A 102,147-nucleotide genomic window follows, 5' to 3' on the forward strand; every position below is an offset into this window, starting at 1 on the left:
AATCCCAAGCTGGTGTTCAGAAATAGTTACAACACAGAGGAATTTGTACATAAACTCGACAATATTCTTGTATTTAGTAGCGTAATAGCTCCATAAATAGCCTATTCCAAATATTTCACATATAGCCTATCAACCTGTATAAGGAATGTCTTCTATCAGAGCTCTCCAGTAAGAAAAATACACAAATCCATTTTATCAAGCCAAAAGCACTGATAACAATTCGGAGAAAATACTATTGTGTCTCTCAGATTACTCAAAAAAACGAATGCCAATGCAGGGAGAGACAAAGGTACTGCACAGTAGCTTTAAGTCTTGGTGTAGAACGTTAACTTTATGGCACAAATACATTTTGCAAGAAATGACACTATTCATGGTATGGGCTAAATTACTGAAGGCCAGACAAATTTATTTCCCTGACAGGATCCAATTGAACAGAACTTTTCTGGTAGTTGGTGGTACTGTTGAACCTTGGCTGGTTTCCCTAGGCCGTACGCTAAAATACAGTAAAGTACAGTAAATGTTCTTCAAAACCTGAAACACTAAAATACTTGATATCATCCTCTTTGGAGCAGTGCCTACTGATGATGGTGAATCCGACCACAAGGAAATTTGATATTTCAATCATGCATTCAACAAATATTAGTAGGTAGAGCAAATTATCCACAATCCAGAGAGTTACCGGTTTGTTCCCTGGAACATGCCACAAGCTGTGTCTGTACCTGTAAAGCGCTTTGAATACCAATAGGTAGAAAAGCGCGATATAAATACAGGACAATTTACATTCTGTGATAACATTATTGTGAGCACTCTTGTTTCATATGGCATTACTGGTTTTGCAATTTTATTAACTAATGAAGTGCACACAAGTTTACAGAAAGCCTAGCAAGTAGAAACGTGCTTTTATAGATATATTTATAAGATCACATTGTAAGACATACAATAATACTGTACTGTAAATACTAACACTAGTTGGTTCTAAACTTTACAGTTGCATAGAGAGAGTAACAAGTTGTTAGAAAGGGTGACAGAGACACTGTCCAGAGTACATTTCAGTATTTCAGAGGAGGAGGAGACATTCTCTTTTACTGAGGAATTGGCCATACTGCAGTTGCTACATAAAACTCTGGAAGACACATTAAAATCAGCTTGAGTAATTGACTCCATTCCTGTTAGTTTTTAAAGTGGGGCCCAGGAAATTTGTGACATTTTTAGGATATTAAAAAGTGACCAAAACATGAAACTTGAGGTTAATTCTGTGTAGCTTTTCCTCTGTGAAGCTGTTCCAGGAAACTGCCCCTTTCTTCCATAACTGTTTACTTTGTGAGAACTAAGATCCAAAAACTTTTTGTACAACCTCTCATTCTTGACACTTCAATCCCACGAGCTTATGTAACACAGCAGCAACATCCGCACTCAAGTGTATTTTTAGATTTTAAGAGTTAAAAAAATATATACAGAGACTGGAGCAAAGGAAAGCATAGTCCTTGTAGAATGCAAGCTGTCAAACTCCCAAGGGACACCATGTGTCTGACTCTATACTGGGAGCAAGATGTAGGGGTCAAAGCTCAGTTCTCACAGGAAACAGAAGGAAGTGACTATAACTCAGCTTTTCTAACAACAATGGCTAAAACTCTCTGTACACCAGTCAAATTGTATTTTGACTAATAAGGATTATATGGGTCAATTTTGACACAATTTAGATTTTTGAGTAACAGCAATCAACTGACAATCTATGTGTCCTTTAACAAGAAAAGATAAGATGACATGAGACGAGATAAGATAATTGAATAAACAAGATCCACTTGGTGTACTGGTCTTTAATGAGAGACCATAACAACAATGATTTTGACTCAGTAGACTCTTTAAACAGAGCAGTCAAAAGATAAAGCAAAACTGAATGGAAATATAATGGTCCCCACACAATACCCCTAATCTCCTGGGTGGAAATGCTATGAGTTATGCTTCAGTATCCTTCTTAATACTGTCTTACTGGAATCAACTGCAAACCTGGTCTGTTTCAGCACAAAAGACCATGGTGCTTGTCTGATGAAGCAACAGCTTTCACAAAAGTGGCGTATTTAACAGCCCGAGGATAAGAATGTGTTGTGCTGATAGCACTTAGAGTTAGTAGTTAAGAGCTGCACAGAGTTCTGTTCTGAGACTGATGCTATTGAAATTCTGTATACTTCTAGGCAATGTGATCATGAAACATTAGATATATTTCCATTGTTTGGCAAGTATTTAAAAGCCCAGATACATCAGAACCTAACTATATTCTTACTCAGCATGGCATTGCTGTAGTGTGTGAGGAAGCTAGATCTACTCAATGTTCTTAAAAATAATGAATATTCTTAGAGTGAAACTAATTTCCAAAAGTTGAAAGCAAAGCAGGAGTTTTAGCTAACAGACTGGAGTAGGCTTACAATAGTCTTTTCTGATCAAGCTTATAGTTTGGGCTGGCTCCGATGATCCTGAACCATTTTTTTAATGTGGCTGCAGGCCTAGTAGCTGGGAGATTTTCTATGATGCACTAAGCACCTTTGCTTTCCTGGCTTTCCTCAAGAGTGAATTCTGGCACCACAGAAACATCCCTAGTGTTGTCTTGGACTGCCTATGTTGAACACTGTGAATGTCTCTTTATTCAAAACTATTGGTTGTTTCTCTCGGTTGGTTTTGATGACAAAATGGCCTAATGTTTAACCACAGATTCTGGTCTCCAATTCCCATGTCCTTAAACAGTCTAGAGGTTGATGTTGCCACAAATCTTCTACAGCCCCACACAACTGGGCCGACTCCAGTGATCTATCTACAACGTTGTGCTTCAGTAGCTAACTCTGCATAGTGGAGATGTTTTCTCTCATGAGCCTTGACCACTGAGTCATCCCAGGATACAATAGGCTCTGTGAGAAGACTTTTCTGAGAGCATGGGACCAGACCACCATATTAGAATCCAGGCCGGCTGGGGCCTTTCTGTGTGGAGTTTGCATGTTCTCCCTGTGTCTGCGTGGATTTTGCGTGGTGGGTACTCCGGCTTCCTCCCAGACATGCTCATTAAGGTCATTGGTGATTCTAAGTTGGCCGTAGGTGTGCACGTGAGTGTGAATGGTTGTCTGTCTCTCTGTGTTAGGCCTGCAATAGGCTGGAGACCTGTCCTAACATTCATTTCATTTATGTGATCAGTTTCTATCACCCTATGCATTGTGTCCAGTCAGTTTAATATGATTTCACTTTGAGGTTTGAAGTTTGCACAACCTTCTGATGAATAGACAGTCTTCTGCTTGCTGGACAGAAGATCTCAGTCACAGATGTAGAGGGGGATGCGGCAGATGCGTACTAGTAGTCTATAATAGAAGACCAGATGTCACATTGGACATTGGATGGATGACTAATAAAGATTTCAAGCAGTTAGTCATTCTTGAAGATTGTGTGGAGTCTTGGTTAGAACTTAATTTGGATTTTGCAGGAAGGAAGTAGTTCCATTGAGGGATGTTAAATTAAGCGTAAGGAAGACGTGAGGATTCGAAATAATGTGTTGAAACTAGTCAAAAGAACTCATGATTTTCAACATTTGATTCAGCATAAGGGAGTCCTGGCTCTACTGCTGAGGACAGTATGACAAGCAAAAAGGACACTGGAGAAAGAACTGCAACCCAACTGAATGGTTCTGTTGACTATGTTTACAAGAAGAGTTCACTAATTGTGACTGGTGGTAAACTAGTGAACTGAACTATATAATCTAATGAACAATGTCTGAGGAAATAGGACATAGAGGATATTCCTAGTGGACTTGTATTTCCATTATGCCTTTGCATTTCCTACATTAAATTACCTGTTTGTTAGGCAGCTAAAGTATTAGCCTCACTGGCTCTTAGACTCCCAAAGTTGTGTAGCAGCATTGTTCACAACTTACAGCTGTTGGCACTGGAATGCCAGACATTTGGCGGAAGCATGCAGTGGTAGCTCTCCTTCTCATCAATGAATCCATCAGGAGTTTGCTTTATGGTCCCAGCTGATAATGTGTCCTCCACCGTCCACTCCTATCTGTTATCATGCCCACCACCTTCAATTGTCCTGCTGCATTGCACCTGTTTCCTCTCTGATGAATTCAGCCTGGCATTTCTGTCTGTGTCTGCATGCAGTCACGCAACTCAAAAGAACATCAACCTTGAGCAGGAGCTGGGTAAGGTTAGATCCAGTGGTTTAAGCAACATAAAAAATGCAACTCTAAAAGTACAATGCAAATCAGACTATTCAGAGTATTCATTTAGAGAAATATATTAAAGGTGCACAAATTGATTGTTTTCAGGGCCTTTTAGTTCTAGGAAGAAAACATTGTTGTATGTGTTGTTTGGTTTAATTGTGAAATGTTTTGAATGAAACTTCACCAACAGGATGATTACGTTAATTATATAATATTTTTCTTCTGTTTTGCTGTCCTTTGTAATGCCAGATATTAAAAGTTGTCACAATGCCAGAACCAGCTGTAGATGGGTTTCTAGAAGTTCAAGGCAATAAGAGTAGTCCACATCAATATTTTCATTGAATTTAGCTGGATAATGACTTACTGGTTAGTAGGTAAATGAAATTTCTCTCGCTTGGTCAACAGATCTTTATAGACTGACTAAATGAGGTCTTACAACGCTGTAAAAGTAAGTTACTACATAAGGAATAGTGGAAGGGTACTTACTCAACTTTTGGGTGTGTGGAGAGCTATGTCCTCATCCAACTGTTATTGTGAGTTACCACTTGGCATTACACTTTCGCTAGCAGTATATTTTAAGAAGAGCCGGACTAGAAAAATAAATGGACAGGATTGCAATAAGACATCTAAATAGATGGTGTGAAGGAGGCCAAATAAAGGGCTAAATGGCTAGAAAAATGTATTTCGGACCTAATATATTCCTGTTGTGGCTACAGCGTATGATTGACATGTGACAAACTAAGCTTTAGTTGTGCAGCAGTAAGTCTATTGGGGGACTTCCCATGATGCAATGAACACCTGTCCTCTAATACATTCACTCGTTATCCATGCATGTGTTTCTGAACTGTGGAGCTGCATACTACTCATCTGTGGTCCTGGTCTCATCAGCCTGTCCAGTGTTCATGGCTTACACTTATCCACTCCTTCTTCAACGCATAATTCTCCAAACTGTCTATGAACCCACCTACCTCTTACATTCATACATACCATCCAACTCGCCTCTAATAGAACTAAAATTGTCAATAACAGTTTTATGTCCCTGTGCTCTTGTTTATTCTAGACGAACTGGGGCAGTAGTATTCCTAAACCCACTAAGCATTCTCTACAATTATCCTGATTCCTGATTCTCTGACCTTTCTAACTAATCTGCAATAACATGGGTGCAATAACATTGTGTAGCTGGTATTTTTCTTCTTAACCGTGTGCAATCACAATATTTATGCAATAACCACGTGTACAGTCACAATATTTATGACTATTCTTATTCTTTTCTAGTGTCTATCTATCTCCTCCTGCTGCTCTCTTCTCCTCTCTTCCCTCGCTGCTGGCCTCAAGAAGATGGGTCTCAACGGGGGGGCATTGACTGTAAAGATGAGCAAGAGAAAACAGAGCCAACCAACCTCTTAAAGTACAGCTTTAAGGCGCCCTCTGTTGGTGTTTGTTGCAGACTTGGGAGCAGATGAAACCTCCATGTTTCTGTCCTCTTGCTCATGGTTTCTGCTTTAAGTTTGGGAGCTTCTCCTTCCATGGCAAATACAAGCTTTACCCCCATTCGGATTGTGCCCAATGGCTGGGTGCGAGGCGAAGGTACTGTACGGACCACGCATCATAAAATATTTAATGCATCGACAACATGAATACATATTGTGACATCAGTGCAGGCAGTTGGAATATCTTTGACATATTAATCCCTACATGGAATACCTCTGTTTTGCAGGTATTCTCCAAAGAGTAAAGGTAATGGAGGTGAGTCAATCTATGCATCAACTTTTAAAGGTACAGATATGCACATTCCCTGGACATGTACAGTGATACAATGAAAACATACAAAGGTGCATATAACTAAGAGTGTGTAACAGTAGGGATGTAGTTGGGGATGTTACAGAAGGTCCTTCTTCTCACAACCTAGACCAAAGGGAGGTCAAGAGGAAAGGACCACATGTACCATCTGAATCCTAGGGGCATTGTAAAGTATTACCAATGGTACCTTAGGAGCATAAATTAATTGAAAACAAAGAATACCATCCTGGACAACAAGGATGAGAGCATGTGAGCAGCTAAATCCACTAGGTTATACAGCTGACGATCATATAGAACTAAGGCTAAAATTAGGATCAGTCTAACTTTAGTCTTCTGGAGAAACTTAATTCTGGACTTTTGCGATGAACTCCCAGAAACATAATTTGCTGTTCATGTTGGAGTTCCTTACCGTCCTCTCTCGCGTGTCTCTGCTGACAGCGTGCGGCCACACATTGCTGTTACAGGGCGAGCGCGTCATAAGCATGGCGACGTCACTTCCGCTTTCAGGTTGACATCAAAACAACAGCGTCAGGAGCGCTAAAAATATACACGGAGCAATATTAGTCAAAAAGCCAAACAGCCATTGTATCAAAATGAAGGTAAGACGGAGGCATTTCAGTTTCTTATGACAAGGTTGCTGTGCTTTTGACACAATTTGTATTGGTATTGGAGCTATATTAAATTGAACAGAATTTAATAGATTATTTACAAACGGTACATTCTGTCAAAAAACTATTAATGTCAAGTCACAAGAAGATTTTTGTGTGTGTGTGTGTGGTTATGGAAGCATCATTGTGTGTGTAGCGTTATGGAAAGAAAATGCTTAGCAGACTCCTCCCTTTTATTTCTGTGTTTACGTATGTCTAAAAATGTAATGATAAAAGCTGTTATACTTGCATATGTAAATCAACTTATTTTATAATGAAACACGGACCTGCTATATAATAACAACATGACACGAACTGGAGCAGGAGTATTTACAGTAGCTGCAGCTACTTAGTGTTAAAGTCATGACTTTAACACTATCTTGACAGGTATTCTGAGAAGATGGCGTTTCTGAGGATTGCATCTCGTTTTATGTCCCGCTACATTTCAGTAGGGAAATATACGATATTTACACCACATAGGCTTTACTGTTTGGACTGCATAACATATCACATTTGGTACACACGTAGATAACAGAGTCCAGTTCATTTTCAGTCCATTCATTCTTCCAGTAAGCTACTTTAGAACTTTGCTATGGTTACTCTTCCTCGGATCCATATCTGAATATTCAGTATGGTCAGCAAGTGTATTTACACGTGCACTCTCCAAGCACTTTATTAGCAACTTTGTACCATACGAGCAATAATATAAGATGGTACATTATAAGACAATCCCATGGCAGTAGTGCAGTGCATAAATAACTGAGCGCAGTGACTGTGGCATGACTCTTGCTTAAAGACAGGGTGGTTTGAATATTTCTCACTCTGCAGTCAGAGATGGTAACGTTAAAACCTGGCATCAACAGCATGAATTCATTAATCCAACATCTTTTTTTTTTTTTTTTTTGGTCAACAGTCTGGGTTGGTGTTGGTAATAGTGTGGGTAATGTTTAGTATTTGTATGAATCTTACTTAGATTACAAAACGTACAAAAACACTGAAGAATATGTGGTCACTGTTGTAATCATCCCTTGTTTTTGATAATATTAAAACTGTGGCATCAACAGCAAATAGTCTAATTTAGGCTTTAAGAAGTTGCATAGCATTTATACAAATAGAGAAAATCATTAATCAGGAATATCTCATCAACAAGGAACACCATTCAGAATCTATAAATGGTGCATTTCTACTCTACTCTTCCGTCTGCTCTCTGTGTTGCTGAGAATGTGGCTGAAATCCTCACACAAAAAGTGGATAAAGCGTGGAAGAGGACAGTGTGTTTTATCTCTGCAAATACACCAGTAAGTCGATGCTGCCTTTCAGGTGATGACTTCACAGCAGGAGGTGGAGAGCATCTCATCTCCTGTTGAGTCCAATAACCATCCCACCTCTGAGGATATAGAAGTTACCCACAACCTCCACTCACATGGTGAGGAACAACACCCATGCACTAATTCTCATCAACTTTTATTGTTATCTTATTTATTTAGCCTTTATTTAGCTAGGATTGTTCCATTGAGATCAAACATCTCTTTTACAAGGTAGACCTGGCCAAGAGTGACAGCAACACAGTTTCAGCAAGAAACATAAAATCAGTTGCGTAACATAGAAACGCTCAGGTAAAACATTTGCACACAAACAGAACTCAACAGATTTCACCATCTTTTTAAACTCATTCAGGGATACTACATTTTGAAGTTTGAGATTAGACTGTAGGTTGTGCCATGCAGCAGGAGCAGAAAACCTAAAAGCTGTCTTTCCAAATTCAGTACATACCCACAAATTGCAGTATGTCCTTAGAATGGAGATTGCATTTTACACATTTCAAGCTTAAAAAAGAAGATCAATGCATAGTATTCAAGCAAAAAATGGATTTGTAAATAAAAACAAGGCGGCATGTAGTCAGAGTAGGTCAGTTCACATTTACACTGTACTGTCCCTTTCATATCTTCCAATAAAATCTAAACTGGGCAATCTGAATGCAAGTGACCAGCTTTAAGTACCTGTGGTCACAACTGGCATTTAAACATATCTCCACATGTGTCCCCAGCCAACACTTGTGAGATCCGATGTCAGTTTTGTGCTCGGTATGCAAGTAAGCACAGATATCATTTGGGGCGCTATAGAATATGGGCACCTCCTCTAATGAATCACTATTGCTATGTCAAGACATAGGACAGGACAATAGATCACAACAATAGCACACACAAGACAGTACATTACTAAGAAGATAAAAGTCAATGGTTATAAGACTCGTTTGCTTTCAGCCACTGCTTGAAGTAAGTTTTGAAGATTTGTAATGTGGGATACTCCCTTAAGGAGAGTGGAAGACTGTTCCATATCTTACTGGCCTTTACAGAAAGAGCATTTTGTCCAAAGGCTGTTTTTTTTCCCCTCTAGAGGAGGCCCTGGTCCTGAGACCGCTGTGAGCCCTTTTTTTTAAGAAACCTTCTTGCGGTGAGGCATCAGTGCTAACCACCACGCCACTGTGCTGCCCCTACTTGAAATATATTAATTGGAATTTTGAAGTGACACTACTCTTACTTGAGTACAGTTTTAGACTACTCTACCCATCTCTGGTTATACCACATCTGTCTTGGAATTTGGCCTTCATTTTGATCTCAACTATACACCTGAAAGTTTCATGACTGTATCTCCCAATATCAGACTGCTGAATGGTATTACAGTAGAACAGTTGTGTTGAAGTCAAATACAGATGTTTGTCTTTCTGTTTTCCTCTTTCCCAGATACGGATAAGGACCATCCCAGACCAGAGGGAGGAGTTATGTGGAGAATGGGCGGCGGTCTTTTCAGCATGACACAAAGTGTTGTTGGTGCAACCCTAGGGGGTGTTACATGGGTAGGAACTAAAAGCTATGAGCTCACCAAGACAGCTGTGATCAGCGTTCCGACAGCAAGTGCAGGACTGGTCAAAGGAAGTATCTCTATGGTTACGGAAGGTGTCGGAGCAGTAGGATCTGTGGTGGCAAGTAAAGTTACACCAAGGAAAAAGGACAAAGCTGACTGAATGACTGTCTGAGCAGTGGACTCTCGTTTTGTGAGTATGTATAATGCAAACAAGAGCAAAATACCTCAGCAACTTAGAATGGATGCCAGTTAATTCTTCAGACAGGGTCAGTTTATTCACTCTGGCAGCTACACATACACCAAAGCAGCTAGGTGCTGGCAAGTGTCAGTGCAATTCTGCTACGCATGGATGGAACACATCAGCTTAAGTGAAAGGCTGCAGACATCCTATCTGACTGTCTGAACAGATGTTAAGAGTTTCCCTGGACTTAACAGGATTCAACTGACTGACTTCAAAAGAAACATTTTTTTAAGAAGATATCTATTAATACAGATTATCACTAACAAATTTTGCATTCTGTGTTTGTGTAAACATATGATTTATTGTTTAGTTTTGGGTAGAAACATACTATGGAATCTAAATCCTGTTCAGTTTGTATTCATTTGTTTTCTTTCTGTTACATGGTCAGTGTCATAAGCTGTAGTTTAGAGTATGTTTACTGTGTACAGTCAAGTCATTTCTACAACAGAGTTCAAATAAATCATGGCCCATGTGTCCATTCAAACTAAGAAAAGGCATCCTCCATTGGGAAATGACATTTTGAATGACTCAGGTAGTTAGCAAGTTAAGCAAGTGTACAGGGAACAGCAGTTTATAATGAAAATGTTTCAATGAATACAGTTTTATGTAGAGATGCTGTAAGAAATTAGATTTGATGAGGTTCTCCAGAGAGGAGAGGGAAACATGAGTAAATGCGTTCAGTTTTTTGTGTCATGACTTCAGAGGGCTTGATTGTTGTTATAACATGGAAACAGACGACAGAGAACTTAAGGAACTGCACTGGTGTTGCTATAGGGTCAGGTAAAAAAGAAGACTTGAGTCATTTTAATGTGATACTTCCAGGCTACAGCATTCAACCTGGTGGGAATTCAGCATGAAACTTGTAGCAACAGAGTAATGTAATGAGCTCAACTGTCTTTTTAGAGCCCCTTAACAAAGTATGAAGACCCCTTCACTTTTTGCACGTGTTGTGGATTTTCTTTGCACTGGTGAAATCTGCATTTTTCACATTTTCTCAAGTCAACAACCTATAATAAAAAAGTTCGTCTTTTAAAAAAAAATGCAAATCTGAAGTTTTTTCATTCACTGTTCAAGAGGGACATTTGAAAGTAAAGAGCAAAATTTACTCAAGTAACAAGAGCATGGACGGTATTTTGGCGGCTAGACTCAATGAGAAGTAACATCACAGAGTGGGATCCCAGATAAATACAGCTGATAGGGACAGAATGCCTCATGCCACATGACCCAGATCACGTGGTTTAATAACAAGGTTTCTCTCTTGCTTTCACTAAGTAAAATCAATTACATGACTTGGAGGCCAATGAACGCTACCACCATAAGACTCGGGGTGTAAATCTGTCACCACTAATAACTTGACAGGTACAAACGCTTTGGAGCTCTTGAAAATAAAAAATCACTTAGTCACTGTTGTAGAACTCATTTAGCTCATTGTTTACTGGAACAGAAACACGTAAACACATCTCTGCTCGATTGTTGAGGGTTTATGCAGTCATTCCAATCAGTAGTAGACTTGTATGATATACAAGTGTTTATGTTCAAAAATTCAGTGTTTTGCTTTGAAAATGTTTATGATTGAATCAAACAAAAACAGAATGCTCCTATATCCCATGTCCTGCTTTAGTAACTACTGGACCTGAACCTGCCAGTCACACACTGATCTCACTGAGGGAAAGTACTCAAAGTTGTTTTTGCTTGTGAACTATTTCTTAGTGACCGTTGTGGTGTCACTGGAGAGTCCAGGATACTGGATGTACAAAAGGCTAACAAAGCTAAGAGGGATGTGTTAATGTGACATGCAGAGGGGTTGTACGCCCAGAGATGCTGTTCTGGACAGACTCTCTGTTCAGCCTATCGCTTCACCTCAACCACCAGCCCTTCACAAAAGAAAGAAACTGTTCACGAGGATAGAGGATCAGCCCTCTGCTCGATGGAGAACACATAGACAAGGACAAAGACACTGACCCTGGTGTGTAGATACACTTATTCATCACAGAATCGCTTGCTTGTAACTTTAGACTTTGAACGATCAAAGACGTGTTTACAACATTTACTACATAGACATCAGCTACATTAACATTGCACTTAAGTAAACGTACATAAAAAGTACACAAAAGTGATGAACTATTTCAAAACCAACAGACAAAAATGAGGACCTCCCCATCACCTATAAGTCTGTCTGTGGCAGAAGACTTCTGGGTACAAGTCTTTCTTGGCAGTCAGATGGCTGCCCTTGCTTGCAGGAAGGCTCTATTTCAAAGATGTCTAAAATCATTTTATCTGTTATTATGACGTATTGAGTAGAATGATTAAGATATGCCACTGCTATATATCTGAAATTATACTAAAACCACAATAAAGTGCCAAAAAAGTCAAGTGACTGTAGTTCCTTATGGTGTGGTATAGCCAGATGTGTGTGTATCCTGTAGATTTGGGCCATTTTAATAGCCTGTCAAAACACGAGTCTGGTAAAACTCAATTTGGATTTTATTATGATGTGTTTTTCAACCAACAGAGAGATAAACATGCCTCTGCACACAATTTGATATGATTCATTCATTCATCCATTTTCCGTAACCTGTGTTCCCCAGGGAATTTTGTGGGGAGTACTACGGGAGAACGGGGTACAGGGGCTGCATCCGGTCGCTGTGTAACCAAAGTGAGAGCTGTGTCCCTATCCTTGGCACAAAGTAAAGCATGTTTCCAGTGGGTGTTGGACTCTGCCAGGGCTGTCCCTTGTCCCAAAATATCCTCACAATGTTAAACACAAACCTACATTTATGGTTACAGAACCCAGGTTTCCTCACATAAACATTTGCTTCCCTCAAACAGCTGGGTCACATGCATGCAGCAGTGAACTAATAACTTCTTAAAGGTGCTTTTTCATTCTCTTTATCCAGCCGTGTTAAATCTTAAGGTCCTTTTACCATTAAAGTGTTGCACACATTACTATCATGCAAAGTAAGTATTTTTGTGTATTATTTATTCATTCATTCATCTTCTGTAACTGCTTGTTCCTGTTAAGGGTCACGGGGTCTGCTGGAGCCTATCCCAGCTGTCATCGGGCAAGAGGCAGGGTACACCCTGGACAGGTCGCCAGTCTATCACAGGGCTAACACAGAGAGACAGACAACCATTCACACTCACACCTGTGGCCAATTTAGATTTATTAACCTGATGGGCATGTCTTTGGACAGTGGGAGGAAGCTGGAGTACCTGGAGAGAACCCACGCAGACACAGGGAGAACATGCAAACTCCACACAGAAAGGCCCAGTCGGCCCATGGATTCGAACCCAGGACCTTCTCGTTGTGAGGCATCAGTGCTAACCACCTCGCCACTGTGTATTATTTAATTATTTTTAAAAAAACTTTTTCTGTCAAGTCAGTTTTATTATGTCATCCCAATGTAACAGATCTGGGTCTTACATGTTTGCAGTTGTACTAAATTATCTGTGTGCATAAAATAACGGCTCATGATGACAATATGTACACTGAGATAGAATGTGCTTGTGTATGGACTAACCGTGTATGAAAAAAATTCTATTAAGTAAACTCTACTTGTACTCTGTGATGTGCATTTGAATCCTCTTCTGTTGGTCTTTACAGTACAAAGTAGGCATCATGGACTCAGCCGACCCAACGTGTCGCCATTTAAGGAAGGAGACTAAACCACTATGAAGAGGAGCTTTGTCCCATCCATTACTGTGTTTAGGAACTCACAATTCACCAAGATAGCTTCCAGGCTTCCATAAGCTTCATGATGGAACAAATGCAACAGCGGTTTTCCTCTGGTGAGACTATGGCCACAGCAGGAAGCCATAGAATCTCACATCTGCTCTTCAGTTGACCGTTTTTCAAGAGCCCTGCAAAAGGTTTTGACTGCTCTTCACCTGGCCAAGAGGCAGTTAGGGCTCTATGGGAACTCAACTGTGTAACTCTGCTTGGATAAAGATGCAGGCAGACCATGGCCAGACCCCAACTCCAAAAGAGTGTGTCAAAACTTCTGGCTGTCCATTGGAATTCAGTTCTGTCTTATTCATATAATAATAATCCAGAGTGTCTCAAGATGCTTTACAGAACATAGAACTTCCAGAGCAAACACTAAGGCAATGTTGGCAAGGAAAAACTCTCTTTTAATCTTGAGCAAGGTTTATGTCATCTACAATAGGGGACCCATCTCTATGAGGCCGGCAAGGTAGAGACAAAAAAAAAAAAAAGAGGAGAGGAGGAGAAAAGATCAGCAGGAGAAACAAGATGAACTTCTACATACATCCCAACGAAGCAAACATGCATCATATAGCATGATACAAATATGAGAACAAGATATAGCTGAGGCATGTTACAAGAGATTGATAATGAATGAAAAGGAATGGATAGACACAGATAAACAAGAGCATGGGGGATGACACTGTCAGTGACAGTGATAGTAGTGCTATTACAGGTGAGTTAGCTGCTATAATGCATGAATAGAAAACGTATCATGAGCAGGTTAGAGAATTATGCGTTCAGAATGGAAGGGATAACGATAAGCAATGAATATTAGGCAGGTTGATGGAGCTAGCAGCACGCACGAGAAGCATGACCTAGAAACTTGCAGCTACAGATGGAGTCCTGCAACCTGGCACCCTGTTTGTAAGACAAGACTGAAACTTTTGAGCAGCGTGAAGACGTCCAGCCTACATTACACATTTTTTATTGTTTCTCTCAAGTCCCTCCTTCGGATTACCCCGCCAAAGTACTGTCAAATCTATGTAATTACCAACAGCCTTTTTAAAAACACACCCTAATGCTGAGTTGCATGGGACAAATATTTTGGAGAAATATGGCAATTAACATTTTATTGATTAACATCAAACAAACTGACAAAAAAATACTAGTTACTAGAGGTACCCAAGTAATGCTGGCACAGCGTGTATAAGTAAACAAAGAGTCAAGTTAGAAAAACTTTGCCATTATAGATTTGTAATGAATGACTATGGTGTATAGTAAAAGAAATAAAAAAGCTTAATACAAACATTGTACCATAAAGTACCAGTGCCATTTTGTGGGTGATATGTTAACATCTAAAGAGGGCGTCAAGGTGTTTTGGGTGGTTTTGGTTAGTACTTGGTTAGCACTTGATCCTTCTTGAAACTGTGTCTGCAGATAAAACTGACATATTCAAACATGACCTCAAAGAAAACGGCTTTTTATTTATCATTTATTCAACAAAAAAATTCAATGAATATAATGTTTTTTTATGGAAAGAGTAAACACATCCTAGCATCCTTAGCAGATATAACTTTCTGTATAGATTTTGTGTATTTGTCTGCCAGTGTGTAATACTGGCTAGCTGAAAGGTTTAAGGACTTTGTCCTTCTCCCTCTCTTCAGCCCTATTACACTGCTAGACTCAAGCAGGTAGTTGAAGAAAAAAACTACGAAAGCCTCCCATCTTGTCGTTCTTTTTCATAACAGCACATAGCGGGTGAGTCCTCCCCCTCGGAGCTCCCGCAGGCGCTGGCAATGTCGCAGCATGTTCAAGATGCCCTGAAATCTTTTGTCCACCTTCATCTGGGTAAAATCACGTATGTCATCCTCCACAACAAAGTACTGACCTGTAAGAAATTTGAACACAACAATGAGACCAATGTTGTACTATGTACTCCGGCTGTACCTGCTGATGCTCCTGCATCATGCATGCTTGATCAGGTTGAGAACAGGTAACGGACTATGCCATTACAGAGTACTCCACTACTTCCTTAAATCAAAAACTTTGGGTCACTGTCTACCTGTAAATGGCCTTGCTTTTATATAGCGCTTTTCTACCTATTGGTACTCAAAGCGCTTTACAGTCATAGACACATCTACCCATTCGCTCACACAAGCACACACACATTCACACACCAGTGCCACGCACTGGGAGCAACTGGGGGTTCAGTGTCTTGCTCAAGGACACTTCGGCATGTGGCACATTCCGGGGATCGAACCGCTAACCCTCTGGTTCGTGGACAACCCGCTCTACCTACTGAGCCACAGCTGTACTATGAAGCACTATTCAATCATAATTAATTCTTTATATATTGTGTTTTACTTTATTTCTTCTGAACAAATGATTTTGAATATGTGCTGTAAGCTTGTCAAAGGTTTTAATTTTTATCTTGACAACACACCAAGAGAAACCATCATTGCACTGTTAGAACATAAGAAGAATGTCATGAATTAACCGTCCTCCCTTTATTGTATCACTTCACAGAGCCTTTTGTTATTGTACATGATGTGGAGGAGGAAACAAAGGAAAGTGAAAAAAAATGTGCATATGTTTTACCATTAGCATTACGTAGAAGCCTCAGAGCTCGTAAAATACATTCAGAAAATTGGCAGTTATATTTATGATTGTGTAGCTGAATAAATGTTGAAAAAAAAAACCATTTAATTGTGGCATGTACTAATAGACAAGTCAATTTCCCAAATCAAAAGCTAGGTTCTAATTAAAAATGTTTAAGGCTGGATTTTTATTTCGGAGTTCATCCACTAGATGATGCCATTGTTAACTGAATGCTGGAATTGAGTCTGGTTTTATTTGGTATGTTTCAACCAGTACGGCTGAGATAATGAGGTGTGCAGAATTCATAACCTGTTCCAAATAAAATTAATGCCAAGTGATGATTATCATACAAAATAGTTGCTGAACATCCAATATAATCAAGAGCAAACAATAACAGCTGCTAGCTGAAATAATGCATGCTGGATACCTTTTGTTTGTTTGGTCTCCTGGTCCTTAAAGCGCTGGTGCAGTTTGCGTGAATTATTGTTGAGAGTCTTCCCTGACTGATTAAATATCTTGTACTTGGTTGTTACAGCAGTGTTAATGCTGTTTACTGCTGCATTAAGCTGGTCATATGTCACGCGTCCTTTCATGTACCTGAGGAACACACGCACACACACACACACACACACACACACACATAAGAATGCGCCATCTGTTGACAACAGAAAAAGTTTGCAGCAACAACTCATCTTCCATGGAAATACGTTGATGCATTGCAATGTTTACTAAAAGAGCCCTAACTGAAACATCAAAATGAGGAAATTCCTCAAACAGAGATCCAGATGCATGAGATACTTGGTGTTCTTTTATCTCGGAGAGGGCAGTGATACGACAAGTAGCTCAAAACTGCTGTGTTTGGACTATTGACTGAATTTAGTTGGTTGGTGGTCAGAGCCTGGGAGTCTTTGTTGTGTCCTCATCAGTTGTTTTTGAGGAAAGAACTCCAGAGCTGAAGCTACTTGCGATGCCACTCGTGATTCTAACTGACAGCACGGCAGTTGTAATTCTAAACAACATAGATTTCCAAGTTCCATTTCTAAGTAGGTGAAAGCAACCTTTTGAAGTGGTTTGTATCACAACATGTTCTGGATTAGAGCCACTGGATGTAGTTTTGCATGTAACTGTGAATGGTCTCCCTCTACAGCAGTGATCCCCAACCCCTGGGCCCCGGACCGGTACCGGTCCGTGGGTCATTTGGTACCGGGCCGCACAGAAAGAATAAATAACTTCCATTATTTCCGTTTGATTTATTATCTGAGTCTGAATGATGTTTTATTTGAAAAATGACCGGATTCTCTCCATTACATCCATCTATGACTCGAGACCATAGATCACGTGATACGTCCCGCTAAACGAAACGTCTGTTCGAGACAACAACTCTGCCGGCGTTCTGGATTAAAGTCATGGCAGAATACCCCGAGATCGCCACAACAGCATTGAAAACGCTGTTGCCATTTCCGACATCTTATCTGTGTGAAGCAGGGCTTTCTGCAGTGACAGCAACCAAAACAAAATTACGGATCAGACTGGTCATAAGCAACACACTTCGGGTTTCATTGTCTCCCATTACCCCAAGATGGGACCGTCTTGTTGCAGCAAAACAAGCGCAGGCCTCCCACTGACTCAGTGCTATTGTGAGCTAGTATTTTCATGCACTTTTTGTTTTTGAGGTGTGTCTTATTTTGAAGGCATGTTTTAACGTTACCATAGCGACCAGAGAGTGTTGGGGCAGAGAGGATGTTATCATGTCATGTTCTGTTGTTGGTGTGATGTTATGAGGACGCTGCTAATAAAGTTGCACATGAGTACACAGTGGATTTACGTTTATTATTATTATTATTATTTTACAGAGAAAATGCTACAGTTTTTATGCCGGTCTTATCATTTTATTTTGTTTTTATCTGCTACACCTTTAGATCGGTCCGTGAAAATATTGTCTGACATTAAACCGGTCCGTGGCGCAAAAAAGGTTGGGGGCCACTGCTCTACAGGATAACACAGTTGCATTTCTAGTTAGAATCAGCACAATCAAACAAGTCAGCCAGTCACTGAAGTTAATGCCATATCATATTCAAAAGAAAAGGTTTGGTTACCCAAAACTGAAAAATAATGCACATTTCAGAATTATACAAAAAGGTCTCTTTTCGTGCTTTAAAAAATCTGCTTAAACTTTCAAATGTACTGTAAAGCAACATTGCCATACACGCCTTTAGAATCTGATCTACGGAGTCTTCATTGAGATCTGTTCTGAAACAAAACAGATTCTGATGCAACAAATTCCAGGCACTGGTCACCAACCAAGAATTAGACATCAGACTCAGTAAGGGTCCAAATGCTTTCCCTGGTGTCTCAGCCCCATACATAGTGCTTGTACTGCAGTGGTTGGTAAGTGTCCACTGTATTAGGTCTCCCAAGAATTCCCACACTTTTGACAATGGGCTTAGCTGAAACCCCTCTCCTCACGCCCACCAGTAAAAAATAATGAGAAATGCACGATTACGGTAAATGGCCTTGCTTTTATATAGCTCTTTTCTACCTATTGGTACTCAAATCACTTCACAGTCACAGACACATCTACCCATTCGCTCACACAAGCACACACACATTCACACACCAGGGCTATGTACTGGGAGCACCTGGGGCTTCAGTGTCTTGCTCAAGGACACTTTGGCATGTGGCACATTCCAGGGATAAACCCGCTAATCCTCTGGTTCGTGGACAACCTGCTCTACCTACCGAGCCATAGCCACCCCTGGATTAGCTTGTCAATCAATCAGCCATAACATTATATTGTGCAGGTCTCCCTTGTGCCTTCAAAACAGTTCTAACTCATCTGAGAATGGACATGGGCCTTCTGAGGGTGTCCTGTGGTGTCTGGCAACAGAATGTTGTTAGTGGGGGCCTTTGGGTCCTATGGGTTGAGGAGAAGTGCCTCTGTGGATCATCCCACAGATACTTAATCATGGATCTAGTAAATTTGGAGGCCAGGTCAACACCTTGTGCTGTTCTTCGTGTTTTTTTGAGTTGTTTCTAAACCGTTTTTGGATTTTTGGACCCCAGAATGCCAGGTCCAAAAGTTTCCCAGCAGAACACTGTATTGTCACAAGACGGTTAATGTTATTCACTTCTCCTCTCAGTGGATTAATGTTGCGGCTTACTGTTGTATGACAAAGTTACTGAAACCACAGGGAGAATTTTCAGTGTTTACAAGGTGCTAACAAATTTAATAATACAAGTAACAACGAGTGGTGTCATATGAAAGTTATGTAGGACTGTGAGCAGTGCTAAAGGGAGTATTCATATCCTTTCTTTGAGCAAAAGTGTGAAAATACTCTGATATAAGTAAAAGTCTTACATTTACTCAATGGAGAAGAATGTCCCCTGTGACTGTTACTGAATATTATATCACGGCGCTATCACCACATATTGTATAATGTTGAATGTCAGTGTCGGATGATACTTACTGAGGGATGCTCTCAAACTCTGCCATTGTGATAAACTCCATTTCTCTGACAAAGCTCTTGTTGGTCTTTTTAATATTTTCTGCTTGAGCTGGCTGAACATCTGCTACTTCATTCTGGTTCTTTACAGATTCATTTCCACTGAAAAATAAGACAACTGTTAGTCTTTCAGGGCTTAAGGACATTTTTGATGTAGACACTATTAAAAAACAAAGGGCTTGGTTTTCCATGTCTCTTGATGAGAATTGGAATTAAGATTTTGGTTGCTTATTTCTAGCATACCAGCTGAACTATGCTGTTACCCCAGTGTAGCCAGACTCAGTTCTTTACAGAATATGAGTCTGATAATGTTCCATTGGGATTTCAATTAGATAGACATACAACCAATCAGAGTAATTTTGTGGTAAACAAATTCAACTCAACGGCATTCAGGTGACATGTATTACTACATCCATCACAACAGCCACCCAAAATATTTTAAATTGGCCTGCCTGGAATAATTAGTTCCCAACACAGTAACTCTAGACTAACTTTACCCTGTGAGCAATTTGTGGGCAGGGAAGTTGGTTAGCTTCCAGAGTTGTGTTTTTTTATTAGTTGTGACCGTGTATGTCACTGCACATTGACGACACATTCGCAGTAATAGCCTTTAGCATCTGCTCTTGCTCTTATCTGAAATACAACAGATGAGGACACAAATCCAAGGCCCTGACCACCAACTGAGAATAAGCCAAACTCACTCTAACAGTCATAATGCCGATGTGTCAGTGTTTTGAGGCTGTGAAGCTAGCAAATATTCTCTGTTGAGATGCTTGCCCATAGCGTTGATGTGATGCCGTGGTATGCATTCAATTTTTACAAAGCCTGCATCTTAGTAGGTCTCTGTTTCACACACTTGTGACATCTGAAATGTTATCAGCAGGAGAGATTCTGTGGTCTTGCCAGGATTACCTCCTACCATTAAAAGCCCAGCTTGCAAGCTTTCAGGCAGCAGTAGTTAACATAAGAAGACTTTCAGATTTTTTTTTTCTTTAAGTCTCCAGCACAAATCTGAGGAAAGGAGAGGAGCAGTCTGTTCAGGGAAGGACCTGTATGGCTCTTGTGAGGCTGCAGTAGATGCACATCACAAGCCATTTAGACGCCCTTTTTATCCAGACTGCAACTAACAATTGTTTAAATACTAATAATAAATTATAATTTTTCCTTCATTGATTCCTTAGGAAGAAATTCTTTCTGAGCATTTGACACATCCCTTCAGTCGTCATCACACAGCACTGTGTACACTTGGAGCAGTGGGCTGCTAACTCTGCAGCACTCAGGGAGCAGTTTCAGGGTTGGGAGTTTGCTTAAGGTGACTTCTGGACTATAACTTTTATTTATAAACTGTACTAACAGCATGTAGAAGATGAAGTGATGTGTTTGTGCTAACCAACTGATCTGTGCTAAAATGGGAGCTTTTAGTGACATGCTGCTTTGTGTTAGATATTTATTGTGATAGAAATTTAACATGCCCCTTTCTCAGTTTAAAAACATCATGAGGATAAATAAGTGGAGTTCTCACCTGACTGCGCTTTTCTTCTTAGGCATGTGCGTAGGTATGTTTTCCTTAATGTGCTGGGCATCTTCCACATCCCTCTGGAATAACTCCTCAAGTTCCTGAAACAAAGTAAGACTGGCCCATTTAGAGAGCTCTCTGACTAATGTACTGAAAATACATGTACTAAGACATGTATCAGGTTCTAATTTCTTCGGAAATGAAAACTAACAAAATACAGATTGTGGCTGATTATGTCTGGTACACTACCAGACATTGATTACTTTTACATTAAAGCAAAGGTATTAAGTTCTGAGTGCTGCTCAAATGTCAGGCCTCAAACTTTACCTTTAGATGCTTCAGTTGCTCTTTCTGTTGGTCAACACACTTTTCAAACTCCTCCAGAAGTTTCTCAAGCGCAAAGATCTCTTGTCCGAGTTTCTTAATCTGATTTTGAGGAAATTCTAATGTGGAGAAGGAAAAAGGAACACACTAGCACCACTGATGACACACTACCATAGCTTTGCAAGTCTTGTCTCGTATAAACCACTATGTCATACCGATAACTGACAGATCAAGCATGCGTTGTAAGGATGATATCCTGTCAGAAATGTAGCAGCTCATATCCTCCAGGTCCGTCATCTTCCTGAAACAGGGACACAGTAAAATAATTAAAAGCAGTCATTTACATTTCTTATAAATTTCATGGGCCTAACAAAGGACAAGAAATTTAGTCCAAAAGAAGTCAATAAAAGTATACTAAGAACACATTGGATCAATAATAAAAAATATGGAATGAATTCAGTTATTTATTATTCTTTTTAAACAACATGAAAAATCACAAAATGGAGATTTTGTCACTCTACACGCCAGGCAGCTCTTTGTAGTGACATAGGTAGTACACAACATGTGCTATGTGAAGAAAATTGTTGTAACAAATATATTGTCATATGATCATTTATAACTATTTAATGTTGTAGGTTACATTGATAAAGGTGCGCATACACATAGGGCTCAGCCAAAGCATGTTCACCTAGGTTTTTTTTTTTAATGTAGTATTTTAAGTATTTACAACTTCATAAGGTCCAATCATGGATCAAACACAATTAGAAGTATTTCAACATACAGTCACATTATGTGATAAAACACACTGCACATACAATCATTGTGGCACACACGTTCAACGAGCAAAAAAATAAATAAAATAAAAATGTAACAACCTGATGGCTAGATCGACATTTCGGTTTTCTACTAGTCAGGCTGGCTACCGTGGCTAGGCTAACAACAGCTGGGGTGTTTTTGAGGGGGGCGTGTTGTGACAGTATGCCCAGAGCAGCGGTCAATATGCCGGGCTTTCCGACCTGGAATTTCTTATTCTTCACCTTCCAAATGGCAGCATTACCGACCCATCCAGATCTAATGTACACACATGTCTGTACCCCTATACACTTTCATTCTGGTGGCAGTGTAATCTGAGGGATTCTCAACCACGGAGATGTAACATCACTTAAATCCAGCACTGAACTCGCTGTTTTTAGAAATGTCACTGAAAACTATGAATAAGCATAGTTGCGGACCCTAGTCATGGGAGTTACAGGTGTAACTCCCACCAGTCATTTAAAACTGAAGAAGCCACTGATGATTGGGGAAACATCTGCAGGAAAACTCAGTGAAGTCCAGTTGCTTTGTATTCAAATCTATTTATCATCTACCGCCTGCACTGTATTGTGGCCGTGGTATAAAGCCCACCAGAACCAAGGGAAGAGGGTAACATTCTATGGCACATTTCTGTAACAACACGCATTCCCTGCCCTCCAAGCATGCTTGGAAATTATTCTAAATTGTACAAAGCACGATGACTCTCAAAAGTCTTTTAAATTCCATCTCGACACAAACTTTGAGAGCAAACTGCAAAGGTTTGAGTTGAGTACTGTAATTTCCTTTGTCTCACATTACTGGAATTGGTTTGATCATTTGATCTGATTGTTCAGGGTTTTATGGGCATTTCATTTTCCAGTTTGAAACACTAGTGAAGGGACAGACGAGAGAGCAGTCGAGTAGCATAATGCCAACGTCTGGGTAAAGTAACATGATCAATCATTAACGTATGACTTCAAACTAAACATCAGTAAACATAATGCGTTCATCCTGAATACAGCTTGACATGTATTGTGTCTCTATGTCACACACTGGTCGCTACGTCCACAAACCAACACAAATCTTAGAAACAGATTGTACTCCTATAATGTCACTAATAAAGCAACTCAAATGACCTGGAAATGGCCTGTCGCCGCAGCCATTACCAGACTTGCCTGTTTGTGTGCTTCGGTATCCGTACGCCTATCAGACGTTTTAACATCTATAACGTCCGTACTGCTTCTTCCTCAGCTACATTCCCGGGCATTTGAAACGCGACTTAACACGTCACGATACGTCAAGTCCAGCGCATGTGCCGTGTCGTAGCTGCCTTCAAAGACTGTAGGAAAGTTAGGCATCACGCCAGTGGTGAAAGGTTTTGATCACCCTCAGCTTATGTTACATTGGCTGGTGGGAGTCAAGAGTATGTATCGGTCGGCGTGTGTAATCTTAAAGTGGAAATGAGGCAGTCAATCAGATTACTAAAGGAATTTCAACCCTAATCAACAAACAACATGACAACTGTGAACATACTACTGAAAAAAAGAAGTCTCAATGGGGGGCACTACCATTTTTCCACAATTCCTGGTACACAGGGTCAGTTAGTGTTACTGATTTCAGCAGCAGCACATGGGGAAAGATAGTAAAGGTCAGATAATTTAAGATAGATGGTGAAAGATGAGATGGTGGTGGAGACCAAGGAGGAGATCTAAGGTCTATTACCACCTCTGAATAATTACTATAAAGTCATGGCTCATATTTGTGGTAGGAGAATGAAAATATCTGTATTAATTAGCACAGCTCATTCAGGGTTTATGAAAGACAGATTAACTCATGACAACAATAGATTTATGTTAGATGTTTTAGACCAGCGGTGTCAGTCCGTGGGCCTGCCAGAGGATCTAATATGGCCCTCTCAATAAGAGTAACTGCTATTCCTAATTTGCCCACTGTTTCAGTAAGAGTAGCAAACAGAAACAGTTGAAATTACTGAAAATGTTTTGGCTGTTCATAAAATAGTTTGAATAGTTCATTAAATGTAAACATTTCTATGTTCTTCTTTGCTATTTCTTCCACTAAAACAAAGGAAAAAGTTGGAGTGGTCATTATTTATGGTTATTATTATATTACTGGTCCGGCCCCCTTCAGATCAAAGTGGGCTGTCTGTGGCCCCTGAACTAAAAATGAGTTTGACACTCCTTGACATAAGACAGTGGTTAAATCCTATTTAGTAATTTTATAATGGGTATGATGGAACATTCTTTCATAGACCAGGTGCAACAACATTATGGATATGAGTCAAAAGTTATAGATATAACTCATACTTTCTACAGAAATAGTGCTAGTTCAGTTTCCTTGCTTTGGATGCAAGGATGCAAAGTTAACCCAGCTCCATTCAGTGTACTCCATTTTAATAAAAAACTGTTCATGATATCAAAATATTTGAAAAATAGTAAGCAGACAGCACGACAGTTTTTCAAAATGATGAATTACACCAATGCTGTACACATGGTTAATATAAAATTATAAAATTAAGCTACCCAGCTACCCAGCTACCACCAGCAAGGCCTCTCATATTGCACTCCACACCACTCTCGAACAACACATACATTCTTTACAAAAATAAATACATCTCCAAAGATTGGATTAAAATCTGGTCAATTTTGGATCTCCTCATTAACATATCATGATTTCTGAGCTAAATTAGGTTTCTACACTGAAAAATTGAATTGAATTGAATCACTCGATGACAGCTGGGATAGTAACCCTTCACAGGACAAGCAGTTGCAAAAGATGAATGAATGAATTCAATACCTAAACCATTCGTACTTTTGGTAAAAGAAGTGGTTTTACATGTGAACTCAGTTCCAGAGTTTGCATAATCTGTATATTAAGGATTTACAATTAGATAAACTGACTGTTGACTTTCACCCAAACCAGTTATATACTTGATTTTAGAGATATGAATCCTACTGAAGTTAAGATTAAAAATGTATTTCTTACATTTTCCCAAAGCTAAAGAAGTTCACATCCTTCCAGTGCACAGAGACCACAGAAAACATTTTCTTTGCTTGCAACACTCGTAACATTTGCGAAAACAAATGGAAGAATCGTACAAACTAAAAACCTTGTTTCTGTTGAATTCATGTTTATGCAACATGAGGACTGACTAATTAAAAACCAGAAAAGTGGATGATTGATGCAATTTTCATAACAGCAAAGTACTAAATACATAAAGCCAAGTTTACAAAGACCAAACCTGTTTTTATTGTTTTCAACCTCTGAAATGTGTGAATGTAAAATCTGCATTAAAACAAACAAAGTAATTAATTATTAATTATTAATATAAAAGGAAATAGAAGACATTTTTTACATTAATGTCTTTCATATTATTTATGTTGTATGTGCTATATACTATTTTTTTCTATTATTTCCTTGCCTTGATAATTCCATGGTTAAAGCTGCCTTGTTGTTTGATTTGAACTGCCACATCTGAACAGTGCAAAGATAAAAACCATGCAAGATACCTATTCACACAATATCCACAATCATACAATCATGAGGGCAATAAATAGTATGTGATTTAAAATTAAAAACTACTTTGTTGTTTCATTTACATACAAGTTGATGCACGTACATGTGCAATAGCTTGTATGAGGATGCAATTTATTATATTTATTATTATATTACCATACTGTAGATCAAAAGAATGTGAAATCTTAAACAGAACTGGTTGTGCACGACATATAGATTTACTTGTGTGATTTATGGATTTGTTTAACCTAAGTATTGTTGAGCCTAAGTGTTGAGCCCTTCCCTATTTTAGCCAACTTTAGCAAAACAATATATGGCTGAAAAAATTGATTTATATTAAACCTGCCACATTGTACTACCTCAAATGTGCATTATGGTGTATTACTTAAGTAATAGGCAAATTGTAAATACATTTTTCTGTGGTATCATCTCACATCCAAAGTAAACAGTATTTGCCCAGAAAAGCCTTTAAGACAGCAAAAACTCTCACTCTGGCAAGATTACTCAGATTATTCAAGTCAGCTAGATAACACTCTGCAGCAACGGATATTTTTTTCTGTGTTCGGTGGTTACTTGGAGGTGAGCTCCAAACCCCTTAATATAGTTTGTGTCCTGCAGCTGCCCTGCTGGTCAAAGCCTTTTTATAGTGACAGTCTTCTCAACACCACAGCACAAATGTTTTCTGGAGCTCTTTATCCTGGAGGGGTAGGGTTACATATGCAGAGGCACGTTGGTGCACTATAGACAAAACAACACACAGATTTAACCACTTCTAATTGTGAGAACGAAGCAAAGATTTTTATCCATGCAAAATGTGCTAATGCACTTTTCTTGTATTATACTATCAAAGACAAATGCACAGTGGAATTTTATAGTATATTTTTCCTGTGTTTGACAAGTTAGTGTGAAAAAAGACTCATCAGACTAATTATGCATACACAGGAAGACGCAAACCATACATACTAATGCATGTGGCTGCAGCGATGACACACATACACCCACACATGTGCCCCCTCCCTGGCCCTAGTGGGTATTCAAGTTAAGTCAGGGAGGGTCTCTGTGCGGCTCCTTTCTGTCTTTAGACACAGCAGCAATAAGTCTGTGCGGGTGTAAGAGGGAAAAGGAGACAGATACTTTCATGGTTCTGTCATTTTTCTCTTACGTACTATCGGTTCAACTTTTTGTCTGCCTGTTCGTTTCTCACCTGTTTCACCGACTGGCTGACCTGCACAGAAGGAGGCCAACCAATTATGACAACCTCTCCAAGCTCCTCCAGTAGCTTAGAGGACCTCATTTCCTCTCTACAGGTAGGGATCCACATGCAAGACTGTGCTTGTTTGTTTGTGACCTGCTGTGTGATGTGGTTTTGTACAAAAGATGCTGAGAAAGAGTATATTTTTGTAATTCGACTGGAATTGTTCTTTCTATTTATCTATCTAACTATATATTAAACCTGCATGACTAACCACACAAGCTTAACATTAGTAGTTTTAGTCACTAGGTTAAAAATGCTAGATTGAAAAAATATAACAAAAAGTTTTTTCTTACATTTAACGAGAAATACACAGCATGTCATATTGGTATAAGAGAAAATGACTGGTCAGAAATTAAAAAATAAAAAGCTGACCTTTTAGGCTTGCTGGACTAAGACTGGGGGAACACACACACGCACATATACACACGCACATATACACACACACACCACAGACACACACACATATACACCCCCCCCCCCACACACACCCCACGTTTCCACTGTCTCATTACTCACTACTTGTCACTCTCCCTACTCTTCCATTGACATAATACATTCCCTAACCCATACCCTAACACTAACCACACCCTAACTGCAACCAAGTCTTAGCAAGTTTAAATGCTAAAAAAGTCGTTGCGCCTACTATGACAAAATGTTCCAACAACCTCAGTATCCCATGAAAAAAATTAATAAATTAAATGAAAGACCACACATTCAAATTCCCATCTTGTCTAGGTCTTTAATCAACCTCTGCTCCCTCAACTACTTCTTGATTTCTTATTGTCCATTGCAATGAAATCACTTCCTGTTCAGTGGGGCCTTTATGCCCTTGTTCATACACAGCTTATTAATGGAGAATCAGTATCTGCAGTCTCCTCACACTAATGCAGCACGTCACACACTGCCCAAGACCCTTAATGTCATCTCAATGGTATTCATGAAACAGCCTCCAGTCAGTTGTCCTAGAACACTCTATTTCCACTGACGACTGTTGGACACTCCTGATGGTGATAAGCTCCAGGGTGGTGCTGTATCCCTCCTCCTGGCAAACATCAAGTCCAATGTCTTAACCTTTTTGGTGTGGCAAGTCATTTACTGTGTGAAGTTCGTCAATGCCTTTACAATTTTACCAGGATTAAAATATTAATTTATTATCATGAGTGTGCTGGGATGCCACATCTAGAGGTTTGCAATGGCGGAATGGATGGTGTTTTGTGTTTTGTTTCTTTTCTTTTTAATACAGACTGCAACTAGATGAAGCTGTCAGTATTTCTTTCACTCACTGCAGATTAGTATTAAGCAAGACATGTCCACAGACCTTATTATAGATTTGCTGATCCAAATCAAATGGCGCTGTATTTCAGTTGCTGCAGAAGTAAGTGGCACTTCATCTGACTTATTCCATGATCAGAGATTTTGTTACTGTGTATAGCAACAGTCTCTCATTTCAGCAGCTCAACACAAGTTTTGCCTCTGTTTTAACAGGCAGGTTGTTGGCCACCTAAACAGGCTGTCTGCATTAAGCTATTTTTATCAGGCAGATACTTGGCCACTGTAGGGGGTCTCTTCATACAACACGTTTTAATGAAGGAGAGACTTGGCCACACTGAAAGATTTCTGATGAAAGTGCAGAATTTAATCAGCCAGAATTTGTAGTTGGCTGCACTTCAGTCACCCTGAAAACATTTTGAACATTTGAGATTAGAAATTCTTCTGAGAGGGCCGGTGATCCTTTAGCATGTTGAGTAAATGAGACATTAGGGATATGTAAACCGATATGTCCACAGGGTCTTACACATGTTTGTTGAGAGGAATAGCTGCTGCTATTTTTTGTCTCTCGTACTCATGGCCCAGTGGGCCCTTTCCAAATATGCTGAAACTACAAATCTACTGTACATAAAAAAAGAATAATTACTATTATTGTTTGTCTTCAAAAGGAGCACCCAGACAGTACATTTTAGCACAGAAACATAACCATCTGGTAGAGGATGCATGATTTAATTTTATGGCATTGATTGTATACCTTCTGTTGTTTTTTTTTAATTTTTTTTGCTTTTATCTCCATAGAATGCCAGGGATGTGGTGAGCACCTTAAATATCCTCACTGCCCTAGATCAACTTCTGTCAGCTGGTAAGTTAAGATAAGAGCCCCTTCTGACCAGTGAAGTGAATTTATTTTTGAGGACTTGCAGTGGAATCCAGGATAACGTGCAAAAATGTCATTAAAGCAGTCTGCCCCAACAAGCCAGTACAGAAAGGAGGGGAGTTGTTCAATGCACAAAATTTGTGGAGCAATTCACCGACTTCAGTGTACATTCAAAAAATTAAAGAAATTAGATCAACAGATTCAAATGGGTTAACCAGTAGGCTTGCTGCTTAATTACAGATATGGTCTCTCTGTTCTGCTACAGATCGTCCCATCCGCCATTTGATCAGTAAACGTGGTAGTGAGGCCTTACTGACTACACTGGTCAACAATGCCTGCACTTCAAGTCCCAACTACACCATCCTGCTGCCAGTGCTGCATCTGCTGGCTAAAGTTGGACAAAGAGGTGGGGTGGAAAAAAACAATCCCGATAATAACTGAAAAAAATAAAATAAAAAAGCAATGTTTTCAGATGTCTTGCTTAATTAAGGGGGGTTCATAACCCAAAACAATTCACCTCATAATATATTATGCCATAGCAGATGACAGTATTTATACCTACCTATTCCAGTCACATGTAGAAAAAAAAAGAACTGATAACCAGCTGTATGCTCTGTTATGTACAGTATGTGTACATTGCTATATACATGTATATGCAGACCGTCGTATTGGTATGAAGGCTGAGGAGGCTGGAGCTGTGCTGCTGACTTTGAATCTGCTCAAACACAACATCAAACATGCCAGGATGGCTGCAGCCTGCCTATGGGTTATCCAAGTCTTCTCTTCATCAGGTACCCACACAGTTTCTCAGCCTAACTGGTACTTGTGTAGCCCTAACCTAAACTTAAGCTTAGCTCAACCTTAAACCATGTACTCACCTCAACTCATGTTGGGCCTTATTATATATATATATATACATATATATATATATATATAATTTGGGGTATTATTATTATTATTATTATTATTTTTACTATTATTATTGTCTCATAAATTATTCTTAACCATCAATTTGGACTTTTGCCTTAGTGCTTGCTCTGTGGGTTTCAGGTGCCAAGTATTGTAAAGCATCTTGAGACAATCTGTATTGTTATTGACGCTATATAAATAAAGTGAATTGAATTGAATTGAATTGAATTGAATTGAAGTTGTCACCAGCAAGAAACAATGCTGCCACCAACAAAACGTAGTGTAATTTGTGTACTTTCTCTGTGTATGATGTGCCATCTGTTTGTCGACTTCGTGAACAACAGTGCTAAAGTGTGTTGTGTTCTCCTTACAGTCTCGACAGCGAACCTAATTAGAGAAAACCACGGCCTAGATGTCATCTACCACCTTATTCCTCAGTACACCACCAAGCATCTGCACACCATCAAGTAAGTTTAACCAAACTTTCTGTATTTTCCACTGATCATCCCCATAGCTCTCATATGCACTGAGAGAACTGGAGGAGTGTGTCAGTGGTCACAAACTGGCTGAAAGACAGATGTTTGCTTAGCCAAAATGATCACTGCACATGAATTCTACTTTCTAACTAATGACCTCTTGAAATCCATCCTCTTTGTTTCTGTGTACCATTACGTTGAGTGGGTTGTTCATGAACCAAAGGCTTTGATCCCTGGTATATGCACCACAATCCAAAGTGTCCTTGAGCAAGACACTGGACACCGAGTTGCTTCCAATGCTTGGTACAGGCATGTGAATGTGTGTGTGGTGGTGTGGACACATGGGTAGATGTGTTATTCTGACTGTAAAGCGCTTTGAGTACCAATAGGCAGAATAATGATATATAAACCTTAAATGCTGTGTTATTCAATAAACTGTTATGTTGTCCTGACACACTAGTCTTACTTTGATGGACATGTTCACCACAGAATTGCCTATACCAACACAGAAAATTTGAATCATTCGAAGGACAAACATTTCATTCCTAACACCACTACCATCAAAGCTCAAAGAACCATCTCCATGTACAAACTGCATCTAGGATTGTATGTCCACTTCTCATCTGTCACAAATGATTTGCATGGCATTTGGCTCATATAGCAAACATCTCTTAGTATATCCAGTGGAGCATGCCATGAACACTAAGACTACTCTGCCTGGATTTATGTCAGGCAGAGGACATTACACTCCTCAGTGGTGTGAGGGAATTTGATACTCTGACATCACATATTTATTGCTCTCAGTGTAAATTTTCTGAATAATTTTCATGCAGAAGCCATCTGTTAATTGTGCTAACGCGATACGAAGAAGGTGTGAGTCCATATTCGAAAGGCAGCTGAAACTTATTTATTACCATTGGCAACACAGTTTCCCAACAATTTTACATGTGACAGAAGACATGCCTGCCACATTGGTTCATCCAATTATAACTTTAATGTGGTGACAGTTAGATATGCTGGTTGGCTACAGAAAAGACTTTGTACAACTATCCAACTATCTCTCAGCACTTTGTGGTCAGCAAATCAACAGTTAATTGCTCTGTCATATCTGTTAGACTACAATGCAATGCGGTACTTCTTTTCCTCTTCAGATTATTCCAGGTGTGAGATACTGTAGAACTGAAAGTTGGTCATACTTTGGTTTACATTTTGATTCAGATAGAGGTCTACTCACAAGTCCTGAACTCAGTTTAAAGTCCAGAAGAACAAGAGGGTCACCTCCATGTGACTGAGAGTTGCTGGGAGGAAGGCTGATGTGTGTCAGTATGTAGCAGTTTAGATAACTTCTTCTTGGAGACTGTGGAAGGGAGTCCTGGAAGGGATGCCTATTGGGTCCAGCTGGCCTAGGGGTGGCCAGAAGGGGGAGGCTATGGAAAAGTGCTGGGATTATTGTCAGGTGGTGGAAAGAGCATCTTATGGATCTCCTGAACGTATTGATGAATTCATCTGAGATGCCTAAGGCTATATTGTTGGATTGACCTAGTTGACCTGCCGCTGGAGTAAACTCAGAATTTGCTGGAGGGATTATATATCTCACTTGCCTTAGGATACCTCAAGAGAAACCTTTGGACAGATATAGGCAATTATTATTTGTTTTTTGTATGATCATTTAGCCACAACAAGAAGAAATTCCTGATTTTGACTTAACCCCTTAACGCCTGAATTGATTTTTCAATTATATAAAGAAATTAATTATTTGTGTTTTTGCTTACCACTCCGACCGGTCCTACGAGAAACTAGTGCTTGCAAAAGGTTCCTAGGAAATTTTTGAATGTGCACAAACCATCATTGGAGTATTACATGCGTTATTTCGGCTGCAGTCTGAGCGGAAACAGTGTGTCGCAAATTTACAACACTAGGCGTTAAGGGGTTAAGCAATGTGGTTGAGAATAGAAAGAGATTAATACTGTAGGTTATCCGGATTTTATGTATGCATTGTAATGTGAAAGACAAATTGGAAAAGACATTGCTAAATTTGAGCTTTCACAGTCAATGGTAAAAAAGACCTTGTCATTGGTGTGGTTCTAAAATGCAAGAGGACAAAAGGACTTTAAAAGTCTGACATCTATTATACTGTATCTAATGTCTTTGTATGGAATCCAGAGTAAAGTACCAGGTCAAGTAAATGGCCTTTAGATTGTGGAGCTCCTTTTACTGATTTTAAAAGGCTAAGCGATTCTATTTAATCATGGATCTCGTCAGGCATTAGGTATGTGGGACAATATAAAAAAAATTCTAATGATGAAAAACAAGTAGTCTCATACTGTATTTAGAGGTTAAAAATCTTATTTCAGGGAGAACTGTTCAGAAGTGGACATAGTTCATCATAGACAAATGTTTACCACACTGTGTAAATCCCTATTACCTTTTACAACTATTCTTTAGATGTATACATTTCATCACCTTTATGCATTCTTATCTAAAGTAGAAAACCTTTCATCGCACACAAATGTCTCCTTAACTATTTGTGAATCTCTGTTATCATGGCTATATATATATTTACTGTTGACCATAAAGTTGTAATAATTTTGTTTTCAGACACATTCCTCTTTTTATATGAATCACATTGTCACAATCATTTCATAAGAAGAGGAAAAAAATATTTTATGGCAACTTTTTGGGCAACGGTGTATATACAGTTTACACATAGTATATATACAATATGACAATGTAAGGAATGAGGCCCCTCAGGATCAGAGGTGCTGTTACCCCAGAGCTTCCACACAATCTATTTATAAGTTCTCCATACCCTCTCTCTATGTTGCATGTGTGTTCCTGTTTGGGCATCATCCAGTCTGCCTTGCCCTTACTGCAAAATAAAAACAACAAAAAAACACAGAACCTACATACAGTACATAAAACAGTACCAGGTTTCATTCATCCATACATTTACCAGTCATTAATAACAGGTCAAATGTGTGCTTGATATAGAACCTGCTGGAAAAATGTGAAGATAAGCCTCATCGTAGGAGAACATGCAACAAGATTAAGAGTGCTACATCTGAAATGAGTGCCAAATATCAATGAAAATGAACAAAAGACAGAACACATACAATTGTAACCCTTGTTTCTCACAATGGCCTTCTCCAGACTCTATGGGCTGTGGGTGTAATGTGGGTTATAGTTTGAATCTTCTTTTAATCGACACCAACACGGCAGGACAGTACAAACACAACTTTATTTCTCTTATTACTTTATTTCTCTTATTAAAAAAGGTAGGAACCAAAATTACTCTATAAGGTGGTCAGATAACAACAGTAATGAACTTAATCCTGCAAAGTCCTAAAATAATATTGCACAACTAAATACACAAATAAATTATTGTATTATTAGTATTGTATTATGTATCCTTAAAAAAAATCCAAAACTAATGTGTGCAATAACTAAAGTTACACAATCATAAGATGCCCATAAATAATATAAAAGATGTCAATAAATAATGTGACATGTGAATGAAACAATCTCAGATAATATTGCACAAGAACTACAGAGTTTTTATTTATAAGTTTTTGATTTAGCAGCCAGATAGCCAACAGGTAAAAACTGTTTTTAAATCTGGTAGTGTTTGTCTTCAGGCTTCTGTATCTTCTACCAGAGGGCAAGAGATAGAACATTTTTTCAGTTTGTGCAAAGCCCTGTCAGACAGTGTAAATCACTGCTGGACCTTCTTCACTGCTGCAGACGGGTTTGCTGCCCAACTGAGTTCTTCCGAGTGCACCAGGTAGACAGGTTCAGGATCTCCTCTCTGTAAGTTGTCTCATCATTACAGTGGGTGAGTCTACACTGGTGTCACAAGCAAGCTTAATAATGGTGTTAGAAGGGATAGCTTACTGTCATGTATATACAGAGTACATAGCAGATGGCCCAACACACAGCCCTGTGGGAAGGCAGTGCTGAGAATGATGGGGGAGGTACTTTATGGGCCTAAATTCACAGTTTGTGGGCATTTTGAGAGAAGATCCTTGATCCAGGAGAGGTGATGTATGTGTGGGATGATGGTATTGATGGCTGCGTTGCAATAGACAAATAGCATCCTTGCTTGGTCTTTTTAAGGTGAGTCAGAGCCAAAGTGGAGGACAGTGACAGTCTTGTTATGTTTCATTTTCTTGCTCCACCGATGGATTTTAAAACAATCACATCTAAGGATAATTTCCTAAAAGGTAAAATAATGTTTCACATATCTCTTCGCTGGACATTGAAGTCATTTGCTGGCCACACTAGTATCTCATATGAAATATATGTTTTCATAGTGCAAAGTGTAGTCATTCAAATGTATGAGACACTAACCGCACATTCTGTTTCTATTTCAGGGCAGCTATTAATGCCTTTGCTGCTCTACTGTGCACAAGTAAGTTTTTCATGACCTTCATCATCACAATCATCATCATCAACAACATCATCATTACCATCACCATCACATCATCATCATCACTCTGCAGAAGTTTACTCAAACAGTTTCTCCAGGGACACACTGGTGATGCTAGCGAAATTCTAGCATTTCAATGCAATTATCTGTTTTCTCTTATTCAATGGGTAACTAGTCACATTGTGAATAGCTCATTAGAAGAAAATGTACCATACCTAGAACAGTGACAATGGGTTTGAATAGGTGAGGATTTTTTAACAAGCAATAGCACTGGACTCTTGACCTCTTGATGGTTTTAGATTTATCTCAGCTTCAAAACTCTGGGGGTTGGTAACACATTAAGCCTCTGTTGAGTGTAGAATAATTTCAAACTAAAAGCCATCAAATTGTCACAACACAACAATTTCATTTGTGTGTGTCAAGTTACCACTACTACTACACTATGTAATTGAACAACACAACAATTCTGGATAGACACAAAAACGGAAGAGTCAACTCATTAGTATTGTTGGCATGTCTTCAACAAGTTGGATGAGGACATAACACTCCACACACCACCAGGTGAAAAAGAGGAGTACCTTCAAAAGTGATATAGTCACTATTATGTGGTTACAGATCTATAAACGACCTCAACTGGTAACATATAAATATCTGTTGACCAATAAAGTAAAAGAAATGTCATTTACATAGATAGCCTACTACCCAGAAAGTCAAAACCTAGCTAGATTTAATAAATGTATTGACGTAAACTGCTGTTATTGCCATGAAATCCATCTTCACTGGTTCTGGTATTCTGGAACTTTGGGAGTGACTGACTAGATTTTTTACTGATAACAGTGACTATGCCATTGTAAACATGGCAATATACTGTTAGGGTTTACAAAAGACAATAAAAATAAAAGCAGTAAAAATAACATAAACTTCATTATTCTATTCCTAAAATTTCACATACATAAATCCAAAGTCAGAATGAATCCAAACAATACAATAAAACTATTTTTTCCTCCCAGAACAAAAAAGCCATGAAACACACAATTTATGTATGTACCTTCTGTAATACACTGCCTGACCAAAAAAAAGTCGCCACCAAAAAAAAAGGTCACACACTCTAATATTTCGTAGGACTGCTTTTAGCTTTGATTACAGCACACATTTGCATTGTTTCGATGAGCCTCTGCAATGTCACACGATTTATTTCCATCCATTGTCGCATTCAGTTTTCACCAAGATCTTGTATTGATGATGGGAGAGTCTGACCACTGCACAAAGCCTTCTCCAGCACATCCCAAAGATTCTCAATAGGGTTAAGGTCTGGACTCTGTGGTGGACAATCCATGTGTGAAAATGATGTCTTATGCTCCCTGAACCACTCTTTCACAATCTGAGCCCCATGAATCCTGACATTATCATCTTGGAATATGCCCGTGCCATCAGGGAAGAAAAAATCCATTGATGGAATAACCTGGTCATTCAGTATATTCAGGCAGTCAGCTGACCTCATAATGTTGCTGAACCTAGACCTGAGCAACTGCATCAACCCCAGATCATAGCACTGCCCCCACAGGCTTGTACAGTAGACACTAGGCATGATGGGTGCATCACTTCATCTGCCTCTCTTCTTATCCTGATGGGCCCATCACTCTGGAACAGAGTAAATCTGGACTCATCAGACCACATGACCTTCTTCCATTGCTCCAGAGTCCAATCTTTATGCTCCCTAGTAAACTGAAGCCTTTTTTCCGGTTAGCCTCACTGATTAGTGGTTTTCTTAAGGCTACACAGCTGTTCAGTCCCAATCCCTTGAGTTCCCTTTACATTGTACATGTTAAAATGCTCTTACTTTCACTATTAAACATAGCCCTGAGTTCTACTGTTGTTTTTCTGCGATTTGATTTCAACAAACATTTAAGTGATCGTCGATCGCGATCAATCAGGATTTTTTTCCGCCACATTTCTTCCTCAAAGACGATGGTTCCCCATTATCTAAGTTTTTAATAATGCGTTGGACAGTTCTTAACCCAATTTTAATAGTTTCTTCAATCTCCTTAGATGTTTTCTCTGCTTGATGCATGCCAATGATTTGACAGTTCTCAAACAGACTAACATCTTTTCCACAACCACAGGATGTGTGGGCAAAATTCAATATCATGACACACTCAAAAAGTTTCAAAACTCTGTACCATGACATGTACTAGTGATACGTGATGTTAAATTGCAGTTTGTATGATGGCATGCATAATGATCACTTGTAGTGTACATAAAGGACGTGTACTATTTTTGTAGTGTAAAATGCCTAATAAAATTCAATCCAATTCAATTCAATTTGATTTATATAGCGTCAATGACAATACAAATTGTCTCAAGATGCTTTACAACATCTGGTCTGAAATCCAGCTGGAAACCCCCAGAGCAAGCCTGAAGGCAACGGTGGCAAGGAAAAACTCCCTTTTAACAGGAAGAAACCTTGAGCACAACCCAGCTCATATGGAGGGACCCATCTGCCTAAGGCTGGCCGGGTACAGACAGAAGAAAGAGAGAAGAGAACAGCAAGATAAACATACATCTGTCATAGATACACATATCTGACTAAAGCGTACATATAGAATCTGATAATGATACAAATACAAGATATAGCTGATGATGTTGCAGGACAGTTTGAGAAAAGAGGAATCACAGAGGGATACACAGCAGTTAACATGCTATTCAGTAGTAGCGCAGAACTGCATGACTCGTAATAGAGATTAAGAAATTAGATAAGAAATTATAGGACAAGAGCTTGGTGCTAGAGAAAAGAAAGTGGATGATAGGAGCTTGGTGCTTAATATACAATAACATTTGTATATTAAGGTATATCTAAACCATTATTTTTAATACATTTAGTTCAACACAAAGTATGTGTGCTTATTGTCAGTGACTAATACACTATATGTTCAACTGTTTTAGGTTTGCAAATTTATACTTCTGATGCTTTAAGTATTTTTAACACTAGTGTACTATTTTGGTAGGTGGAAATATCCAAAAATATCCATTTAATACATTCAAGCATGCATTAAGTGCATTGTTCAGATTATGATGTAGACCCTAAATGGTTTCTTCAATTTAAGTATAGTAATTTAAACATATAAAGGGTAAATGAAAACATATGAAATCCACTTTTAGAAACTTTCTATTTTTATTTTCACTTGGATCCACCTCCTCTTGATGTCCACCCTCAGTTACCACGGCTGACAGTGGCCTAGAATTCATGGGCAGCAGCACTTAACCTTTGCTCAGGCCGAGGATGACATACTATTTAACTTTGGTCTGCTGCTGAGGTCTCGCCAACCAGTAGCATGATTTCTGATCATGGTTTTTTTGTGGGTGTGCTCCTCTTCAAACTGTCGGTACTTGATTCATTGCTGTTGACTATCTATTTCTGTTCTCTGACTTTGACTGTCTGTTCTAACACTGTGCAGGGAGTGTTTCTTTCATGGTCACTTTGTTTAATAGTAGGAGTAGGTTTCTACGGAGCACATGCACAGTGCTCCATTGGAATATGGACATGCTGTGCCATGTAAAATGACTCATATTTAATTCTCTACACATCACTGTGCATTACCTGTTCCTAGAAAGCCCATAGCTATTCATGCATGTTTTATAGGTTTTTCACAACAGCGTTGTCTATGTCAGGCAGGAGAACAACAGGTCATGCTGGCTCTTTCACTTAGCTGAGTTTTTCTTCACTGTAATTTCCTAAATGGAAAACATTGTGTTTATACATTTCTGTGCATATATCTGCTGATTCAATGTCTTGGGATCTCTTTTAGGTTGGAATGATAAGTCAACAGGTAGGCATGGAGGGTAAACATACACTGTTGCCCATAAAGTTGGAATAAAATATTTTATATTTTTTTATAATTGTGACAATGTGATTCATATAAATTGGAATAAAATGAAGAAAGTGTCTGAAAACAAAATTATTCCAACTTTATGTGCATCAGTGTATAAAAGGAAAAATATGGATAATCCTGTAGTTTCATACCCCATGGAATTGTAGGCGCCCTCAGCATGTGTGCAGCACATACGGAGGTGTCACCTATTTGACTTTTCTGGCTGCTAAGAAGGGGACATGATATGTACTGGCCGCTTATCAACAATCCCGAGACTGTTCTTGGTAGGACAGGATGAATAGTGTCAAATCGTAGAACTGCAGGCTGCTGCTTTAAGGGCACGGATTAGGATAGCACTGAGGCAGCAGTGGCAAGGAAAAACTCCTTTCCCATTGGGGAAGAAACCTTTTTCTGAACCCAGCTCATGTGGGGAGTAAAGTTAAAATGCTTGAGCAGACAGGATGGAGTCTAAACAACATGTTGATGGTTTAGTTTAAACAACTGTTGAAATTTGTTCAAGCAGTAAACAACGTCTCCTGTAGTCAACAACATCTGTTTTTTTACTGCATGGGGGCAGCTCCAGGGAATGTTTCCAATGATCCATGCTGCAGCAACAGGTTGAGGGAAGAGGCCTCTGTGGATCATCCCACAGATACTGTTTTTGTGTGTTTGCCTGTGCCAGGCTGCAGGCAAGGAGTGTCATTGCTATGGGGTGGGGGTGTCTGGTCTGGTCTCGATGGGTGGTACATGTCTAAGTAACATCCACACGAATGCCAGGTTCAAAAGTTTCCCAGCAGAACATTGCACTGTCACAAGATGGTCAATGTTATTTACTTCTCCTGTCAGTGGTTTTAATGTTGTGGCTGATTGTATATTATGGAGAAAATTTTCAATTTCAATTTTATTCTATATACATTGCTTCATTAACAGTCCACATTCTCTCAAGACGCTTTACAGAACCCAGAGCCTGAAACCTCCAGAGCAAGCACAAAGCCAACTCTGGCAAGGGAAAAGCTTAGGCGGGGTCCACCCTGGACAGGTCTCCAGTCTATCAGGGCTAACACAGAGAGACAGACAACCATTCACACTCACACTCACACCTACAGCCAATTTAGAATCACCAATTAACCTAATGAGCATGTCTTTGGATGGTGGGAGGATGAAATATACTATATATACTATAAATATATATATAAAATATACAAACAACACCTCAATGTTGGGCACCAAATATACTCTTCTTGTCAATGTATCTCTTGTTTTAATAATACTCTGCTTTATCCTGCAGAGGTCACTGTTGAACTTTGTGTACAGTCTTGTGGCATTTACAGGCTGAGCACCTACTGGGTTTGACCTCCAATTAATATGATTTTGCAAACGCATGTTTGAGATTCTCAGTGTGTCTGTTTGAGGAGTCAGTGGCTCTGTGAAAAGTTTTGTTGTTGGTTATTATCTTCAAAGCAATACTGGTCTGGTGTGTGCTGCTATAATTATATAAAAGTCTAAAAACACATGTCTCTTTGAAACATCTGATGAGATGGGTGACATATAACTTTAGTGTAAATGGAGCTTGTTCCTCATTTGTGAACATTGGCAGATAGGACAGCACAAGGGCTAGAGGACACAGCATGGGATCTGTGCCTCTTTCCATTCTTTAGTGCTGAAAAGGTGACAATTTACATGCTTAACAGGCTAATGTTGTTGGATAGAACAAACAACTGCAAGCTCCAAGCTTCAAGTTCCAAGCTTCAAGCTCCAAGCTCCAAGCTCCAGGTGCTCCTGTTTAAGGCTCAGGCTCACAACTGATCGCCTATTCATGGTATGTGGACAATAGTGCTGTCCAGCTGTGATTGTGCATCCTTGCACCACAGTAGTCACCGCAACCTCTTTGCCAGCAACTCCACCATTGTATATTATGGAGCTGTCAGGATGAATGAAGGAGCTCCTCCTGATATGCACTGGAATCAGGGGACCCTGTGGAAATAACTAAAGGAGAGTAAGAGAAAGAACCACACCTAGTGGAGGTATGGGTTTTGCTGTCATAGAAAAATCACACGCATTCTTGCCCTTCACCACTCAGATGGACAGCAAGTGTTCCCAAGAATATAACAGGAGTGGCAACTGTACAGAGTGTACACACTTCTGACAGTTGTATGCTGCTCCTGTCCTGTTGTCTGTTCTTACTACAACGTTTCTGTTTGTCAGCAGTGTAGTAAACTGATGCTGGTAGATTTTCCTGCAGCCGGCTCCATTTGTGAGGCGGTATGAGGGTTGGGCCTAGCTTTCACTGCAACAGTGTGAAGATTGGTGTGCCATAGCTGACAGAAGTGGCAAGAGAAAAAGGAAAAAGAACCACAGCAAGTGCATGTGGAGGTACAGCGACAGGAGCAGCTGAAGGACACTTCTTCTTAAAGCTAGTGTCATGGCTTCCTCACCTGATTCATGCATGGAGGAATGGACCAAATAACTTTTATGGAAACCTCCAACAGCTCTAATTTAGTCTGTAGGGAGAGTTAGACATTCAGAACCAGATGCTACACAGCATTAGCCAGGTAGCCAGAGCATAATCTGTTCCCAGTGGAGCGGTTCCAGACAAACTTGCTGCCGCAAAGATTTTGTGGGCGGGGGAAGTCGGGCTTGCTTCCAGGCTAACACTGCAGCATTGTCTGACGCATCATAAATATGGACGAGGCTGCCATTGACCTGGTGCATAAAGGAATACCTTTTACTAGTTTGAATATTTGGTTATATGCTATAATACTTGAAGATCCTTTAAGGGCGGGTGGGAGCGTCTGGCCAGTGACTCTTGGTTTAATGTCGACATCAAAATTTATGTACTTTCTTGCTGTAAACGAACTGCAGCATTGAAATGTCAGTCAAAGGAGTCAGTGCCACCCAGCCATATTATTAATCCCCAGCTGGGGCCTTTCTGTTTGGATTTTGCATGTTCTCCCTGTGCATGCATGAGTTTTCTATGGGTGCTCCAGCTTCCTCCTGCAGTTTAAAGACATGCTTGTTAGGTTCATTGGTGATTCTAAATTGGCTGTAGTTGTGTATGTGAGTGTAAATGGTTGTTTGTCTCTTTGTGTTTGCCCTGTGATAGACTGACAACCTGTGGTGTACACCTCCTCTTGCCCAATGACAGCTGGGATAGGCTTCAACCCCCCGCGACTCTCTCGAGGACAAGCGGTTACAGAAAATAAATGGATGAACATTTTTCAAAGTTCAGGAGGAATTGAGGCGACTTTCAGTTCAGGCTTATAAATTAATCCTAGACCAAAATTAAATTTTGACACAGTTTCCCCTCTAAAAAAGAAGGTCATGAATCAAAGGAGGCTGCCTCATTTGTATACACTGAAAATGCACACATTAAAGCAGATAAGAAGAATGCTGGAAAGAAAGAGGCATTCCACTCATTTATAAGAAGTTCATGTAGCCTGTAGTTACAGTACAGTAGTTCAATAATGTATAATAGATATATGTGAGAGATGCAGCAGAGGATATATTTAAGTATGTTACACCATCTGAGCTGTGTGAATTATTTCCTTTTTTGACACAGTCAGATCAGTTCTTGTAAAACCTGGGTTTGTGATGATTTTCATGTGGCAAAATGGGATGTGAGATCTTGAGTACATATATTTCTGGATTACAGCATTGTGTCCACTCAGTCATTACTGGAAATAGATCAAAGATGAGAACATACTGACATTCTTCCCTTCCTGTCTGTGTTTGTCAATCCCTCACAGAGGCAAACATTTCGTCTGTGGTATCTAAGGGTTACATCTCTGGCATCTTGCAGCTTTACAATGACTGGCACAGCAAGGATAATCAGCATGTTGCCATAGCAATCCGCCACGCACTATTGTGCTGCCTTCATAAGGCCACCAACAGTAAACCAGGCAAACAGGCTTTCCTTTCCCAGGGAGGAATCAGACTGCTCTATCAAACTACACAGGTAAGTTCAAATCCTCCTCAGTCATCCAAATAGTTTTTCATTTTAATAGGGTCAGGCTGTGCCTTGTTTCCTTATGTGTCACTGGCTATGTTCACATGGACACTAGTATCCCACTAACTGTCAGAAGACCAATCAGAACAAATAAATGGTAAATGGTAAATGGCCTTGCTTTTATATAGCGCTTTTCTACCTATTGGTACTCCAATAGGTAGAAAGATATGCCTATATATATATATATATATAATTTTCAGATTTCGGAATTGGAAGAGGTGATGTAAACCTTTTATAATCTGTTCAATGGGACAGTATTAGCACCTAATAACCATATGAAAGCTTGATCCTACTTTCTTCAAACTCACTTTGTGCATGTCAAAACAGGTATGTTCCGTTTTGGGGTACATGCATACATCTTATCTGATAAATTTTCTAAGTGTCCATGTAAACCAGGGACAGGCAATTATTTTTCCCTAGTTGTTACAGGCTCCAGCTTAACTGTTTACATTGTAAATGGTATATCTGTTAGTACAGCATTGTACAGTCCATTAATTAGCACTAAATGCATCTATTAACTGAGATCATAGCTAAGATTTTTCCTTTCTTGCCATGTTTGTTTCTCGGGCAGACATGTTTGATGAGTAAGAGTCTGGAGGTTTTAGTGGAGCCATCTGTGCAGTTGATGAGAAAGTGTCTTCCTAAAACTCCTCTATCACTGACATCCGATCAGTCTGCATACACGTTCCCCCTGCCTGGAAGACCAGATGATGATGTCTCTGATGTTGACACGGTACCAGGTACATAATCAGTCTTCATTTCATGTCAAGTTTTTTGTTTTAGGACTATTTCCATTGGAAGTAGCTAATATACAATAAAAGTTTGAAGACGGAGACCTCAAAAATTAACTTATCTGATTTTCTTTCCAATAGCTTTTCTGTCTCAATTGCTATGTAACTTTGTAGCAGAAGGCTACAAAGGAACTGGCTATAATTTTTCCCCGTCTGTTCTGTGTCCAGGTGAGAGCAGTGAGGAGAGTGATGAAGAAGCTGAAAATAACCAAGAGGTGGACAAAAGGGACTGTGTAAGTGTGAGTGGCTTCCTGTGTGAGTACTTTTGTTCTTGTGGGATCCCATCGCGCCGTTTTCTTGTGCCCGCTTCTTGCGCGTTTTATTGCAGTAATCCACATCTGTTGTCTTATGGGATCTTTGGGAATCCTGTAAAATTATTTCCCCTTTGCTTATCCCAGACTATACTGGCATCCTGGGGCAGGGGGACGTCAGCTACTGGAGCTCTGTAGAAGGTATAATATATGTTGTATAACAGTTCACCGTGTTAAAAGAGCTCCTACAGACACATAAGTACCAGAAAGCAAGCCCCTCTGAACTTGAGAGTCCAGAGAATGGTAAAGTGGAGGGGAGATTAAGTGGGTGTATAATGTCCTGTGCTATTGTGATTGCAATGTATGTGATGGCCCTATAGTTACTACGGAAAATCTATTTGCTGCTTCTTGTGGATTAGGGCAGTTGTTGGTGTAGAGCGTTGTTCGGGAAATTCTCATCATCAAGAATGACCGTGTCACTGGAGTCTCGTTCTAAAGTTTTACTTGCAGCAAGGAGTCGATAAATGCACTATAGCAAGTACAGAATCGACTGCCAATAGTAAGGTTCCATTCACTTTTATATAGTAGGTCCTGTCCCAGACACAGTTACAGAGAGACAGCCTTGTTAAGGAGACAGCCTTGTTGGAAATCAGCTGGTCATAACAAAGGAGCTGTAGACTGGGTGCATCAGTGCCTTATCTGAGGGACCTTTCCCCTACTATTTAAAGCAAGATGGGAGTGAATATCTTTTTCAGCATTTTAACTTTGTATTTTACCAACATTTCCCTCCTGTTTAAACTGTTGACACTGAATATCAACAAAAGATTTTCATTATGTGTATGGGTAGTTCACTTCAGTGTCGTCAAGGTACAGGGTCATTAGGCTTGGATTTCTTCTGCATCGTCGTAATCAGGTGAGAGGGAATATAAAAGGCAGAGCTGAAGACCACAAGTGTACCTTGGTGAAGTTGCCTGAGTAATCTATGTGCTTGATGCACCAAGACAGGCCACAGCATCCTCTGAGCTATTCTAAAGCTTAATTTATAGTCGTGTGTCACTTTTATGCCTTATGTACAGCGTAACTCTGTACTCTTTGTCATACCTTATAGTATAGCCTGACGTGAACCTCTCTAGAAAAGTAAATACATTTTGCATACCAAAAAGGCTGTGATTTCCCCAAAATGCATTTCCTTGTTTATGTATCTCTGCAATTGGACAAGCACAGAAAGTTCCCCCTTGTTCAGAATCCTACACATCATCTATTTAGATGTCTGCTTTAAGTTCTGTGCTGCACTGATTTCACTGAAAATAAGTGTTGATGTACATTTATACACTTCAGCTTCAACATCCATCCATCCTCAAAATATGTGTATGACTACGTCTCTGTTACTCTTTTGTCCATCACCACACAAAGCCCACCCAAACAATTTGATTGCAGATCTTTGCCAGGAAATAAAGAGCAACTCCAGACCAACATTTACCCACACAAATTTTGTGTGCATAGGAAGATCAGGATTTCTTCCAGCCTATGCTTGGTGTTCCTATTTCCAAATTTGCTCTTGAGGACTTAACACCATATAGCGCAAGCCTCACACGTCATTGTTGCATGTGTCCGATTCTCCCCCATGGGCAGCTTGTGATGTCCTGCACTATCAACTGAGCACAGTTAGAGACACAGCACCCTGAAGTCTTCATGCTGATCTCCAGAGAGTTTAACAACCGCACACTGGACTCTGCACTCAGTATTTTTCCAGTATGTGGACTATACAAGAGGGCAAACAGGACAATTGAACTTGTGTTTGCACAGTGGGTGCGCGGTTTAGCACCTTTAGCAAAAGGTGAAGGCAGCACATGTAAACTCATTCCACACACCTTAACACAACTACTGGTGTCAGTAACAGAGTCCAAAGCAACTGAATCCCTGAGAATGGAGGAACAGGAACACACTCTTTACTACCCTCACCTCCTCTTTACTATAACCTGAATCAACTACCCATAGGTCGGAATGAGGAAAAAACTCCAATTCACGGAAGTGGTCTGTGCATCTGGCTGGGTGTAGGCCTGCATGGCAGCTATAGCCCAGCTCTTAGAACTGGGCATGCTAACACAGCAAAGTGTTGGAGGATGACTTTGCTGAACCTTAACAGAGGGCATTCCTCAGGGAACTCTCCTGGCTCCCGTCCTCTTCTCCCTTTACAGTGCTGACTTCAGACACCTCTCAGCCAGCTGTCATCTGCAGTTGTTGGCCTCATCCAGCAATGTGGTGGATTTCCATGGGCACAAACACACAACACTCACCCCGATGAACATCCAGGGAATGGACATAGATATAGTGGCTTCATATAAGTACATGGGTGTTCAAAAAAATTTGACTGGACTGACCATGCTAGGTCCTTCCTTCTTGCTGCTGTGAGGCTGTACAACCAAGCCTGCTCCCAGTAAACCACATATATATATATACTGTATAACTACTGTTGTATTAATTTGTCATTTTTGCATTATTTACTGTTTTACTTTTTCTTGTCTTGTGTACTGTCCACGGCAAATTTCCCCACTGTGGGATAAATTAAAGAATTATCTTATCTTATCTTATCTTATGGCTCAGTGTAGCCCAGCTTGGTGCGGTTGAAGCCAGGCTTAGAGAAAGACTAATCTCAGCTTCACAGTAGCCTCCTTTTGGATAGATTTGGGAGAACCTCTTGAGTTTCCAGTTAGAATTTCCTTTGGAACCCAGGACATAAGCATCAGTTAATGGACAGCATGATGGCCAATGCATTCAGCCTCTCCTGGGTCGTCGTGTTTCTGAGAAATGTATTACTCTTTTCAAGGTCGAGAAGCACCTCTCAGCTTCCGCTGTGGTCATGGCTGTAGTGATGATGATCTTTAAAAGAGTGATAGTTTCTGAAAAGACTTCTAGATTATTCTCCATAAACTGCTGGAATAGGTCCACAGCACTAAAACAGGCTCTGAACTCTTCCTTGCTGTAGATGAGACCAAGTTCTGTCATTAGGTATGCTTTCACGGTGCTGAGCAGTGCATCTTGAAATGACCTGTGATGTTCTTCAAACCTGTCCTCCCGCAACAAGGTGACACAGATAAGGTGGTATGTGAAGGAGAAGCGCTCCCTGATGTGTCCCAGAATCTTATTGCAGACCTGCAGAGAAAAGAATACAAAAAAATGGTCCCCAACAGATGCAGCAGGTTCTTTTATGGTGCTTTATTACACATACTTTACACTCTTACTTGAAACAAAAAAGTGAATTTCAACTTGAATGGGACGAGAGGGAATCTCCCCTCTATTCTTTGAATTTTGTTTGTCTTTTTCCAACAGTGTGTGTGAGACATAAATGACTAAGTTATTGTAATGTCCTCTGAAGTGATCTAACCCTCACTTTGTGTTTGTGTTTCTCTGTACAGGATGACGACTTGGAGACTGACCTGGACAAACTTCGTCTCTGCCCTGAGCCAGACAGACCTAAAGAGCTGCTGCCACAGTATAGCCGCTTCTTTCCTGAACGCTCACATGACTTCCAGGTATACAACTCAAAGTGTGTGTGTGTGTGTGTGTGTGTGTGTGTGTGCACTAGGGGTTGAATGACTTTCGATTTTTTGTAGTGTCTCATACGATGGAAGTTACGGAAGCTTTTCTCCAAGATAATTGAAGCTTGAACATAAGCTACTGTTGGCCGTAACCCACACCAGCACCATGAACACCATCAGTCTGACACTTCTAATATGTGGCTCGAGCTTGGCAAACTCTCAGCTCTACCATAACTTCCATCTCTCGTACGATGCATTAACTGACATCAAGGACAAAAAACATGCTCTACAACCACAGCAATGTCAACTAAGAGAACACAACAGAACCAAACACAAACACATGAGCTTATCAATACTGTGCTCTGCAGATATGTTTAGCCTATATACTGTATATCACCATCAATAGTGTTTATTAATAATACTTCACAGTGTGTTGTAAGATAGTGTAGCCGGGGTAAAAACTAAAAAGCGTTATCTCCAATGCCTTTTCCATGTATAGTAGCTTAAGGTCTAATAACTTTAGACAATGTTGATTTCCAGCCTCCTTCTCTCTGCTACCTCTGGTAGAAAAACTGTTTGGTGAAGTTGTTAACTGACTGAAGCTGAGAGGATTTGGACCATTCCTCTGCTAGCGTTAGCAGAGGCCTTTTCAGATGAATGTGCATCGCAGTAGTACACTTGTTGTATTTCAGGACTGCCTTACATATTCTGCATGTTACGGCAGAATGGGCTTCATCTTTAGTGACGTATTTCCACACACTTTGTTTTCTGTGGACACTCATGGTTTGCAAGTGATAAGGTGAACTTAAATAATGATTTTCAGGTTGGTGGCCCAGTAAAATAATGTACGTCAAAATACTGCACAGCTATCAGGACATAACTGACTTTGGCCATTTAATATGGTGTATCCATAACAAAGCCAGTGTTAGTTATTTGTCACATTAGCCACTCAGAGTTGCTTCCTCATCTGGTTGCCAGTCAGCTGTCAGTTTCCAAGTTAGTTGCCCCCCTTATCCCTTCACTGTGAACATGCCTATGCATTCATTTGAAGAATGTCACAAAAAAAATTATAATAAATGGATCAAAATAATCAGCCCATGCTAAAGGGCTACTATAGCAACCGCGGCCAGCCATCCTCCGTCTGTACCGGTACCAGACAAAGGAACTCATCTACACTGATTTATAATGGCCAGCAAATCTGGAACATGGAAGACTACAGTCCTGAAGGTCTTAACCAGCGGGCAGAATATAAGGACGTGTTGGCTGAACTTTACAAACGAGGTCCGAAGCCCGCTCTGCTGTACTCTGCTCGGCTCCGTTTAATGCTGTGGAATATATATATATATACATCGAGTAGGAATATATCAGAATTGGAAACACTTTTGCAATCCGAATTTATTAATGTCCAGGACTGGCTTAGCCATAACAGATTATTACTGAATAAAAAGAAGTCATGTTTTATGTTGTTTGGTACCAGTCATAAACTATCACATCACCCTGCTAAACTGTCTGTCTGCTTCAATGATGGAACCCCCCAGATTCAAATATCTGGGCCTCTGGATCGACACTACATTAACATTCAAGCCACACATTAATTCCATTGTAAACAGAATAAATTGTAACCTCAGCATACTTTATCGCTCCATAAACTGTTTCACTCTTCAAGTAAGAAAAAAAATCTCCACCCAATTTCTACTACCAATAATTGAGTATGCCGATTCCATATATCAAAACACATCAGAGAAATATCTCCATTCTCTCGATGTTGTTTTTAACAGTATTTGCAGATTTACTCTAAGATGTCCATATAGAAGCCATCACTGTATTATGCACCAGACTCTAGATTGGCTGCCTCTCAACCTTAGGCGACGTTTCCACTGGCTCCAGCTTATTTATAAATGTGTCCATTTTAATTACCCCCTTTACTTAAAACAATACCTAGTCCCCTACCGACCACCTTATTCTTTCAGACACTCACAACAACTGTATTTCTTTGTACCAAGAACCTTAAAAGAAATTGGTAAACATGCCTTCAAACACAAAGCTCCTTTTGACTGGAATAACTTACCGCCATCCATTAGATCTGTTGCTCCTTTCCATCTGTTCAAGACCTCACTAATGTCCTTGTTTCAGACTCGATGTTGCTGTTATTAATTTAACTTTTCTTTGTAAATAACTTCTATTCTGCCCTGACGATGGGGTTGGGGTATGGTGGGTTGGGCGGAAGGGAATTTGGAGCCAATGTGAGCACCTTAAGTGTATGTCTTGTGTTGTGCTTATGTGACTGTATTGTACTGTTTGATTGCGTCAATGTTTAGGACCCCCTGGAAGACGAGATGATACATCTCAAGGGGTTATCCTCTAATAAATTTGAAATTTGAAATTTCTGTGGAACGGAACCAGAAAGTTGATCACATCTGTCGATGAGGCTCAAAAATACACTGACAGCCTCCCTGCACCATAAGATTTCCTGTGTTGGGACTGTTCGGCCACTTCTTATCCAGATGGTGGATATTACTGCTTATTACATCGCCTTTTAGAACCCAATGCCAGGTTTGGGGTCGCTGCTTGTTTACACTAGCATGCACTTTTAATTTATAAATTGGTTTCTGCTGAGGCCCCCACCAGGCAACTCTCACTAACAAAGCTTCAACTTAAATCCTTGCCGGCTCTGTTACACTTCATTACCTTGTTTCTTCTTGTGTTACCTAGATTTTAGAGTTGAGTGCTCACGCTGCATTCCTCCAAATAGTGGCTGGTCTTGAAGTTACTTCACTGAGACTGTTTAACATGATTGTTGCGATCTAATAAATTAGATAGACAATACGTCCAAACTAAATGTCCAGACCTCTATAAAAAATTACTAGAACTTAAAAGTAGATTTGACTTACTCACCGCTCACTCTGTCAAACAGTTTAAAAATTTTGCAACAAAATTTTAAATACACGGAGACAAATCTGACAAGTTACTAGCTAGCCAACTTAAAGGCTCTGAAGCAAAACAACACATTTCTAAGAGTTGATTGCCAAATGGCCGCACAATTACAGACGTGTTGGAAATTAATGGAGCATTCATTGATTTCTATACCCAGATTTATACCTCAGAACTATATGGTAAAAGTTAAATAAATTGCTCCCAGTGTGTGGCACAGGTGTGTGAATGTGTGTGTGCTTGTGTGAGCAAATGGGTAGCTGCGTCTGTGACTGTAAAGCGGTTTGAGTACCAATAGGTAGAAAAGCACTATATAAAAGCAAGGCCATTTACCATTTACAAATATAATCTCATAGATCAGAAATACAGGCAATTGTATATGCCTTGGTGGTTCAGGCGAGCATGCGTCCTGGGAGCTTCCCTTTGGAGGTTTATCAGGCATGGCCACCTTGGTGACCCCAGGGTAGACCCAGAAAATACTGAAGGCTCGACAGGTCTGGGAACGCCTTGGGGTCCCTTGGGAAGAACCCAAAGGCATTGCTGGGGAGAGAGAGAGACGTCTGAATTTCCTTGCTTAGCCAGTCGCTCCCCCAACCTGACTAATGAGAATGGATGTATGGATGGCTTGATGAATGGATGAAAATTATTTATGTCCTGGATATATATCAATAACCTAAAAGATACATTTACTTAAAGAACCACCACCAGATAATCTCTCACGACAATCAACGATTGTCTCAAAACAATAGATGGATTTTTAATATCAGAATCCAAATGATGAAAGATCAAGGAGACACCATGTTGAGCCTGTGAGGCAGAGTATTTGCTATTTTCAAGTACCATGAAACCAATAAGTGCAGGCTTACTTGTGGTTCCTGAAGTTTCAAAAAGTAGAAGGGGAGCCAGAACCTTCAGCTGTTAGGCTGGAATTTCTATTTTTGATAAATCTTGTAGTTAGGCCTGGCTCAGGTGACCCTGATTCCCAGCAAAACCCTTAGTTATGCTATAGGTCTAGGCTGCTAGGAGACATCCAATGGTACACTCACTGCTCATCTTTTACTTCCCCTTTTCTCACTATCTAGACATTGATGGGCTATTGTATGGCATGTCATTATTTTCGTGTTCCTCTCCCAATCTATTGTCACAGACACAAGTTTATTCCTTCTTGCACTCTTGTAATGACAGCACACCCAGAGCCCAGTAGTAAACATTTCTACAATGAATACTTTGAATTCTGTCTCAATCCATTCTTTTTATTCATTATCGGTCCCCCATGCTTCATGCACCACCAAGCATCATGTATGTATCATGTGTATATGCTGCATGTATTCTTTATGCAGATGCATATATGAATTCATCTGCCTCCTTCTGCTGCTTTACTCCTCTCCTCTTTTTCTGTCCATCTAATGAGCCTGCCTGTTCCACATGTGAGCTGGGTTATACTCAAGGCTTTTTATGTTAAAAGGGAGTTTTCTATTGTGACAAAAAGTGATAATTAGTGTAGGGAGTGACTGCTACTGTATGACAGGGCAGATTAACCAGTCACCTCAGCAAAGAAGGTGGACCTGCAATAAATCCTATATTTATAAAGGTTATAGTGTTTTCGTTTTGCTTTAAGAGATGTTGTGAGATGTTGTAAATTGATTTATTGTTAAAGTTATTTTTGAGTCTGCACTTTCTGTTGCTATTTCCAATTGTGAGGTTGAGGCCTGTTTTGTCCACCCCTCTTATGTCAGTGATGTTTGGGTTGTCCTTTGTTACGTTATTAATTTGAACCCCTTGTGCTTTGGTGCATAGTGATGTATAAGGGAAATGCCTACAGTGAGAATGTCTGGTTTCCATTGCCACTGTAAAGACTTGCATGTACATTTACTATGTATAATGAGCTGGCATGTTTGTAGTAATCAATAAAGAATCACCAAGGTTGTCTGTAAACAAAACATTCGTCAACCCAACAGTTTCTATGTCTGACTATTTCTTTCCGACCAGTAGAATGCCAGAAGCTGCTGCTGGTATAAATGAAGTGGCTCCGTGTACCAAATTAATTGCAACGGCTATCAGTCTCACTTGATCCCTGCTTTAGCCTCCCATTTGGAACATATCTTGCCTTACCCTGTCTAAATTTAGCGCAACACATGACAACATGGACACAATGTTCTGACCATTGACTCTAACACGGACAAGATCTCTTTGACGTCACCTCCATGTTTCCTGAATTCTAATATTACAGTCCTGCACTATATCCTCCTTCATGACTGTTAGAATGTTCAATTCATATATAAACAGTGTAAGAAATTCAACTGTATGATCATTTTGGAGGAAATAGATTGTGCAGGCAAAGTGGACTGCATTAAACTTTTAAGTATTTCTGTTACGTACCCTTGCCCACTGACTAAAACAGGGTTCCCTCCGGATGTTATACCGTACCCTACATTGTAACCACTGGGTTGTAACCACTGGGTTGTAACCAGATATGCACCTCCCCGCGGACGCCGCGGACCATAACAGCTGTGATGGGTCTAAAATGCATTTCCTTGTTCACGTGTCTTTACCATAGGATGGACGCCATGGTAGCTCCTCAATAGTGAACCCAAGCATGTAGAGCTACTGTATTTTGTGGGCATCACCACCACCACCAAGTGCTATTCCAATTACTCAAAGACAGTACTGCGTCCTTCTATCTGTATTTCAGAGACAAACTGAATTATGAAGTCTTAATTATCAAGTATGCAAGTCCAAAGATTGCATTTTGGTATTGGTGAACTTCCCTTGTGTCTGTTGTTCACCTTGCAGCTCAGGGGGAAGGGACTAAGATGCAACAAGAGGAAGTAAGGAAAGGAATGTACAAAGTTGTAAATCAGAGGGACTGTAGGGTACATTTCAGAGTCTGAAATGACCAAAACATAATGTCATTTAGGCTTTGCATGTTGCTTTTTTTGGGCATAATGTAATGAAACATATGTTGTGACCTTTCACATGTTAAAAATAAGCAGAATGATGAGAAACACAGAACTGTTTTTTGGCAGACTTGTTGCCATAAAGCACATCACTGTAAAATAACTTATCTGTCTTTCAGGAGCTGGACTTGACTTCAGAGCCAGTGAATTCAACATTATCTTCATCAAATGAAGAAACTGTGCTGTTTGACTCAACCAGCAGTGATTCATCCACCTTCTATGATGGTTCTCACTCTAAGTCAGAAATGTCCATAAGGGGGCGCACACCAGGTCAGAGCCAAGCCAAAAACATAACATCTAGCAGCCACACTAATCCTGAAACATTAACTTACAAAAAGATAGCACTGCATAATGGCATCACTTGAACATGAAGTGATAAATATAACAAACATCTCCCAATCACAAATACAAGTTTCTCCACCTATTGCACATTTTGCAAGAGCAAAACAAGTTCTTGTTTGATAGTTGCTGTACAAAGTTTTAGTTAAAATTGTGGATGGTATTGAGGGAAAACAGCCACAGCATTGGAAAAAGGCCACAGCTGTAAGTACATACAGTACTGACATACTGGCATGAAGTGCTCACACAGATTTATCCTGGCATTGTCATGAAGAATCTGGAAAATTAGTTCACAGGCACGTGTGACTAGGACATGATTAAAGATCTAATATGGACTCTGCGTTTATGACGATGACTGAGAACAAATGTCATATCATATCAGAATCAACATGTATGATAAATATCAACAGACACAGGAGTGGAATTAAAGTGCTCTCCAAGGCTTTCAGAAAAAAAAAGTTGTAAATGCAGCCGGATTTGAATAGATCCTGACATTAATTTATCTTGCCATGCAATGTGCCTGTGGGTGAACAGGAAGCTCTTTGCAATGCATGGACAGGGACTCACCGCAAATCCAGCGCACTGGGGTTGTACACTAAATAGACAGAACAAGGCAGGACTAGTGAGTATTCGAGTCACCATCCAAGATGAATCAACAAACATCCAGGAGTACATCAGGAAGGTGGCCCTTTGATGGAATTCTTAGCAAACACCTCAGGCTGAAGAAACCAGAGGAGGAAGAGTAAGAAGAGCAGTAACCATCATTGAAGAACAAACCCCTGCATAGTATGTACCACCAGCAGATAACAGAAGTGACTAATATAAAAAAATACTCCTACCAGTTGCTGGAAAAGGGTGTACTGAAAAACTGCCCAGAGGAACTAATCATGTCAGCACAGGAATAGGCTCTGAGTACAAGCTCAATAGAAGTCAGGATCCACCACACCAGAAGTGACCCAATGTGCAGGCTGTGCAAAGATGTCCCTGAGACAAATTCATTCATTCATTCATTCATCTTCTGTACCCGCTCATTCCTGTTAAGGGTCGCGGGGGTCTGCTGGAGCCTATCCCAGCTGTCATCGGGCGAGAAGCGGGGGTACACCCTAGACAGGTCGCCAGTCTATCACAGGGCTAAACAGAGAGATAGACAACCAGTCACACTCACACACACACCTACGGCCAATTTAGAATCACCAATCAACCTAATGAGCATGTCTTTGGACAGTGGGAGGAAGCCGGAGTACCTGGAGAGAACCCACGCAGACACAGGGAGAACATGCAAACTCCACACAGAAAGGCCCAGTCGGCCCATGGATTCGACCCCGGGACCTTCTCGCTGTGAGGCATCGCCACTATGCCGCCCGAGACAAATTCAGTTCAATTAAATTTTATTTATATAGCAACAAAGGGCCTGTCCAGTTCCAGATTTTCCATTAAGATCCGACATTAAGATCCAATTTAGGCAATATGATCACGTAAAAGACATACGCAAACACCCCCAGGGCCCAATGAGATCACATTTGAGAGATCCGATTTCCGACCACATTTGGAGGTGGTCTGGCTCACCTCTCACATGTGTCCACATGTTTCTGCATTTGTGAACGCAATGCGTCCTGAGTCACATTAAAAACTACTCAATAGGGGTGCTCCTGCGTCAGTGGAGTTTTGCCTCATTCATTCAGAAAACAACATACGACCATTATTATAAATGATCGCCTAAAAAGGAAAAAGCACGTTAAGTGATGTCTGTTCATTAATAATGAGACCCTTTTAAAATATTCTGTCCTTGTAGCTGTTAACCAACTAAATAATCTAAGTAAGAATTTACAAATGAAAGTATTTAATACTTGGTTATTACTGATGCTATTATGTTGATGTTTGAGGAGCCACATGTGGTAATATTTCCCCAATCACTGACTTTATTACCAGAGATTACAGTGTATATGGAAACTTCCAGGGTTAAAGTCAGAATCTGACTTTTGTGCAGATCTAACCAACGTCGGTGGAGATTAATAAATAATAACTTGTGTGCCCAAATTATGACACATAAAACAGCACTGTTCTTGGTTCTGGAGCAGCAGTAGAGATCCATTAGGGACAGTGACTGTTAAAATATTCTACAGTACCCCAGATATTGTTGGGGTTTATTTGCATAGAGAGCATGAAACTGAGATCGGATCTGGAGATGCATTTGGAGATGCATTTGGAGATGCATGTTAATGCCAGTTCTGAACACACGTATCTAAAGCTGGTCACTTGCGATGTGATTGCCCAAATCAGATCTTAGTGCAAGGTCTGAATAGGCCCAATAACAATACAAATTGTCTCAAGACGCTTTACAACACCCTGCCTGAAACCCCCAGAGCAAGTACTCTGCACAGAACAGCAGTGTGCAAGATGCTAGCAGGCAGGGCCTAACCAAGTTGCTGGAACAGTGAACAGAGACATCTGTGCAGAGTTTGGACTGGAAGTCCCAGGTCAAAATGGGAGACACTTTTGAAGGTAGGAAGAATATACAGACTGACAAAATGGTGATGGCTAACCAACCGGACATAGTGGTAGACTAACAACAGAAGAGGGCCGTACTGACAGATATAGCAATCCTGAGTGATAGCAACATCAGGAAGATGGAACATGAGTAGACTGAAAGATACCAAGGGCTAAAGGGCCGTGATCAGAACATATGCTGTGACCCCCAAAGTGGGAAAGTGACTCCAGCAGATTTATTAATGTTGAATAATATAGTTCTAGCATTATGGAGGGCATTTTTATTCTTTCATTCATTTATTAATTTTTCTGCAACTCCTTGTCCTCTGGAGGGTCACAGAGGAGCTGGAGAATATTTCAGCTGTCCCTGGGTGAAAGACGGGGTACACTATGGATGGGTCGCCAGAGTGCATTTTCATTTGTTGTTAAACTATCTTTCCCGGCTATGCATGGTTCTTCTGAAATACTGGAATTCCACTTTCTTTCCAGCTTGTCTGCTAGTCATTTTAGAATCTACATTTGTACATTATACCTCGGAGCTAGTTTTTTCTGATTTGTGAATTTCTCTTAAAGAAGGAGAAGATACTCAGTTTGTGCAGGAGTAAACTTTTGGTAGCTGTTCTCCTTTTCTCTGGGTCATAGAAATTTAATCGACTCTTTTCTCTTTCTCTTTCTCAGCTGATGACCTATTAGATTATGAGTTCCACAGTCACTGCAGCCTCGTTTGCACCAGACCTGGGTTTAGGACTATGTTTAAAGAGGCAAGGTAAGCTGAAAGTCTCCATTTTATCTGCACATACAGTTGCAATCAAAAATATTCAACCCCCAATTGCAATTCACGTTATGTACAAACTATCAGCTCTTTGCAATAAACAAATCAAACAAGAACAATTTAAATAACTCAACACAACTAATAGATGTGGTTTCTCCAAATCCAAAACAAAATGTCACTTTTAATGACTACCGTAGTCTCAAAATTATTCAACCCTTTCATGACAAGCATCTTTAGTACTTAGTAGAGCATGCTTTTGCTGTTATGACCTGCTGCAAACTTGATGCATATCCGGACACCAGCTTTTGGCAACGTTCCTGGTAAATCTTAGCCCATTCCTCATTGGCAAAGGCCTCCAGTTCACTAATATTCTTGGATTTGTGTGCTGCAACAGCCTTTTTCAAATCCCACCAGAGATTTTCAGTGGGGTTCAAGTCAGGCAACTGTGATGGCCACTCTAGTATCCTCCAGTGCTTATTCTGAAACCAAGTTTTGGTGGACTTTGAGGTAAGCTTGGGATCATTGTCCCGTTGGAAGGTCCAATGAAGCCCAAGCTTCAGCTTCCTTACAGCATTACGGCATTAATCCAATCCAGTCCAATCCAAGATGGCACCAGTGTGGGTGGCAAGTCGTCTTTCGGGTCTACTCTGATTAGTGTTTTGCTGTCGCATTATTCAGTGTTTGCTGTCAAGATGTGTCTGCTTCACTGGGATATGATCACCAAACACTTATTGATATCAGAACATCTCAAGAGATGTTTTTAAAACCAGAGGTGGGTGATCAGTCCTCGGGCCTTGCACCATTCCTGTCGGCCATACTGGCTTACCTGTTCCGCTCACCTTCTGTCACTTTGTGGATGAAGCGTTCCAGAAGACGAGGGAAGCGAGGAGGCCTTTTGGTAAGAATCTAGGCTTACCTGAGATCTGACTGTTGGACGAATCCCAGTCTCCTTTCGAGTGGATTTTCTGCGACTTGGCAACCACTGAGACAGTGGATCGTTCCAGTTCACCCAGCTGTGGACCAGGCCGTTATATTTAACAGGGATTGTTGATTGAGGTTGTTTTTAAATGTGCTTTAGAAATAAACTTTGACTTTTGACTTGACTTGATTAAATTTTCTACCAGGATTTCCCGATACTTGATTGAATCCATCTTGCCCTCCACACACTGCAGGTTTCCAGTGCTAGAGGAAGCAAAGTAGTAGTGGTATACGTCTTGGAGTTCGGGCATTAAGCTCTTCAGTGTTTAGCATGTGCCTCACTGTGGAAACTGAAACTTCAGTGTTTGCTGCCACCAAGTCTCACTGCAGGTCTTTTGCAGTCAGCAGAGTGCTTTTGCCCACCTGCCTATTCAGGAATCTGGTGGCAGCCATTTCCCCATTGTGGGACAAATAAAGGTTTTTCTTTTTTTTTTTCTTCTTAGCTTCCTTTTTCTGCCACGTCCAGGTAGTGTAGCCACTGTCCTTTAACTTTAAACTTGCAAAGCATGCTTCCATCTGTATCTCTAGGAACATTCAGTGCCTTTCCTTTTCTCCTCCCATGTTGGTGCAAGGTAATGATCTCTTCTGTGACCTTTTTGGACAGTTCTTTTGAGTTAGCCATGCTTCTATCAGTCCAGATATTTGAGGTGTTCTATCTCAAACTAATGTAAACTAATGAAGACCACACCTGTTTTGAAAAAGTGTGCTCTTTTAAGAAATTCTCTTCTGGGACTGAATAACTATGAGACTGCAGTAGTCATTAAAAGTGGCATTTTGTGTTGAATCTGGAGAAACCATTTGTAATATTAGTTGTGTTGAGATATTTGAATTGTTCTTGTTTGATTTGCTTATTGCAAACAGATGCTAGTTTGTACATTTTGCCAATAAACTTAATTTGCAGTGGAATAATTATGATTACAACTGTTTTAGCCTAGCTAATCTGCATCACTGTTGTGTGTCTGTATGATTGAACAGTTGACTGGTTTTCATTACTGCATGGTTTACATGCCTCCATCTCAGAAAAGAAAAAAAAAAATCCCTGCCTTTCTTAAGAGAAAACTTATGAAAGGGCTTTGTATTGGGTTAAAGTGAAGAGTGATACATATAAGGAATCATCGGGCTGGGCATACATTTGATCTTTGTATTTCATCTTACAGTCTGCTGTTTAACTATACAGATTCAGAATGTCACATTTTTTCCTCCTAACCTTTACTAACCTTTTTGACATTAGTGTATAACCCCCACCCTACATCTCTGCCTTTAAAACATACTACCTGCCTTCATTCCTCATCCTGTTATTTGAAACTTACTAGTGTTCTGTTTGTAGGGGAGGAGCACACCCAGGTCATGAAGGGGATGAACATGATGAAGATGAAGAGGGAGCAGGAGATTCCTACTGTTGTTCCATGAGAGACAAGTTATTGGCAAGACATGGAGCCTATATCCCACACCATGATCCCAAGCTGTACCACGCAGCAGCTGCCAAAACCAAATCTATTCCAGGGTTCAGCATTTTGGCTTTCCCTGATTTCTGGGGTCATCTCCCACCACCAGGACATGAACCAATGCCCTCACGGGAACCCAACATACAGAGGTAATATATACAATGTTTTCGTGATCTTCTGTTTCTGAAAGAGCAGACAAACATCTCCACATACTTTGAGTGTAGGTTGGACAGTCAGTGGGGAGAGGTCAGTTGGTGACAGGTGAAACACGAAGTCATATCATACCTTCAGTAAAACTGCTTGCCAGCCAGCTGATCATTCTTTGCAGTGTGAAGGGAGGGTCTCTGGAGTTGGTGACCTTCTGCATGTCTCTCCACACAGTTGTTGGGTGAATTTTCAGCATCTCACTGTAGCACCATTTTGCAACTCTGATCTCCCTGATCAGTATGTTTCTGTCTTACTTTTGGACTTTAGAGGGTAAGTCCATCTCCTCAAGTTTCAACCAGACTAAACAGATTCTGAATTCTGCCTGAAAGTTGGGATCAGATCAACCATACAGCAATCAGACAGGCCCAAAGCTGCACTCAATGTTCAGAGAGTCTTGATTTTTTTGCTCCATGCTAGTAATCTGGTCAGCCAGGTGTTGTGAGATGCATACACTAAGCAGGTTAAATACTACTGCGGTGAATTACACTTTTGCAATTAATAAATAGCATCTCCAGGTGAGGACTATGAGATCTTTACCCCAACTGTTTTAATATAGAAGCAGATTGCACTTAGCTTTACACCACATCTCAGAGCACGCACTCTAGGGATTGTACCAACTAGTCCACTTGTCGACTTTACTGCTGTGCCATGACGTTTTAATTTGGTAGTAAAGGTAACTAAAGACACTGATGATGGAGGAAATGCGTAACTAAATCACAACCGTTTTTAAGGGAGAGTTGACGATTTAGAAGTGTTTGGCGACAATACACCAGCAGAGTTGACATTTAAAGGGACAAGCAACCGACACACAACCAAAGTTGCAGAGACAGACAGCAGGTCATTACACCGGTGCTATGACCACACCTATGCCCTATTAATTCGGAATTTGGATAAATAACTACAATCAAAATGACCACCTCAATATTTAAGTTGAAGGGTTTTGAAGTTGTGCAAAGAGGTTGGCAATAATCAGTCTACTAGTGCAACAAACGGTGTACTGGAAAACCTATAATGAAGAAATAAACTAAGCGATAAAGTCATTTGCTACATATAAATCCCTGGGGACTAGGCTATAATGCTGAGTTCATCCATACGTTCTCTAATCACGGATGATTTACATTGATATCAGTTGACTCTCTTAAGTTTTTTCATCATTATTAACATTAGATGTCATATCCTTGATGGGTGTGTAGTCTAACCGGATCTATTTCTTTTGTAACTTTTTTTTTTTTCTTTTTTCAGTTCAAGGCATATTCCACTGTTTGACTGTTTGATGTTTGTTTAAGGACTACACAGAATACTGTCAACCACACATGCTGTTGATCAGAAGGACTGGGATTTAAATCCAACTAGCTTTGTTTCTTCTATCACTTTAGATTAGATTAGATTCAGCTTTATTGTCATTACACATGTACAGGTACAGAGCAACGAAATGCAGTTTAGCATCTAACCAGAAGTGCAATATAAGACTGTCCACTATCAAATAAAAAAAAGTGACCAATGCATCTGAGCTTGTCTTTTTAAGCTGCTTTAGCATGTCAGAAACAACAATGACTGTTTGGGTAAAGTGAATGTGGTTGGAAATAGTCCGATCTATACTAAAGACCTGTTATGAAGTTATGTTTGCCTTAGAAAGAAGAAAGCTTTTCTGTCATCGCCACGTTAACTCCCCACAGATCCATGAAAAACTTTAAATATCAAAGTTAAAGGATAAAAATAAAAGGATACTTTACTACAAAGTTAATATTTGTATGCCTTAATTTGCTTGTCTTTATCAGACAGAAGGTGCTTGAAGATGTCCAACGTTTCCTGACTACTGATGACCTGATCAACCAGGTAGTCTTTGACCTTGCAGATAGCAGGTAGGTTCAAAGCACATACAGTATAAACAGTGGAGAGCTATGGAATTAGATGACAAAATGGATTTGGAGCTCAAATTTGAACCTGTTTGTTTCTTTGTCTGTCAGTCTTCAGTGTCAGCCTGATTCTTTGAGGTTTTTCTCTAAGTTTGAATGTGGGAACCTGAGAAAGGCTATTCAGGTCCGCAGGTATGAAGACAAAAACACACACAGTAGAAAGTTAATGATGTCAGTATAGTAGAAATAAATGAAATATCTCGTATCTCCGATCTTCTCCTCTCCTCTAGGTATGAATATGACCTCATATTGAATGCAGATGCCAACTCTTCTGCGCACGCACAATGGTTTTACTTTGAAGTCAGTAACATGGTGGAAGACGTCCCCTACCGTTTTAATGTCATCAACTGTGAGAAGACCAACAGCCAGTTTAACTATGGTGAGATGTGTTTCTTAATTAATTAAATTATGCAGTTATTGCACAGTACAGCATTCACTGATGTCACCAGGTAGGACTTCTTCAGTTCAACTTTACAACACCTGGCCTGACACCACGAGAGCAATATTGAAGGCAACGATTGCAAGAAAAAAACTCCATTTTAACAGAATGAAATCTTTAGAAGAAACCAACTCATATGGAGGGACCCATTTGCTTGAGACAAGCTGGGTAGAGAAAGGAGAGGAGAGAAGAAGAGAGCAGTAGGAAGAACAAAATAAACATACATCTGTCATAGGTACATGCATACATACATACATACATACATACATACATACATACATCTGGCTAAAGCGTACATGTAGAATTTAATCGTGATACAAATACAATATATAGCTGATGATGTTATATGAAAGATTTATAATGAATATAAACCACAGCATAGGGCCATAAAACTAATAGTGACAACAATAGTGTAATGTAACAATACAGTAATGATTTAATATAAGAGATATCATCGGCAGGTTGGAGAATTATGCATTCAGGTAGGAGTGGATAACTGCAGACCATGAAGACTGGGCAGGTTGATGACACCAGGACCACAAATGAGTAGTATGCAGATGCGCAGGTCAGAAACACACAACTCCAGGAGAAACTCACAAAAACATGGAGGAGGAGGGGAGGGGAAGGAAATGGAGATGGAGAGAGGGACAGAGGGAAACAAAATGTATGAGTAGTAGGAGAGAAAAAATTAGATTAAAGATTATTGGATAGGTGCTTGGTCCCTGGATTTTACAGGGAGCCAATGAAGAGAAGCTAAAACTGGAGTAATATGATCTCTCTTGCTAATTCCTGTCAATGCTCTTGCCGCGGCATTTTGAATCAATTGGAGGCTTTTTAAAGAGCTATTTGGACAGCCAGACAATAATGAATTACAGTAATCCAGCCTGGACGACACAAATGCATGAACTAGTTTTTCAGCATCACTCTGAGACAGGATGTTTCTAATTTTGACGATATTACACAGGTGAAAGAAGGCAGTCCTGGTTACTTGCTTTATGTGACATTTAAAGGACATATCCTCGTCAAATATAACACCAAGGTTTTTCACAGTAGTACTGGAGGCCAAGGTAATGTCATCTAGACAAACTAAACGATTAGATAATGAATCTTTCAGAGGTTTAGGGCCAAATACAGTGACTTCTGCTTTGTTTGAGTTTAAAAGTGGGAAGCTACAGGTCATCCAAGCCTTTATGTCTTTAAGGCATACTTGGAGTTCAACATTTCACATCCGCTTTATATTTGGCTGCAAAGAAATTTAATGCATGCTCAAACTTCCGTGAAGCCAACAGAATTGCTGAGTAAAGAGTAGTTACCAAACTGGACATATTATTTGTCCAGTGTTGACACAAACATCAACAAGGAACTGTCCATCAGATGTCAGAGAGGCAAACAATGCAGTCTTGTATGATACATAGTATATTTAAATATAGATATAATGGGCATATCAATTTTAATAGTGGATACTTATTCAGCTGAACATTTAAATGTCCACAGCTCAGCACAGAAATAGTATTATAGCTAGGTTTTGGCATCACCACTCTAATGCCTGCCATTTATAGATGCAGCCACCTAAAACTGCCAGGTGGTCCATAACGGGGCCTAAACAGGTCCGTGACGAGTTGCTGCTGGAACTGTGGCTAGAATCATATCTCTTACAGTAATGTAGTAAACACAGCCTCGGCTGGTAAAGCCTTCTGAGTGACATGTTTGCAAAGCCTCATCCACCCACAAGGAATAATTGTAATTATATAGGTTTAGACAGTTTACAACCATCAGGCTACACTGGTGTGCACATATTAGGTTTATTTTCCTTTACCATGAAAACACAGAATAATGAGTTATTAAACAGCACGTACATGAAAAATAAAAAGGGTAACTAGTGGCAATAAGTTAGAAATAACAGTGTGGGTGTCAGTGTGTTATCTGGACACAGAGTTGTCTATGAAGGGCATACAAAACTCACACAATCCCTTTCAAAAACAACCAAAAATAAACAACAACTCAACCAAAGTTTCACATACATTAAAATAATTAATTTGAGGAGGAATCATTTTATGTATTACACATGGGGGATACATAATTAAGCATTTGCCATAGGCAGCATTCCATAACACTTCCTTTAACTCATCAGCTCAAAAGAGCTTTTAGGAAGTGTCCATTAACACCTCTTCATCTTTGAAGGTAAGAATTCCTAAACACATCACTGTTTTTTATGTCTGCAATGAATGGGTGAACAGCGCGGCACAGTGGTGTGGTGGTTAGCACTGATGCCTCACAGCAAGAAGGTGTTAAAAACTCCACAAAGCACAGCAGTTTCACATCAGACGTCACATAATAGTAAAATGACTACCTTTATTTGGTATTATTTTGTTGTCTTTTTGCCATTAATATAGTTTGTTGACAAGAGAGACAGGCTACACCTTGGACAGGTCTCCAGTCTATCAGGGCTAACACAGAGAGACAGACAAGCATTCACACTCACATTCACACCTACGGCCAATTTAGAATCACCAGTGAACCTAACCAGCATGTCTTTGGACAGTGGGAGGAAGCTGGAGTACCTGGAGAGAACCCACGCAGACACAGGGAGAACATCCAAACTCCACACAGAAAGAACCCAGTTGGCCAGTGGATTTGAACCCATAACCTTCTTGGTACAACATGAGATGAAATGAAATACCAAAATGTAAACAACTTGTGCAAAACAGGTGGAACATATCAGTTTTCTGGTGATGTGTTCCTTTATCTGAGGAAACATGTGACTGGACTGTGCTTGAGCTAAAAGTAACCAACAAGTTAAAAGTAAACCTCCAGTGTCCAGGATCAGCTTTTTTTTTTTCATACCTGAGCTGCAGGAGAATACTGCTAAAAAGACACCTCTGAAAGAATGTGCAGTAAAAATGCAAATATACACCCGCTGCAGTTTCAAAATAAGGTTTTGCCCTTTCAAAATGAAAGATTTAAGATTCGAGTAGACATGGAAGTTTTATTTTCATGTTTGATTTTGTTATTTTCATTGTTTGTAAGGTGGACAGTTTTACATGCATCAGCTGACTACACAATAAAATTCTAATCAGTTCTTGATTGAGCCAAGTGAACATGTGTGCCAAATTTGAAAATAAATAAATAAAATAATAATAATAATCTTTGAGGGCGTTCCTTAGATATTATGATTAGAGATTAGAGATTAGATATAAAAAATGTTTTAAGATGGGTGTTCCTAAGATGGCAAATTCATGACAATGGTCCTGTCATGTGAAGGGACATCCCAAAAGTTTACCAATTAATTGTCACTCACAACGAAGTGGACACACACTGGTCACACACTGTGTTCTCTCTTCTGTGTGAATTCTTATGTGACTGACTGTCTATCTCTGTGTGATTGTACTGCAGGAATGCAGCCAGTGCTTTACTCAGTAAGGGAAGCTCTGGAAGGTAGACCCCACTGGGTCAGGACTGGAACAGAAATCTGTTATTTCAGGTATGAGTAAAGAATGGAGCTCTGTTATGACTGATTTCACAGAGATGCTAGCAATTCAGGCACATACACTGTGATTTGATCTGCTTACCGAGTGGGTTTCAGTCCTTACCGCGTTCAGGAGTGTTAATTCATGTCTTTAATAACTGCTTTTGTACCAGTGTGTATCTGTATAACAAATGATACAGAATAACTAACAATGATTAATTAATTAATCAATTAATTAATTAACAATGGCTGTCTCTCTGATTGAATCACACGTGATGCCTGAGGAGCTGAGTATTGCAGCAGTTAGTACTTAGTGCAGGACTATCTAGCAGACAATAGTGAGTAGTGGACAAGAGTTTAACCATTTATTTACTTACATTTATAACTTATTTTCTTATTCCCTCTATCTTCTTCTCCAGAAACCACTTCTGTACAGTTCAAGGCAAAAGGAGAACAACGTTTTACACTCTGACCTTTACCATCATTTTCAAACACAAAGAGGATGTCTGCTACCTGGCCTACCACTATCCCTTCACGTATACTGCTCAGAAGGTACTCATCTTCTACGACTGAGGATTAAGTACAAGCTTTGATGGAGAGCCAGTACTTGTTGAATTGATAAAGATTACTGGTAAAAGTTAAATATAAGAATCTGATGAGGTGTTCCACCAATACTGCCAATGCATTACATTTTTACTTAAGGTTTGTGTAGATTCAAAAGAGTGATAGACACTATTTGGTTCTTTGGGGACGAACACAATCTAGACGCCTCTGTCATGAAGAGAATTTAGCAGCACTGAGTTCAACTCTTGTTTCCTGCCTTTACTATGTGTTCAAACATAGTATTATAAAGTAGTTGTCAGTATCTGCCCTCTCGTGAATCTAGCTCTCGGAGTGCATTGAAAACTTACTTGGCTCAAAGTCTTTTGACATATTCATTGTATTCTGTACTACAACTTCTGTCTTGAAGTTCATTTTAACTTCTGGTCCAAAAATTAGTTTTTGGTACACATAAACCTCAGGAGACAGAGCTGACAAAAAGAGTCCATCAGATGGAAAACATGTCCTTGTTTTCATTCTTCAGAATACAGTACACTTTAAAATCATGATCTCTACTCTGTCAGGCTCATTTGAAGGTGCTACAGAAGTCAGTGGATCCTGCCAAGATATTCTTCCGGCAGCAGATTCTTTGTAACACTTTGGCTGGAAACTCCTGTCCAGTTGTCACTATCACTGCCAGTCCTGCCAGCAGCGACTGGAAAGACCTGTACCAGCTACGTGAGTACTGCTGTGTGTGTGTGTGTGTGTCTGTGTATAAACCTATGTTAGTAAATCATCTTAAAAAACAGATTGTAAGTAGAGTTGCAAAATGCAAAAAAAAAAAGAAAGAAAGAAATTGGAGCAAGAGACATGAAAAAGAGAGTAGTCAGTTTATTAAACTCAAACAGGCTGTTCATCAGCTGGTCAAAGGTTTAACACCATAGCCCAAAAAACAAAAACACAACTAAAATTTCATTTAAGCATGTTTAATATGAGTGTTTCCAGGATGTGGTGAAGATGTCTTCACAAAGGGCATCCACGGTCTGTCATCTTCACTTGCTGTCTATCCCCAAACGTTGTCAGTGGGATTTAGACCAGGGAAGCACATAGGAAGGTCCAAAAGAGCAACGTTATCCTCCTGGAAGAAGTCCTCATTAGGTGGGCATTGTGAGCTGCAGTGTTGTCTTGTTGAAAGATCCAGTCATTACCGCATACATGAGGGATGCCTGCTGTCTTCTGATAGCCATCCGCCATTTGACGCCCCGCACTCTGCAGGCTCTGTGGTGGCATCGGCCATCCTGTGTGGAGTGGTCTGATATATATCATCTATTCTATCTCTGTCATTTCTTCATGCTGTTGCAAACTGCAATTTCCCTATTGTGGGACAAATAAAGGTTTTCTTATTCTTATTATTCACAACCTGAAGTTCCATTGAAGAAAAAAGCACCCCAGATCATGATGGTTCCTCCTCTACTGTGCCACGTAGAAAACCAATGGGATCTCCTTGTCAATCCAGTCATGTTAGAAGCCATCAGGACTGTCCAGGTTAACTTATTTTCATCAGCGAATAAAACTTTCTTTCACCTTTCAGTGTCTCACGTTTGGTGCTCCCTTGCAAAACCCGTGGTACTCTGTGATGACCTTTACATCCCAACCATCTTTCAGCCCAAAATGCAGCTTCACTGTTTTCGCTGAATACAACAAAGATTAATTTATTGCAAACAATAACAAACAAAACAAATGAAAATCCTTTAGTGGAAAGCTGTAATGTTGTCGGCTTTTTTTTTTTTCTTTTTCTTAAAGCATTATCATATATCAAGCATAATTTGCCGATATACCTCACCTAACCTGTGGCCCTCACTGAAAAAAAGTTTGCTAGATCATAGCATTTAGCGGCAAGCACTAAGATTAGGATCAGACAGAACCTTCAGCTGTCAGACTCCTCTCCCAGTTTAGTACACAGACACCAGACACCCTCTCTATTATGCTTAAGTGCATGCATCATTTTCTGATCTGGTTATGATAAATCTTAAATTCAGATTTAATGTGAGGCCTTTCGCCTATAATATAGACAACTTTCATTACTGACATCTTCTGTCCAGGTCTGCTTTATCCTTTTAACACTAATTTTATGACCACAATGTTTTCCCTCTAAATGTATCCAATGAATCCTTTATATCCATTATCAATTTTGCGCATATCACACATCTTGAATAATTTATGTATGGTAGATGTAAAAAGTTTAAATTAGGAAACAAAGATGAGATATATCAGAACTATTGCAACTTTGATGTAACGCCACTGAAAACCAACATGACACATTTCTGGCAAAAAAAGATAAAACTTATAAAAAATAATCTAATTGCATAAGTGTACGCAGCCTTTTGTACTTGGTACGTGGCTGTGTTCAGAATCTGCCACTCATCAAGCCTGACATGACTCTTGCTGTGCTGATTAATTAGCACAGCGGGAATAGCACACAGGGAGGAGGCTAGAAGTCAGCCTTAACAGTGCTATAGTGTTCTTACAGGGACCATGTACAAAATGCAATAATCACTTAAAAAGGGAGAAGATACATGAAGATACAAAAACAATAGACATATCCTTTCTATATCCTTTCTACTGTATAGTTATGGTATGTTGATCAGTTCTGGTTCAAAACCAGAGGCACCAGCTTAACACAGATGTTCTTTGCACAGGCAGGCAAACAGCCAGGCAGGCCAGTTGAATGCTAAATTAATTAGCATGCTAACTTAATAATTGTCTAAATGTCAAGTAAAATTAAAAACCAAAATGCCAACATATTTAAGCAAGAGTGTTTAGAAATGAGTTTGCTAATCAGATCTAATTACAACCAACTATGTCAGGGGATTCAGAGCAGCGGCATTTATGGAGTACCTCTTACTTGATGAAAAGATCATAACTCCTCTCAAGAGAAACCAATTTGAACCTGATTTGTATTCAGTAACTCATATGGACATTTACATGGTTTTAGGCTCCAGTTCTGTAAACCTTATTGAGACAGTTTGATACCTGAAATTGTTATAGTCTGCGCTGAGGAGTGGGGCAACTTCCACACTTCACTTAAATCCTATATTAGTGCTCTAATACCTAACATAACCTTGAAAAATTCAGGAATTTCCTGTGTGTAGCTGAAGATGTAGATTTTTTCTGTGTATACTGTCTTGCATTATTTGTGCCTTGGACTATATTTTTACTTCTGAAGATGCTGTCTCTCACATTTCATCCTCATTATCACATAGCTGTTGCTGCATGCATTAGAACAAAAGCACTCTCAAATATGGCCAAGGCAGCTGGTGTGTTCTTATTAAAGGGTTTTAGGTAGGTGGCAAACAACTTGATTTCTTTATTTGTTTTTGTTTTTTTTGTTTTTTTTTCAATTCCTGGCTTCTTCTTTGTCTTATACTCTGCTTAATGCTATATTAGCATACAGTCATCTTCTGACACTTGGCAGATTGCTTATTCTCTCCAAACCAGTTGATAGAAACGCACCTAATTCACATTTCCTTTTTTGCGACATTTCAGAAATTTGCTTGAAATGCACTTATGTCAAATATTTCATGGACTAATGAGGGTTTAAATGAGACACTGCCCGATTGGACTGTTCATTGTATAATTTCTATGTGGAGATACAGTACAGTTGTAATTCAATCACAGATAAATTACACAGTAACAAATATGTTTGCATCATGCATGCACAGTTTATTTTCATGCGAATATTACTTTTTTTATATATTAAATATCCACTGCAAGGAGAATACAGGAGGAGGGTGGGGGCTTATTGAAGTAACCCTTAGCATGCAGTCTCCCTCAGCTAGTTGTGCACCATTTCAGGTATTTGTGAACTATAAGACTGAAATGGATAAAGCGCTAAGGGATTTGACTTGTAACTGTACACCTGATCTGTCACATTTATCTGCCTGCTACTTGGTGACAAGTTGCTGAAAAGCCGTCGACAGGGGTCCGACTAGTGCCATCATACTGACTGATGACCATCGACTGAGTGTGTTACTGTTCTAGGAGTTTGTGTGGCCAGCAACACGTTAAAAGAGCGCCCCCACTCAGAAGCTTTCAGCTTTTATTTTTGTGCAGACTGGCTCTGCCTATAACACTCATGCCCACTGAATTTAAGACTTTATGCATAACACTTTAACCTAACCAGCATGTCTCTGGACGGTGGGAGGAAGCTGGAGTGCCTGGAGAGAACCCACGCAGACACAGGGAGAATGTAAACTCCACACAGAAAGGGACCAGTCGCTGATGGATTTGAACCCAGAACTGTCCGTTAAATCTAATAGTTGCTAACATGTTTTTCTGAGTGACCCTTCACCGGATTAGTGGTTACACATGCTTATTTTTTTATTTCTTATTGACCAAAGCTCAGTGTGTTTATCTTCTGGTTGTGTGGTCACTTTTGGTCACAAGATTTTGTCCATTTTTTGTGTATGTGTTGATGTTATTCCAAGACCACACTGATATATGAAAGGATGTATAATAGCACAAACCATATTTTTTCACTAAACCTAACCAGGAATTTTTGTTACCTAAACTTGCCTTGCCCTCAAATACTCTCCACATCTGATATGCCATGTTAATAGGCAAAAGTATAACTGTGATAATATCTGTCTCTCTCCAGGCAATCGTCCCTATGTTGTGCTGACAGGCCGTGTGCATCCTGGTGAGTCTAATGCCAGCTGGGTGATGAAGGCTACCCTAGAGTTCCTGTGCAGCAATGACTTGTTGGCCCAGAGTTTGAGGGAAGCCTTTGTCTTCAAGATAATCCCCATGCTCAACCCAGATGGAGTGATCAATGGCACGTAAGTCAAGATGTATGGACAGTGTTGAATGCAGGACCATTGGCTTAATCTTGTTGTGACAAATCAGTGCAGAGCCTATAGTACAGTTATGTGAAAAAATCAGGACACCTCATTAAATATTCAGTAAGTTATTAAGAAATGTTCACATATCGATATCTAATCTTGTTTTTATTTATCTCTGGAAAAGAAAGTGATTTAATTGCAGGTAAACTCATTAAACAAAAAATCTTAACAAAAATGCATATTCTATTTGATCTAATAGTTAGTGCTACCTCCTTTGGCTGAAGTAACTTCAGTAAGATTCTTCTTGTAGCCATCTACCAGTCTCTGACATCGACCTGAGGAAGTTTGCCCCACTCCTCAACGCAGGATTCTTTCAGCTATGAGATATTTGAAGGATTTCTTGCATGTAGAGCCCCTTTCAAGTCACCCCACAGCATCTCAGTGGATTAAGATCTAAGCTTCGACTCAGCCATTCCAAGACTCTCCATTTCTTAGTTTACAGCCAGTTCTTGGTGGATTTACTTCTATGTTTTGGGTCATTGTCATGTTGTGGGGTCCAGTTCCTCTTCAGCTTTAATTCTTTTACAGATGGTCTCATGTGTTCCTCAAGCCCCCTCTGATACATGGTAGAATTTATGGTGAATTCTATGATGGTGAGCTGGCTAAGCATCCCCAAACCATGACCCTTCCACCTCCATGCTTCACAGTTAGTATGAGGCTCTTTTCCTGGAATGCTATATTTGGTTCATGCAAAACATGCCAAACATATATGAATTATCTATTCAGATACTGTAATTCAAATTTAGATTCTTCTTTCCAGAAGTCCTGCTCTTGGTCTACGTTCTCTCTGACAAACTTCAGCCTGGCCTTCATGTATCCCTTAGACAGCAAAGATTTCCTCTTTGAAATGTAAAATGTCATTCAGTTTTACTTGTTTAGTTATATTACTTGAATCCCTCAATATTGTTAAAAAGTATATTATTATCCATATGTCTGAATATGTCCTAACTGACTGTATGTAGTAGCCTACACAAGTGGCCGATATGCATAAATATTTATGTGCTTTTTCCATTATACACAATATACTTGTGTTGCTCATGAATTTTGCAGCCAAAACATTAGTCAGAGCTATGATTTCGTTGCCACTGTGATGAGTTTCATGAGCTTCAAACATCAGCACCTGGTGCTGAGCGAATCATTTGATGCGTATACTTGATGCTTTATACTGGATGTTCATATCATATAGTTGCAGGAAAGATGGATAAATATAATAACTGTGCGATCTCTCTTGTTATTGTGCTAACAATATCTGAGGAGGATTAGATAATAGCATTCACACCCAAGCTAATGCTCAGCTGTCATAACCTTATATTTGGAATCTGCTTGTGACATTGAGACTTTGTAATGTGGCAGTGCAGCTGTTGCTCAGTAGATAGAGCGGGTTGTCCACAAACCAGAGGGTTAGTGGTCTGATCCTGACACATGAAACACAAGCCAAAGTGTCTGTTTATTTTCCCTGTTGCTTGGACTGTGTGAATGTCCTGGGTTTGAACTTTCTGTGTAGTTTGCATGTTCTCCTTGTACCTGTTTGGGTTTTCTCCCAGTACTCTCATTTCCTCCTTCAGTCCAATGACATGCTCATTGTGTTAACTGGTTATTCTACATTGGCTGTAGGTGTGAATGTGAGTGTGAATGGTTGTCTGTCTCTCTGTGCCCTGTGGTAGCCCTGTGGTAGACTGGCGACCTGCCCAGGGTGTATCCCGCCTCTTGCACAATGACAGCTGGGATAGGCTCCAGAGGATAAGTGGTGAGAGGTGATGAATAAATAAATACAAGGCCAGTGACTATTTATCATCTAGCCAAGCTGTTCCTTTCAAAGACTGTCTCGGTTTACTTAAATAGTTACTAAGTTAATAAGGTATTTCAAATTTCTTTGTAACTACTACAATATTTACCTTGAAGTTTACTAGAAATTACCCCATCAGTATTTAACAACTATATAATATATATTTGATAGACTGGTAACCTGTCCTGGGTGTACCCAGCCTCTTGTCCAATATCAGCTAGGATAGGCTCCAGCCCTCCCACAATCCTCTAGAGCAGCGGTTCCCAAACTTTTTTGGCCGCGCACCCCCTTCTATATCCCAACCACGCTGACGCACCCCCAACCCCCCACAACGCAACAAGCTTTTTTATAGACATATTAGAGGCACCATGTTTAATCATGTTCAAGTTACCAGAACACATAACAAAATAATCACGATCACAACAACGCGCTCTCGCATTTGAAATAAACTGAAACACTGTAACATTTTCCATATAGTGAAACAAAGTTAGCCCTGCAATAGACAGGCGACCTGTCCAGGGTGTACCCCCGCCTCTCGCCCGTTGACATCTGGGATAGGCTCCAGCAGACCCCACGACCCTTAACAGGAATAAGCGGTTACAGAAGATGAATGAATGAATGAATGAAACAAAGTTACGCACAAGCTTCCACTTTTAAGAGCAAAGGGGATGGATGACAGGCTCAGGCTCAGAGGCAGAAAGCAGATAAGTTGGGGGAAATATGGCTAATATTTTCAGCCACATTAAACAAAATTGCAGCAACTTTAAATGACCGTGGAGCTAACACAACCCCGTCATCATAACACAGTGGTTATGGAAATAAAATTAGAACACCAGTAATTTTAATGAGATTGTAATAAAGTTACACACGACCCACAACATATAAATAACAAAGAGCATAGGCTCAGGAACAGATATAAAAAATGAGGATCCATCTGACGATTTTCAAGTGCAGCGCAGCTGGCTCAGTTTGTTGCGCATACACGGTGCGTAGAAGAAGATAACTTCTTCTCCCCCATTACATTTCTCATCTCGCACACCCCCTAGAGGCAGTTCACGCACCCCCAGGGGTGCACGCACCACACTTTGGGAATCCCTGCTCCAGAGCATGGTGTCAGTCTCATTTTAGCTCAGGGGCTACATGGAGGAAAATCTCTTCCCAAATAGACGAGACCGGTAAAATCATGGCATAATAACTTAAAAATAACGAGAACTTCAGATTGTTTCCTTTGTTTTAGTTTGGTCCAAAATAGTACAAGAGCATTCTGAAAATGTACATATCACAAATAATCCTCTTGACAAAACACTTCAAATTAGTTGAAACTTCTGAGGAAAAACCTGGTGCAATTTCAAGAACACAATGCCTCAATGACTGGAACTTAGGCTTCGTCTCAGTGTATCTACAAAGGCATACGACTTTATGTCACAGCCTATCTGAGATTGAACAAAATACAAACAACTCTTCAAGGTACCAGATACTTCATTTGTCATTTCCACATCTTAATCCTGAGCTAACTCACCACACCATACAAACTGAGGTAGAAACTATTCAAGATTGTTTGTGTTACTCCCTGCCTTGCAGGCTACACTATTTATTGACAGAAAAATAAACACTGTGCAATTTCAACAAACTAAACTTGTGAACTGAAGTGACTGACATTATTACAGTAAATCACACACTGTTCACTTTTCTTCACTGTTCTTCAACAGAAGACATTCATTTTCTATATTGTATCAGGATGCATTCCAATCCAATCCAATCCAATCCAATTTTATTTATATAGCACAATTTAAATAAACACAAGGTTTCCAAAGTGCTTCACAATAAAATACAATAAATAACACAACAGAAGTACAATAGAACAACGAACACAATGAGGTAAAAGTACGGTAAAACAAAAATAAAGCCAATGAGATAAAAGAGATAACAGATAAAACACAGTAAAAATCCTTAAAATAAAATAAATGAAGTCAACTTCCTACTAGGTGTTAAAAGCCAAGGAGAAGAGGTGGGTCTTTAGGTGGGATTTAAAAACAGACAGAGAGGAGGCCTGTCTGATGTGCTGAGGCAGATTGTTCCAGAGTTTTGGAGCTGCCACAGCGAAGGCACGATCCCCTCTGAGCTCTCTCAGGAGCAGCTGATCAGCTGACCTGAGAGAGCGGGAAGGAGTGTAAAAGTGTAGAAGCTCAGAGAGGTACGGCGGGGCAAGACCATTGAGGGATTTAAAAGCAAATAAAAGAATTTTAAAGTGAACCCTAAAATGTATGGGCAGCCAGTGGAGTGAGGCTAAAATGGGGGTAATGTGCTCATGTTTTCTTGTGCCAGTTAAAATTGTCTCATGCAGCATTTTAAGTGGGGTTACCCACTGTTTATTTTACTCCTGAAACCTGGCATCATTTAGCTTTCACCAGTGCATCAATATCAGGCGTCAAATCCTGAGTGGTAGCAAATTTCACGATGTCATTCAAGTGCTTGTGCATGATCCTTGAGCGCAGCTTTGTCTTATTGACGCTCATTACAGAGAAAACTTGCTCACAAAGATATGTGGTTCCAATGTTGGGTCGAGCACACATGTTTCAGACAAGGAAAGTGAGCAGCATCACCACCCGCGAGTTGTGTCTCCCACAATAACAGCTTCAACTTGAACGCACATATGCTGTCATCAGAATCAGAATCAGAAAAGACTTTATTGCCAAGCATGTTTGTACATACAAGGAATTTGCTTTGGTGTTGTTACGCATAAAATAAAATAAAATATAGAAACTATATATAAAATACAAAAATACAAAAAAAAAAAAATATATACACAGTATATTCCACCAGAACATTTACTGTGGGATGGTAGTGGGTTTGATGTGTTCATGGGGGGGACTTGGCATTGTTCAGCAGACGCACTGCGGATGGGAAAAAACTGTTGGCCATGCGAGTGGTTCTACACTCGATGGATCGCAGCTGTCTGCCAGAGGGGAGTCTGTTGAATAGTCCGTGTCCAGGGTGAGAGGGATCAGCCACAATCTTAGCTGCATGCTTCAGAGTCCTGGAAGCGTACAGCTCGTCGAGAGACTTCAGACTGCAGCCAATCACCTTCTCTGCAGAGCGAATGACACGCTGCAGTCTGCTCTTGTCCTTAGCAGAGGCTGCAGCATACCAGGTGGTGATGGAGTTGGTGAGGATGGACTCAATGATGGCAGTGTAGAAGTGAACCATCATTGTCTTTGGTAGATTGAATTTCTTCAGCTGCCGCAGGAAGTACACCCTCTGCTGTGCTTTTTTAATTAGGGTGCTGATGTTCAGCTCCCATTTGAGGTCCTGGGAGATGATGGTGCCCAGGAAACGGAAGGAGTCCACAGTGTTGACTGTAGAATCAGACAGGATGATGGGGAGGAGTGGGGCTGTGTTCTTTCTGTAGTCCACGATCATCTCCACTGTCTTGGAGGCGTTCAGCTCCAGCTCCAGGTTGTGGAGGCTGCACCAAGTCACCAAGCGGTCAATCTCCAATTTGTAGGCGCTCTCATCTCCACCTGAGATGAGCCCGATTAGGGTGGTGTCATCCGCAAACTTCAGGAGCTTGACAGACTCGTGACTGGAGCTGAAGCTGTTGGGGGAGAAGAGCAGAGGAGAAAGGACACAGCCTTGAGGGGAAACCGTGCTGATGGTACGGAGTCTGAGATGTGTTTTCCCAGCCTCACATGCTGCCTCCTGTCAGACAGGAAGTCTGTAATCCACCTGCAGATGGAGTCAGGCACGGTCAGCTGGGAGAGTTTGTCCTGTAGTAGAGACGGAACGACTGTGTTGAAGGCCGAGCTGAAATCCACAAACAGGACCCTGGCATATGATCTGGGGGAGTCCAGGTGCTGGAGGATGAGGTGGAGGGACAGGTTGACGGCGTCATCCACAGATCTGTTTGATCTGTAGGCGAACTGCAGGGGGTCCAGGAATGGGTCTGTTAAATCCTTAAGGTGAGAAAGCGCAAGGCGCTCAAAAGACTTCATCACAACCGATGTTAGGGCAACAGGGAGGTAGTCATGGAGTCCAGTAGTCCTTGGCTTTTTGGGGACTGGGATGATGGCTGAGGCCTTGAAGCAAGCTGGCACGTGACATGACTTCAGTGAGATATTGAATATATCCGTGAACACTGAAGACAACTTTGTTGTGCCCTTGCAACATTTTGTTCAATTTATCAAGTGCTCTGTAACGTCCACCATAAATGCAAGGTCCTGCATCCATTCTGTGGACTGAAATTCTAACACTGCCCTTTCTTCCATGAACTGTTCAATTTCCTTTCATAAATCAAAGAAACGCCTCAGCACAGCACCTCGACTTAAGCATCTTACATCGGCGTGATATGGCAAGCCATAGTTGTGGTCTTTTTCTCCGAGAATGCTGTCAAACTGGCAGTGATTCAGGCCTCTGGATCGGATGAAATTGACAGTTTGGACGACCACCTCCATGACATTATCCATCTTTAATGACTTGCAACACAATGCCTCCTGATGCAAAATACAGTGAAAAGTCCAAAAACCACGTCCTCCATTTGCAGTCTGCACTTTCTCCTTGATTCCTGTCACAACATCTGCTTTTTTCCCGATCATTGATGGCGTCCCATCAGGCTAACAGCACGGGACCAGTCCACTTTGACCTTGTCCAGCGCTTCGACGAGGGCATTGAAAATATCAGCTGCTGTTTTGGTATCCATCATTGGCACCAACTCCACGAACTCCTCTGTGATGGTCAAAGTGTCATCGACTCTGCGGATGAATACGACCAGTTGTGCAACATATGTAATGTCCATGCTTTCATCAATATCAACACAAAAAGCAAAAAATGACTTTACTTTGCGCTTCAGTTGGCTGTCCAAATCTGCCGATAGAGCAGAAATCCTGTCTGCAACTGTGTTTCTTGTCAGGCTGATATTTGCAAAAGCCCGGCGCTTTTCAGGGCACACAATCTTCAGCATGCATGTCTTCACAAATTCACCCTCACTAAATGGTTTTGAAGCCAGTGCAATTTCATTAGCAATAGGGTAGCTGGCTTTCACTGCAGCAGCACTGATTTCTTGGCTACTTGTAAACACAGACTGCTGTTTCTTCAGACCTGCCAACAATTCATTCTCTACTCTGTTGCCCTTGCAAGTTCTTGTATTTTTCGACATTTGTAGTATACAAGGGATCATCTGTTGGTGCTATGAACAAACGCCACACACCGCACTTACCTTATCGGGGCTGCTGAGTTGGTGCCAAGGCTATGCATTTAGTGAAGAGATGGAGATGGGAATGTGAACTCACTGGCCAATACGATGGACGAACTGGCTGGACTAGTGATGAACAGTAGAATCTACAGGGAATGTAATCTGCTGCACTTCACAGAGACGTGGCTAACGCCTAGCATCCCCGATGCTAATGTGGATTTACCGGGCTTCATCACATCAGAGCGGACAGAGACACAAGGCAAGTGGGAAAAGGAAAGGTGGGGGGATCGGACTGTTGACACTTGGTGCTGTAACCCAGGGCATGTTTTGGTGAAGATGACCATCTGCTGCCATGATATAGAGCTTTTAGCCATGAGTCTCCAGCCATACTACATGCCCAGGGATTTCTCACATGCCATCGCTATATGTGTTTACATACCCCCACAAGCGGATGCCAGTGTTGCCTGTGATGTCATCCACACAACTGTCACCAGACTTCAGATGCAGCACCCCGATGCCTTCATGCTGATCTCTGGAGGCTTCAACAACGTGACATTGGACTCTGCACTGTCTTTCGTCCAGTATGTGGATTGTCCTACCAGGGAAAATAGGACTATTGATCTTTGTATGCAAACACCTTTACCACCCCTGTCGAAATCACACCACAACCTGATCCTCCTCCAACCTCACTACAGGCCACTGGTTGCAAGGCAACCTACCACCAAATGCTTCTTCAGGAAATGGTCGCCTGAGGCAGAGGAAGCGCTGAAGAACTGCTTCCAGTCCATGGATTGGGGAGTGCTGCAGGAGGCCACTGGATCACTGGATGTACCACTGACTACATACATTTCTTTATGGATGTTGTTGTTCCCGCCAGAACTGTGCGCTGCTTCCCCAACAATAAGCCCTGGATCACCAGCAACATTAAGGTGCTTCTTAACCAGAAGAGGGCTTTTTAGGACTGTGACCAGAGCTGAGATGGAGCAAAGGTTGAAGGACGGGTGCCCTAAAGTGGTGTGGGACAGCATGAAGACCATCACCGGTTGTAGCTCCAGGAAGAGGAGCACTGTGCAGGGGGATGAGGAGAGGAACAACCAGTTCAATTACTTTTTTAACAGGTTCGACTGCTCTGCCCTCTCTGCTGCTCTTTCTGCTTTGACTAAGCTAACATAGACTCAGTATATCAAAAAGGTCAGAGCCGTCCCTATTTTCTTAGGAGACTAAGATCATTTAATATCTGCCGGAGGTTGCTGGACATGTTCTATCATACTTTCGTTGCCAGTGCCCTCTTCTACACTGTGGTGTGCTGGGCAGGTAGCACTAAGAAGAAAGGAACCTTGCGGCTGGACAAACTGATACATAAGATGGCCTCTGTAGTAGGGGCAGAGCTGGAGTCCCTGACATCGGTGGCAGAGGCAAGGACCTTGAACAAACTCTGGTCCATCATGAACAATGTCCACCACCCTCTACACGATGGCATAGGCAGGCAGAGAAGCTTGTTCAGTGACAGGCTGCTGTCTCTGTCCTGCACCACAGACAGGTTGAGGTTTGTCCCTCAGGCCATAAGACTCTGTGCTGTAGTGCTGTAATATGGAGTTCATTAGGGTCACTGCCTCAAGGAAGAAGTTCTTCCTGAGGGGGGTTAGTGCATCCAGGTGGAAGTTATTTCGGCACAAGAGTGATGGTGGTTGTCTTTACGCTATTTGGGACAACTGCATGAGCCAGAGACAGATTGGAAATGTCAGTCAGACCTGGGCCAGCTGTTCATCACAGGCTTAAGTCAGCCAGGTATATTGTATAGGTCAGCTGCTTTCAGTTCATTCATCCTGCTCAGGGTGGTGTAGATGTCTGAGACAGCGATCTCTGATGGCATGTATCCTGTGTCACATACATCAGAACACTTCAAGTGCCCTATGAGCCTCTATTTTTCTATATTGTCTATTTTTTACTAGTTTTAGAGCCACTATTAATATTTCTGCCTGATCTCTTCTCATGACATGTGTGACATGACATTTTCATTGTCCAGCATCTGCTCCCCCAATCATCATGGGGGATCATTAGGGACAACACTGGTCAGACCATTCATTTCAAAGATCTCAGATGTGGTGGCACCACTTAATAATATCTGTAGTTGTTGAATGAAAGCAGTGTTTTTTTTTTCTGGACTTTGAGCTGTCACAGTCTTATATATTACTCTTTGTTTTTTGGATTTTGGTTCCACCTGTGAATTCAGATTCTGTAGTGAAGTGATTTGTGTTAGTCTGGCATACATTTCACATTCAGACACTCTTTTATTTATAATAGTTAATAGTTCATTTTTCTGCTGTGTATTTACTCAGGAGTCGCTGTGACCTGAGCAGTGAGGATCTTAACCGTCAGTGGAGTAAACCAGACCCCACTCTAAGTCCGACCATCTACCACACCAAGGGCTTACTATACTACCTCAACAGTATAGGACGAGCTCCACAGGTAAGATACACATGCTTCTGTGTGATGTAAGCCCATTAGTGTTATGCAGTTGTCCTGGTTGAGACACTGTTAATCTGTTTATCTGCGTGGCAAATAGTGTGCCTGGTACCATCCTGGTCAATAATTATCTTGTAATATCTTTTTGTTTAATCTGTACAAACATGGATGTAAAAACTTACAGCAGCAGGAGTAACCGACGTCCACCGACGTGCGTCAACCAATCATGTGTTTCTTTCACCATTAGTTTTAGCAGTACTCTATCAACATGGTTTCATGCTGACTGGACTATATTCAGGTGTGCACAGTGTCTACAGGAGTGATGGTATCTAGCAAATCTAGCAAAACCCTGTGGTTGAATGTGGAAGGAAAAAAAAGAGGGCTTTCTTATTTGTGCAGCTATGGCTCAAGTGATAGAGCAGCCCTGACCAACCAAAGCCTGGTCCATGTGTCTTTGGTGAAGACATTGAACCCAAAGTTGCTCCCAGTGGGAGACGAGCACCTTGTAGCTTCCGGCATTTGTGTGTGAGCGTGTGGCTGTAGGTGAATGAGACACACTGGAAAAACTCTGCTTAATGAAAATAAAGGTTGTTATAAACATCTCTCAAATTATACACTTCAGGAATTGGTTTGAGAGACTTGTCCGATTTCACGATTTCTAATAAAATTAAATTAATGCCCCACAAAGCTCTGACTCTGTTTGAATGTGTTTCAGGTTTTCTGTGATTACCATGGGCACTCTAGAAAGAAGAATGTGTTCCTGTACGGTTGCAGTGTTAAGGAGACTCTCTGGCAGTCTGGCTCTACTATTAACACTGTAGGATTAAAAGAAGACCCAAGATATAGAGTAAGACACAAACTGGCACACCTCACACATAGACCAGTAGCCTCATGTACAAAGACTTGCGTGGATTTCCTACTGAAACATGGCGTACGCTCAAATCCTCAAAACGTCGTACTCACAAAAACATCCAGACGTATGAATCTGTGCGTACGCATGAATCCAAGCACATTTTCTTTGTACATCCCAATCAACGTGGAATTGAGCGCACATGTTGGAGTACCCAACCCCCCCCCCCCCCCCGTCCACGCCCCAATTCAAATATGCAACTCATACTTAAAGGTGCAGTAGGCAAGTCTTATAAAACTAACTTTCTGTCATATTTGCTGAAACTGACCCTATGTTCAAGTATAATTGCATAAAGCAGGTCATTTAAAAAAAAAATCGGCTCCTCTGGCCCCACCTAGAGCCTGTAGCGCGATTTGCAAGACATCCAACGCTCCATATTCAGATGCACCAATCAAGCCCAGGGGTGTATTTAACAGAGTGTCAATCACTGCTCATGGACACGCATTTCATAGCTCCCCTCCCTCCACCACCTCGACCTCGCCGTGGGCGTGTAGAAGGAGCCGTGATGTAATCCTCGTCTGAGGCCTGTGCCTCAGCTTCACTCTCAAACGTCTAACCGCATCAACAGGTTGCGGTCATATATCTACCACATAGCAAATTGATAAATCTAAACTGTGGAATAAAACGCCACAATGAATGCTTCTAACTGTTATTGATAGCAAACATCACCGATGTAGGCTACTTTCAGAAACATCCTAACCTTGGTTTTGTCCTAAAGTTGACTATTGCTAAATATTTTGACCTAAAGTATAACGACTGTGTCGTTGTACTTTAGGTCAAATTATTTAGCAATAACGAAGGGTATTATAAAAACTACGTCGGTGTGTTCCATGCTAGTTTGTTTACTCGCTCTCTCTCGGTTCTCTGCTCGTGCACAGTATTCCAGGGCCAATCTGCACGCGCTCTATCGTGCACAGCTCTCCCTTGTCGGGGGAGGGGCTTGGGAGACCGTTTTGGGCTTTAGCGGAAAGTGGGGAGGGACTGAGAAGTTGTCGATGTTCAAATTTTTTGGCTAAGTCCTGGATCTTCGCAATCCTGCCTACTGCACCTTTAAATGGATCCCGCACCTGAGATTCCCCTCTCTGCACAATCAGAAAAGTAAAACAAAAGAATGAGTAAGACAGGAAAAAAGAAGACTTCACAGAAAGCGAATTGGAGACGCTACTCACTGCAGTGTACTCTTTGGCACACTATCCTCCGGCATAAACAATAAGCGCAGGAGGATTGGGAGAGTGTGTGTGAGGCTGTCAATGCTGTGGAGTCAGAAAAGCGCAAACATGCTGAATTCAAAAGAAGCGGAGGACGGTTGCCGACCGCCAAGTGTGGCCAAAACAGGGGGGGACAGGAGAAGAGGAGCTCACCCCGTTTGAACAGAGAGTCGCTGCAATCGTGGATGACACTGCTCTCTCAGGGGTGGCGGGAGCACATCTGGGTGACTCTGATTAACCCCAAGGTAAATACCTATGTATTTGTGTAACTCACAACAAATGTGTTCATACTGGTCATACAGCAGCCTTGTAAGATAGAGGTTCATGCGTAAATGCTGTATGTATGGTATTATTTGGTTTGAAATACATCTTTTGAATTTTAATTTAACATGCCAGCATATCAAAGAGGATATCAAAGACTTTGACTCGTGTTTAATTACTCAATTTCCTATTTTAAAACAGACAATGAAACAGAGGACACACAGTCGCAGCCACGTGCCACAGATTCGGGGGATTCCTCCACCATCCACGGCATCTCCTCCAGCATCCCCAGCGTCTCCAGCGCCAGTGCGCCTCAACCACCGGCTGGTGGTGCTGTCCACCTGACTGGCTGTGTCCTCATGCGTGCTGTGCTGGAGTCACAACAAGAAATAGTCAGAGCAATAGGCGACATAAATGATCGCCTAGATCAATTGATATGCATCCTCACAAATATCAGTGAATCATTAAATACATTGGTGAATAAGTGAATTCTGCATCCTTGCCTCTTTTATATGGTTGAAATCAAATGTCATGAATGGCCCTCTGGGTAGGATGTACATTCATGGGTCCAGCTTCTGGTTCGTCTGGTGGGAGGATATGCTGCTCTGGCAGTGGTATGGCGTGCCGGTGTGCCACATTGTGGAGGACGCCGCACTCCATCACAGTGCGGGACTGTACAGCAGCATACCCTGAGTCTTGTCCAGACAGCGCCACTGTCCACTCAGCGGACCGATTGTCCTCTCAAAGATTGACCAAGTGCGGGAATGGAGGTCATTGTAATTCCGCTATTGGTCAGTCTCTGAGGGTTGGTGAGAGGGGTCATCAGCCAGCTCTTAAGTGGGGAACCATGGTCGTCTGGGGTCAATTGAAAGCAGACAATTTACTAAACTGGATTTACAGTATCCATTTATTAATTTTATACACCACTAACATGGATCACACACTATTCTTGCAAATTAATACAGATGTGCACCGTGAAAAAGGTGAGTCTGATTATTATTATATTTTATTAAATATTATATTTCACACTTTCCGCACGGATTTCACACTTTACACACAGGGTTATTACCATGAGTACTTTGCATATAGAGACAATCAGGTGCTTGTTAGAAGCTCCCTTTGGAATGCCCTGGTTGCTAGGAACCCCAGTACCGGTGTAGATACAGGCAGCGCATGGCTCCTCACTGTGTCACTTTCCAAGGTCAGCCGCAGCTCTGCGCACAGTTCCAGGAGGATTTCCCTTTCCTAAAGCGGCTGATAAGCCTGTTGTCATCATGTGCCAGTAGATCCTTTCTGTTTCTGGACACACGCAATCTTCGTATTTCAATGTTTTCTAATACTGCTAAAGCAGCCATTGTTGTTAATGGTATTTTATATCCACTCATAAAATTGCAGACACGTGGGTGTGTTAATTGTTCATCAGTGTTAATTGTCCATGTGTCTCTGATGTGCACATCATTCAGTCTGAGGACTAATTGTTTTCACATTTATTTATTATGACAGTTTCCCAGCATCACCTCTAAGTGTCAACAGCTGTAGAAACGTGCGTACGTCAGCCGTGAAGTTGGCATGAGGCACCGCACATTTCCACGGTCATTTCACTCTTGATACGTCTAAACTTTGAACTCTGAAAAAGAGCGTACGCCACATTTTTGTATGTACGCACCCTTTGTACATTAGGCCCCAGGCCATATAGGCTTCAGATTAAAATACTTTGTAGTCCTTCCTTTATGTCCCAGCATTGGACAGTGTAGTTAGAGCTCTGAAACCATAGAAACCACAGAACAAATGTCTGCTAGTGTTTCTGCTGTGGTTGTCAGCACTTGTAAGTATCTCATGTATCCATTTTTGTTCATCTGTCCATCTCTTTCTTTCTCTAGACCATTCCAAAGACCTTGGATTGTATTGCACCAGCCTTTTCTTTCAACAGCTGCAACTATTTGGTAATATTTCAACAATATGTAAGAAGCATAATTATTTTACATGATGACAACAATTATTTAGTACTTACTGCATGTAAGTTTTGCTATAGTAATCTCTTCCAAAATAATACTATACTCGTATTGTCTTCATTAGTAGGCCCTATCTGCAGTCTCATTATTATCAATATTATCATCACTATTGTCATTATTTTTGTAATCATCAAATGTTCTGGAAACAACAAAATCAGAGCACACAGGACAGTAATACAAAATCAAATAATTTTTTTAACTATCAACCGTTAAAAAATCAGAAATTCAAAGAGACTACAAAAAGAATACAACTGAGAACACACATGTAAAAGGAATATAAAACTGGAATACTAGAATAATGATCCAAGAGCCTCACTATAAAGCTTTTGAACACTTTTGAATGCAGTTGGGCAAATGAGAAAATAACTGCATGGGATACACTGTATTTACTGATGGCTACAGTGTTGATAGGGCACAGGTGATGCACAAAACTGGCAGAAAAACCAAGAAGGAAGTTAAAATCTCGACAACATCAGCATCACTCATCATCTTTGTAATATTAAGCGTGTAACAAATTATGTATTTTTTCCTTCTATTAGAAATATAATTATTATATGGAGTTCAGTCATTCTGTTTTACACGTGTTTCTTTACAGTAAAGTCACACAAGAAAAAATGATAATAAAATCATATCATTGCTTGTACTATGTTCAGCTCATCACTGAATTCTGATTTTAACTTGTCAGGTGGAGAAATCACGTTCTGCCACAGCCAGGGTGGTTGTCTGGAGGGAAATGGGCGTACTGAGAAGTTATACCTTGGAGAGTTCATTCAATGGCTGTGACCAAGGAATATACAAGGTGTGTGCATCCATATGTAATTGTGTGAAATATGTGACAATGTGTAGTGCCTCTAGTACTTTTTAACATAGACAAGAGACACTAGTAAATGAGCCTGAGAACTGCTTAGGGCCAAATACAGTAACTTTGGATTTGTCTAATTTTAGAAGTAGAAAGTTACAGGTCACTCAAGGCATGTTTGGAGTTTGACCAACTGATTTGCTTTTGATTTGCCACTTTAGAATACTGAGGCACGTAGCCCTTCACTAAAGACACATTCATTTTGTATATGGTTGTGTTAATTACTGGGTAAACTGGGCTCTTTGAGCTATTTAGATGGGATGGGGTCTAAAAGACATGTTCATGGTTTAAATGCATCACTCAACAGAGCTTCCACAGTTTGCAAACCTGGCTACAGTAGTAAAAATAAATCTGGGGTTGTTCTTAATTTCTTCTCTTGATGATGAATATTATGCTGTTCTAACATCAGGTAGGGCTTGTTGAAAAGTATCTCTCAGGTTGGGGCTACAAAAAAATAAATTTAAGGAACATAGTGAAGACAGTCAACATTAACATTAAAGTAGCTGCAACTGTTTCTGGCTCCCCAATATGTAACAGCTATCTCTGTTCCTCTTCTGTCTGGACTATAGGGCAGGATCACAAGACTCAGAAGGCAAATACACCTCTGTAGAAAAACACATGTAAACCCAGCTAAAGTTTGCAGTGTCATACTCTGATAAGACCAACAATGAACCTGCGATGGCCATAGGCTGTACTATTATAATTATTGTTAAAAGAACTACATTTATTTATTTTTTTGTCAGGAATCAACATTTTAAATTGCATTTGTTGCTTTTGATAAAAATACTAAATACACTAACTTAACGATAAATGTAATTTGGATAGATGCAAAACTGTTAAGTGACCAGAAACATACTACTCTCCTTATCTTGAAACACAAGTCAGTGAATGCGCTTACATCTGTGTATAAACTTCCCTTTTGATTTCAAAGGACTGTGTGTGTGTGTGTGTGTGTGTATTTGGGTCCAGGGCTTGCAGTTAGGAACCAGGGAGCTACAGGAAATGGGGGTGAAATTTTGCCAAAGTTTGTTGTCTGTAGCCAAAGACGTGTGGCCTCTTAACATCAAGAGGCTGATGAACCACATCGACCACAAATCTAACAAGTAAGCTGTGCATTATTTAATTGTGTCTGACAAAAACGTGCAACTTCCAACTTTCATTTGCATATAGTTAAAATCCTTAATTAAACTCTTAAATATGGGTTAAAATATATTAAATAAACCATATTTGCATATATCTCACACACCTGCTATTATAATACTGCATTTTAATGCCCAAATATACTTGCTGCTTTCAGGTGCAACAATGCTAATTTTTTTCTTTACAGCCAGTAAAAACAATACACTGTATTTGATTACACCACTGTAAAGTGTGTTTGTAGTAGGTGTTTGTTAATGACAAATGGACAATGATATGATACAGATATGTGTGTTGGTCATCTACTACACAGTCATCCACTGAACACCAAGACAAAGTCCTTGTATGTGTGAGCATACACCGATCAGGCATAACATTAAAACCACTGACAGGAGAAGTAAACAACACTGACCATCTTGTGGAGCAGTGACACTCCTTGGTGCCAGCAGCCATACCCAGCAGGATGCAGCCTGACACAGTCACACACACAAAAATGCTTTATGAACAACAACAAGGTGTTGACCTGGCCTCCAAATTCACTAGATCCCAAACAAGTATCTGTGGGATGATCCACAGAGGCCCCTCCCCTCAACCCACAGGACCCAAAGGCCCCCACTAACAACATTCTGTTGCCAGACACCACAGGACACCCTCAGAAGGCCCATGTCCATTCTCTGGTGATTCACACCTGTTTTTGAGCCACAAGGGAGACCTACACAATATTAGGAAGGTGGTCATCGTCATGTCTGATCTGTGTACATGGCAACACCATGTACATCCACTACAAAAGATACTGTCCTATTTTAATCAATCTGATGTGCACTGCCAGTGCTATGGCTTGGCATGCATATGAATTCCAACTATGCAGCACTCTGTCTGTATTTAGGGCCCGAGGACCCTATTATTTATTTATTTATTATTGTCAGAGTGGTCCAAAGGCCCAGCAACTGAGTGGTGCGGGGACCCTCTTGAAATTGCTATATTTATTACAAATGTTATTATATCACAAGACAAATGTTTTAAGAACCCAGAACTTAAAACACTAAGCACAAACATTAAGGCATGGATGGCAAGGAAAAACTAAATTTGACTGTGAAAAGTCAGCCTTTACTTTGACGATCACACTTTACCACCAGTGCTGCATAAATAATAAAGTGATTTATTCCCTTTCAATTACTAAATGTTAGGACCATGGCAATGCTAGGGTGTTCTTCAACAGGACTGCACCAAAACTGCAAACTACAAACTGCTAGCACTCAAGATTACTTGCTGTATTCCTCAAATGCTGTGATCAATTTAGGGGTTTTCCCCTTCTTTTCCTTGTAACAGTTGTGTTAGTTATTGGTCTGGGTGTTATAATGTTGGTTCCCAATGAAATAAACTTACATATAGACATATACACGTAGCAGGACTAATGATTGCAGTCCTTGCTTGATCAGAACCTTTCCATTTTGTAAATCAGCGCATTAGTATTAGCCATATCTACAATTCTCCTTCTGATGTGTTTCCGCGTCCAGTACACTGACCCCTTTCCCAAACGTCTCTTTCACTTCCCCTCCCCCCATTGTGGCATTCCCATGTTGTTTGTTGGCTAGAATAGTGTTGTGTGGGTTGGTTGAAGCCACTTTATTGTTTTCCCATTCTACACAGCCAGTACTATTAGAATTAAAAATTCTAATAGTAGAATTAAGTACTAAAAATGTAATAATTTATATTTCATGGACTTTTTTCCCTGTAAGAAAGACCCTGGTAACTGTGGACCCACAACGCGAGTAATAGCTGGAACACATGAGTTGCTGTGACCAGTTGCAAGATGCAAGACATCTAGCATAGACTCTCTTTTCTACCTCAGTCTTTCACTCCTGCTTTCTCACACTCTCCTCCCTTTTTCTCTCTTCTTTCACTCCCCCTCATCATTTTTAACATCATCCTTTCCTTCTGTGCTATTTCCTCCCTCTGTCTCTCAGCTATAATAAGATGATCAGTGCACATGTCACATCCTGTCTGCCCCAATAGAGTTCCTATGTGTTCTCCCATATACTAAAACAACAACCATCTATTGTTTAATTATTTGTGGTTGTTATGTTTCTATAATCATATGTTCATGTTCATGTTAGATACATAGACACTTTGTCGAGAAAGACAAGTTGGCTATATCTCTTTTTTGTTCTCTCATGTAGTTGCTTTGAAGACGATGAACCTCCATGTGATGAGGAGATTGAGTATTCCACATATTGTCCCAAACTTCAGGACACTGATGTGCATTCAGATGTCAACAGCAACATGGCCAGGGGAGATGAAATGGAGGAATGCGAGGAAGGACACAGTGCAGCAAAATATTGGCAAGGCTGTGTTGGCCACTCAGACTACTCTAGCATGAAGGATCACCTGTTCCTTCCCCAGGCATCCATTGAAACACTCAATGGAAAAGAGAAAAGAAACAAGTGTAATGGTGTGACCGCTGCCAACGGACAAATCATACATTAAGGCAATATTCTTACATCTTTGGATTTTGACATAGAGATGAGAGCCTCTATGAAACACAGCATGCCTGTCTGAATGAAATCAAACACCTGGGTATGGGCGCGCACAAACTAAATTAAAATCTGTCACTAAAGACAAAAACCACTGAGACATGAAACTTAATTTACCTTTATGTATGTATAATTTAACTTAAGCACTCACTGTTTTGTGTAGACATATAGAAAAATGTGATTTATAAAGATTTATATTGTAATAGAGACATCTGTAGACAAGTTGCGATCTTACAGAAAGTGATTATTTCACTAAAAGCCATGCTTATGGATTGTATAGACTTTTTGCACATTTATATCACTGTAGCTAAAACGAGTTAGTGGATTGAACTGTATTTGTTTATTGTTGTTGTGTAAACCTGTAAATCCTACTGCCTGTATTAATTGATGACCGATTGGTTAGGACACATCACATGAGTTAAAATGTCATTAACAGCACTTTGCTGATAATATTCCCCTTCTCTCTTTCTGCACATTTTCTGTCTCTCTCTGTGGCACCTATCCAATAAAAGCAAAATGAGCAATATGGGTTGTTTTTTAAATTCGACAAGCAGCACATTGATTAGATGAAGGTGATACACTTAAACATAGCACTTGAATTTGTTAATTGTTATGTGAAAATAATTTTGTCCACCAGTCTCTGACACTGGGTTGCTTTCATATGACGTTCCATCAATTGCAAAATGTTGCACCTGTCAAACAAAAACCTGTTTACTGCTATGTCACAAACAAAATAAGATACTTTAACCAACATTAATAATGAATGTTAAACTGTAATCTGTGCTATCATCTCTGACTGGAAATGGGCTGCCATAATTGCTCTGGTGGCTGGTCAGGCTTCTGTAGGGAACTGAAGAAAGTGGAGACAACCCTGGGGATTCCACATGGAGACAGTACTGCTTGTCAAGTGCTTTGTATTGAGGATCACGTGCAAGGCAAAATTCTATTAAACCTAAGCTTCTATTTTTTTCAAACAAATATGACCTGCTCAAAATGAAATACTCAATTATAGTTATGTCTGTGACAGCAGTGGAAGAAAAAGCACTCTCCTCTATATCCCTAAAAGCCAAACACCACCAATCATGACAGATACTGTAGGAGTGCAAACAGGCATTTCTTGCTTACATTATATGCAGTATTATATTACAGCTGATTTGTGCATGAAATATGTACATATATGATACAGTCGTGTGTATTGTTCTCTTGTTTACGTTAGTTTGAACTATTTGAACTGTTTTTGTATATTGAAACACCTCAATAAACCCATATAAGGGCAGCAGACTTACGTTCCGTGTGTAAACCACAAGCCACTGCAAGTTGACAGGCAACATTAACATTAACATTAACTCAGCTAAAGAAAGTGAAAAAGACACAATCCTTAAGTGTGCCAGGTGGTGTCACCCCTCCAGAACAGCACAAAGCATTGCACACCATGAGTCCAATTAAGGCTGTACATATCAATGAAAGCTAGTTTAACCTGAAAATGGACGGAATCTACTGCCTTGCAAATGATTACAGCCACGGGTGGAGACCAGGAAACTGTCAAAACTGCAGGCATAGATGAGTGCGTCATTCTTACTGCATTCAGTCTGATATTCCACTTCACCACGACCTACTACATCCAGGAAACACCACGCAGACAGCATACCCACCAATCTAAAAACAATGGTAAGCATCTACACAAATTTTCTATCTTCAAAAGGAATTTATTTAAGTAGAGAACTTTGATTTCTAATTAAATTAATCCATTTCCATATGGACCTTTACATCATAACTAACCAAAAACCTGTGTAATGAGTAAATCAATAATTATTAATATAATGCTGGTTGATAGCACTTGCAAATTTTGATCTTACCAAAAAGGAGGTATGCAATTCTTAATGAATGTCATTAATGGGTTACAACTAAAAGCTCACAAGCATTCTAAAATCATCTTGGGGTATAAATTATAATCTTAGCCTACTTAAGTGGGTACTGATCAGTCACTCACATCAGTTGTCAGATACCCCTGCTTTCCAGCCTATTGAAGTCCCCAATATGAAGTCACTCTTTGTGGCACACTTACTCAGAGGTAGTGAAAACAGCGCAGAGGGAACTTGAGGTTGGCATTAAAAGGGCAAAGGCTACCTATGCTCAGGTTACAGGGTCAATTTACCTGGCGGAGCATGTGGAACTGAATAAAGACCATCATGGACTACAAAGGGAGGGGGGCTGAATGCCTGATTGGGATACACCTCTTCCTGATGCCCTGAATACCTTCTATGTCCGCTTCAAGTCATCCAACCCCTCCAATAGCACCAGACTCACACTCCCACCAGGTGAGCTGCCCTTTGGTGTGTCTACTGTGGACGTCAGAAGGACGCTGCTGAGGATCAACCCCAGAGAAGCAGCAGACCCAGATAACATTCCAGGATGGGTGTTGAGAGATTCTGCTCAGGAGCTCCCACCTGTACCCCGCCCACCTGGTACATGAACTGTTCAACAAACTCCCCTCAAGCAAACACCTGCGTAGCCTCAAAGTCAGTGCAGTTTCATCCCAGAGGCTGTGAGAATCATGAAGTCCAAGACATAAATTCTGTCCTATGTACTTTGTTGTGTCGCATCTCGTTAACATGCTGCTTGGTTTTTAACTGTCCTCTGTTTTAACTGAGTTTAATTGAATGTTAAATGGGGCCTTTCTGTGTAGAGTTTGCATGTTCTCCCTGTGTTTGCGCAGGTTCTCTCCGGGTACTCCAGCTTCCTCCCACCGTCCAAAGACATGCTGGTTAGGTTCATTGGTGATTCTAAATTGGTATGTGAGTGTGAATGGTTGTCTATCTGTCCAGGGTGTACCCCGCCTCTTGCCCGTTGACATGTGTGTTATAGTCTTATAAGTGTAAGTATTGTAATAGAAGTACTGTAAATCTTGTATCTCAGAACAACAAATTGTAAAACAACAGAGCAACAGGTTACATTGCTGCCCATGTAACTGTACTGTAAAGAGCTGTAGCAGCTCTCTTGTTACACGGCAGTTAATTAGCTTGGTCAAGAGGGAACGTTATTGATTGGTTCAGTAAATTGGTCATTTAACTATCCAATCCCACAGGCCTATTTACCAACACAGCTAATGTTCCTGTGTGTGTGAGAGAGAGAAAGCTTGAGAGAAAGAGAAAAAGACAAGGTATTCAAGAAGGATTTACAAAGCATTGAGTGTACCTACAGCCTGCTACCTTTAAGCAATGAATATTGTGCTTTGCCGTGATGAACAGAAATAGAAAACAACACATCAAAACAAAGAATGCGTTCACTCATTCCCATAGTTATCCAACCAACAGGCTACCTTGACTGTGTTTTGGCATGTGACAAAGACCTCTTGCGGCTGTTTAAATGTTATGTTCATTTTTAATAGCGTTAAACACCTTAGTACATGGAAACTGTTCTGTTTTTGTGTTTGTCAGTGCATATTGAGAAGGACAGAAGCCTCAAGGCTTAAGTGTGGAGAAGCAGACGTACACAGATTACCGTATATAAATTAATTCCCGACAAGCTGGAGGTCACCAGAACAGCTGGGACCATGAACATCCACAGATGAAGTCATTTATAGTGCGGCATTAAAGTGAATGGTTGCTGTAAAATGCTTTTACTTTGACAAATTTAAGAGGCAGCTCTGTAGGTAGAGTGGTTGTCCAGTATGTGGAATTATCCTTGACTAAGACACTGAACCCCCAGTTGCTCCAAGTGTGTGTGGATGTGTGTGTTCTTGTGTAAGCTAGATATGTCACTTTGACTGTAAAGCATGATCCATGATCCAACTGACTACAGGAGTGAGTGGTCCTCTAGATATTTTGGAACTTTTGGACTACATCCTTCATGGGAACTCTCCTCCTGCTGATATACGGAGTATTGATGAGAGTACAAATGTGGTCATTTTGAAAATAGCTATCTAATTATTAGTCACATTTCCATCATGATAGTTCATAACATTTTGTGAGACTGAACTTGCAATTTGATTAATTCATCACGATCCTGCTGTTATTATTTGTTGTCAATAGCCATATTTTCTCCTAATAAACACCACAGAGTACCCACGATGACAGAAAGTATTCTTATTATTGTTCTGCCTTCCCTGAATATCAGTTTGGCAGATAAGTTTTCTTCGTATGAGAGACAATGATGTCCAGGTACAATCTAAATGTTTACTGAATTAAAAAATGAAGACACATAAAAAAAGACATAATATATTATGTTAAGTTAAGCATGATAAGTTGCATGTCCCTTTCATAACATGTTTAGGACACATCTACCCGTTGCTTCACGCATTCACACGCAAGTACTGGGTGCAGCTCTGAGTTTTTAGTTTTGCTCAAGGGCACTTTTACTTTCACTTAGGTGCTGGCTGGGGTTTTAGGCATTTTCAAAACAAAGCATCTGACAATTTGACTAGGAGATGTGAAAATCCATTATTATATGTTGTCAAAATATCAAGGAACAATCCCATGGCAGTTTAGGTTGGCTCATCAAGGTATGGATGGTGATTACACATGAAATACACAGAATAATGTGTGCGTTAAGGTATATCCAAAAACAAATCTAAAACAAAGGCAACTGGACTTCTCAACAGTTTTCAGCTTTGCCACTGTACTGCTCTGGGTATCATATTACTATGACCAAATAGTCAGCAGGGAAAAACAGTGATGAGAAAAGTAAAGGCAGGAGAGGAGAATTACAGACAGCAGAGAGAATATCAGAGAATATCATATATATCATGTTATTAACAAAACAAAATATGAAACTGGAGCATGTGGTATGAAATCTGTTCTATGATTTGTGAATAGTGAATTATTTAGTAGTCTGAAAGCCCTTCTAACTACGGTAAGACCTATTGCCAAGGGGTATTGTAAGTCACGTAAATGTAATACTGTCCAACCCCAGTGACAGAGACACTGATACAATGGTAACCGTGAGGTCATACTGTATGGTAATCGGGACTGATCTCACCACTTAGAAAGACAGAGTTTTAGAATTTTACTTCTTGTTTTTTCTTTATTTTTCTTTTTTTTTGTCCAAAGTATTTTTTCCACTGGCCAGCTTTGTGTTTTTGATTCTAAAATGTATGTATGCCTCAGATGTAAGATAATTCTTAATAGTGTCATAGTGATGATGAATGAGAGGAACCCCATAGCTACTCTGAGTTGCTCCTCATCTGGCATACCTGCTGTCACATTTGACACATAAAATATCCTTTTTAGAGGGCCATGATCCAACTGAGGCCGCACCACACATCTCAAAAATACAGTAAAGCCAAAAGGACTGAGATGTAAGAAAATGTCTGCTTTAATTGTTAATAAAATGTGGCTTCCATGCACATAAGCTGAAATAATGATACAGAAAATATGTGTGTGTGTTTGACTGTTTGTGTGTGTATGTGTGCAGGAGAGGTCCAGTTGATGGCAGATTGGGTGTCACTGATGCTAACAGCTTCCCATGAGATGATGAAATGAAAGACAGAAAAGTAGAGATTAAAAGACTGACAAGGAAGGCGAAAGCACACACATGCCACTGTAACAGCTAATAGTGTAGAAAGAAACTAAAGAACCTGACGTGGGAGATGAGAAGATACATGTGGTAAAAGAATCTAACTGCCATAAAACAAGGATTGAGTGAGAAACAGAAAAAAACAAACCAAATAAATAAATAAATAAATGAGTGAATAAATGCTACACATCATTTTATGATCTGGTAAATGAGCCACACTAAGAATTTCAAAAAGCCAATTGTGGCTCTTTGTTACCTTTGGATCCATTTCTGTATGTTTTAATCCTGGGGTATTTGTGACAAATACTAGCCCATTGGAAGCAATGACTCCTAATTATTAGTTATTGTTAAACCATGTTTAATTATTGAAATGGATAAATGTGTTCTATCCACCTAATTCGACCTAAAACTTTCTCAGCTTTCTCAGAGGAGGTGCACAAGAGGGACAGTTCTTGTAGTTGGCTAGTGGTTTAACACAGAAATTAATTTCCATTGGACAGTTGTTGTTTTTTGACGGTTTCAATCTATGACACAAAGTCTCTCTACAAGAACCAGGAGCCTCTCTATATAACCTCTATGTCTTCACAAGGCGCACGTCATTCACATTCACTTTAAGTTGAGACTCTCTCGTAAACTCCCTTACACACACACTTGCAGACGTTTTTGAGCCTCTATAGCTGCAGAAATATGTTTCTGAAATTATCTATAAACTTGGCTGCCTCCTGTATCGTGTGGTCAGTCAGTTGTCTGCTATCTCTCTTTAAATATTAATGAAACTAGAATACACCATCTGCGTTTAAAGAATTCATGAAACCAAAAGTCTCCACCCCTGTTGCTGCTGATTTATTCACTCAAGACCACGTCTGCCCCTGTGAGACAGGCATTAACCCTGCAACTCTATACTAAAGGGTCACAAAGAGCAGTGGGTGTGGAAATGACACACTCTTACTCAGTAACTCTACACAGTTATCCAGAGGTTTAAGTAATATCCATTATGGCTTTGGAGTGTCTCGCTTGTTGGGTATCTATGTTATACACACAGTTATGAACTAGGGATTGAGAGAAGTAACAATAGCATGCCTTCCTTCTTAGCTTTTGTACTTCACTCTCCAATGAAACACAACGTGAAACACTAACTGCACATTACAATGTTTATATTGTCAAGTATGGTAACCAGTTTTATTCTACTGTTGAAAAAACATTTACTGAAAATGAATCATATCGACAAACATTACAAGTGACAAGCACCATCTAATTATGAATAAATTACTAAATAAACTTTACTAAGTCCTTTCCCTTATCATGTATTTTAATTCAATTCAGTTCAATTCAATTTTATTTATATAGCGTCAATAACAATACAAATCGTCTCAAGACGCTTTACAAAGACCCAGCCTGAAACCCCCAGAGCAAGCCTGAAGGCGACGGTGGCAAGGAAAAACTCCCTTTTAACAGGAAGAAACCTTGAGCAGAACCCAGCTCATATGGAGGGACCCATCTGCCTAAGGCCAGCCAGGTACAGACAGAAAAGAGAGAAGAGAACAGCAAGATAAACATACATCTGTCATAGATACACATATCTGACTAAAGCGTACATGTGGAATCTTATGATACAAACTGATGATGTTACATGACAGTTTGAAAATGTAAGAGGAATCATAGGCAGGTTGGAGAATTGTTCATTCAGGTAGGAATGGATAACTGCAGGATTCCGTGAAGACTGGGCAGGCTGATGAGACCACGACAACAGATGTAGTATGGAGCTCCACAGGATACGCACAACTGCAGGCCAGAGATACTCACAAGAATAAGGAGGAGGAGGGGAGGGGAGGGACAGCAGTATATATATATGTATAACATTCTATACAGTATTAGCACAGAATTGCATGACTAGTAGTAGATAGGAAATTAGAGGGCAAGAGCTCTGTGCCAGAGAAAAGAAAGTGGAGGATGCGAGAGAGGAGAGAGAAGAAAGAAGGAGGACATGTGTTTGGTGCATCGTCCCCCAGCAGCCTAGGCCTATAGCAGCATAACTAAGGGATGGTTCAGTCCAGTCCTAACTATAAGCTTGATCAAAAAGGAAAGTCTTAAGCCTGACCTTAAAAATAGAGAGAGTGTCTGCCTCCCGAACCCAAACTGGGAGCTGGTTCCACAGGAGAGGAGCCTGATAGCTAAAAGCTCTGCCTCCCATTCTACTTTTTGAAATTCTAGGAACCACAAGTAGGCCTGCACTTTCAGACCGAAGTGATCTGTTGGGATGATATGGTACAATGAGGTCTTTAAGATATGATGGAGCTAGGCTTTTAAGGGCCTTGTATGTAAGGAGGAGGATTTTATATTCTATTCTAGATTTTAAAGGGAGCCAATGAAGAGAAGCTAAAACTGGAGTAATATGATCTCTCTTGCTAATTCCTGTCAATGCTCTTGCTGCGGCATTTTGAATCAACTGGAGGCTTTTTAAAGAGCTATTTGGACAGCCAGACAGTAATGAATTACAATAATCCAGTCTGGACGACACAAATGCATGAACTAGTTTTTCAGCATCACTCTGAGACAGGATGTTCCTAATTTTGACGATATTACGCAGGTGAAAGAAGGCAGACCTGGTTACTTGCTTTATGTGACATTTAAAGGACATATCCTTGTCAAATATAACACCAAGGTTTTTTACAGTAGTACTGGAGGCCAAGGTAATGCCATCCAAAGACACCACGTGATTAGATAATGAATCTCTGAGATGCTTCGGACCAAATACAATGACTTCTGTTTTATCTGAGTTTAAGAGTAGGAAATTACAGGTCATCCCAGCCTTTATGTCTTTAAGGCATGCTTGGAGTTTAACCAGCTGATTAGTTTCATCTGGTTTCATAGATAAATATAGCTGGGTGTCGGCTGCATAACAATGGAAGTTTATGCCATGTTTTCTAATAATCTTGCTTTTACATTTGTAAGGTAGAAACACAAACTGTGTGACATAAATTCCCTCTGGTCTCACTTTTCAAGAACATTTCCAGAACACTGGTGAGATAAGGCTGGTATGAAAGATGGGCAAGGACCTTTAAATACTTTCTGCAAGTGTACTAAGGGCAGTGTTGTGGGAAACTCGTTTTGGACTTTAGTTCTTAAGACTTCAAGTATCAAGTGCTTTAGAACTGCATACTCCTAATCATTGTTTAAATAAATCATACATATATTCTCTGATGTGCTTTTTCACTTCATGAGTTTTCATACACTGAAGGTAGAGCAGGTTGTCCATGAATCCAAGTGTTATCGGTTCCATCCCCGGAACATACCACACGCTGAAGTGTCCTTGAGCAAGATACTGAACCCTGGCATTTTGGACCAGACCGGCCCACCACATTCAATACGTTTTTCTGTCTTTTTGGTCTCTTGAAAGTGTATACCAACTGTTGCAACTCTTTAAAACCACGTACAGCCATGCAATGAGTGAATCAGTGTTCCACAGGCACACAGGTAACACTTCTTTTCTACTACCAGATGAATTCAGAAATACCAAATATTCAGTCAGTGCTGACCATGACCGTCTGTACAAAATTTCCTGACAATTCATCTTTTAGTTGTTTGAGATGCTTCTTTCATTGCAACTTATGAGGTATACGTTACTCTTGAAAATAATGATTTTGCATGATAATGGGCACCTTTTGAGTCTCCATACATTTTTTGAGGAACAGTGGTATGATAAATAAGGATTATTTGTGTTTTTGTTATTTAAAGAAGAATTGACAAATGTATTTTACAGACACAAATGTATTTTACAGAATGATTGATACTAAAAGAAAACAGTTGTTTGTGAAATACTGGCATTGGATAATGTAAAAAGTGAGAGACTAAATGCCTATTTAGTTTCCAAGTATGTCAGAGTAATGAATGAATTCTAGATGCAATTTTAACATTGAAGGGGGCTATTTGCATTCTTTAATTAATAGAGTTGCTAGCTGAAGGAAAGACAAACATAATATGAACAAGAAGGGGAAGACAACAGTTCAGTGAAGTACATTTTAATGGGTCAGAATAATACACCGTGCCACCTTAAAACCTCACCACATCTGAGCTTTTTAGAAAGATGCTGTATAAGTTGCAAAGTTGTTCTAATATGTAGAGCCATGTATGGGTATGGATAGTAAACACTTTAGATATAGAGAGATGAAGGGAAGAAAGGTAAGAGAAGAGAAAGGCATTGACTTGTTGAGTAATGATGGTTCTAACATATTCATCCATCCATAAATACTTGAAAATGAGAGAGAAAGCAAATATGGTGCTAAAATGAGTTTAGCATGAACAATGATTAAAAAATGTCAAAAGGTAGAAAGAGGGGGGAAATACATTTTCACAACAAGAGTTAAAAGAGTGAATTAAAGAAAATAAATCCTGTACGCCTTGAAGCATTAAAAGTGTTGAAGTATACAAGTGACACACTCAATAAAATCTTACGGGTGTGATCATATAGGGCACATTTAAGGATCTGAAAGAGAAACTGAGATGTTTTGTAGTGGTTAGGCTAAGGGTTAATGACTGACTGTAATAATTCTTCCTGCACTGCATGATTTGGTCTGCATCAAACTATGCTAAATGCTAAACTGGACACTTGAATTTCATTCGGGATCAATATCTATCTATCTATCATCTATCTAAAACTAATTTCTTTGACAATGTGAAAAGCTGCAGGTTGTGAAAGCAGCATCTAGCCAGTTATGTTTACCTATACCCTGAGGTTTTTCTAGCTTTACATGGGTATAAAAGAAAGCAATAGCAGAAGGTTCACACAGGGTTTACACAGATTATTAAGCATGATCATTATTATTATAATTACTATTATGGCTTCCACCCCCAGTCAGGAGACATGCTTGTTGGGTTAATTGGCCTGTTCTAAATTGGGTTTGAGTGTGAACGGTTGTCTTTCATGATAAGCTGGCGACCTAATGAATGGATGACAAAGCAATGGACATGAACACCCGCAAAGATTACAGCACAAAGTATTCAGCAAACAGAGTTGAATATGAGTTGAGGCTATTCAGAATTAGCTTCTCACATACACATTTGAAAGCAAACTCATTCACCTAAAACTATACTAAAACCACATACACAAAGTGGAATGCTTAAACATCCATCCATTATCTTTTAGAGTATATCTTGTAGTGGGTCAAGAGTGGTTGGAACTTATAGCTGTCACAGCTGTCACAGTGAGAGGCGGAGGACACCTGGACAGTTTGCCAGTCTATCAGAACACATACAGACAAACAACCGTTCACACTCACATGCACACTTTAGAAACACCATTTAACCAACTGAAAGGTCTCAAACAACTGAAAAGTGACACGCTCACATACAAGCTTTCGTGTATATTAGAAGGCAGCAGGATGCGGATTTGGAAAGCATTTCAGTAGAATAGGAGGTGTATGTGAAACGCACTGCTCAGAACTTTCTACATGTCTGCATAAAAACAACTCAGACATTAGCTGATTGTCATACAAGGGCCAAAAATAAACAAGGGGAACCCAATCTGACAAATGAAACTGAAATACAGTCTAATACAGTACTTGTGTATTTGTCAATGTTACATAGCTGACAGGTGCAACAGTGAGTGCACCTCTAGAGATTACAAGTTCATTTTGAAGCCAAATTAGAATCCATCTGTTCAGAAGTGTTTCTAATCAATGTAATAAGACTCAGGTGTCATACAGTGCCCAGTTTTGTTCAAAAATCATGGCAGAGTTTGGAATCCACAAATCCACAAAAATGGATAAGATTTAAGACTACTGTTACCCTCCACAGGAATAGTTGATCAAAAAATATCACTCAAAAAGCAAGACCTATAATATTTAGGAACCCAGCATAACTTCTAAGCAACAAAAGGCCTCTCTCACATTGGCTAATGTTAATGTTCATGTATCTACCATCAGGAGAACACTGAACAACCATGGTGTACGTGACAAAGACACTGCTCTCAATAAAGAACATTTCTGCCCATCGTCAGTTTGATAAAATTCTTGTGGACAAGACATATGACTATTTGGGAAAATGTTTCTTGGACAGATGAGACCAAAGTAGAACTGGTACTGTTTAAATGAGAGGCTCATGTCTGGAGATGAAACAACACTGCATTCCAGCATCAGAACCTCATCCTGTCTGTGATGTCTTGTTTGGGCCTGTTTTCCTGCATCTGGACCAGGACGACTTGTCATCATTGAAGGACCAATGCATTCTGAATTCTACCAGTGAATTCTAAAAGAAAATGTCAAGATATCTGTCCATGAGCTGAATCTGAAGAGAAACTGGGTCATGCAGTAAGACAACAAGCCCAAGAACACAAGCTGTTCTACAAAAGAATGGTTAAAGAAGAACAAAATGAATGTTTTGGAATGGCCAAGTCAAAGTCCTGACCATAATCCAATAGAAATGTTGTGGAAGGACCTGCAGTAAGCAGTTCATGTGTGGAAACCTTTCAACATCTTAGAACTTAAGTGGTTATGTGATGAGGAATGGGGTCCAAGGTCTTGTAGACGACCAGTTAGATACCGAAAACATTTAGTTGCGGTTATTGCTGCGCAAGAGAGTGACACCAGATACTGAAAACAACTTTTGCAACTCACAGATATGTGCATTATATTCCTGTTTCATTTGTTTGATTGGGTTCTCTTCATCTCCCTTCAGGACTTGAGTTATTTTTGTGCAGAAATGTAAAAATTCTGAAAGGTGCAAATACTGTAAATATAATTCTATGTGTACAAGTCAAAATAAAGGTTAACAAATCATCTACTGACTTTCACTTAACCATTGAACAAAAATCCAGAAGCTACAAAATAATCAAACTCTTGAAAAGGAAAGAGGTCAACATATCTCAAGATACAGAAGACCCAATATACACATTTATAGTATATACATCCATCTTGAAGCTGACTAAATTTTACATCTTCATCTTCTGAAGTAGGCCTTAAAGGCTTTCTCTCAGCCAATTGTTTTCCTTTTGCTGATGATCGTCTTTTTCCTACACAGAGGAATTATGTTCCAGTGGCTTTGGAAAGTGGTAGATGTACACTATTTTACTTAATATAGAATAAATATAAAATATATAAAATATGTATTTTTAAAAACTGAAAAAGTAACTTCACCTTGGATAGTTTAACTCTCTTGTCAAAAGGTACCAAAAGTATTTTTTCTGCTCATTATTTTTTTCCACAAAGGGTTAATATCTTTTGTATGACTTCTATTTTAATCCAGTTTTGAGTTTTGGTATATTTTTTTTGCAATATATAGAATGCTGAAAACTGGTTTGTTCTAAGAAAAGAGAGAACATTTTACAACCAGCATTCCTTTTCTAGGCAAGTAAACAAAATGTAAAAGTGCTATTATTTTTGAAAAACTACCTTTTCCAAGTTTTTAGAAAGAAGTGGGAGGCACTTAGGTCAATTTCTGTGATGACAGACAATCATTCAAGCCAAACTTTAACATGCTAGGTCAGGCTTCATCTAGACTTCAAT

General features: G+C 40.1%; 3 protein-coding genes across 3 annotated transcripts; 2 read left to right on the plus strand and 1 right to left on the minus strand.

The window, feature by feature from the left end:
• The first annotated feature begins 6,438 nt into the window (after positions 1-6,438).
• On the plus strand, positions 6,439-14,460 carry LOC311496081 (transmembrane protein 263-like). Its single transcript, XM_084555823.1, has 4 exons — positions 6,439-6,600; positions 7,969-8,074; positions 9,393-9,703; positions 12,777-14,460. Exons 1-3 carry the CDS (start codon positions 6,595-6,597, stop codon positions 9,671-9,673), a joined length of 393 nt encoding a protein of 130 aa, XP_084411949.1. The 5' UTR covers positions 6,439-6,594; the 3' UTR covers positions 9,674-9,703; positions 12,777-14,460.
• A 115-nt stretch (positions 14,461-14,575) lies between these two features.
• ska1 (spindle and kinetochore associated complex subunit 1) lies at positions 14,576-24,190 on the minus strand. The gene is made up of 7 exons (XM_084555822.1): positions 23,369-24,190; positions 21,617-21,702; positions 21,405-21,520; positions 21,084-21,178; positions 19,526-19,663; positions 16,486-16,655; positions 14,576-15,348 (listed from the first exon to the last, which is right to left on the minus strand). Exons 1-7 carry the CDS (start codon positions 23,413-23,415, stop codon positions 15,200-15,202), a joined length of 801 nt encoding a protein of 266 aa, XP_084411948.1. The 5' UTR covers positions 23,416-24,190; the 3' UTR covers positions 14,576-15,199.
• A 2,787-nt stretch (positions 24,191-26,977) lies between these two features.
• Positions 26,978-89,087, plus strand: agbl1 (AGBL carboxypeptidase 1; the record flags this gene model as incomplete). Its single annotated transcript, XM_084555230.1, has 26 exons — positions 26,978-27,034; positions 29,050-29,113; positions 29,394-29,534; positions 29,788-29,919; positions 30,411-30,504; positions 34,884-34,921; positions 42,555-42,763; positions 43,386-43,554; positions 43,774-43,838; positions 47,273-47,389; positions 53,403-53,553; positions 56,788-56,875; positions 59,187-59,453; positions 61,290-61,373; positions 61,479-61,559; positions 61,658-61,806; positions 65,260-65,347; positions 65,752-65,884; positions 66,457-66,610; positions 70,530-70,710; positions 80,087-80,216; positions 80,929-81,060; positions 84,473-84,535; positions 85,290-85,403; positions 86,433-86,566; positions 88,781-89,087. 26 exons carry the CDS (start codon positions 26,978-26,980, stop codon positions 89,085-89,087), a joined length of 3,342 nt encoding a protein of 1,113 aa, XP_084411356.1.
• Positions 89,088-102,147: the final 13,060 nt, after the last annotated feature.

The sequence above is a fragment of the Chelon labrosus genome (assembly GCF_963514085.1).
Source record: "Chelon labrosus genome assembly, chromosome: 11".
In the NCBI taxonomy this organism is placed as follows: Eukaryota; Metazoa; Chordata; class Actinopteri; order Mugiliformes; family Mugilidae; genus Chelon; species Chelon labrosus.

Bases quoted from the DNA above. Each gene is read 5' to 3' on its own strand.
- ska1 (XM_084555822.1), bottom strand. From the start codon at position 23,415: ATGTTAAAACGTCTGATAGGCGTACGGATACCGAAGCACACAAACAG. The intron at 21,179-21,404 runs GTAAAGTTTGAG...ACTTTGTTTCAG, and splicing joins AGCAACTGAAGCATCTAAAG to GAACTTGAGGAGTTATTCCA. The intron at 16,656-19,525 runs GTAAGTATCATC...TGTGTTCCTCAG, and splicing joins GAGTTTGAGAGCATCCCTCA to GTACATGAAAGGACGCGTGA.
- LOC311496081 (XM_084555823.1), top strand. The intron at 8,075-9,392 runs GTGAGGAACAAC...CCTCTTTCCCAG, and splicing joins CCACAACCTCCACTCACATG to ATACGGATAAGGACCATCCC.